The sequence below is a fragment of the Caretta caretta genome, chromosome 23 (genome assembly GCF_965140235.1).
Source record: "Caretta caretta isolate rCarCar2 chromosome 23, rCarCar1.hap1, whole genome shotgun sequence".
Lineage (NCBI taxonomy): Eukaryota > Metazoa > Chordata > Testudines > Cheloniidae > Caretta > Caretta caretta.
In genome coordinates, this window is record NC_134228.1 from 14,367,070 (window position 1) to 14,488,965 (window position 121,896).

Consider the following 121,896-nt stretch of genomic DNA (forward strand, 5'->3'; position numbering starts at 1 on the left):
GTCAGCAGTGTGCCCTTGTTGCCAAGAAGGCCAATGGCATTTTGGGATGTATAAGTAGGGGCATAGCGAGCAGATCGAGGGACGTGATCGTTCCCCTCTATTCGACATTGGTGAGGCCTCATCTGGAGAACTGTGTCCAGTTTTGGGCCCCACACTTCAAGAAGGATGTGGATAAATTGGAGAGAGTCCAGCGAAGGGCAACAAAAATGATTAGGGGTCTGGAACACATGAGTTATGAGGAGAGGCTGAGGGAGCTGGGATTGTTTAGCCTGCGGAAGAGAAGAATGAGGGGGGATTTGATAGCTGCTTTCAACTACCTGAAAGGGGGTTCCAAAGAGGATGGCTCTAGACTGTTCTCAATGGTAGCAGATGACAGAACGAGGAGTAATGGTCTCAAGTTGCAGTGGGGGAGGTTTAGGTTGGATATTAGGAAAAACTTTTTCACTAGGAGGGTGGTGAAACACTGGAATGCGTTACCTAGGGAGGTGGTAGAATCTCCTTCCTTAGAGGTTTTTAAGGTCAGGCTTGACAAAGCCCTGGCTGGGATGATTTAACTGGGAATTGGTCCTGCTTCGAGCAGGGGGTTGGACTAGATGACCTTCTGGGGTCCCTTCCAACCTTGATATTCTATGATTCTATGAATCCCCGCAGACAGGAGCTGGGGGTGACGCGCTTGCCCAGCCCCTCTGTCTGCGGGGCCTGGCTGGCACGGTGGGGATTGGCTCAGGCAGGAGCCCTGGGAGTCGGTGCCAGGGGAGGACTCGTGGATGCCAGGGAAGGGGCCATAAAAGCCCCGGCACTGCCTGGGTGGAAAGCAGTGGGTACCGGCACCGAGAGAGACGCAGACCCTGCCCTTCACCAGGTAGGGCAGGTGCCCTGGGGCAGGAACCGGACACGGGGCCTTTCCCGGGTAGGGACACTGTTTTGGGCCAAGGTGTTCGAAGCACCGCAGGCCGGCAGAGGTACTCTGGAAAACGGGACCCACACGCAGCTAAGCAGCGAGTTACTGGCTTTGTCGAAGGTTAGGGGACGCCGAGCGAGCGTCACGGAGGCGGAGAACCCAGCGCACCAGAGCTTTGCCTGGGACGGAGTCCGACCAAGGGGTACACAGCGAGCCCCAATAAGCAGTGCACAAAAGCAGCTCATGAATATATAAGGTACTTCCCAACAGGGGCTTTTCGCAAACTGGGAAAGGGCCATGCAGGGCAGACAGAACCGGCCTAACGCTGGTTCTTCGTGTCCTACAGTGACCGGGCGGCCTCGAGAAAGCGGAAGTTCCCTAGCGAGGCCGTAACAAAGTCTTCCGCAGTCCCTTACAGACGCCCTCTCCGCACTGACCCCCATCACCTCCTCGCTTGCTGAGCCCATCTCTGCTTGGGGGGCTGGCCAGCCAGTCACTGGGAGCCAGGACTCCTGGGTTCTCTCCCTGGCTCCAGGAGGGGAGTGGGATCTAGTGGGTTGGAGCAGCGGGGGCTGGGAGCCAGGACTCCTGGGTTCTCAGGGGCGAATCCCTCCATGCTTTGCCCATAAAGGGCTCCCAGCCCATCCCAGTCCTTCTCTCTCTCTCTCAGCCGGAGGCAATTTTCCTTCCTTCTCTTCAGCTGTCCCCCATCCTGTTACCCTGTCCCCCTTGGTACCTCTCAGCCCCGGCCCCTTCTGCTAGTTCTTCCCTCCTCTCCCAGGCCTGGGGCTCCTCCCCGAGCCCCCCTCCCCAGGCCGTGTGTGTCCAGCTCAGTCTGGGATGGAGGGATCAGTGTTCAGGATCAGGGGGCCCCCCCAAGCTGTCTGGACCATCCCCCTCTCTTATCTGCTCCGACTGTGCACCCCCAATCATTGCACCTGGCCCTTGGGGCTCTCAGCCACCAACCCCCACCAGGTGTCCCCATCCCTTCGAGGGGCCAGGCTGGGGACTGTGTCCCTCCACACTTTATGGGGATGTGTATTATGGTACCGCTTGGAGGCTGCACATGAAATCAGGGTGGGGGGGTGACACTGAGCGCTGCCCAGATCAGAGCCCCCCTTGTACCGGGTGCTGCCCAGACCCCAACCAAGATCAGGGCCCCCCATTGTGCCAGGCACTACCCAGACCCTGACAGAGATCAGTCCCCCCGTCGGGCCGGGCACTGTCCAGACCCCAACCAAGAGCAGGGCACCCTGTTGTGCCGGGTGCTGCCCAGACCCCGACAGAGATCAGGGCCCCATCGTGCCGGGTGCTGCCCAGACCCACACTGAGAGACTGGCTCTGCCCTGGAGAGCTCCCAGTCTAAATGCACCAGGGGAAGCAGAGCCCTAGAGTTGTGAAGTAACTTGCCCAGCGTAACCCAGCCAGGCAGTAGCGGAGCTGGGAATAGAACCCAGGAGTCCCGAGTGCCCGTCCTGCTGTCTGCCCACGCCACATTCCCACGCTGCCTCCAGGTCCCTCTATCTCATCTCCCTGCCCCAGGCATCTTTGCAGCTCCCTGCAGCTCAGTAGCGCCTGCAGGTTTAAATCACCGCCCCCTCTTTCCAAAGGGAACGCCGTGAACCCCGCTTTCCTCACCAACGCCCTTCGCCTGCCAACGTCCCTAAAGAGTGTTTGGATGTTGGCTTATTCTTTGCTTCGTAGCCTAAACTGTTGTGTGGCGTTATGTGTGGCTGTTCCCCAACTGCTCCGCCCCAGAGGTGGCTGCATCTCCGTGCCAGGCCAGCCCTCCCCGAACACCAGACCCTTGACGCTAGGAGCAGTGCCATCCCCACCCTGGGCTGAGGGCACTGGCAGAGGGGCAGGCTCTCACCCACGCTCCCTGCCCACAGATCTGTGCCCCCCCATGGCCGGGCCAAACCGGACAGTGGTGACTGACTTCCTCCTTGTGGGCTTCCCCTCCCGCCGAGACCTAAGTCTGCTGCTCTTCTCGCTGGCATTGCCCGTCGTCCTGCTGGGCCTGGCAGGGAACCTGGGCCTGGCGGTTCTGATCCGGGCCGAGCGCTCCCTCCACACCCCCATGTACTACTTTCTCAGCCACTTGGCGCTGCTGGACCTCTGCTCCTGTTGCGCCGTGGGCCCCGTCATGCTGTGGGGCCGGCTGGCCGGCTGGGCCGCCCTCCCTGGCCCGGCCTGCGCCCTCCAGATGTTTCTCTTCGCCACCGCGGGGGACGCGGAGTGCTGCCTGCTGGCCGCCATGGCCTACGACCGCTATGCCGCCGTCTGCCGCCCGCTGCACTACCAGGCCGCCGTGCCACCCCGCCTCTGCCGCGGGCTGGTGCTGGGCTCCTACGCGGCCGGGGCGGCCAGTGCGGCCGTGCACTCCGGCCTGGCCTTCCGCCTTCCCTTCTGCCACAGCCGCGCCCTCGACCGCTTCTTCTGCGACATCCCACCCATGCTGGAGCTGGCCTGTGCCGACACCAGCCTCAACCAGGCCCTGCTGCTGGCCATCTGCGGCGCCATCCGGAGCGTCACCCTGCTGGCCATCCGGGCCTCCTACGGGCTCATCCTCGGGGCCGTGGGGCAGGCGGGCTTGCGCCGGGCTGCCCCCACCTGTGGCTCCCACCTGGCAGCTGTGGCCGTGCTCTACGGGACCCTCATCTTCATGTACCTGCGGCCCGAAGGCAGCTACGCCGCACAGGCTGACAAGATGGCTGCTGCCTTCTACACCGTGGTCATCCCCACCCTCAACCCCGCCATCTACAGCCTGCGCAACGCTGACGTCAAGGGGGCCCTGGCGAGGCGGCTCCTGGGCGGGCGCCGCGTCTGGGGGGGCTGAGGAAGGGGCTGGAGGAGGGGGTGGCCGAGGGAAGGGGAGATGGGGCAAGATGGCTGCTTAGAGTCGGCACCGGCATTGGTGTAGTCCCTCAGTGTAGACGTAACCGACTCCGAAGGGTGGGCGTAGGTAATGCACCTCCCAAGAAAGTGGTAGCCAGTTCTTACAGAGTAATTCTTCTATCGATCCAGTGCTGTGTACACTGGGGGTTAGCTGGGTTTAGCTACATCTCTCTGGGGAGTGGAGTTTTCACACCCTGGAGAGACATGGGTGGATCGACCAACTTCTTAGCATATAAGTACATAAGAACGGCCAGACTGGGTCAGATCAAAGCACCATCCAGCCCAGTCTCCTGTCTACCGACACGGGTGTCCCAGAGCGAATGAACAGACCAGGGAATCATCAAGTGATCCATCCCCTGTCGCCCATTCCCAGCTTCTGGCAAACAGAGGCTCAGGACACCGTCCCTGCCCCTCCTGGCTAGGATGGACCTATCCTCCATGAACGTATCTAGTTCCTTTTTGAACCCTGGTATAGTCTTGGCCCCGGCAACATCCTCAGGCAAAGATTGCTGCAGCCAGTGGCCCCGTCCTGTCGCGGCACTTCATGGCCCAGTCATAAATATAAAGGGAAGGGGAACCACCTTTCTGTGCACAGGGCTAGAAAATCCCTCCTGGCCAGAGGCAAAACCCTTTTACCTGTAAAGGCTTAAAAAGCTCAGGTAACCCGGCTGGCACCTGACCCAAAATGACTAATGAGGGGACAAGATACTTTCAAATCTGGAGGGTGGGGGGAAGGCTTTTGTCTGTCTGTGTGATACCTTTGCCAGGAACAGATCAAGGATGCAAGCCCTCCAACTCCTGTAAAGTCAGTAAGTAATCTAGCTCAACAATGCGTTAGGTTTTCTTTGTTTTGGCTTGTGAAATTCGCTGTGCTGGAGGGAATGTGTAGTCCTGCTTTTCTGTCTTTTTGTAACTTAAGGTTTTACCTAGAGGAAATCTCTGTGTTTTGAATCTGACTGCCTGTGAGATTATCTTCCATTCTGATCTTACGGAGTTGTTCTCAGAGGAACAGCCGTGTTAGTCTGTATTCGCAAAAAGAAAAGGAGTACTTGTGGCACCTTAGAGACTAACCAATTTATTTGAGCCTAAGCTTTCGTGAGCTACAGCTCACTTCTCTTATCTTTTTTTGTTCTTTCTAATAAAGTTCTGTTTTTTAAGAATCTGACTGGGTTTTTTGGGTCTTAAAAATCCAAGGCTGGTTTGTGCTCATCTTGTTTATTCTCAAGCCTCCCCGGGAAAGGAGGTGTAAGGGCTTGGGGCAGGGGTGGTGCAAGGATGTTTCGCACCCTAGGCGAAACTTCCATCTTGCACCCCCCCGCCGGGAGCCCTGCGGCGGCTACCCGCCCCCTCCACCCTGAGGTGCCCCGCGGCAGCTCCCCACCACCCCCCTCTGCTCTGAGGCACCCCCCCTGCGGCAGCTCCCCGCCGCCCCCTCTCTCCCTCCCTCCCCTCAGCCCAGGGAGCCGTGCAGCAGCTCCCTGCCCCAGCTCACCTCTGCTCCGCCTCCTCCCTGAGCACGCGGCCGCTTCTCCCACCTCCCAGGCTGGGAGCCAATCAGCTGCATCCATCATCAGGCCCTACTCCAAGATGCCAGGGTCCCCAGCGCCCTCAGAACCACAGCCAAGATCACACAGGTGTCCGCCAGGGAAAGGTGGGCAAGGAAGAAGTCCATGGGGGCACAGTGCAGGCAGGAGTCAGAGTGGATCAGCAGGGCAATATGCAGGTTCCCTGCAGCATAAGTGGGCACATGGAGAGGAAGAGGAGGTGCCAAAGCTCCGGGAGGTCTAAGAGACCCAGCAGCATGAACCCGGAGATGCTGGTCTTATCCCCCCGCTTCATGGCTCCAGGGTCCCCACAGAGAGGATATTTGAGCCATGAAGTGGCCCAGCAATGCCAAGGTGGAACACTCCGCTGGGAATGGGCTCCAAGGGTGATGGAGACTCACGATGAACCAAGCCGAAGGTCATAGAATCATAGAATATCAGGGTTGGAAGGGACCTCATCTCGTCCAACCCCCTGCTCGAAGCAGGACCAATTCCCAGTTAAATCATCCCAGCCAGGGCTTTGTCAAGCCTGACCTTAAAAACCTCTAAGGAAGGAGATTCTACCACCTCCCTAGGTAACGCATTCCAGTGTTTCACCACCCTCATAGTGAAAAAGTTTTTCCTAATATCCAATCTAAACCTCCCCCACTGCAACTTGAGACCATTACTCCTCGTTCTGTCATCTGATACCATTGAGAACAGTCTAGAGCCATCCTCTTGGAACCCCCTTTCAGGTAGTTGAAAGCAGCTATCAAATCCCCCCTCATTCTTCTCTTCTGCAGGCTAAACAATCCCAGCTCCCTCAGCCTCTCCTCATAAGTCATGTGTTCTAGACCCCTAATCATTTTTGTTGCCCTTCGCTGGACTCTCTCCAATTTATCCACATCCTTCTTGTAGTGTGGGGCCCAAAACTGGACACAGTACTCCAGATGAGGCCTCACCAATGTCGAATAGAGGGGAACGATCACGTCACACATTCTACACCCAGAAGGGGACAATTCTGACCCATTTTGCCTCACTTCCTGCACACTTTAGGCCAGACGCCCGGAGCCCTTCCTACATCCAGCCAAGAGCTGAGGAGTGAGCTAAAGTTTCTCTCTGAGAAAGAGACTTCCAGTCTCAATGTGATGGACTCCAAGTGATGGAGAAGTCATCACGCCCCTCAGCAAGCTGTTCCTATGGTTAACCCCCCTCCCTCTTAAATATTGGCAAATTATTACCCAAGAGACAGTCAGAAAGGGGGAGTTCCTTTCTAAGAAACACTCTCCAGCTAAAGAGACAGGGAACAATGAAATTAAATTAAAATGAAAACCTTACTTAAGTAACTCTAAGAACCTCTTGATGCCAACTGCCAAGAGTTCACTGTTAACTCCCAAGAGGCCTGTCAAACTCATTACACCTAGCACTGCTTTCATAGCATTTATTCATCAATAATGTGATGTGAAGGCTTCAGTAAAAGCTGGGCTCATGGAGGTCATACCAGCATATCTACGTACAGAGGCCATGTAAAAAGTGAAATGCATTTAATGAAAGACAATCTGAAGCGTGAAAGGGTTGACAAACATGTCTGGTTTGCCTCAGTCTCTAGCCGATATGGAGCCTCTGTGTCTTGCTAGATTTGAGCTCCAGGGTGGGATTTATCTCCTGGGTGGACTCACTGATAGGAGAAAAGCTTCAAGCATGGAATGAACCCTTTCCCACACTCAGCACATTGATAGGGTCTCTCTCGTGCATGGACTCTCTGATGGATGATAAGGGGCAACCTTATCTGTAGTCATGGGTTACTTTAACTCAGTGGTTCTCAAACTTATTTGACCAGGTCCCCCCTTCTTTGTGTCTGTAGTCATTTATGCACTTCCCCCAAGTATATATACCACTACCGAACTCTGAAGACAGAGCAGAGAGCAGCGGCTGCTGGCCGGCTGCCCAGCTCTGAAGGCAGCAGCAGCGCAGAAGAAAGGGAAACCGTGTGAAAAGTTATATTTGTCAGCATCACTTTTTACAGCAGACTTAGTGCCCGATGGCCACCCTTACTTCTATGCAGTTGCTGCCACCCTGAGGCTGACAGCCAGAGCCCCGCTGCCTGCAGGTGATGGGGGAGGGCAGGTGGGAAGGAGAGCCCAAGCCCGGGATGCGTCCCAGTGGGGAGGGGGGAAGGAAACCCTAAGCCCAAGCCACCTCCCAGTGAAGGATTGGCTGGAACGTGGGGAGGAAAGCCCAAGCCCTGGTGGTGGGGCTCCAGCTGTCACCTTTATCCTGCCTTTTGGGTGTGCACGGCCCTTCTGCATGAGCCCCAACCACCCGGGGCTGACAGCCAGAGCTCATCAAATAAAAAAAGGGCACACAGCTCACACCTCCCTTGACACATTCCCACACCTCCCTTGGTAGGCCTGTCCCAGAGTTTGAGAACTGCTGCTTTAACTAATTACCCACCAGGGGGAGGGTTTGCACCTGCTTTAATCTTGGAGTATTCAGCCCCAAGATTCACGACAGTAGAGAGGATGTCGATAGTCCACAGTGGTCTTTCTGTAATCAGGAGTTTTATCAGTCAGTCAGTCAGAAGACACTGTAGGGGGCGTATTGTGATTTGGATGGCTGTAGTGGAAACCCCCCCCCTTTGCATTCTTCATGTTATTCCTTGCAGAAAAGCCCAAAGTGTGTATTCCTCATCTTCATCCTCACCGCCACCATCAGCACCAGCCGTCGTCATCCTGGTGTCTCCCAAGGCACGAAGGCCGGAACACCGCTTCTATACTGTGCTCGCTGGAGTTCGCACACATTTATGAAGGTTTTTGACCCCTTTTTCTTTTTTGAGCTTCCCCACCCCACGACTTTCGGGCTGCTCCATTTTTCATAGGCTACTAATTTGTTGGTTCCTCTTATACCCACTGGTTTCAGAGTATCAGCCGTGTTAGTCTGTATTCGCAAAAAGAAAAGGAGTACTTGTGGCACCTTAGAGACTAACCAATTTATTTGAGCATGAGCTTTCGTGAGCTACAGCTCACTTCATCAGATGCATACTGTGGAAACTGTAGCAGACTTTATATATACACAGAGAATATGAAACAATACCTCCTCCCACCCCACTGTCCTGCTGGTAATAGCAATAGTAATAGCTTACCACTGACATTTATGTCATTTATGTCACTCAATTATGTCACTCAATCACCATAACAACTTCTGGCCCCCTGAGTCTGCAAAAATCCCCCAAATACTCTAACCATCTTTAGTGGGTACATTGCAATATAAGTTTCCTAAATATCAGCCGTTGAACACTTACTGAATGCAGTATTCTACCTTATGACATCCTGTGATCTCGGGTCATTGCTATTTTGCGACAACTTATGATCTAGGGTCACTAATTGGCAGTGCTTAACTTGTAACGAAAGAGGTGCCAGGGCTCAAGCAATTTTTTTACATTAATAACTGTTGCAGCAAGTGCCAAGGCACTGTGGTTCAGTTCTGGCAAGCCCTGGCAAAAATTAAGCCCTGCTTACTGGGTAGTAGCTTGTCACATCTTTAGGATTTAAGCCTTGTTTCTCTAAGCCCTGGTCTACACTAGGACTTTAGGTCGAATTTAGCAGCGTTAAATCGATTTAAACCTGCACCCATCCACACAATGAAGCCCTTTATTTCGACTTAAAGGGCTCTTAAAATCGATTTCCTTACTCCACCCCTGACAAGTGGATTAGCACTTAAATCGACGTTGCCGGCTCGAATTTGGGGTACTGTGGACACAATTCGATGGTATTGGCCTCCGGGAGCTATCCCAGAGTGCTCCATTGTGACCGCTCTGGACAGCACTCTCAACTCAGATGCACTGGCCAGGTAGACAGGAAAAGAACCGCGAACTTTTGAATCTCATTTCCTGTTTGGCCAGCGTGGCAAGCTGCAGGTGACCATGCAGAGCTCATCAGCACAGGTGACCATGATGGAGTCCCAGAATCGCAAAAAAGCTCCAGCATGGACCGAACGGGAGGTACGGGATCTGATCGCTGTTTGGGGAGAGGAATCCGTGCTATCAGAACTCCGTTCCAGTTTTCGAAATGCCAAAACCTTTCTGAAAATCTCCCAGGGCATGAAGGACAGAGGCCATAACAGGGACCCAAAGCAGTGCCGCGTGAAACTGAAGGAGCTGAGGCAAGCCTACCAGAAAACCAGAGAGGCGAACAGCCGCTCTGGGTCAGAGCCCCAAACATGCCGCTTCTATGATGAGCTGCATGCCATTTTAGGGGGTTCAGCCACCACTACCCCAGCTGTGTTGTTTGACTCCTTCAATGGAGATGGAGGCAATACGAAAGTAGGTTTTGGGGACGAAGAAGATGATGATGATGAGGAGGTTGTAGATAGCTCACAGCAAGCAAGCGGAGAAACCGGTTTTCCCGACAGCCAGGAACTGTTTCTCACCCTAGACCTGGAGCCAGCACCCCCCGAACCCACCCAAGGCTGCCTCCTGGACCCAGCAGGCGGAGAAGGGACCTCTGGTGAGTGTACCTTTTAAAATACTGTACATGGTTTAAAAGCAAGCATGTGAAAGGATTACTTTGCCCTGGCATTCGCGGTTCTCCTAGATGTAGTCCTAAAGCCTTTGCAAAAGGTTTCTGGGGAGGGCAGCCTTATTGCGTCCTTCATGGTAGGGCACTTTACCACTCCAGGCCAGTAACACGTACTCGGGAATCATTGTAGAACAAAGCATTGCAGTGTATGTTTGCTGGCATTCAAACAACATCCGTTCTTTATCTCTCTGTGTTATCCTCAGGAGAGTGAGATATAATTCATGGTCACCTGGTTGAAATAGAGTGCTTTTCTTCAGGGGACACTCAGAGGAGCCCATTCCTGCTGGGCTGTTTGCCTGTGGCTAAACAGAAATGTTCCCCGCTGTTAGCCACAGGGAGGGGGGAAGGTTGAGGGGGTAGCCACGCGGTGGGGGGAGGCAAAATGCGACCTTGTAACGAAAGCACATGTGCTATGTATGTAATGTTAACAGCAAGGTTTACCCTGAAGGAGTGTAGCCACTGTTTTATAAAATGTGTCTTTTTAAATACCGCTGTCCCTTTTTTTTTCTCCACCAGCTGCATGTGTTTCAATGATCACAGGATCTTCTCCTTCCCAGAGGCTAGTGAAGCTTAGAAAGAAAAAAAAACGCACTCGCGATGAAATGTTCTCCGAACTCATGCTGTCCTCCCACACTGACAGAGCACAGACGAATGCGTGGAGGCAAATAATGTCAGAGTGCAGGAAAGCACAAAATGACTGGGAGGAGAGGTGGAGGGCTGAAGAGAGTAAGTGGCGGGCTGAAGGGAGTAAGTGGCGGGCTGAAGACAGGGCTGAAGCTCAAATGTGGCGGCAGCGTGATGAGAGGAGGCAGGATTCAATGCTGAGGCTGCTGCAGGACCAAACCAGTATGCTCCAGTGTATGGTTGAGCTGCAGCAAAGGCAGCTGGAGCACAGACTGCCACTGCTGCCCCTCTGTAACCAACCGCCCTCCTCCCCAAGTTCCATAGTCTCCACACCCAGACGCCCAAGAACGCGGTGGGGGGGCCTCCGGCCAACCAGCCACTCCACCACAGAGGATTGCCCAAAAAAAAGAAGGCTGTCATTCAATAAATTTTAAAGTTGTAAACTTTTAAAGTGCTGTGTTTAATGTGCTGTGTGGCATTTTCCTTCCCTCCTCCACCACCCCTCCTGGGATACCTTGGTAGTCATCTCCCTGTTTGTGTGATGAATGAATAACGAATGCATGACTGTGAAGCAGCAATGACTTTATTGCCTCTGCAAGCAATGATTAAAGGGAGGAGGGGAGGGTGGTTAGCTTACAGGGAAGTAGAGTGAACCAAGTGCGGGGGGTTTCATCAAGGAGAAACAAACAGAACTTTCACACCGTAGCCTGGCCAGTCATGAAACTGGTTTTCAAAGCTTCTCTGATGCGTAGCGCGCCCTCCTGTGCTCTTCTAACCGCCCTGGTGTCTGGCTGCACGTAACCAGCAGCCAGGCGATTTGCCTCAACCTCCCACCCCGCCATAAACGTCTCCCCCTTACTCTCACAGATATTGTGGAGCACACAGCAAGCAGTAATAACAGTGGGAATATTGGTTTCGCTTAGGTCTAAGCGAGTCAGTAAACTGCGCCAGCGCGCCTTTAAACGTCCAAATGCACATTCTACCACCATTCTGCACTTGCTCAGCCTGTAGTTGAACAGCTCCTGACTACTGTCCAGGCTGCCTGTGTACGGCTTCATGAGCCATGGCATTAAGGGGTAGGCTGGGTCCCCAAGGATACATATAGGCATTTCAACATCCCCAACAGTTATTTTCTGGTCTGGGAATAAAGTCCGTTCCTGCAGCTTTTGAAACAGACCAGAGTTCCTGAAGATGCGACCGTCATGTACCTTTCCCGGCCATCCCACGTTGATGTTGGTGAAACGTCCCTTGTGATCCACCAGAGCTTGCAGCACTATCGAAAAGTACCCCTTGCGGTTTATGTACTCGCCGGCTTGGTGCTCCGGTGCCAAGATAGGGATATGGGTTCCGTCTATAGCCCCACCACAGTTAGGGAATCCCATTGCAGCAAAGCCATCCACTATGACCTGCACATTTCCCAGGGTCACTACCCTTGATATCAGCAGATCTTTGATTGTGTGGGCTACTTGCATCACAGCAGCCCCCACAGTAGATTTGCCCACTCCAAATTGATTCCCAACTGACCGGTAGCTGTCTGGCGTTGCAAGCTTCCACAGGGCTATCGCCACTCGCTTCTCAACTGTGAGGGCTGCTCTCATCTTGGTATTCATGCGCCTCAGGACAGGGGAAAGCAAGTCACAAAGTTCCATGAAAGTGCCCTTACGCATGCGAACGTTTCGCAGCCACTGGGAATCGTCCCAGACCTGCAACACTATGCGGTCCCACCAGTCTGTGCTTGTTTCCCGAGCCCAGAATCGGCGTTCCACAGCATGAACCTGCCCCATTAGCACCATGATGCATGCATTGGCAGGGCCCATGCTTTCAGAGAAATCTGTGTCCATGTCCTGATCACACACGGGACCGTGCTGACGTCGCCTCCTCGCCCGGTATCACGTTGCCATGTTCTGGTGCTGCATATACTGCTGGATAATGCGTGTGGTGGTTAATGTGCTCCTAATTGCCAAAGTGAGCTGAGCAGCCTCCATGCTTGCCTTGTTATGGCGTCCGCACAGAAAAAAGGCGCGGAACGATTGTCTGCCGTTGCTCTGACGGAGGAAGGGGCGACTGACGACACGGCTTACAGGGTTGGCTTCAGGGAGCTAAAATCAACAAAGGGTGTGCCTGTACATCAAGGAGTATTTCAGGCAGGACTGCACGGAGGGTTCCAATAAGAAATGGTGCACCTAAGTTATCGTTGTTATTGGAACAAGGAGGTTAGCCTGGCCTCTGATTGATACATGGCTAGATTTACCTCGCTGCACCTTCTCTGTGAGTGACTGCAGTGTGATCTAGACAGGGGAGGAGGCAAATGAGTACAAAACAAATCTGGTCTATTTCTTGTTCTGACCCACTCCATCTATCTTTTACATCTTTGGCTGGCAGCAGATGGTGCAGAAGGACTGCATGCCATCCACATCTCATGGCTGCTCGGCAGAAGATGGTACAGTACGACTGCTAGCCATCTTCATCTCTTGCCTGCCTGGCATAAGATGGTACAATACGACTGCTAGCAATCCTCATCTCTTGCCTGCCTGGCAGAAGATGGTACAGTACGACTGCTAGCAGTCCGTATCGCCTGCCCGCTCACCATAAGACGGTTCAATAGGACTGACTGCAGGACTAAAGAGAATGACCTGGTCAAGTCACTCCAAATTTAGTCCCTGCGCCCATGTCTGCCCAGGCGCTCCCAGCCGACGTGGCCAGGAGCACCTCGGACACGACGAGGACGACTACCAATCGTATTGCACCGTCTGCTGCCAGAAGGCAATGGGTTGCTGCTACTGTGTAGCAATGCCGTACCGCGTCTGCCAGCACCCAGGAGACATAGGGTGACGGTTACCTGAGCTGGCTCCATGCTTTCCGTGGTATGGCGTCTGCACAGGTAACTCAGGAAAAAAGGCGCAAAATGATTGTCTGCCTTTGCTTTCACGGAGGGAGGGAGGGAACGGGGGCCTGACGACACGTACCCAGAACCACCCGCGACAATGTTTTAGCCCCATCAGAGTGCTCCATTGTGACTGCTCTGGACAGCACTCTCAGATGCCCGATTGTTTGCCATTGCTCTGACGCTGGGAGGGGCGCTTACAGGGTTGGCTTCAGGGAGCTAAAATCAACAAAGGGGGTGGCTTTACATCAAGGAGTATTTCAGGCAGGACTTCACGGAGGGTTCCAATAAGAAATGGTGCACCTAAGTTATTGTCCTTATTGGAACAAGAAGGTTAGCCTGGCCTCTGATTGATACATGGCTAGATTTACCTCGCTGCACCTTCTCTGTAAGTGACTGCAGTGTGATCTAGAAGAATGAGTCCCCTAGACAGGGGAGGGGGGGAAGCAAATGAGTACAAAACAAATCTGGTCTATTTCTTGTTTTGATCCACTCCATCTATCTTTTACATCTTTGGCTGGCAGCAGATGGTGCAGAAGGACTGCATGCCATCCACATCTCATGGCTGCTCGGCAGAAGATGGTACAGTACGACTGCTAGCAGTCCGTATCGCCTGCCCGCTCACCATAAGACGGTTCAATAGGACTGACTGCAGGACTAAAGAGAATGACCTGGTCAAGTCACTCCAAATTTAGTCCCTGCGCCCATGTCTGCCCAGGCGCTCCTGATCGACCTCACAGAGGCGACCAGGAGCACCTCAGACATGACGATGACGGCTACCAGTCGTACTGTACCATCTGCTGCCACAAGGCAAGGGGTTGCTGCTACTGTGTAGCAATGCCGTACCGCGTCTGCCAGCACCCAGGAGACATAGGGTGACGGTTACCTGAGCGGGCTCCATGCTTTCCGTGGTATGGCGTCTGCACAGGTAACTCAGGAAAAAAGGCGCGAAATGATTGTCTGCCCTTGCTTTCACGGGGGGAGGGAGGGAACGGGGGGCTGATGATATGTACCCAGAACCACCCACGACAATGTTTTAGCCCCATCAGGCATTGGGATCTCAACCCAGAATTCCAATGGGCAGCGGAGACTGCGGGAACTGTGGGATAGCTACCCACAGTGCAACACTCCGGAAGTCGACGCTTGCCTCGGTACTGTGGAAGCGCTCCGCCGAGTTAATGCACTTAATGCACTTAGAGCATTTTCTGTGGGGACACACACACTCGAATATATAAAACCGATTTCTAAAAAACCGACTACTATAAATTCGACCTAATTTCGTAGTGTAGACAGACCCTAAATATCTTACAAACCTAAGGCCTGTAGGCCCTGTGTTACAGCATGAATTAATACTTGGATTTCACCTCTATGCCCTAAATACACCTGATGTCTTTTATCCTTGGTTACCATGTTCTGACCTCTCCCATATTCAGGGGATTGTTGGGGTCTCTCTTCATGGAGGATAGGTCCGTCATTGACTATTAGCCAAGATGGTTAGGGATGCAAGGCCATGTTCCAGGTGTCCCTAAACCTCTGACTACCAGAAGCTGGGACTGGATGACAAAGAATGGATTACTTGATCATTTCCCTGTTCTATTCATTCCCTCTGAAGCATCTGGCACTGGCTATTGTCAGAAGACAGGAAACTGGGCTAGATGGACCATTGATTTGATCAGGCTCAGTGGAAACTCCCAAAAAGTGTGGGGACCACTGGTGACCGAATTGTTGCTCTGCCCCTGCACTGCCCCTTCTCCCTGAGGCCCCCTCTTCTCTCCCAGGCCCCACCCTCACGCTACCCATTGCCCCTGAGGACCCGCCCTCGCACTGCCCTTTTCCCCAAGGCCCCACCCTCACATTGCCCCTTCCCCTGAGAACCCACTTCCGTGCCACCTCTTCTCCCCAACCCCCCCAGCTCACTCTTCTCTGCCCCCTCACCCCGCATTGCTCACCCTTACCTCTGGTAAAAAGTGATGGGGCTATGCCTCCTGGGCCTCCCTTGTTCCAGTGCCCCAAGGTCTGAACCACTATGGTCTTCCTTATATTTATGTTCCTCTGTGGACTCTCTGGGTATGTCTACACTACGGAATAAGGTCGAATTTATAGAAGTTGGTTTTTTAGAAATCGGTTTTATATATTTGAGTGTGTGTGTCCCCACAGAAAATGCTCTAAGTGCATTAACTCGGCGGAGTGCTTCCACAGTACCGAGGCTAGAGTCGACTTCCAGAGCGTTGCACTGTGGGTAGCTATCCCACAGTTCCCGCAGTCTCCGCTGCCCATTGGAATTCTGGGTTGAGATCCCAATGCCTGATGGGGCTAAAACATTGTCGTGGGTGGTTCTGGGTACATATTGTCAGGCCCCCGTTCCCTCCCTCCCTCCGTGAAAGCAAGGGCAGACAATCGTTTCGCGCCTTTTTTCCTGAGTTACCTGTGCAGACGCCATACCACGGCAAGCATGGAGCCAGCTCAGGTAACCGTCATCCTATGTCTCCTGGGTGCTGGCAGACGCGGTACGGCTTTGCTACACAGTAGCAGCAACCCATTGCCTTTTGGCAGCAGATGGTGCAGTACGATTGGTAGTCGTCCTCGTCGTGTCCGAGGTGCTCCTGGCCATGTCGGCTGGGAGCGCCTGGGCAGACATGGGCGCAGGGACTAAATTTGGAGTGACTTGACCAGGTCATTCTCTTTAGTCCTGCAGTCAGTCCTATTGAACCATCTTATGGTGAGCGGGCAGGCGATACGGACTGCTAGCAGTCGTACTGTACCATCTTCTGCCGGGCAGGCAAGAGATGAGGATTGCTAGCAGTCGTATTGTACCATCTTCTGCCAGGCAGGCAAGAGATGAGGATGGCTAGCAGTCGTACTGTACCATCTTCTGCCGAGCAGCCATGAGATGTGGATGGCATGCAGTCCTTCTGCACCGTCTGCTGCCAGCCAAAGATGTAAAAGATAGATGGAGTGGATCAAAACAAGAAATAGACCAGATTTGTTTTGTATTCATTTGCCTCCTCCCCTGTCTAGGGGACTCATTCCTCTAGGTCACACTGCAGTCACTCACAGAGAAGGTGCAGCGAGGTAAATCTAGCCATGTATCAATCAGAGGCCAGGCTAACCTCCTTGTTCCAATAAGGACAATAACTTAGGTGCACCATTTCTTATTGGAACCCTCCGTGAAGTCCTGCCTGAAATACTCCTTGATGTAAAGCCACCCCCTTTGTTGATTTTAGCTCCCTGAAGCCAACCCTGTAAGCCGTGTCGTCAGTTGCCCCTCCCTCCGTCAGAGCAACGGCAGACAATCGTTCCGCGCCTTTTTTCTGTGCGGACGCCATACCAAGGCAAGCATGGAGGCCGCTCAGCTCACTTTGGCAATTAGGAGCACATTAAACACCACACTCATTATCCAGCAGTATATGCAGCACCAGAACCTGGCAAAGCCATACCGGGCGAGGAGGCGACATCAGCGTGGTCCCGTGAGTGATCAGGACATGGACACAGATTTCTCTGAAAGCATGGGCCCTGACAATGCATGCATCATGGTGCTAATGGGGCAGGTTCATGCTGTGGAACGCCGATTCTGGGCTCAGGAAACAAGCACAGACTGATGGGACCGCATAGTGTTGCAGGTCTGGGACGATTCCCAGTGGCTGCGAAACTTTCGCATGCGTAAGGGCACTTTCATGGAACTTTGTGACTTGCTTTCCCCTGCCCTGAGGCGCATGAATACTAAGATGAGAGCAGCCCTCACAGTTGAGAAGCGAGTGGCGATAGCCCTGTGGAAGCTTGCAACGCCAGACAGCTACCGGTCAGTTGGGAATCAATTTGGAGTGGGCAAATCTACTGTGGGGGCTGCTGTGATGCAAGTAGCCCACGCAATCAAAGATCTGCTGATATCAAGGGTAGTGACCCTGGGAAATGTGCAGGTCATAGTGGATGGCTTTGCTGCAATGGGATTCCCTAACTGTGATGGGGCCACAGACGGAACCCATATCCCTATCTTGGCACCGGAGCACCAAGCCGCCGAGTACATAAACCGCAAGGGGTACTTTTCGATAGTGCTGCAAGCTCTGGTGGATCACAAGGGACGTTTCACCAACATCAACGTGGGATGGCCGGGAAAGGTGCATGACGCTTGCATCTTCAGGAACTCTGGTCTGTTTCAAAAGCTGCAGGAATGGACTTTATTCCCAGACCAGAAAATAACTGTTGGGGATGTTGAAATGCCTATATGTATCCTTGGGGACCCAGCCTACCCCTTAATGCCATGGCTCATGAAGCCGTACACAGGCAGCCTGGACAGTAGTCAGGAGCTGTTCAACTACAGGCTGAGCAAGTGCAGAATGGTGGTAGAATGTGCATTTGGACGTTTAAAGGCGCGCTGGCGCAGTTTACTGACTCGCTTAGACCTCAGTGAAACCAATATTCCCACTGTTATTACTGCTTGCTGTGTGCTCCACAGTATCTGTGAGAGTAAGGGGGAGACGTTTATGGCGGGGTGGGAGGTTAGGCAAATCGCCTGGCTGCTGGTTACGCGCAGCCAGACACCAGGGCGGTTAGAAGAGCACAGGAGGGCGCGGTACGCATCAGAGAAGCTTTGAAAACCAGTTTCATGACTGGCCAGGCTACGGTGTGAAAGTTCTGTTTGTTTCTCCTTGATGAAACCCCCTGCCCCTTGGTTCACTCTACTTCCCTGTAAGCTAACCACCCGCCCCTCCTCCCTTCAATCACCGCTTGCAGAGGCAATAAAGTCATTGTTGCTTCACATTCATGCATTCTTTATTCATTCATCACACAAATAGGGGGATGATTACCAAGGTAGCCCAGGAGGGGTGGTGGAGGAGGGAAGGAAAATGCCACACAGCACTTTAAGCACAGCACTTTAAAAGTTTACAACTTTAAAATTTATTGAATGACAGCCTTCTTTTTTTTGGGCAATCCTCTGTGGTGGAGTGGCTGGTTGGCCGGAGGCCCCCCCACCGCGTTCTTGGGCGTCTGGGTGTGGAGACTATGGAACTTGGGGAGGAGGGCGGTTGGTTACAGAGGGGCAGCAGTGGCAGTCTGTGCTCCAGCTGCCTTTGCTGCAGCTCAACCATACACTGGAGCATACTGGTTTGGTCCTCCAGCAGCCTCAGCATTGAATCCTGCCTCCTCTCATCACGCTGCCACCACATTTGAGCTTCAGCCCTGTCTTCAGCCCGCCACTTACTCTCTTCAGCCCGCCACTTACTCTCTTCAGCCCGCCACCTCTCCTCCCAGTCATTTTGTGCTTTCCTGCACTCTGACATTATTTGCCTCCACGCATTCGTTTGTGCTCTGTCAGTGTGGGAGGACAGCATGAGCTCGGAGAACATTTCATCGTGAGTGCGTTTTTTTTTCTTTCTAAGCTTCACTAGCCTCTGGGAAGGAGAAGATCCTGTGATCATTGAAACACATGCAGCTGGTGGAGAAAAAAAAAGGGACAGCGGTATTTAAAAAGACACATTTTATAAAACAGTGGCTACACTCTTTCAGGGTAAACCTTGCTGTTAACATTACATACATAGCACATGTGCTTTCGTTACAAGGTCGCATTTTGCCTCCCCCCACCGCGTGGCTACCCCCTCAACCTTCCCCCCTCCCTGTGGCTAACAGCGGGGAACATTTCTGTTTAGCCACAGGCAAACAGCCCAGCAGGAATGGGCTCCTCTGAGTGTCCCCTGAAGAAAAGCACTCTATTTCAACCAGGTGACCATGAATTATATCTCACTCTCCTGAGGATAACACAGAGAGATAAAGAACGGATGTTGTTTGAATGCCAGCAAACATACACTGCAATGCTTTGTTCTACAATGATTCCCGAGTACGTGTTACTGGCCTGGAGTGGTAAAGTGCCCTACCATGAAGGACGCAATAAGGCTGCCCTCCCCAGAAACCTTTTGCAAAGGCTTTAGGACTACATCTAGGAGAACCGCGAATGCCAGGGCAAAGTAATCCTTTCACATGCTTGCTTTTAAACCATGTACAGTATTTTAAAAGGTACACTCACCAGAGGTCCCTTCTCCACCTGCCGGGTCCAGGAAGCAGCCTTGGGTGGGTTTGGGGGGTACTGGCTCCAGGTCCAGGGTGAGAAACAGTTCCTGGCTGTCGGGAAAACTGGTTTCTCCGCTTGCTTGCTGTGAGCTATCTACAACCTCATCATCATCATCATCTTCTTCGTCCCCAAAACCTGCTTCCGTATTGCCTCCATCTCCATTGAAGGAGTCAAACAACACGGCTGGGGTAGTGGTGGCTGAACCCCCTAAAATGGCATGCAGCTCATCATAGAAGCGGCATGTTTGGGGCTCTGACCCGGAGCGGCCGTTCGCCTCTCTGGTTTTCTGGTAGGCTTGCCTCAGCTCCTTCAGTTTCACGTGGCACTGCTTCGGGTCCCTGTTATGGCCTCTGTCCTTCATGCCCTGGGAGATTTTCAGAAAGGTTTTGGCATTTCGAAAACTGGAACAGAGTTCTGATAGCACGGATTCCTCTCCCCAAACAGCGATCAGATCCCGTACCTCCCGTTCGGTCCATGCTGGAGCTCTTTTGCGATTCTGGGACTCCATCATGGTCACCTGTGCTGATGAGCCCTGCATGGTCACCTGCAGCTTGCCACGCTGGCCAAACAGGAAATGAGATTTAGAAGTTCGCGGTTCTTTTCCTGTCTACCTGGCCAGTGCATCTGAGTTGAGAGTGCTGTCCAGAGCGGTCACAATGGAGCACTCTGGGATAGCTCCCGGAGGCCAATACCATCGAATTGTGTCCACAGTACCCCAAATTCGAGCCGGCAAGGTCGATTTAAGTGCTAATCCACTTGTCAGGGGTGGAGTAAGGAAATCGATTTTAAGAGCCCTTTAAGTCGAAATAAAGGGCTTCATTGTGTGGACGGGTGCAGGTTTAAATCGATTTAACGCTGCTAAATTCGACCTAAAGTCCTAGTGTAGACCAGGGCTCTGATGGATGATGAGGTCTGAAGTCTCCCAGGATCCTCTCCCACACTCACCACACTGATGGGGTCTCCTGTGTGGATTCTTAGGTGCTTAGTGGGCGTTGAATTCCCACCAAATCTTTTCCCACATTCACAGCCCTCAGGGGCACTCCCCTGAGTTGATTCTCTGATGGACACTAAGCTTTGAGTTCCCATTGAATCCTCTCCCACATTCAGGATATCTATAGGGTTTCTCTCCTGGTATGTAATCAAGTCTGAGCTCCAGCCAAACATTTCCCCGCATTTAGGACACTGACAGGGTCTTTCTCCTTCTCCTGGCTGCTCCCTCTGCTGTTTCTAGGCTCTGATTTAAGCTTTTCTGACCCTCTGTGCTGGGGCCAGGTTTAAGACACAGAAGGATTTTGAGGATTTCTCACTCTCTTGTTTTGGGGAGTAGATTTACTTCCTCTCCTTTTTTTGGGTGGGGCACTCTGCTGCCTTTCTGAGCTGGGCTGTCTCTTGCTGTCTCTCCTGCCATCTGAACTATGGGAAACCAGAGTAGGCCTTGGCAGTACGATAACACACCAGATATTGGCTTGGCTAACCAAGTAAGCCCGTTTATGACCAGAGAGGATGGTACAATAACACCCAGAGTTCTCAAGTATCTATGTAAACAAATTCCCAAGAGATTGTACAGGAATACACCAAGCCCTCGTAAGATAAGGATGGGATGGCAGGATAATGGATGAGGATGGTTTATTTGAACTAGCAGGTATAAGGGTGGTAACAAACAACATCTGGAGTGTAATACGGAACTCGTTTGTATTGATATATAGAAGAAGAAGTCATAGGAGGGGCATCTTTGTAGCAGCCAAGGGGACAGCATCCTGTTATGGTGAGCGAGCCTTTACTTTGTCACAGACATACATATGTTAGTGGCCCTGGGCCAGGGCATTGGACAGGGTGCTAGGACTGTGCTTTGCTGACAATAAACATAGCCGAGTGCCTTTGCCACCGACCTGAGCCTGTGGTTTCTTTATGAATAACATTGAGGTCTGCTGAACCGGCACACGGCACTCTCTGCTAATCCAGGTAACACTGGAGCTCCGAGAATAGCAGCACTGGCAGCCTTAACAATTCTGCCGCGTCTTCAATGCTCTGTAGCATGAACCACACTTGTCTTTATGGAATTTCATCTTGTTGATTTCAGACCAATTCTCTAATTTGGCGAGTCTTTTTGAATCCTAATTCTGTCCTTGGAAGTGCTTTCAACCCCTCCCAGCTTGGTGTCACCTGCACATTTTATAAGCATCCACTCCAGTCTGTGATCCAAGTCATTAATGAACATATTGGATAGCTCTGAACCCAGGACTGACCCCACTAGAGACTATGAGCTGCCAATGTGATGTGGCTGTGAAGAAGGCTAATGCAGTCCTACTGTGTCAGGCAAGATATTTCTGGTAGAGACAAGAGAGCATTAGTGAGACACACCCCTGGAATACTGTGTGCAGTGCTGGGCTCCCATGTTTATGAAAGATGAACTCAAACTGGAATAGGTGCAGAGAAGGGTTACTAGGATGATCTGAGGAATGGAAGACCTACCCTACGTGAGGAGACTCAAAGAGCCTGGCTTGTTTAGCCTAACCAAACGAAGACCAGGGGGAGATGTGATTGCTCTCTGTAAATACATCAGCGGGATAAATACCAGGGAGGGAAAGTTGTTAATTAAGTTAAGGGCCAATGTGGGCACAAGAACAAATGGATATAAATTGGCCAGCAACAAGTTTAGGCTTGAAATTAGATGAAGGTTTCTAACCATCAGAGGAGTGAAGTTCTGGAACAGTGGGGGCAAAAAACCCAAACTGGTTTCAAGACTGAGCTTGATAAGTTGATGGTTAGGATGGTATGATGAGACTGCCTATGATGGCCTGTAGCCCGTCTGCGACTGCTTGCAGCAAATATGTCCAATGGCTGGTGATGGGACACTAGATGGGGAGGGCTCTGAGTTACCACAGTAAATTCTTTCCCAGGTGCCTGGCTTGTGGGTCTTTCTCACATGCTCAGGGTCTAACTGATCACGGTATTTGGGGTCAGGAAGGAATATTCCCCTAGGTCAGATTGGCAGAGACCCTGGGGGTTTTTGCCTTCCTCTGCAGCATGGGTCATGGGTCACTTGCAGGTTTAAACTAATGTAAATGGTGGATTCTCTGTAACTTGAAGTCTTTAAATCATGATTTGAGGATGTCAGTGACTCAGATGGAGGGTAGGGATCTATTACAGGAGTGGGTGAGGTTCTGTGGCCTGTGAAGTGCAGGTCAGACTAGATGATCATGATGGTCCCTTCTGACCTTAAAGTCTATGAGTCTTGATACGCCCTCCCAGTTGGATAGCGAACCATTGATGGCTACTCTTTGAGTACGGTCTTTCAACCAGTTGTGCACCAGCCTTATAGTAATTTCCTCTGGCCCGCATGTCCTGGGGGACTGTGTCAAAAGCCTTACTAAGGCTTACGTGTCCCAGGTGGTTTGGTTTCTTGGGGAAGCGATGAGAATGGTGCCATGAAAAAGGAGCCATCTTGCATGACTGAATCAGTGAATGAATGAATCAATTGTGCCCCATTGCCCTGTTGAAAGGGATTTCCAGTGATTGTGTCTGAATCCTCTCTCCAGTGATCATGGACCTTCCAAAGTGGCAGTTATGGCAGTTGACCAGACCCCTCCCCACCAATGACAATGGGACCTTCCAAAGTGGCAGTTATGACTCTTTGACATTTCGTCTCCCGTCTCCTGTCCCCCCCCCCCCCCAGTGAAATGGTTCGTTCCATCAGTTGCGAGCTTTGGAGCTTCTCGCTCCCTTGGAAGGGACCATTTCACAAGCAGGAGGGTGCAGGGGTTGAGATATCTTGGTGAATGCATTGTGTTACGAATTACACCTGAGAGGACACGCACACAACTGCTGCGAATTACACCTGGTAGGACACGCACACAAATGCTACGAATTACTTTTTAGCAAAGCATGTTGCCTTCGTGCATCGGAAACTTTAGCCAATAAACAAACCCTTGTCTTATCTACCACCTATCCCTGCTTGGTGCATTCCTCGTGCTATACCAGTACGTTAATTACACAGCATGGTCCTAAAGCCATGCATCAGTAACCTTTATTATCAGGATGGGAGGCCTCACATCAAGGCCAAGAGACGGGGAGTTAGAGACTGACAAAAACCAGATACTGGGAGTCAAGGCAGGCTGGAGACAAGGAGGATTTTCACAGGGATTCAGTATCTAAGGATCACTCCTCCTGGTGTATGATGTGCTGGCATTTAAACAATGCTGGGCCCCAAACCAAAAGGGAGTCACATGTGCTAACTTTTCCTTAACAGTCCTCCCTTTCTTTTTGTACGTCAGTAAGCTATATTGGGGCTGAGTAACCGCGCTGCAGGGTTAGCAACTGCCAACAGCACCTACTGCAGCATTGTAGGCATACAAAAAATAACGCAAAAACAATAACAGTCAAAAAAAGTAAATACAAAATACGCCGTCCCCAAGTCCCCACATCCGGTAGCCGTGAGGTGAGCCAGTCCCAGACCTCCTGGAATCCGGCGCTGGTAGTGTCGAGGCTGATGTGGTGGAATAGGGCTGCCTGTTGCTTGAGGACGTGGATGTCAGTTTCCACCCTATGGTGCTGATTTACAAATACACAACAGCTTGAGTTGACCAGAGCACAAACCCTGCCCTGATTTGCAAGGAGATAATCCAGGGCTAGGTGGTTTTGCAATGTAATTTGGGATAGCTGGGTGACTTCAATTTGAAGAGCATCTGCAGTAGCATTTGCCATTAGTTCCAAAGCAGCTGAAATGTTAACTATAGCTTTTTCCAGCTCGCTTACTCCCAACCATGGCAGAAACCAACGCACAAAGGAGTGAAAGCCTTTGGGCCGTTGAGAAAGGGGGTTTAAAGGAATACTTTGTCGGTCCCGCCATACTAGATTGCGGATCTCTCCCCGGGTCAGGTTCTGGTGAATGACTTTATGCAAGGTAGCCTGTTTCCTCTTGTTTTTTCCTACCCCCCCCCCCCCCGATGTTCTGGTTTAACTTGGATTTAAACTTGGAGAGTGGTCAGTTTAGATGAGCTATTACCAGCAGGAGAGTGAGTTTGTGTGTGTATGGGGGTGGGGGGGATGTGAGAAAACCTGGATCTATGCAGGAAATAGCCCGACTTGATTATGTAAAGAGTTGTCACTTTGGATGGGCTAGCACCAGCAGGAGAGTGAATTTGTGTGGGGGGGTGGAGGGTGAGAAAACCTGGATTTGTGCTGGAAATGGCCCACCTGTTGATCACTTTAGATAAGCTATTACCAGCAGGACAGTGGGGTGGGAGGAGGTATTGTTTCATATTCTCTGTGTGTATATAAAGTCTGCTGCAGTTTCCACAGTGTGCATCCGATGAAGTGAGCTGTAGCTCACGAAAGCTCATGCTCAAATAAATTGGTTAGTCTCTAAGGTGCCACAAGTATTCCTTTTCTTTTTACATAAAGCATAATTACCCTGGGCCACCATATCAATAGACCATATTTGGATTGTAACATTCCAGTTAAATGTAGTGTTTGCCCATAGCTTAGTTTGGAGTGTTCGATTAAGGGGGATAGGTACCCCTACCAACGGGACCCCCTGACCTAAATATGTGGGGGTATGAATACAAATCCAACACTGCGTTTGATTTACACCCTGTTTGATAGCGCGGGTTAAATTCAAGAAGCTATTGCCCTCCCATCCTTGTACTGGACTTGGGAATAGGGAGAGGAACCCCCCAGGCAAACCATACCAATGTCGGCATCCTCCTTTATACCATACAAAAAACACTACCCCCAATGTAAGTCCAATAAACAGGAACACAAAAAGTCCTGGTGGGCTGTGAAGGTTCCAGTAGCTGGAAAGCTTAGTCCATGGGTTGGTCGTGGTGTTCATTCGTGAAGTGGCTCGTCCAATGGCTTGTCAGGGTCAGGTGGGGGTCCCAGCGCCAACTTAACGTAGCTATGATGGAGCCAGGAACCTTTACCTGCAAAGGAGTGGTGGCAGATGGTGGGAGTAATGTTCGTGGCAGTAAGGCGTTTTTGGTATTTATACTTGCCTACCAGCACAGGTTCCAGCCTCTGGAATAAACCCACCCCACCACTTTACTTCACATTCCCAAGAATACATCCCGCAACTTCCTCCCTGCCAATGTACAATGCTCCGTCTTTGCCATCAAGGCCAATTCTCAGTGTCTTTTGCAGTCAGGAATCCTTGGATTTTGGTGGTTTTAGCAGAGCAGGCGTTTCTTCTTTTTTCTTGGAACAGTCATGCTTTTGCATTATACAGGGGAGAGGTTACTAGCACGTCACCCTGCCGTGCTTTGGTTTCTTTAGCAAATACTGAATGCAGGTTAGCTCTGTCAGTGGACAAGGGGGAGGTGACTAGCACTTCACCTTGTTTTTTTTCCTGCTGTCCAAAAGGAGGAAAGAAAAAAAACCCAGGAGGGACAGGCTGATCAGTAGTCGAAGTGAAGTCATCTCGAGGTGGAGGGGTCTTTTTGCAGTAAGAAGCATGGGTCCAGGCAGTCAGTCCTTGGCACTTCACAGTGGTGTTGGTAGTTAGCAGGACTTAATAAGGGCCTTTCCAGCATGGGGCCAGAGTAGTCTTTTGTTGATGGACCTTTTTGTAGACCCAGTTACCTGGTTTTAACAAATGGCAGGTTTGCTCAGGATTCTTGAAGCAGGACTTCTTTCACCTGTAAATACAGAGACCTAACACGTTTCATTAATCTCTGGCAGTGTGGTGCAGATCTCACAGCTGCTTGGGCACATTCATGCCCCCCTCTTTCTTGGCTGTTAGCCAAATCCTAGCTGTGAGTAGTGTCCTTGGGCAGGCCAGTGTCTTCTCTTTGGACCGAGCCTGCCAGCTACAGCGTTGAATTAGCTCGTCCTCCGTTTTATTTCTTTTCCCCTTCTTGGCTTTTATTAACCTGCAAAGGAAACTTTCACTTTTTACTTATACACCTTTGTTTAAAAAGGAACACATGTACATTGCCCATTATACAGCACTTTAGTCTTATTGTTTAATGTATGCCACAAACACCCTTCTAGGAAAATGAGTTTATTACAGAGCTTTGGAGCAACAAGCCAGGACAAGCACACCCACTTTTGAGGAGTCCACTTGGTACAACCTCTGGTGTCCAATAGCTTTCCTCCCTCCCCAGCCCTCTGGCTAGAAATGTGAGGTAGCCAGAAGGATTTCATGTATAATATGGGGAGTGGTTAACCTTTCATGTCCTTGCTTCCAAAGACTGTTGGTGTGCAAATTTTAACAACAATTTTTTCAATTAAAAGATCTGGCCAATGAATTTTTTTTTTTTTTACTTAAGCAAATGTATTAAACTTTAATATATCACATTTTTTTGATATTATCCAAACACTTTGTATTCCAAGTTGAATAAAACAAGTATCTGCATTTTGATTTAACCCTTCTATTTAGTTTTAAACTAAACTGTCCTATGAAAAATTAAACACAGCAATTCTGGCCACATGACAAACAGCACAAGACAGGACATAGAACACAGAACAGAATTCCTATTGTGCCAGTAAATTCATGAGATGTTGAATTGCTTTTCAGCTGGCATCAATTTTCTCTGATTTTCTGAAAGACAAAAAAAAAAAAAACACAGATCTACCCCTTTTGGGCAGTCAGTCATTGCTTAAAATATTTCCTTTTTATACAAATACCTTTGTTAATTGCAGGCAAAACAGAGGAATTACCCATATTTTCTTGTATTTGTTTTATAGGCAGCCCAGGTTTCAGTGGCCTCTACCTTATCAGTTAGGTAATTTACATTAAAACAAATGCTTTCCGGCTTGCTTTTGGATCCACAGGTTAAAGATTCTTACTTTAAAAAGGGCACAATAAACTTTACCAGACTTTTGATTGCCTTTTACTTTTAACTCCTGCAGTCAAACACACAGCGACCTGAAAAGGAAGACACCACCTATTGTAGCCCCTTGGAGCCTAATAAGATATTAATTAAGTAGCACTGTATAATTGCCTTTCTTTGGAAAAGGGCCCATTTTTTTCCAAAATGGCTGCAAAGAAACCAAGAATTCTTTTTCTTTCCAGTATTTCACAAAGTTCAACTGCTTAATTCTTTCCAGCAACTAAAGAGTTAACTTCTTACTTTCCTTTCTTAAATCACTTGCTTATTTCCCAAAACGACACCCAATTAACTTAGATTTTACCATTCCAAGTATTATTCCGGGATTTACGTTTTCCATTCCTGTAATTATTTACTCCTCTTTTTTCACTATGACCTCCAAGTTTCCAACCTGTTTTCCAATCTCTCTATCTGTTGCCTGCCCGCTTGGGCCCGATCCTGTTTTTTTTCTCTGAACTGTCCCTTCCATGAGCACCAGCTTTGTTTCACTACCAAATTAACAAGGAGGGTGGGCTTCTTAACTAGCCCCCAGCCCTCTTGGTCTCTTTTCTTAAATATTTTCACTTACAAGGGCTACCCGAGTCCTCCCCGCATGAGGCTTGTCACCTGGACAGAAAGCACGGCTAATTGGCAAGCAAGGAGGTGACGGGCATAAGTCAGAAAGCCGGGTAAGCCGGAGGAGGGGCAGAAGTAGGCATAGCACAGAGCGGGGTTGGAGACCCCTGAGATGAATAAGAAAAGGAGTTGGAAAGAGGACGTCCTTTCGCATGCGCATAAGCCCAGTTGTCCCATACATATCAATAATCCATCTGGGCTGGAGCTTTGTTTTCCAGCCTTTTCCTAAGCACTCTTAATTTTTCCCCAGCAAAGGAACCATCCGGTGGCCAGTCAAAAGGTGTTTGAGTTGTTAGTGCTGGCCACTCAACCTTGCACAAGATTACAGCTTTTTTTTTACCTAACCCAGGGGTGCCAGAAATATTCCCCCAATTCTCGAGAATTTCAGCCAAAGGGGTCCCCTTACTTACACTCTGCCCAGAACCCACAGTGGGCTACCAAAAGGACACCAAATGTGCCACCTTATCGCCTAAGCGACGGCTCACAGCCCCCCTCCTCGGAGTTCTCAAAGGTGAACTCACCCTGTGCCGGCTGGAGCTGTCCGAGAGGAGGAATGTAGTCTCGCTTGTTGGGGTGAGCCTAGAGTCCCTTCGTGGTCGCCAAAACTGTTACGAATTACACCTGGGAGGACACGCACACCAATGCTGCGAATTACACCTGGGAGGACACCCACACCAATGCTGCGAATTACACCTGGGAGGACACACACACCAATGCTGCAAATTACACCTGGGAGGACACCCACACCAATGCTGCGAATTACACCTGGGAGGACACACACACCAATGCTGCGAATTACACCTGGGAGGACACGCACACCAATGCTGCGAATTACACCTGGGAGGACACGCACACCAATGCTGCGAATTACACCTGGGAGGACACGCACACCAATGCTGCGAATTACACCTGGGAGGACACGCACACCAATGCTGCGAATTACACCTGGGAGGACACGCACACCAATGCTGCGAATTACACCTGGGAGGACACGCACACCAATGCTGCGAATTACACCTGGGAGGACACGCACACCAATGCTGCGAATTACACCTGGGAGGTCACGCACAGTTCGAATCTAGGCTGAGGCACATAAACAAAGTCCACAACTGCAGAGTTCCCAAAAGACACTAAGTTTATTACGCTCGAGCGTGGTGCCCCCCTGCTAGCCAGGAGGGGACCCTGAATACAGATTATACAAAGGTTATATACTTTTTAGCAAAGCATGTTGCCCTCGTGCATCGGAAACCTTAGCCAATAAACAAACCCTTGTCTTATCTACCACCTATCCCTGCTTGGTGCATTCCTCGTGCTTACCAGTATGTTAATTACACAGCATGGTCCTAAAGCCATGCATCAGTAAATCAGGATGGGAGGCCTCACATCAAGGCCAAGAGACAGGGAGTTAGAGACTGACAAAAACCAGATACTGGGAGTCAAGGCAGGCTGGAGACAAGGAGGAGGATTTTCACAGGGATTCAGTATCTAAGGATCACTCCTCCTGGGGTATGATGTGCTGGCATTTAAACAATGCTGGGCCCCAAACCAAAATGGAGTCACATGTGCTAACTTTTCCTTAACAATTGGATGTACTTTTCCCTGTCAGGAAATGTATAAATAATAACCGCCCCCGCCACACACACCCACACACTTGTCGTGTGAATGACTCCTTTTCAGTCTGGGGGGTTACAATACCTGAGTCCGGGATAATTCTCTATCTCCTCTGCAGGGGAAAAATGGTCTGTCCCAAGCCCAGAGTGGCAGTTGGTTGCTCTTCCACCCCCATAGGGAGGGAGGGGGGGCAGTAAACACAGCCCTATATGGTGGGGGAGGGGGAGTAAACACAGCCCTATATGGTGGGGGAGGGGGAGTAAACACAGCCCTATATGGCGGGGGAGGGGCGCACTTGCAGCCCTAGATTGCAGGCGAACAAGGGGAAATGGCTCCCACAAGATGAGTCTACATGTGGCCGTGAAGCAAGGTAGCTTGTAGGAAAGGTGCCCCCTACTGTTAAGATGGGTTCATAAATGCCAAGGCCAGAAAGGCCCATTGGGATCATCCTGTCTAGCCCCCCTGCCCCCTGTGCGCCATATGGCCCAGGCCCTAGGTCAGTCCTGGGTTCATTCCTGTTTGAACCAGAGCAGATCTTTTAGACAAACACATTTGGTCCAGAAGATTGAGAGATCCGAGCCGTCGGCCGGCACCATGTCTTGCCCTCGCCTGTCTGTCGCACTCGGAGCTGGGAGAGTTTTGAGATTATCGATTGATTCCAAACTGGGATCATCTCCTGGGACCCCCCTGTCACACAGCCCAGAGAACGGCCCCAAGACAATTCGTAGAGCAGATCTCCTAGGGAAACACCCCAGCTTGATTGAAAAATTGTCAGGGATGGAAAATCCGCCATGACCCTTGGTCGTTTGTCCCGACGATTAATTCCCCTCATCATTAAAAATGTACACCTTACTTCCAGTCTGAATTTGTCTAGCTTCAACGTCAGCCACTAGATCGGGTTAGATCTTCCTCTGCTAGACTAAAGAGCCTGTTATTAAATATTTATCCCTCATGTTGGTACTTATAGACTGGGCTCGAGTCACCCTTTCACCTTCTCTTTGTTCGGCAAAACAGATTGAGCTCCTGGCGTCTCTCACTACACGGCAGGGTTTCTAAATCTGGAGACTTGTGTTTTGCGGGAGTATAGTTGCATATATAAGACAAAGCCCCTGATATCGGTTCGATCCTGGTGTTATCGGGACGTCAACTCACCCTAACCAGGACTGCGGTTGCACCAGGGCCAAATACAGGGGAACGAGAACCAATCTCCAATCTAGTCAAGAGTCCCCTGTTTATCTATTTAACATAGGAATACACGGCACAGGCACACCCATCCCCACCCGGGTCTCCCTGTGCGCCCATGTCCAACTCCTCCCCGGTGTGCTCATTACTGATAATGAATCCACACCGCTCTGGCCATCGTTAAGGCCCTGGTGCCCTCGGGAATGGGAGCCGGGGGTGGAGGCGGAGCGCCTGATGAGCTGTGGTGGAGTTTGTGGTAATTAACAGGACGTTTGTTTCCAAACTGGCATTGTCCAGGTGACAGAGTTCAGAGCTTCGTCCCCTGGTGCAAGAGCAGATCTCTGTGAGATGCTTGGAGTCAGTAAGACCCCCTGACTATGGTGCACAGAGGTTGGGCTGCAACCCCAGATTGCTGTGTCCAATTCTAGAGGGATTCCACCCCCCGGCAATGGCTGCAGGAGACTATCTGATTCCAAAGGGTGAGGAGAAGGTGTGGACGGGCGCTGTCCTGTCCAAAGCCTGCTCCTAGGGGCTGAGCGTGTAAGGGGCCGTGAAATGCAGAGACAGGATGGGGCCATTGGCCATTAGGGTTTCATGTTGTCAATGACGGCCTGAGAATAACCCTGGTGGCCCATGGGGACTGGGGGCGGTGGTTGGATTCAGGCAAACGGCCCCGTTGGTTTCCAGCGGGCATTTGTCCGAGTGAGGACGGGATACGGTCTACAGAAGAAGTGCTCACAGCTACAGTAGGGAGCCAGAAGGGCTGTCGGCCAGATTTTGATCGTTTTTCTCAGGCCAGGGCTATGCTAAGAAGTTGGTCGACCCAACAACGTCACTCCAGGATGTGAAAAATCCGCACCCAGGAGAGATGTAGCTAAACCCAGCTAACCCCCAGTGTACACAGCACTGAGTCGATGGAAGAATTACTCCGTAAGACTTAGCTACCGCCTCCTTGGGAGGTGCATTACCTACGCCCACCCTTCGGAGTCGGTTACGTCTACACTGAGGGACTACACCAATGCCGGTGCCGACTCTAAGCAGCCATCTTGCCCCATCTCCCCTTCCCTCGGTCACCCCTCCTCCAGCCCCTTCCTCAGCCCCCCCCAGAGGTGGCGCCCGCCCAGGAGCCGCCTCGCCAGGGCCCCCTTGACGTCAGCGTTGTGCAGGCTGTAGATGGCGGGGTTGAGGGTGGGGATGACCACGGTGTAGAAGGCAGCAGCCATCTTGTCAGCCTGTGCGGCGTAGCTGCCTTCGGGCCGCAGGTAGATGAAGATGAGGGTCCCGTAGAGCACGGCCACAGCTGCCAGGTGGGAGCCGCAGGTGGGGGCAGCCCGGCGCAAGCCCGCCCACCCCACGGCCCCGAGGATGAGCTCGTAGGAGGCCCGGATGGCCAGCAGGGTGACGCTCTGGATGGCGCCGCAGATGGCCAGCAGCAGGGCCTGGTTGAGGCTGGTGTCGGCACAGGCCAGCTCCAGCACGGGTGGGATGTCGCAGAAGAAGCGGTCGAGGGCGCGGCTGCGGCAGAAGGGAAGGCGGAAGGCCAGGCCGGAGTGCACGGCCGCACTGGCCGCCCCGGCCGCATAGGAGCCCAGCACCAGCCCGCGGCAGAGGCGGGGTGGCACGGTGGCCTGGTAGTGCAGCGGGCGGCAGACGGCGGCATAGCGGTCGTAGGCCATGGCGGCCAGCAGGCAGCACTCCGCGTCCCCCGCGGTGGCGAAGAGAAACATCTGGAGGGCGCAGGCCGGGCCAGGGAGGGCGGCCCAGCTGGCCAGCAGGCCCCACAGCATGACGGGGCCCACGGCGCAACAGGAGCAGAGGTCCAGCAGCGCCAAGTGACTGAGAAAGTAGTACATGGGGGTGTGGAGGGAGCGCTCGGCCCGGATCAGAACCGCCAGGCCCAGGTTCCCTGCCAGGCCCAGCAGGACGACGGGCAATGCCAGCGAGAAGAGCAGCAGACTTAGGTCTCGGTGGGAGGGGAAGCCCACAAGGAGGAAGTCAGTCACCACTGTCCGGTTTGGCCCGGCCATGGGGGGGCACAGATCTGTGGGCAGGGAGCGTGGGTGAGAGCCTGCCCCTCTGCCAGTGCCCTCAGCCCAGGGTGGGGATGGCACTGCTCCTAGCGTCAAGGGTCTGGTGTTCGGGGAGGGCTGGCCTGGCACGGAGATGCAGCCACCTCTGGGGCGGAGCAGTTGGGGAACAGCCACACATAACGCCACACAACAGTTTAGGCTACGAAGCAAAGAATAAGCCAACATCCAAACACTCTTTAGGGACGTTGGCAGGCGAAGGGCGTTGGTGAGGAAAGCGGGGTTCACGGCGTTCCCTTTGGAAAGAGGGGGCGGTGATTTAAACCTGCAGGCGCTACTGAGCTGCAGGGAGCTGCAAAGATGCCTGGGGCAGGGAGATGAGATAGAGGGACCTGGAGGCAGCGTGGGAATGTGGCGTGGGCAGACAGCAGGACGGGCACTCGGGACTCCTGGGTTCTATTCCCAGCTCCGCTACTGCCTGGCTGGGTTACGCTGGGCAAGTTACTTCACAACTCTAGGGCTCTGCTTCCCCTGGTGCATTTAGACTGGGAGCTCTCCAGGGCAGAGCCGGTCTCTCAGTGTGGGTCTGGGCAGCACCCGGCACGATGGGGCCCCGATCTTGGGCAGGGTCTGGGCAGCACCTGGCATGACGGGGCCCTGATCTGTGCCCTGCTTAGTGCAACCCGCCCCCACCCCTGCCCCCAGTCATCTGCAGCCTCTTCGCGGTACCATAATACACATCCCCGTAAAGCGTGGAGGGACACAGTTCCCAGCCTGGCTCTTTGACGGGAGAGGAACACCTGGTCGGGGTTGGTAGCTGAGAGCCCCAAGGCCCTGGTGTGATTAAGGGTGCACAGTCAGAACAGAGGAGAGAGGTGGACGGTGCAGACAGCTTTGGGGAGACCCCCCCCCCAGCCCTGAACACTGATTCCTCCATCCCAGACTGAACTGGACACACAGGGCTGGGGCGGGGGGTTCTGAGAGGAGCCCCAGGCCTGACAGAGGAGAGAAGGACTCACACGAGGGGGCTGAGGCTGAGAGGTACCGAGGGGGGTGGAGTAATCGCTAAGGGGGTTCCCCCAAGCAGGGCAGGGATTAGACAGGAGGACAGTTAAAGAGAAAGAAGGAAAATTGCCTCCTGATGAGAGATAGAGGGACTGGGAGCCCTTTATGGGCAAAGCGTAGAGGGATTCACCACTGAGAACCCAGGAGTCCTGGGTCCCAGCCCCCTCTGCTCTAACCCACCAGACCCCGCTCCCCTCCTGGAGCCAGGGATGGGACCCAGGCGTCCTGGCTCCCAGTGACTGTGGATGGACAGCTCCCTGAGCAGAGATGCACTCAGCCTGCGAGGAGGTGATGGGGGTCAGTGCGGAGAGGCCCCTGGTCCCTTCCCTGCCTCAGGGCATCTGCCCTACCTGGTCAGTGGCAGGGTCCGCATCTTTCTCGGTGCTGGTGTCCGCTGCTTTCCACCCGGGTAGTGCCCGGGCTTTTATGGCCCCCTTCCCTGGCATCCATGAGTCCTCCCCTGGCACCGACTCCCAGGCCTCCTGCCTGAGCCAATCCCCACCGTGCCAGCCAGGCCCCGCAGACAGAAGGTCTGGGCAAGCGCGTCACCCCCAGCTCCTGTCTGCGGGGATTCAGACGCAGGCGGCTAATTGCATGGGAAATTGGCGCCGAGGGCAGGGGGGCATGCTGGGCCACAGCTTCCCGCCCCCACCCCCACCCCCAAGTGCTCCCAGTAACCCACGTTCTAGCAGGGACAGCCTTCTGCCCTGTTGCCAGTCCCTCCGTGGCACCAAAGGCGTCGGCCCTTTGCACCCAGCATGGTGGGAGGGAGATGCCATCCCATGGGCTTCCGAGGCTGGGCATCTGTGTTTTTTGAGACCCCACTCCCCTCCCAGACCCGGGGAGAGAACCCAAGAGTCCTGGCTCCCAGGCCCCCCCTGCTCTAATCACTAGCCTCGACTCCCCTCCCGGAGCTGGGCTTTCACCTAGGGTGTGAATTTTCTAGTCTCAGAAAGGGCCCCATTGCCTTGTGCATGTGAGGGGGGTAGTATCCAGTGGTTAGATCAGGAGGGGATGGGGGAATGAGGAGGCAGAGGGGCAACACGGCGGTTTACGTCCCTGGACTCCCTGAAGGGAATGTCCTGACACTGAAAGCGGTAGGAACAGAAGTGGGGGGCTCCCGTTGCCCCCACAGAAGCCCATTCTCCTACCCAGCAATTTGTTCTGCTTCTCAGCCCCAAACCAAACTTGCCCCCCCAATTCTGCCCCCTCCAGCATCGCATCAATTGTGCCCCCAAGAATGCGGCTGTTCCAAACCCCCACTGCAATCTAGGCCCCTCCAAACCCCCCATGAATTTTGCCCCCTGCAGCCCCCACCAGCTGGGGGTGAAGGAGGAGCGGCTGATGGGTTGCGGTGGGAGTTTGTGGTAATTAACAGGACCTTTGTCCCACAATCTCTCCAAGCTGGGCATTTTCCAAGGGACGGAGTTCAGAGATTCTCCCCCGGGTGCTAGATGCTTGAAGTCGTTAAGCACCCCGCAATTATGGCGCCCCAGATCCCTGTGTCCAAAAGACGTGCGGAGGAGACCAGCTGATTTCAAAAGGTTAGGAGAAGGTGCGGACGGGCTGCGTCCCATCCAGAGCCCCCTTACGAGGGGCTGAGCATTTAAGGGGCTGTGAAGTGCAGAGACTGGATGGGGCCACTGGCCATTCGGGTCTCACATTGTCAGCGACGGACTGAGGACACCCCTCGTGTCACACGGGGTCAAGGATCGGCTGTTGGATTTTGGACTGGATGGGAGCCGGCGCCCCCTATGGGAGAGAGGCCTGTGTCTCCTTCCCTGCCCACCGGAGCTGGCCAGTGCACTACCCTGATGCCAAATTAGAGCCGGTGCCCCCGCGAGGGAAAAGACCCGTTTAGCCCATTCCCTGTCCCCAGAACTAGCCACTCCCTCCTGTGACAGTACTGCATATAAAACCCGTCGGCGTTTATTCGCAAAGCGTCTGAGCCCGCTTACATTTTCACCCCGCTGCAAGAGGATGCGACTGAAGCATTTTTAATTTTATTTATTTATTCATTTCACAGTTGCAAGAAATGTCGGGAGAGGTCGGCGAATCATTGCTTCATGACAGCCGACGTTGCGCTTCAGAAAGATAACGCTTGCTACCCATGTCAACACAGGGGGTAGCTGGGTTAGTCTGTTTCCACACAAACAACAAGGAGTCTGGTGGCGCCGGATGCATCTAAAGAAGTGGGTTTTTTACCCATGAAAACTTATGCCCAAAGAAATCTGTTAGTCTTTAAGGTGCTGCCAGACTCCTTGTTGTTTTTGTGTCAACACAAATTGTCAGCATCACAAGGTCCAGCAAAATTGACATGGTAAATATCTTTGGATCCCATGCTAAGATGTTCTCAAGCAGCAGATTTCCCACTTTGCCCTGCTGCCGGTTTCGATGATTGTCAGCAGAAATATTTCGTCGCCGGGTTGCGTGCATTGGGGGAAGTCGATGCTTACGCATAAAAAAATGAATCCTTCCAAGGCTACAGACAGAACACTATGTGCGCGTGTGCATGAAGCAAGATAGTGAATATAAAAAGCACCACCTCATTATATATATATTTAGGGCTGTCAAGAGATTAAAAACATTAATTGTCATTAATTGCACGATTAATCGCACTGTTAAACAATAATAGAATACCGTTTCTGTTTAAAAATTCTCCATTTTCAAATGTGTTGATTTCATTTACAACACAGAGTACAAAAAGTGTACCGTGCTCCCTTTATATTTATTTTTGATTACAAATATTTGCACTGTAAAAAAGAAACAGGAGTAGTGGTATTTTTCAATTCATTTAATACAAAGGCAACCCACCACAAGTGGACTTTCAGTAGAGTTACTTTATTCCTTAAATATTACCTGGACACACATCTCACAGTCGTGATAAGTCACCAGCTTTCTGGAGATACCTCACAGGTTCCTTTTTATGGCTAAAGATCCCATAAGACAGGTGTTTGGTGGAGTGAGTTTGTCAGGACTGGGTTGCAAAGACCCGGGGACCCTTCACCAAGGCACCAAGGCACTTCTCTCACTGCTTCTTACCCAGTGGCCAAGCCACCAATGGGGCTGTATGAGGTTGTACCAGATCCTGCAGTTCTAGCCAAAGGTCCTAGGTATGATTCCTCTCAGGGGCTGTGGCTTTTTCATGGATTCTCAGAGTGTTAGGAATCATTAGGAAAGGGACAGATAATAAGACAGAAAATATCATAGTGCCCCTATATAAATCCACGGTCTGCCCACATATTGAATACTGTGTGCAGATCTGGTTGCCCCATCTCAAAAAAGATAGATTGCCCTGGAAAAGAGTCAGAAAAGGGCAACAAAAATGGTTAGGGGCATGGAACAGCTTCCACTTGAGGACAGATGAAGAAGACTGGGACTTTTAAGCTTGGAAAAGAGACAGCTAAGGGGGGATATGAGAGAGGTCTATAAAATCATGACGGGTGTGGAGAAAGTAAATAAGGAAGTGTTATTTACTCCGCATAACACAAGAACTAGGGGTCACTGTAGTGATGCGATGACTCACCGGCACGCCAAGCTTTTCCCTAGCTGCAGCCCTCCCCAGGGCTGCTTTAACCACTTCAGGGCCAGAGCGGGGTAACCACCCCGCTACAGTCACCCAATGAAATCAATAGGCAGCAGGTTTAAAATAAACAAAAGGAAGTATTTTTTTTCACACAACACACAGTCAGCCTGTGGAACTCCTTGCCAGAGGATGTTGTGAAGGCCAAGACTATAACAGGGTTGAAAGAAGAACTAGATAAGTTCATGGAGGATAGGTCCATCAATGGCTTTTAGCCAGGATGGGCAGGGATCATGTCCCTAGCCTCTGTTTGTCAAAAGCTGGAAACGGGCAACAGGAGATGGACACTTAATGATTCTTGTTCTGTTTATTCTCTCTGGGGAACCTGGCATTGGTCACTGTTAGCAGACAGGACACTGGGCTAGATGGACCATTGGTCTGACCCAGTATGGCCGTTCTTATGTTCACAACTTTGACTCTTTGGGCCCATTTATACTATCTAAATTAATACAACAGATCTTGTGGTTGATCCAGTCTGGGCATGCCCTTGAGAACATGCCTTAATTTACCCCCTTTTCTATGGAAAGACTTAGGTTGCATGTAAGTGTGTGTGTGTGTAGGTGGGTGTGACCCTGCATATGTGTTAGTTCCACCAGCCTTATGACTGAGGAGAAAAGAACCCAGGTATCCTGGTGGACCTAAGGGGAAAAGGTTCCCTGGACACATCTTGGGTGGAAAGTCCATACCCAGTGCACTGATGGAGCCGCAGGCTGGACTCACGTGCCCCGAGCCAGTATTTTCCTCCTTGCCCTCCTCAAGGCTGCAGCCACATCCTTGTTCCTCAGGCTGTAGATGAGGGGGTTCAGGGCGGGTGCCACCGCTGTGTAGACGATGGCCACCTGCTGGTCACGCTCCTGGACATAGCTGGATGCTGGCCGGAAGTATATCCAGGCCACGGAGCCATAAAAGAGCGTCACCACGGTGAGGTGGGAGCTGCAGGTGGAGAGGGCCTTGCGCAGGCCGTGGGCAGAGCGCAGGCGGCCCACAGTGACCCCTATGCAGGCGTAGGAGGCCAGAATGAAGATGAAAGGGGCCAGCACCACCAGGACACCTTCAGTGAAGGCTGCCAACTCATTGGAGAAGGGCCGGGTGCAGGAAAGGTGCAGCAGGGGTGGCAGGTCGCAGAAGAAGTGCTGCAGGTAGTGGCTGCAGTAGCGCAGCTGGGTGGCCATGATGGTGTGCAGCAGGGAGTGGGGGATCACCACGGCCCAGGAGGCGGCAGCCATCTTGAGGCACAGGGGCCGCGTCACCACGGCAGCATAGCGCAGTGGATTGCAGATGGCCACATAGCGGTCATAGGCCATGGCGGCCAGCAGGTAGCCCTCCATGTTGCCCACAGCCATGAAGAGGAAGAGCTGGGCCATGCAGCTGGCAAAGGGGATGGCCCGATGCTGGGTCAGGGCATGCACCAGGGCCTGGGGCAGGGTGATGGAGGCGAAGCTCATGTCCAGCACAGCCAGCTGGCTGAGGAGGAAGTACATGGGGCTGCGGAGCTGGGGGTCAGCCCACACTGCCCCAAGCAGCAGAGAGTTGCCAGCTAGGTTCACCAGGTATGTGGTCAGGAGCCCTGCGAAGATCAGCGGCTTCAGGTCCCGGCGTTCGGACAGACCCAGGAGCACGAACTCAGAGACAGATGTCCAGTTGGCATAGTCCATGGCGAGGGACCGTGGTGGCACCTGAGCGGAGAGGAGAAGGGAGTCACTAGTGATGTAACGTGCTGACAAATTATGCCAGCCCTCTTTGGATAACGGTTTAACTGCTCAATTTTGTTTTAAAACTGTTCCATGTTGGAGACACCAACCCAACCCTCGCTGAGTTCTGCTCATGGTTATTGACCCTTGCTGTTAAAAATTTACACCTTACGTCTTGTCTGAATTTGTCTAGCTTCAACTTCCAGACACCGGCACTCAGTATTCCTTTGTCTACCAGATTGATGCTCTATGACACTGGCAAACCAAGCGCCTGCTCTTGCCAAGACAGCAGGCAAAAGCTAAGGACTAACAAACTCATAGCTGGAGGCCAGAGCGGTTCACCTGTATGGTAGTTTTGCTCAAAACAGGGATTAGTCTCATAAGAATGTATTTAGCGTTTTGATTCTATGTAATGCTTGTAAATTGCTGCCAGCATTAATCTCACTGACAATGTCGGTATTCCAAGCTGTAAGAAAATAGGTATATTTTGCTTTATAACTTAGAAATTGTTTGCTCTGAACTTGGGAACCCTCCCTGCCACCCATCCAGAAGGACTATCCAGATCAGATGGGCCACCAAGGATCATCGCAATGCAACGGATTGGTTAATGACCCTGTCACACCTGCGAAATGCTATGTGCAAGAAGGTTCATCCTGGGGTCTCGGAAGCTGAATGAAGGAAATAAAACAGAGTCACAGGAAAATCATCCATCTCTTTGTCGTTTGAACTCCGACAGGGCCAGACACCAAACTGAAGCCAGAGATCCCCAGGGGTTACCTCTTGGGTCTGCCCTGAAAGACACTTTGATGGGACAGAACTCTATAGGTCGGTCACTCACAGGATTTCAATGACAACTCATTGATGTGTATGTATTTGCTCACTTTAACCTGTGAACAACTCTCTTCTCTCTTTTTCCCAGTTAATAAACCTTTATTCCAGGGTGGTTACAGGTGTTGTCTTTGGGGACTGGAAGCAACCTGAATGTGGCAGGATTTTTGGTGGAAGTGACCGTTGATCACTACAGACCTCAAGGTGTCATCAAGTCCAGCCTCCAATGCTGGGGCCTAGTAAACCTAGACCAGGTGTTTGTCTGGCCTCTTCTTAGAAACCTCCAATGACTACAGATCCCACTATTGGAAGCCGGCTCCAAAGTTTGACTACCCTCAGAGTTAGAAAGTTTTTCCTAACCTCTGACCTAAACCTCCCTTGCTGCAGATTATGTGGACATAGAGAACAATGGAGTCCCGTCCTCATTATAACAGCCCGTAACAAATGTAAAGACTGTTCTTCTTTTCTCAGGACTAAACATGCTCTGTGTTTTTAACCCTCTCTTCTAGGTCAGTTTTCTAAACCTTTCCTCATTCCTGTTGCTCTCCTCTGGACTCTCTCCAGTTTGACCACATCTTTCTTGAAGTGTGGTGCCCATAACTGGACACAATATTCCAGCTGAGACCTCATCAGTGCCAAGTAGGGCGGGACAGTTACATCTTGTGTCTGATATACAACATTCCTAGTAACACACCCCAGAATATTAGCCTTTTTTCACAACTGTTTCAATTTGTTGACTCACCAGTTATTTCCCATTTTCTAGCTGCGCCTTCGCCTGTCCCTGCCCTAAGTGAAGTACTTTGCTCTTCTCATTTTTTCAGTGCCACCTTGTTGTATTCAGACTGATTCTCTGATTTGTTGAGGTGGCTTTGAATTCACACCCTGGCCTCCAAAGTGCTTGCAACCCCTCCCAGCTTGGGATCAGCTGTACATTTCATAAGTGAGCCCTCCACTCCATTATCCAAGTCATTAATGAAAATACTGGCTAGTCCCGGACCCTGGACCGTCCCCTGCAGGACCCTGCTAGATATGCCTTCCCAGTTTGACCAAGAACCGTGAAAACTACTCTTTGAGGGCAGTCTTTTGGCCAGTTGTACACCCACCTTTTAGTAATTTCACCTAGACTACACTGGGGGGGAAATAACTTCCTGACCGCTTCAGATGATCAAATGAAGCCCTGAAGCATGAGGTTGGATTCTAGTCATTGTTATAATACCAAGCTCCAAGTGTTACAGACATGCTGAGGGAAATGCAGGTAATTCTTTTCTCTGCAAGGCCCATGAAGTGTGGGCCCCTTACTGAATGAGGGAGGCAAACTAGTGACAGAGGATGTGGAAAAAGCTAATGTACTCAATGCTTTTTTTGCCTCTGTCTTCACTAACAAGGTCAGCTCCCAGACTGCTGTGCTGGGCATCACAAAATGGGGAAGAGATGGCCAGCCCTCTGTGGAGATAGAGGTGGTTAGGGACTATTTAGAAAAGCTGGACGTGCACAAGTCCATGGGGCCGGACGAGTTGCATCCGAGAGTGCTGAAGGAATTGGCGGCTGTGATTGCAGAGCCATTGGCCATTATCTTTGAAAACTCGTGGCGAACCGGGGAAGTCCCGGATGACTGGAAAAAGGCTAATGTAGTGCCGATCTTTAAAAAAGGGAAGAAGGAGGATCCTGGGAACTACAGGCCAGTCAGCCTCACCTCAGTCCCTGGAAAAATCATGGAGCAGGTCCTCAAAGAATCAATCCTGAAGTACTTGCATGAGAGGAAGGTGATCAGGAACAGCCAGCATGGATTCACCAAGGGAAGGTCATGCCTGACTAATCTAATCGCCTTTTACGATGAGATTACTGGTTCTGTGGATGAAGGGAAAGCAGTGGATGTATTGTTTCTTGACTTTAGCAAAGCTTTTGACACGGTCTCCCACAGTATTCTTGTCAGCAAGTTAAGGAAGTATGGGCTGGATGAATGCACTATAAGGTGGGTAGAAAGCTGGCTAGATTGTCGGGCTCAACGGGTAGTGATCAATGGCTCCATGTCTAGTTGGCAGCCGGTATCAAGTGGAGTGCCCCAAGGGTCGGTCCTGGGGCCGGTTTTGTTCAATATCTTCATAAATGATCTGGAGGATGGTGTGGATTGCACTCTCAGCAAATTTGCGGATGATACTAAACTGGGAGGAGTGGTAGATACGCTGGAGGGGAGGGATAGGATACAGAAGGACCTAGACAAATTGGAGGATTGGGCCAAAAGAAATCTGATGAGGTTCAATAAGGATAAGTGCAGGGTCCTGCACTTAGGACGGAAGAACCCAATGCACCGCTACAGACTAGGGACCGAATGGCTAGGCAGCAGTTCTGCGGAAAAGGACCTAGAGGTGACAGTGGACGAGAAGCTGGATATGAGTCAGCAGTGTGCCCTTGTTGCCAAGAAGGCCAATGGCATTTTGGGATGTATAAGTAGGGGCATAGCGAGCAGATCGAGGGACGTGATCGTTCCCCTCTATTCGACATTGGTGAGGCCTCATCTGGAGTACTGTGTCCAGTTTTGGGCCCCACACTACAAGAAGGATGTGGATAAATTGGAGAGAGTCCAGCGAAGGGCAACAAAAATGATTAGGGGTCTAGAACACATGAGTTATGAGGAGAGGCTGAGGGAGCTGGGATTGTTTAGCCTGCAGAAGAGAAGAATGAGGGGGGATTTGATAGCTGCTTTCAACTACCTGAAAGGGGGTTCCAAAGAGGATGGTTCTAGACTGTTCTCAATGGTAGCAAATGACAGAACGAGGAGTAATGGTCTCAAGTTGCAGTGGGGGAGGTTTAGATTGGATATTAGGAAAAACTTTTTCACTAGGAGGGTGGTGAAACACTGGAATGCGTTACCTAGGGAGGTGGTAGAATCTCCTTCCTTAGAGGTTTTTAAGGTCAGGCTTGACAAAGCCCTGGCTGGGATGATTTAACTGGGAATTGGTCCTGCTTCGAGCAGGGAGTTGGACTAGATGACCTTCAGGGGTCCCTTCCAACCCTGATATTCTATGATTCTATGATTCTATGAAGGAGTGAAAAGGGGATTCATAGAGTCCAAGGCGAGAAAGGAGGGAGGCTCTGAAATAACCTTCCACTTGGAAAACAGCCTAACTGATGTTATTGGGGCCCTCAATTCATAAAGGAGGTTGATCACCTGGAGAGGGTTCAGAGAAGAGCCCCAGAAATGACTGAAGGATTGGAAAACCTGCCTGATAGTGAGAGATGCAAGGAGCACAAGCTATTTAGTTTAACAAAGAGAAGGTTAAAGGGCAACTTGATGCCAATCTAGAAGTGTCGAGATGGGGAACAATAATTTGAATAATGGGCTCTTTGATCTAGCAGAGAATGGTCTAACCCAATCCAGTGGCTGGAAGTTAAAGTTAGCCATGGTGGCTGTGAGAGCCGGAACTTGAGTCCATGACTCAGGAGGGGGCCTGTAGGAAAGCCCTAGATACCACAAGATTTGAGTTAAAGTTTATGAGAGTCACACCGTGGCGCGTACGCCGCTGAATATTTCCAAGCATGCACAGGTGCTACACAGGATGTCTGGAAAACCTACCTGAGAGGGGCTCAGTCTGCTTAGTTCATCGAAGAGCCAGTGAAGACAGGACTTGGTACCAGTTTGGAAACATGCTCGCAACCCTTCACCCGCATCTGGATCCTGCCTGCAGCCCTGGGCCCCCCCAGCACCACACGGGAAATGCAGAATGACCAGAGGCCTGGGGACAGGTCAGGCTCTGGGAAAACTCTCCTGTGAAGAGAGATGAGAAAGATCAGGGTTGTGTAAAGTGTAAGAGGGAGCATGACACGATGAAAATGGGACAGAGAAAAGAGCTTGGGGGATTCTGTCCTCCCTGTCACATAGCACAGGAACAAGGAGACAGCCCATGAACTTACAGTGAGAAATTCAAAAGACATACTCATGCACACAGGGACTGTGGAACTCATTGCCACAGGATGGCATTGAGGCTAAAACCTAGCATGATTCAAAGAGGGACTGGACATTTCCAAAGGGAAGAGGAACATCCAAAGTTAGATTCTCTCAAACTAACTAAACATTGTGGAAGTGATCTTAAACCTCATGCTTCAGGGAGGTTTGAAACCTCTAGCTACAAGTGGTCAGGAGGGAATTTCATGCAGGGTGGATAGCTGCAAATCCCCCACCTTCTTCTGCAGGATCTCAGCTTGTGATATTGGCCCGGGCTGGGGATGGATTCTGTATGAGAGGGGAATTATTCTGACCCAGTCTGGCCATTTCTACACCAGATCTGCCCCTTTCAACTCACAAACAAGGACCATCGTTCATGATAAATCTTTGATGGCCAGCAAAGGGCTCTGATTTTGCCTCCTCCTACCCAAACTTTCCTTCAAAAAATGTCCACCTGCACAAGTCAGAAATTTCCCACCAGATCGCTTTCTCCCTCCCCTCTGTAGGTGGAAAACTTTTTTTTTTTTCAGCAAAATGGGAAATGTCCCACCTTTATGGAAAATCCCCAGCTTTCCCTCAAAAAAGCCCAATGTTTTTCTCAGTTCGGGGCCAGCAAAACACTAAAATTTTAGGCTAAAATCATGAAAAAATATCTTTGGATTTTCAGGTTTCAGAGTAGCAGCCGTGTTAGTCTGTATTCGCAAAAAGAAGAGAAGGACTTGTGGCACCTTAGAGACTAACCAATTTATTTGAGCATGAGCTTTCGTGAGCTACAGCTCACTTCATCTGGAATTTGTGCTTTCTTTCCAGGGGCTATTAACGGCAGAGTTGCCCACATGTATAAATGAGCATATGCAGCTTTAATGAAGCAAGCCCCTTTATTAAATTGCAGCAATGGAGGTTTAAATTAGATGTTCAGAGACACTTTCTAACAGGCTAGCGAAACCCTGGGAGAAATGACCCAGGGCAGTTGGTGGAATCTCTGTATGGGAAGTTTTTAAGAACGGGTTAGTCAACCCCAGTCAGGGATGGTCTAGATAATATTTAGTCCTGCCTCAGGAGACTGGATAGATCAAGGGCCCTTCCAGGCCTACATTTCTGTGATTTGAGTTGTAAGGTGAAAGCAGGACAGAGAAAACACCTTAAGACAACAACTCGGATGCTAAGAAGCTTCCCAGAGATCGCCCCAGGGCCCTGGTTGGGGTCTGTCCTTGAAACTTCGCAAGTTCATAGCAGACCATGACCACAAACCTATCAGCAGGGCGTAGCTTCAGGGCATAGCTTCAGAAGGCTGGAGTGGGTTTTATGCGTAAATGGAATTGACATCTTCTTAGACATCCCCCACACAAGCCTCCTGATGCTGCTTGGCCACGTTTCTGTTCTTATCTGACTCATCATTCCATCTGGTCTTTTGAAGTGTTTTCTCATAGATGTGTAGGTGGGTGGGTTCATGGAGACCCTCTAGCGCAGTGGTTCTCAACCAGGGGGACACGCACCCCTGGGGGTACACAGAGATCTTCCAGAGGGGTGCAGCAGCTCATCTAGATATTTGCCTAGTTTTACAACAGGCCACAGAAAAGTCATGAGGGAACTCTGTCGAAACTAAAATTTCATACGGACAGTGATTTTTTTATGCTGCTCTACGTCCTATTCACTGAAATGCAATTACAATATTTATATTCCAGTGAATTTATTTTATAATTACATGGTAAAAATGAGAACGTCAGCCATTTGTCAGTAATAGCGGGAGGTGACACGTCTGTATTTTACGTCTGATTTCAGAAGCAAGTCGTTTTGAAGTGAGGTGAAACTTGGCGGGAGGCAAGACAAATCAGACTCCTGAAAGGGATTCAGTCGTCTGGAAAGAGACACATCTAGAGAGACACATCTAGAGCTCTCCCCTCATTGAATTTCTAGCTCGGATCTTTTTGAAAAACATCTCGTCTCGGCTGAAAAGTTGTCCATGGTGGTGAATCCACCACGCCTGTCAGAAGATTGTGCTCGTCGTTAACTATGCTCGCCGTTATACATTTACACTTTTGTTTACAGGCCAATTTTGTCTAGCTTCAGCTTCCGGCCATAACACGTCCCATCCCACCTGTCCCCTAAGAAAGGTTTCATGTCATCCCGGGCCCCAGTAATGCAGAACCTTTGCAATTAATGCAAAGGACCCCAAAGAGAATTCAACTGAATTCAATATGGTCACCCAAGGGTATTGCGAGAAATGGCCCCTTCTGTCCATGAAAAGCTTGGGAAAGGTCTGATGAAAATGCTCCTTTTTTCACAGATCTTTTTCAGGGGGCTGGGTATGAAACAAGGCCCCCCTTTGAGCTCTCGGTTTGAGCCTGTCACTACGTGGAGAAACGGTCTCTGCAGGAAATCGAAGCTCATGCTGAAGGTGACACGGCAGAGACAGCTCCGGGTGTCCTGAGAGCCCCCATCCCGGGGAGATGGACAAAGACTGGAGACAGCGCTCCATACGGCAAGCAAGGGTCTGCTGAGCAGGGACCCACCAGCACATAGGGTCCTTCCCCTGGCACCATCAAAGCACCTGACTAGACAGGGGGACACATGAGGGTGGAGATGGAGGGGCTGGGGCTGGGACTGCCGGAGGCAATTCTGAGTGGGGAACGTCTTTCTGTTCAGAGTCTAGATACCAGGGGGAGGGAAGGACAGATGGAAGCACAGGACATGGGTTTTTCCCTGCTGTCCTGCTCCCGCATCCGTCCTGGTCCCTGACCCCCCCCAGCTCCCCTGCCCAACCCCCCATCCAGCCTGCATTGCTTTCCCAGACTCTCCCCTGCCTTCCCCCCATCCCCGATACACAGCCTCACCTTGGACAAGGATGCCTGGCGCCTGCCTTCCCCCAACATCTGCATAGGAACGGCCACCCATCCATAAAGATAAACCCCAGAAACCAGGCCCTGGGGGCAGCAGAGCCGGCCTTAATTAGCCCCCGGGAGACAGTGACTGAGAAAACAGTCATTAATGCTCAACCCAGCTGCCCCCAAAGCTGGCAGGCGTGGGGGGCCTCCATGAACTCCTGTCATCTTGGGAGGTCTCCCCATGGAACATCATAGGGCAGCCAGTTGCCAAGTCTGCTGACTCGCTCCCCTGCACTCTCCAGTCCCTGGAAACTGGCAACCCACAGAAATTCCACTTCCTCTCCCCCCAGAAGGTGCAGCGTGCCTCAGTTTACCAGTTTTCCCTTATCCCTCCAGCTTCTGGACACCACCCATGAGCACTTCTAATAAAACCAAAGATGGCTCATTTAAGAAAGAACAAGAATTTCCATGAGCCTCAAGAGAGAACCGTTACAAGACAAAATAAGAATCACACAACACAAGGCTAGTCTTCATATAGTTACTTCCCTAGCTAATAAAGTCGGTTTCCCCTTCTCTCGAAAAGCAAACAGTTGGATCCTGGTTCTTCTGGGCCTGGCCAGCTCAGCATCAGTTGGCTGGGTCCACAAGGACCAGGATCCAAACGTTCACAAAAGCTCCCTCGCTAAGGGGTTTTCCTCAGGGAATGGAGCCTTTCCCAACACTCTATGATGCTGACCGCAAATTTTTGTCATTATTCATAGCCAGGACTAGCTGCTGCCCGTGGTAATGTCCCTTTTCCCAACGGTTTCAACTCTGTGGACACGCAGTTAACCTGTGGAACTCGCTGCCAGGGGATGTTGTGGAAACCAAGAGAAGAATCAGGCTCGAAACAGAATGAGATGTTTGTGGAGGATAAATCCAGGGATGGGTATTAGGCAAGATGATCAGGGATGCGACTGTCAATATTAATCCATTACGCTGTAGGTATAACCTGTAATACGTCTTACTGTGCTTATGCCTCTTAACAAGGTCTGAGCTTCCTGCCAGGATCGGGACCAGCTTTGGGACAGTCTCTCAGGGGAAGCCCTTCCATGTTCCAGACTGCAAAGGAGGGGGGTCTCACTCTTCCTTTAGGGCAGGCCCTGCAGTTTCACCACCTCACACCCTCCATCCCCATGTCCTCAGACTGGGGGGGCTTTGGCAGTCTAGCCCAGAGGTTCTTTAACCTTTTTTTCATTTGTGGACCCCTACAAAATTTCAGATGAAGGTGCATACCCCTTTGGAAATCTTAGACATAATCATGGTCTAGTCATCTTGTTGGTCCAGGTCGATTTCAACCAATTCCTTAGGGAATGTCTGCACTGCAGGGAAAGCCCAGGGCTCAAAGTCAAGGGCAAACCTAACCTCTTTCAGTTGACACACAAATCGCCCTCAGTATGTTCATCCTTTTTTCAAGACTATGATATATTTTGTACCAAGTATGCCTTGTGCGATATCATTTGAAAACTCATAATCTGCTGAACATTAGTGGCCTCATAAAATGTGTGTAACAACACTACATGTAAAGTTATACGATTCTGCTGTATGACATTTCTGAGCTGTAATCCAAGTTTAGAAAAGCAGGCTCAAACCAGTTCCTCAGAGACAAAATGTAAACTGATGCCTTGGCAAGGTGTCAGCGTAATCAAATGGGCCATCGCCTGGTGAAGTGGCCATTCTTTGGCAGAAAGAAATGTGTGAGCAGGAAAGTTACATCCTGGCAAAAGAACATCTGGAAGTTCCTGACTGCTGAACTCCAGCTGGGGATGAGTCTCAAAGAGGAAAAGGATAAAATTGAGGAACAGAGGCCACAAATTCTCTCTCCCTTCAACTCTACTCATGGCATCGACTTAAAAGACGTTGGATTGGGGCGTGATCCTGTCTGAAAGATCCAGCTGGTAAGCCAGCAAAAGAACATGTGGTGAGAGAGAGAGAGAGACCCTTTCACTTTAAGGTCATGTCACTTGTTAATTTAGGGACTAGTTTGTGTTTTTACCTTTTATGGCTTTGTAACCAACTCTGACTTTTATGCCTCCTTACTTCTACTCAGTTTAAATTCTATCGGTCTGGAGTTAAGAAACTTTTCTTGTTTTCGTTAGACCTTTGTGGGTTTGGATGGAAGTGTGCAGTGGGCTCCTTGTGCCTCATTTTCTGTTAATGAAATGACGGGCTATTGATGAGCTCGTGTTGTCTAAGGGGATTCTGGGCAGTAAACGACGTAAAGTGCTGGGGGGGCTGGGAATTTGCTGGTGTCACTCTACAGTGTTATTCCTGGGTGGCTGGCAGTATAGCTAGGGCATGATTTACACTTTGGAGGCTGCATGTGAGCAGACCAGGAGCCGTGTCTCGCACAGCAAAGCGGTGTGAAAAGTATCACAGGCTGGAGAACTGAGGGGACCCCGCTGTCCATTGGCCCAGGGTCCCAGGACCCCACGGGGCGGGGGTGTGTGTGTGTGAATCAAGCCGGGAGCCAGGGTTCAAGCCTTATTGCATTGCCATGTAGACACGGCCCTGCTGGGGAGTCCACCAAAAGCATCTCATGATCCCAACTTCCTTTGTCCTCTGGCCCATCGATTCTGGGAGACGGTCAGGTTTTGGGAGTGGGCTGGGAAACCTGGATTAAGGGTGGTTGGACGCAGGACGGCATAATGCAACGTGGACGCTGTAGCTGTAGATTGGGGCCCCCAGGTTCCACAATTTCTGGGCTTACCCATGAGTGTAGACGCTGAAGCCCTGGGTTAACAAATCCAGAATCAGCTCACTCCAGTTCTACTCACCCTGGGCTAACCCTGCTGGGTAAACAGACCCTTCATGGTGATGCGAACATACCCCGCTGGCTCTTCGCCTGTCCTGAGAGAAAACTCAGTCCCGGTCCCTCCCACAGACACACTGGGTAGTAATGCACAAAAAGGGGGAAACTGAGGCACACGTGGGCCTCCTACAAAAACCATTACCAAAATTCACACTTGGACACAATCTCATATGTTCCCCCCTACCTCCTTCTTGGTGACTCAACATCCTGCCAGCCTTGGTGCGGTGAGTTTGTCAGTTTGGTTTGTCCCAAGGACTTTCGGCCAAGGCCTGTTGAACTAAGAGCGCAGGGGGAAGCTAAAGCATTAGGCGCAGGTCTCTGGGAGCAGACAGAGACGGGGAAGGCAGCATGGCCCTCCCCTGGGCTACACCTCTGCTCCCCGCTTTGATCCATCCCCAGCGTCTTAATTACCGGTCATGGTTCCCTGCCGCTCTGGGCATCGTTAGCAGCCGTGGCCCTTGGGAACGGGAGCCAGAGGTGGAGGAGGAGCGGCTGATGGCTTGCAGTGGGAGTTTGGGGTAATTAACAGGATGTTTGTCCCAAGCTAGGGGAAGCTGTTGATAGATTCACCTCCCTGACCCGACGTGAGTGCAGAGCTCTGTGAAATGCTCAGCGTTGCTAACACCCTCCGGATTACCATGCACAGAGATTGGGAGCGAGAGAGTCATTGACCCGGACCCTGAGACAGCACTGGGCCAGTCTCACCTCCATTTCTGGGCTGCTGCATGGAGTCGACTGCCCTCTCCCACCCCTCTAGGTGGCAGTGCAGCCCATGGGAGGGAAACTGAGGCACACGCGAGCTTGGTACAAAATATTACAGCCGATTCCCACGCCAGCCCAGTGTTGCTCCTACTTGTGGCTGGGGGCTGGGAGGGACACTCGCTCAGTCTCCTTGGGCGGACTGGACAGGAAGTTGCAACGGGACACATTCAACCCGGGACTTAGAGTGGAAATTTTTAACACCCCCCCTCCCCCCCGGCAAGGAAATTAACCACCAAACAATTGTCCACAGGGGGGAGTGGCTTCTCCAACCTGGGCTATTTTCCTGCCATCCTGGGAAGTTTCCCTAAAAGATCTGCCCAGGGAATTATTTGGGAGCCAGGCTCTGGGCTGCGGAGGTCAGATTGGCTGACCACCATGGTCCCCACCGGCCATGGCGGCGGTGAAATGAGCAGTCTCTCTAAAAGGCATGCTTTGAGGCTGATGCTGGGAGATTTGCTACAATCTGGCCTGAGCGGGGTAGGCATGGGGTCCCCTCTGGCCTAGGGAACCTTTGAATCTAGGAAGCCCCCACCCTCCCCCGTTCATTCCTGTCCTTTTCCAATCCAGCCTCATGCTTCAGGGCTTGGCTTGCAGGGTCAGGAAGGTCCTGCACTCTGACTCTCAGATGCACAATGAGCCAGATGCATGCTGGGTTCCCCCCACACACTCTGCTCTGAATCATCAGAGATGGGCTGGGAGCTTTGAGATGGTTCAGAAACAGGCCCAGCCGGTGGGTCTGCTCCCGTGCTCAGCTCTGGCTCGCCCCATGTCAGCGAGTCAGAGACCGTGGTGGGTTTTTTGCTGTCCTCTGGCATCTGCTGAGACAAGCGGGGCATCTGGGTGCCGCCCTTTACCGGATCAGCGCCTTTCCTCTTGGCATGAGCAGCGGCTGTGCAACACGGGTGATGGAGGAAGGGGCAGAGGGGTGATGGAGGAAGAGGCGGATATCCCTGGCAGTGGACATTCCCACCTTCCAAGATCATGGTTTTCCCATCTGATTGGGCAGCCCTGGCTGGTTATCCAGCGCAGAAGAGGGCAGCACCCACAGACCAGCCTGCTCACTTCTGGCTGCCACAGAAGCCGTGCCAGTCTCTCCCCACCTTGGTGTGGGGATGGCACTGGGTGGGTCCCCATTGCCAACTCATGCACCGGGGATGCGGGTCGGGAGGGCATGGGTGGGGGCCAACAATCCAGGGAGCCTCAGCTCAGTTCTGATTTGGGTTTCGGGCTAAAAAAGCTTTAAAAGGAAATGAAATTTCATCATTCCCCATTTCGCAGGGGAGACAGGAGGAGAAACAGGGCAGGGGGAAGACTTACCCAAGGTCATACAGAGCCAGCTCCCATCCCCCTCCCCTGACCCCGCTCATGTCTACACTAACGCAGAGGTGAGGTTGCTCGGAGGTATGTCATCCCCTTGCAGAACAGGGAATTGAACAAAACCCAAACAGCTGACAACCAGGCAATGCAAGCAGGTTGTAAAAGGAGGTGAGGAGCATGTTCTTTTCAGCCTCTGTGGGGCTGGCAGACTTAAGGTATGCGTGTTAACAGGGTGTACTGAAAGAGGGTAGAGTTAAGGTGACAGAGGCAGCCTTAACTGTGCATTTCCCAGCTTTCAGAGATTTGCATTATGCTCCACTCAGCTGTTCTGCAGGGGCATGACCCACCCCCAATCAACCCTGACTCTGTGCTAACATCGGGGCTTTGCCATTGATTTTCCTGCCTTGTCGAATGCTGCTGATAGGAATTGGTGGTGTAGCCTGATCCGTTATGGCATTTGAGCAAATAATTCCTTACCCTTATGCTATTTCTTACTACTACAGCTTCTTTCAGGCAGCTGATTCTCGTTGGTTGGTCGCACACGACAGAGGGAGAGGGAGAGAGAGAGAGAGAGAGAGAGAGAGAGAGAGAGAGAGCAGCTTTTCTTAGGTTTCTCATTAAAATAACTAAACATACGGATACAAACAGCAAGAGAGCTCTTAGGCTCTGGCTATCGGCACAGTCACCGGCACCTATGATTTGTGGAAAACAAAGATCCCAAGCCAGTTAACCTCGTTACAGGAAACCGGCCATACCCAAATTCCAGGGCATGTTTCCAGATCTTTTCTGCCCTTCCTTCACACACCCTGCCCTTGAATTCAGGACCATATTTTGAATATTTATATTTTCCCATTTGCCCTCCAGCAGATTCCAAGCTAATTAGAGTGTCAAACTTATCAGCATTATACGCCATAGCGTCCCTACAAAGCTATGACAAAATGCACAGGTCAACAGGATATCGTTGCACATGTCCCATCCAGCAATTCGCATCCCGAGCCAGCCCTGATGCAGCTGCGTTCTCCCTCCAACCTGGCCCCCTCTCCACAACTGTTCCCCATGGGCGGGGATCCCTCGGTGTTCGAGGATGATTGCTTTCCATAAAACAAGAGTGGGTTATCGCTGGCGGATCTGCAGGTGGCTAGTAAGCCTGAGCCAGGATCCATGGATCTTGTCATGAAGGGGGCAGAAGTCTCCCAGTGGAAGGGGCGGATCTGGATCGTCAAGTCAGGAGGCATTGGGTTCTTTCCTCCTTTCCCCATTTATGATTGTCTCTGTTGGATCTTGAAATCCTGGGATCCTCCCCACAAGGTCCTTTTTCATTTTTATTGGTTGAGGGCTCGGGTCTCCCATGAGTTTGGGTCAATATTGCACTTCCTCAGGTTGGCTTTGAGGGTGTCTTTGAAGCGTTCTTTTTGTCCATCCTTCATCTGCCGGCCGCGGCTCAGTTGGGAGAACGTGACTGGCTTCAGGAGTCAGTCTTCTGGCCTTTGAAGAACACACCCAGCCCAACGGTGTTGGCGGGGGATGATCAGAGCGTCAAGGATGGAGGTTTTGGCTTGGTTGGTATGTCGATCACCCTGCTTGATTCGGCAGGTCCTGCGGCAACACCATTGACGGTAGCGTTCAAGAACCTTCAGGTGTCTGTGTAACACCAACAGACCCCGCTCGTCGGCAGGCGGGATCGAACCGGGGACCTCTGGGGCTTAGTACATAAGCCTCTACTGCATGAGCTAACAGTCAACTGGCTGTTAGCGAAGGTTGTAGAGCAGACTCATTTCCTCTCTCTTTAAATGGTCTCGGTGCCACTAGACGGGACAGAACACCACCCCCAGCAGGTGTGTGGGTTACATCTACTCTACGTGACCCAGACTCGGGCAATGGACCAGATTGCAGGGAGACCAGCGGCGTGGCAGGCAAGGAGCATGGGTTGAGCCTTGAGGTTACAAGCTTCAAAGGCGCATTTTCTCGAGTGTCCAAAAGCGGCACCTTGACAGACGGGCGGAGGGTGGAGTTTGCGGCGGGGCCAGCAGAGGGGTCACAGCTGGTTCCCATTGTGAAATGTCAAGAGATGTCTGAGAGAAGGGGTCTTTCCATGGGGCCGGACCTGTCTCTGCCACATGGCAGCCAGTCAGAACTTGTGATGTTTCTGTGTCATCCAGGATGCATTTGCTGGTCAGCCGCGAATGCTCCTGTCAGAAATATAAAGGGAAGGGGTTAAGAAGCTCTGATACAGTATAAAATCCTCTTTCCTGTAAAGGATTAAGAAGCTCGGGTGACCTGGCTGGTACCTGACCAAGAAATGACCAATGGGGAGACAAGATATTTTCAAATCTGGTGGGGGGGAGGGGGAAAGGCTTTGTCTGTCTGTGTGATACCTCTGCCCGGGGACCGATCAAGGAAACAAGCAATTCAACTCCTATAGAGTTAGTAAGTAATCTAGCTAGAACATGCATTAGGTTTTCTTTTGTTTTTGGCTTGTGAAATTCACTGTGCTGGAGGGAATGTGTAGTCCTGATTTTGTGTCTTTTTGTAACTGAAGGTTTTGCCTAGAGGGATTCTCTATGTTTTGAATCTGATTACCCTGTAAGGTATCTACCATCCTGATTTTACAGAGGTGATTCTTTTACCTTTTCTTTAAATAAAATTCTTCTTGTAAGAACCTGATTGATTTTTCATTGTTCTTAAGATCCAAGGGTTTGGGTCTGTGTTCACCTGTACCCATTGGTGAGGATATTATTATCAAGCCTTCCCCAGGAAAGGGGGTGTAGGGCTTGGGGGAATATTTAGGGGGACTAGGACTCCGAGTGGTCCTTTCCCTGTTCTTTGTCAAAATCACTTGTGATAGCAGCGTACTGTTCAAGGACAAGGCGGAATTTGCGCCTTGGGAAAGTTTTAACCTAAGCTGGTAAGAATAAACTTAGGGGATCTCTCATGTGGTACCCTAGAGTTCAGAGTGGGGAGGGAACCTCGACACCTCCAAATTCACCAATTGCAGCCATGCAGATGCTGGTGGAAGGTGAAATCACCTCCCCAAGTGGCGGCCGCTTAGTCAGTGGAAGCAGCCGGCCGTCAGCCTAGCCGCGGCTACACTACGTCGTTAGGGGGGCAGTGGATTTTTTCATACCGCTCCCCCAGGTAGTTGTATCCACCTACATTTTAAGTGTAGACAAGACCTCAGTCCAAAATGCCTTTATCTTGGGTGGAGCCTTGCACTTAATTTATCCTTAAGTTAACTGCAGGGCGAGCTCCCGGCTCTCCATCTCAGTGGGGGCTGCGATGCACCCAGGCATGACGCCCTCTCAGTTTAACAGCACCCGGCAGCAGATGGCAACCGGTTTCGGGGTGGAGAGGAGGCTGTAACTCAGGAACCCGTGGGTCTAATGACCCCAAATTTGGTTCGCCAGTGCTGTCCCGCGTCCCCTTGAGCCACACCAAATTTCAAGGAAGCCGAGTAACCATTCAGCTTTGAGCGTGCGTGGAAACCCGCTCGCCCTTTTCCAATAACACTGCGTACAACAATCGGCAAAGATAGACACGGTGGGACCGACGTGATTCCAACAACACCGCGTACAACAATCGGCAAAGATAGACACGGTGGGACCGACGTGATTCCAACAACACCGCGTACAACAATAGGCAAAGACAGGCAAGGTGGGACTGACATGGCTCCAACAATGCCATGTACAATCGGCAAAGATAGACACAGTGGGACCGACGTGATTCCAACAACACCGCGTACAACAATCGGCAAAGATAGACACGGTGGGACCGACGTGATTCCAACAACACCGCGTACAACAATCGGCAAAGATAGACACGGTGGGACCGACGTGATTCCAACAACACCGCGTACAACAATCGGCAAAGACAGGCAAGGTGGGACTGACATGGCTCCAACAATGCCATGTACAATCGGCAAAGATAGACACAGTGGGACCGACGTGATTCCAACAACACCGCGTACAACAATCGGCAAAGATAGACACGGTGGGACCGACGTGATTCCAACAACACCACGTACAACAATCGGCAAAGACAGGCAAGGTGGGACTGACACGGCTCCAACAATGCCATGTACAATTGGCAAAGATAGACACGGTGGGACCGACATGATTCCAACAACACTGCGTATAACAATCGGCAAAGATAGACAGGGTGGGATGGACACAGCTCCAACAACTCTGCCGTAAACACTCGGCAAAATAGCCCCGTGCGACAATGCCGTGTCCGTCACTAGAAAAGTGCAGTTTGATGCCTTTTCCTCTGGCTCAGCATCACTTAAATCTCGGCTCTTCGTTGCCACGCTCCGCGTTGGATTTGCGAGAACCCGGTGTCATGGAGTCCCCGGGCGATGCTCTGGAACTGCTCCCCACGAAGCCAGGCAGGACTCTGGGGAAATCTCCTTTCTGGGAGCAGCCTGTCTGCAGGGCACACAGCTCACACGGCTTCCACCTTCCTGGGTCTGACCTCGGAGCCTTCAGCATCCTCTGCCGCCCTGTGCGCTTCTCCCAGCGAGTCCGCCCAGGCGGGGTCTTGGGGAAGCCAGAGGGTCCTGCCCCCCAACTCCGCAGTCAGATGGGACTCTCAGCCTCACCTAGAGGGCTGGAGACGCTGGGAACTTGGTATAAGACAGGGAACTGCTTGGGCAAAGATAGAGAAAGACGGTGGGAAAGACATGGCTCCAACAACGCTGCCTACAGTCGGCAAAGAGAGACAAAGAGGGACCGACATGGCTCCCACACCACCACCTTTGACAATCCGTAAAGTTAGACAGGGTGGGACAGTGACCTGACCGAGGTGCGGGAGTCACAGTAGTGAACACGCGGCGGTTAAATAGTTTAATCACCCAGGGGCCTCTACTGGGTTTTCCTCCAGACGCACACATGCCCACTAATAGCCCGCGGCACCGCAGCCAGCCGTGGCCGTGGGCAGGGCTCAGAAGGGCAGGAGCCCCTGGCTGTGCAGGGTGAGGCGGCCGCCCAGGCCGGAGGCCAGCTGGTCGTAGCCGTGCTCGGAAAGCACCCGCGGCAGCGTGCGGTAGATGAACTCCTCGTCGAAGAAGTACGTATAGAGGATGGCCATGGCCACGAGGGAGCCGGCGAGGAGCTGCAGCCAGACGTAGAGGGAGGCCAGCGTCCTGCGGGGAAAGAGCGATCAGAGAGACTGTGGAACTCCCCACCACTGGATCCCACAGAAGTCCCCATTCAGCGGGATCCAAACCGGGACTGAATGTTGATGTGATGCTCCTGGGTTTTAAGGCCACAAGGGGCCATTTGGATCTCATTTGGATCTCACCACACAACCCTGGCCGGAGATCCCACCCCCACCCGCAGCTAGTTCTGCACCCAGCCTCGTGACGTGTGATCAAGCTGCAGCGTCACTTTCAGACTGACACACCCGGCGGGATGGAGACCTCGGGCCAGAACCCCAGCAGGTGCCAGTCTCTGGAGTCAGCGGCGTGACACCAAAGAGCCCATCTGGGGATCTGGCCCCAGAGCCGTGGAGGGTGTCAAAACCCTCCTGATCCAGGGCAGGAGCTGACCTCAAACCAATGGGGGTGAGATGGCATGGGCCCCGAGGGGCGGGTTATCCCAGCACCGGCTACTAGGAGGTGTCTTGCACCTCTGTCGGAGACAGGATACCAGGCTAGATGGGTTGATTCCTTTCAGCCAGATCCCTATGGACTAGCTGATTAATGGCTGCCACTGGGGGAATGCCCTGGCATAAATCCAGCAAGGCATAAATACATTAAATACTTAATCAGCAATTAGGGAAATGACTGCACCAGTAATAAACATAACTGAGCCATGGCTGGGACCTGCCCCGAATGGACAGAAAGAAAGAAAGAAAGAAAGAAAGAAAGAAAGAAAGAAAGAAAGAAAGAAAGAGTGATGCAGTCGGCCACTGTACAGGGCATTAACTGATGGCAAGAGCCCAGGTGTCCCGACCCCCAGAGAAGGAAACACTGCTCTCACCATAGCCAGTAGGCGATGCCACGTCTCTTTGCCACCAGTCGAGTCTCCTGCAGAATAACCCCCAGCGGGAAGATTTATTAGCGTTTGTATTGCAGCAGGGCCTACACCTCCGCGGAGACACGGGCCCCCCATTACACCCTGGGTGCTGCAGAGAAATTGACCCTGATCGATGCCCCATCATGCCAGGCGCTTCCCAGACCCCAACCAAGATCAGGGCCCTCCATTGTGCTGGGCGCTGCCCAGACCCAGAGTGAGAGCAGCCCCGAAAAGCTCACAGTCTAAACAGACAAGATCAACAATGGAAGGCTTTTCTCTCCCCATTTACACAGATGAGGCCCATGTTCCCAGCCTGGCCCAGGATGATCCGTGACATCACTGGGCACAGCTGGGAATTGGCCACTGGACCCAGTTCATAAACCACCAAGCTCTCGATTCCTCCCCCAGGCTGAGCCTGGGCTCTCCTCCCAGGGGAACATGGTGCCTCATTGCGGGGCAGAATCTCTGCCAGCATCACAGCCGGGCTCTTGCTGCCGAGCCCGGCTCTCCGGCATTTTGGGGGCCCTGTTCCTTACCAGCTTGGCTTCCACTATCTCGCACAGCAACGACCCAGAGAGGTCCTCTCCCTGTTCCAGCTTCTGGCTGTGAAAAGCAAGAGGGAGACGTCAGAGGGCCATGGCGTCAGGTTCGCACTCAGATCTGGTCTTCAGAAGAGGTGAAAGGATCGGGCTCCGTTGGAAATGTATTCCTCAAAGATCGGTGGGCAAAGACAAACATGGACAGCTAAGTGACATGGTCCCCAGTCCACCGGACAGCTACGCTGCTGGGCTCCCATGTAGACACTTACTCCAACGGGGGGATGGGTTCTCCCATCTCTATCTAAACCCACCTCCCACGAGACTTAGACTGGCTTAACTACATCTCTCAGAAAAAGATCATATCTTTTATTGGACCAACTTCTGTTTGGGTGAATTTTTCCCACCCCTGAGCAACCCAACTGGGGTGTCCTCACTTTTAGTAGGAGCCCATCCCAAAGGTCGGAGTCACTCCTAGAAAAGACCCTGTTTATATGTCATGCTTGGGCCAAAGATGATTCCTTCACCATAACTGATCTGCAGGTGGCTTTCCTTTTAGGATATCTCAGCTCCCCTGCTCAACCAGCCGAAGATCTCCAGGACTAAGTCCTTCTTCTAGAAAACCCCTCGGACAATGTGTCATTCCTAACAAGCTAAAAACCTCTCTCAACGGGTCACTATCTCTTCCATCGCCATAGACATTTGCGATAGCCAGGATCCCACGTCAAGCACACGGGGGCCTTTACTGGACATCTGGCCCGGGTCAATGGGGTCAGACGAAAATAGGACACATATTCCATCATTTGGCCACATGCTACATTTCAGCCACGTCATAGAATCATAGACTCATAGAATATCAGGGTTGGAAGGGACCTCAGGAGATCATCTAGTCCAACCCCCTGCTCAGAGCAGGACCCCCAAGTGCCAGAGCCCACAGCTAGAATTAGGGATGCAAAACACTTGGGTTCGTGCACAAAGCATCATGGGGAATTTGGGTTGTTGGAGACCCTAACGCATATTTGAGGCCCCCTTGCACTGGGAGCTGCTTGGACCCCAACCGAGATCAAGGTCCTGTCATGCCAGGCGCTGCCCAGATACATAATGAGAGTGGCTGTATTTCTGTCTATAGCAGAGTTGGGACCCAGACCCAGGTCCCCGGACTGGCTGCCCGGAGATTTAACCACACACCCAGCGGGACCACGGGCTGATCAAACTAGCCACAGCCTGACAATGGCCCTGGGACTGGCGAGAATTTTTTTTCCTAAGGGTTCAGACATCAGGAGTCACAATTAAAGGTGAAAAGGTCGTGGGAACCGGCTATGTCTCTGTCCTATCCCCCACACTGGAGTCCAATTCCCACCAGCTGGGGGCCTGCCCCACTGACTCCAACGGAGCTACGGCCCATTGACCCCAGCTTGGATCTGGCCCGTTGACTCCAACGGAGCTATGGGCCATTGACCCCAGCTGGGGTCTGTCCCCGTTGAGTCCAACGGAGCTACGGCCCATTGACCCCAGCTGGGGTCTGTCCCCGTTGAGTCCAACGGAGCTACGGCCCATTGACCCCAGCTGGGGTCTGTCCCCATTGACTCCAATGGAGCTACGGCCCATTGACCCCAGCTGGGGTCTGTCCCCGTTGAGTCCAATGGAGCTACGGCCCATTGACCCCAGCTGGGGTCTGTCCCCGTTGAGTCCAACGGAGCTATGGCCCATTGACCCCAGCTGGGGTCTGTCCCCGTTGAGTCCAACGGAGCTACGGCCCATTGACCCCAGCTGGGGATCTGGCCCCATTCACCCCAGCTTGGATCTGGCCCATTGACTCCAATGGAGCTATGGGCCATTGACCCCAGCTGGGGTCTGTCCCCGTTGAGTCCAACGGAGCTACGGCCCATTGACCCCAGCTGGGGTCTGTCCCCGTTGAGTCCAACGGAGCTACGGCCCGTTGACCCCAGCTGGGGTCTGTCCCCATTGAGTCCAACGGAGCTACGGCCCATTGACCCCAGCTGGGGGTCTGGCCCCATTAACTCCAATGGAGCTATGGGCCATTGACCCCAGCTGGTGATTGGCCCCATTGACTTCGTGGAGCTATGGCCGAGTGACCCCAGCTGGGGATTGGCCCCATTGACTCTGTGGAACTATGGCCCATTGACCCCTGCTGGGGTCCGGCCCCCACCCTTTGACTTACAGCGCGTTCTGCTGCTCCGAGTCCTCCAGCTCTTCTTTCAGTTGGCTTATTTTGCTCTGAAGGACCTTCAAATAAAAGTTCAGGAAGTAAGAACACAGAGTGCTGACTGTGTCTCCTGCCCCACACTACAGCAGCCCCATGGATGGTCCCAGCCAGCGTCATTGTCACAGGCCCCCTGCAGTCAGAGGTCCCACCGCCCTTGTACACCACCCGCGGTACCGTGCATCAAGCTGGGCTGCTCCGGAGCGTCACAGTCTGTACGGCCATAAAATCTGGTACCTCCTGGATCTCCCATTGCTCCCGAATCGTCTCCGTCAGCTCGGAGGCATGGAGCTTCTCCTGAAAAAGAAGCACAGGCGAATGTTTGGGGGTATCCTGTTGAACAATGCCAAACAAGCGGGCATCAGGGGAGAGGCAAAGGAATGATATGCCATGGAGACTACCTCATGGAGGAGCAATAACTCATGGAGAACAATATCCTGTGGAGGAACAATACCCCATGGAGAGCAATACCCTATGGAGGAACAGCACCCCATAGAGGACAATACCCCATGCAGGAACAATACCCCGTTGAGGAACGATACCCCATGGAGAACAATACGCTGTGGAGGAACAATACCCCATGGAGAACAATGACCCATGGAGGAACAATACCCAGATGCAGGAACAATATCCCATGGAGGAATGTTACCCCATGGAGAACAATACCCCATGGAGAACTCTACTTGCTCCAACACTCTTCAACGTCTATGTAAGCGATGTGCCTGAAATGATCTGACATGCGCAACGGAGGCCTGTAGCGTTCAGGACCTTGAAGGAACCCTTACATCTGACCTTCAGCTCATGGAGGGGCACTTCCAAAAGTGTGGCCAAAATCAAATCCAAGCACATCGGGAGTCTCTACTTTCCACCATGAGAACAGAACCACATGAAACTCTCCGATGCTCAAGTTTTGGGGTGAAACGGGGCATTATGACCCAACGCCGACCTGGCATGGGGTCATTTTTGATCGCGTGCTCTCACCTTCCATGGCCACCTCAAGAAAGTAGCCTCCAAAGCGAAGACTCGCATCAACATTATCCGAAAGGTAGAAGGAACAACGACTGGATCAACGGCCCCGGTGCTATGCACCTCAGCCTTGACCCCACTGTACGCAGCTGGAGTGATGTGGATCTTACCCAATTTATGGATGAACAGCTGAATCAGACCATGCCAATTATCACGGGAACTTTAAAATCAATGTTTCTACCGTGGCTTTCTGTATTAGCAACAAAATAACACACCAAAGACTACCCAGAACTTCCCATCTGGTAGGTTATGGACAACATAAACCAGCCACGCCTGAAATGGCAAAAGCTACATGCAAGCATCTCTCGACCCAGCTAGGGAATGGCAAAACATCTGGTCCTCATCCCCCCATTCCAAACAAACACGTTATCATTGACCCGACAAGCCATCCTCCCGGTTTCGACCCTCCACACAGATTTTGGGCCACTGCGTCCAAATAAACCATGGAAGACATGGCTACTTGATGCACAAGTGGAAAAACCAAAGACGCATCTTCCCGTGACTGTGGCCAGAAGATCCAAAGCATCAGACACCTCGTAACGCGGTGCCTCAAATACAGATTCAACGGTGGAACAGCTGACACACTGCAGGGTCACAGAGGAGGCCTTGAAACTGCTTATAGGCCTACAACTTCATCGGGAGAACATTGCGCTGCAGATACCATAAGCGAGAGAGATGGAGGATGATAAGAGATCCTGATGGAGATAACAGCCCCGTTGTGCCAGGCATTGCACAGACATGGAGTGAGGGGGCAATCCAAACAGACAGAGGCGGGAGGGAAAACTGAGGCAGAACGATGGCAGCCAGGAACAGAAGCCAGGTGTCCTACATTCCAGCTCAGCACCCTATCCACTGTGCTGCAATGCCCCTGCTGGTGACACTCCCTGTGACAATCTGTACTCTTATGTTCACCATGTTTACAAGACTATGATAAATTTTATACTATGTACACCTTGTGAGAGATCATTTGAAAATACATAGTCTGCTGAACATTATTGTCCTGGTAAAATATGTGTGGCAACACTGTAGGTAAAGTTATAAAATCCAGCTGTATAAGACATGTTCCAACTCTGGGGAAACAGCTTCAAACCCGTTCCTCAGAGACAAAAGGCAAACTGACGCCTCAGCCAGCAGGCAACAAAATTGAACGGATGATCACCTGGTTAAAGCAGCCATTCTTTGGCAGAAAGCAGTGTGTAAGCAAGAAATTTACATCTCGGCCCATTTACCTTGGCCAGCTCCTTCCCCTGGGCATCTCTTGCCTCCTTGACTCGCTGCAGATCCATCTAGTGACAGGGAGAGCGCTTTAAGAGAGGCAGGGCCGGGGGGGAGGGAGGCTGGGGGGTCACCAGAACCATTTGGGGGTCACACACGTTCTCGCCTCACCCTGCCCCAATTAATTACGCAGAACATGGGCGTCTCCTGCTGGCTCAGCCCCACCTCTTGGTGCAATGAAACCTCCCCGTCCAAACCCACACCTGGGGCCCCGCGCCTGGCAAACACCCATCCCTGTGGGGAACGTCTTTCCTGCCGTGGGAGCAATCTCAGGGCAGTGACTCTGGATGGCGGGGGGTCCGGCCTTCTGGTCAGTAACAGCCAGCGGCATGGGGTTTGTGCATGGAAGCGGGGAGCTCTGGGGAGCACTGAACACCAGCCTGGATAGAGGGCCAGGCAGGGTTGGCGTGGTGTGTAACAGGTGTGCCTAGAGGAGCCCGACCCAGATCACGGCCCCATCTTGCCAGGCGCTGCCCAGACCCTGACTGAAATCAGGGCCCCCTCGTGCCAGGCGCTGCCCAGACCCTGACTGAAATCAGGGCCCCCTCGTGCCAGGCGCTGCCCGGACTCTGACCGAGATCAGGGCCCTGTCACACTGCATGCTGCATGGACCCCGCCTGAGATCAGGGCCCCCTCGTGCCAGGTGCTGCCCAGACCCCGACTGAGATCAGGGCCCCCTCGTGCCAGGCGCTGCCCAGACCCCGACTGAGATCAGGGCCCCCTCGTGGCAGGTGCTGCCCGGACCCCGACTGAGATCAGGGCCCCCTCGTGCCGGGCGCTGCCCAGACCCCGACTGAGATCAGGGCCCCCTCGTGCCAGGCGCTGCCCAGACCCCGACTGAGATCAGGGCCCCCTCGTGGCAGGTGCTGCCCGGACCCCGACTGAGATCAGGGCCCTGTCACACTGGGTGCTGCATGGACCCCGCCTGAGATCAGGGCCCTGTCGTGCTGGGCGCTGCCCAGACACACCGTGAATGAAATTCCCTGTGCCAAAGAACGTGCCCAGGGTGGGAGGGGAAACCAAGGCAGCGAGAGGAGCAGTGAGTTGCCCCAAGTCGCACAGCAGGGCTGGGGAAGAGCTGAGAACAGAACCCAGGTCTCCGGCGTCCCTGTCTGGAGCTCCCATGCTGAGAGGTCGCTCTGCGCGGCCCCGGGGGAGTGGAGAGGCTGGGGGCCACCCACCTTTAACTGCTTCATGGCTTGCTGCACCTCCGAGAGCTGCTGGTGGCTTCGGAAGTTCCCCTTGGTCAGGGTGAGATTCTGCAGGTGAAAACAGGCGGGGCTGCGAGAGCGAACGGGCCCATGGCCCCCGCCTCAGCTGGGTGCCCCAGCTTTCTCCTCCACACCCGCCGTGGCCCTACCTCCGTCGTCAGCTCCTGGATGGCGCCCCGCATCTCCTGCTTCTCCTCCTCCTGTGGGGACAGACCGAGGTCGCCTCCTTTCTAATTGCTGGTAACCGGACCCCCGAGGTCCCGCCCCCTGCCCTGCCTCTTTCCCCAAAGCCCCGCCTCCACTCCACCTCTTCCCCTGTGGCTCCACCCCTTCTCCGCCTTCTCCCCCAGCCCATAGTAACCAGACTTTTATACTGGACTTTCCAGTTGAAAACCGGGCATCGAGCAACCCTAAATGGTACCCAGACACAGAAGCCAAAAACTGGATTGTCCAGGTAAAACCCAGATGGGTAGCAACCTTAGGATAGACAGAGTGGTCAGACACTTCTAGTTTTCTCAGAAACCCAGTTTGCCATCATAGAATGAGCTGGACCAGGCCTACCAGCAGTTGTGTCACAGAGGGGGAAACTGAGGCACAGAGCAACTTGCCTACAGTCACACAGCGTCTGGGATAGAGCAGGGGGACCACAAATGGCTCTGCCCAGCTCCAGTCTATCTCCCAACCGTCACGCCATTGGGAAAGCTTGGCTTGGCTGAAGCTGGTGGCAGAAATGGGATCCCAACAAGCAGTTCAGATGGGAGGCTGGCATGCTGCGCTAGATAGGGTGGAGACAGGCCCAGGGGGGAGCAGGGTAAAGGAAGCCAACCAGGATAGGAGCTTCGAATTGGCCTCCCCTTCTCCTTACCAAACTGTCCCGCTGGCGTTTCAGGAGCTGTAATTCCTGCTGGACGTGCAGCAGGCTGGATTTGGTGGCGTCCAGCTCCTCCCAAGCTCCGTCCTTCTCCTCCACAGCCACCGTGGCTCTCCGCAGCCTGAGGACCCCGAAAGAAGGAGAAAGGATTTCAGGCGTGAACTGGGCTTGATCCAGAGATCCCCAGGCCCGACGGGATATTCTAACTCCACCTCCTTTATCATACAGGCCAGAGAATTCCTAGTTGGGAGAAACAAATCCCATCCTGATTGAAACATTGCCCGCGATGGAGGATCCACCATGACCCTGGGTCAGTCGTCCCACTGGTTAATTACCCATCCCGATCATGCTGAACCAGCCACCCGTCCCCCGCGTTAATTACTGCGCCCCCCAACCTTCCTGCTGCCTGCAAAACTTCAGCGGCGGCGAGCCGATCTGTTCTCCCGGGTCATCGGCCAAGACGTGCCGAGCCAGCGCCTCACCCTGGCTCCCGCCCGGCGCTGCATGCCCCTCACCTGCCCACCTCCTCCCGCGCCTCCGCTCGCTCCTGCTGCAGCTGGGCGTAGTCGGCCTCCAGCTGCATCAAGGCTTCCACCAGCTCCTTGTTCTCCCCCCTCTGCCGCTCCAGCGCCACTTTCAGGTCGTCCGGGTCCATGGTGCCCTGGTGGTGACAAATAACAACGGGGGGGGGGGGGCTAAGGCGGGTGAGCGCGGGGCCGACGGACCGTGGGGCAGAGGGATCCCAGAAGAAGCCAGGAGAACAAAAGGAAACACCCGGTTACACGTAAAATAACATCATAACACACTTCCTAGAGCGAAGACTTCCCGGTCCCGTAGCATTTCGCGCGCCCGAAAGACCTTTCCCCCCATTGATTTACAACTTGCTGACCCCTCCATTCATGAGACCCCGCGCCCCAGTACACTCGTCTCCCGGGGGAAGGGGAGCGGGTCCAGGCCCGGGCCGCCACAGCTATTCGCCTGCACTCGGGAACGGGAGCCCCGCACCCTGCTGGGGTTTGAATGCCAGACAATAAATCCATGGTGCGCCCCCCCCCATGACACGCTGCCTGCAGCTCCAGGCTGGGAAAGAGTTCAGAGAAGGGCGACCAAGGGCTTGGAACGGCGGTCGTATGAGGAGAGAGTGAACAGACTGGAAAGACGACTACGCGGGGGATGGGCTACAGGGCTATAAAATCGTGACTGATGCGGCGAAAGGGAACAGGGAAGCATTATTTACCCCTTGGCATCACGCAAGCAGCGGGGGGGCGGGGGCCCACTGAAATGAATAGGTGGCAGGTTGAAACCAAACAGAAGGACGTCCTTTGTTCACGCAGCGTCCGGCTAATCAGCGGAACTCCCAGCGACAGGAATGTCGGAGGGCCGAAGGCGTAACTGGGTTTAGAGCAGAACTGGGTACATTCCTGGAGGACAGGTCCAGGAATGGCTATTAGATGGTCAAGGAAGCAACCCCCATGCTCGAGGGGTGGGGTGGGGGCTAAATCTCTGATGGCCAGGGGGTGGAAGATAGGGGGGGATCTCTCCAGAATTGCCCCGTTCTGTGCACTCCCCCTGAAGCTCTGATAAGAGCCACTGTCAGAGCCTGGACACTGGGCAAGATGGCCCATTGCTCTGCCCTACTACGGTCGCTCTTCTGACACTGGAAACATACTCACCTTCCCAGGCAGGTCACAGTCCTCCAGCAGCCTCTGGGCCTCCTGGTGGCTCCCCGTCTCAGGGCTCTATGAGGTCACTGCCGCGTCTCCCCAGGAGCTGGCCAGGGCTCTATGAGGTCACTGCCTGGGAATTTTCTGTCATGTCTGCCTCAGTTTCCCTCTGTAACTTTGCATGGCTACTGGGTGGGGGAAACGGGGTTCAAACGCTGTTCCCGGAGCAGAGCAGGGGCGGGCTGCGTCACCGAATGGTCTGGGGAGGATTGAACGGGTTGTTAAAGACCTGGCTGAAATGGGCCCGTATCAGCCAAGGGGACCGCAAAGACAACGGGAGGCCCAAGGAGCGGGCAACTGACCCCAATCCGTGGGGATCTCTGGCAGGTGGGCCGTATTAGCCCAGCAGGGGTCGGACAACGGTCTGGGACGTATCGGCTAGCTGGGGCAAGAGCCGGCCTTTGGCAGGACTCAGCAACTCACCTGGACCAGGCAACCAAGGGACAGAGAGAGAGAGAAGAAGCCAAGATATTTTCTTTCTGCAGCTCGGCTCAAGGGAGACCGGCCTGTGCTTTTAAACTTGCTTCCTCTCTGCTAAGAGAGAGAGATGGTGCGTGCCAGGGGCTCACCAAACCCCCGTCTGTTTGGACAAGGTGGCCGGGCATCCCTGCAAATCCTGGTGGAGTGTGTTGGACCCTGAGGAGGGGACAGTTCTCGGCCCATGAGTGTGCCCCCAAAATCAATAGTCAGCAGGCTTTAAAACGAACAAGCAATTTTCCCCAAAACACACGGTTAACCTGTGGAACTCACTGCCAGGGGAATGTCGTGAGGGCCGAAAGCGTAACTGGGGTCAGAACAGAACTGAGTGAGTTCCTGGAGGCTAGGTCCAGCAATGGTCATTAGCCAAGATGGTCAGGGAAGCAACCCCATGCTCAGGGTGACCCTAAACCTCTGACGGCCACAAGCCAGGAGTGGAAGATGGGGGGAATCTCTCCAAAATTGCCCTGTTCTGTGCATTGCCCCTGATGCCGCGTAGCCTGAATCCTTCACCGAGGAGGCAAACCAACAGCAGGCCTGGCTCATGGCGGAGGATTAATGAAGTCCAGGTTCGAGAAGGCGTGTTACGGTTTTAGGAACGTAAGAACGGCCATACTGAGTTCAGTTAGCCCAGTAGCTTGTCTCCGACACCGGCCGGGTCCAGGTGCTTCAGAGGAAATGAACAGAACAGGACAATTACCGAGTGATCCATCGCCCGTCCACTCCCAGCTTTCGGCACCTGGAGATTTAGGGACACCTAGCTCATGGGGTTGCGTCCCTCACCATCTTGGCTAATATTGAGGGACTCACCCTCCAGGGACTTCTTCAGTTCTGTTTTGAACCCAGTTCTACTTCTGGCCTTCACAACATCCTCTGGCAAGGAGTTGCACAGGTTAGCTGTATGCTGTGTAAAGAAATACTTCCCTTTGTTCATTTTAAACATGTTATTAATGCTATTTAAACATGCCTGTTAACTTCATCCCTGGTTCGTGTGTTATGTGAAGGGGTAAACAACACTTCCCTAGTCACTTTTGCCACACCGTTCGTGGTTTTATAGCCCTCGCTCACATCCCCATTTTGTCTTTTCTTTTCCAAGCTAAACAGTCCCGATCTTTTAAATCTCGCCTCACACAGAAGCTGGTCCAGCCCCCTCATCAGTTTGGTTGCCCTTCTCTGCACCTTGTCCAATTCTAATATAGCTTGTCTGAGCTGGCGGGCACAGCCCACAGTAGTCAAGGGGTGGGTGTCCGGTAGAATTTACATAGAGTCATGACGATATTTTCCGTCTTATGGTTTTATTTTTCTAAACCACCACCTGTCCCCGCTATTACCCTGCGCTGTCACTTGAATGCCCCCCCGGCTAAATAAACTCACATGTGATTTCACTATAAACCTATCTCAGTGCTGTGAGTTAAGCGGCACGGGGATCAGAGAGGGGAACCGGTAAACGGGACGGTACTATCTCTTCGGGAGCCACCGATCTGCGAATTTTGTGAGGGTTCAGCGGACCGGACACTCCAGAGTGGCTACTCGAAGGGCTGATCGCCAACCTGCGGCATGACAGCAGGGCCTGCGGGGGACTCGGAAGACAATTCTTGCATCCCCTGTGGCCAGGGAAATTGGGGAGCTGACCCCCAGCAAGCATAGACGAGGCTAAGGGCAGGTGAGATCAAAGAGGATGCATCACACCAGGATGCATCACAGTGGACGAGTTTACCGCCCCAGCTGTTTACAGGGAACTGGCTGGATTCCCCTTGAAACCCTCCGTGGTAATGTTGCTCCGTAACTAATAATTGTTCTGTCTCCATTGCAATCTCCCAGTTCCCCAGCGACGGCTCCTCCCCGCGCTACTCATTTAGTTGCCACTCCTTTTGTTTTTAGCCTCCACCACCGTGGAGACGTCCATGCCCGCCGGCTGCCTCTAGGCATTTCGCGCCCTGGGCTGAATTCCTCCCAGCGCACGTTGGTGCCAGGCTGGCGGAGCCCTCTGGATTTGCCCAATCCCCTCTGCGCCCCGCTTGGAAGTTGAAACTTTGCTTCGCGATCTGGGCAAAGACTTTTTAACGATGCCCAGCGGGAGCCATTAAAAGTACCCTCCGCTCGTTCGCTCGTCAGCAAAAATTTCCTGCTGAATGGATCCGTCGCTGCAAATTGCAGCTCCGTACCGTTAGCCTAATCAAAGTCCTTAAGGGAAAGCAGATCAAGAGGCCATCCAGGCGCGTAGATACCAAGGTGATGGAGGCCTGAGACACCCCTAAAACAAATAGATTGGAGGCAGGGGCATGCAAAGGTGTCCTCAGTGCTAAAGACGCTGTCTCTGCTGCTGCCCGGCTCTGGGCGATGCTCATCTCTGTAGCCGAGCAGGCCCTGTGGTGTGATGCTGGGACCTTCGCTGATGTGAGATGAATTGTCAGGCCTCAGACCTGTTCACGGGAAGGTGGGGGGCCCCAAAAGGGGTCCATGAGAGAAAAAGAAGACCGGACTTAATGGGAATCAAAGCATCCCGCTCTTGCGATGAAGTTAGGTGCCCAACTCCCTTCGGTTCCTGGCTACACGTAAGCCGCAGACCCAGGGCTTGAGGGTCATTTGTAACCCAGGGTTAGGAACAGTTGGGCCCTGGCACCCCAGTGTCCACATGGCAGTACAGGGGGCCAAGCCCAACCACCCAGGCTTGGCCCCCCTGTACTGCTGTGTGGACATCCAAGTGACATCCAGACATCCTAGTGTCCTCCCAAGAATGCAGCTGCTCATGGGGCAGCGTGGGAAAACTCAACAGCCCAGAGGGATCATGGTATACTTTTAGCGGCCGCCCAGAGTGTGTGTCCAGAGGGGCCGTGTCCACACGGCAAAGCAATAGGCCTTGAATCCTGGCTCCCGGCTTCACTCAGCTAGGACCCTCCATCCCCATGGAAGCCTGGGTTGGTGCGATTTGTGTGTAGACAGAAGGGGGGGTTAGGGCCACAAACATGGAGCTTACGTTGCAGTGTGGACGTAACCTTGGGGCTTTCCAGCCCAAAGCGAGGACACAATTAACGTGGAAGGAGTATACTGATAGAGTTTGCAGACGATACCAAGCTGGGAGGGGTTGCAAGTGCTTTGGAGGACAGGATTAAAATTCAAAATGATCTGGACAAACTGGAGAAATGGTCAGAAGTAAATAAGTATGAAATTCAATAAGGACAAATCCAAAGTACTCCACTTTGGAAGGAACAATCAGTCGCACACACACAATGGGAAATGACCGCCTAGGAAGGAGCACCGCGGAAAGGGATCTGGGGGTCAGAGTGGGTCACAAGCTAAATATGAGTCAACAGTGTGACGCTGTTGCAAAGAAAGCGAACCTCCTTCTGGGCTGGATTAGCAGGAGTGTTGTGAGCAAGACACGAGAAGTGATTCTTCTGCTCTACTCCGCGCTGATTAGGCCTCAACTGGAGGATTGTGCTCAGTTCAAGTGCCACATTTCAGGAAGGATGTGGACAAACTGGAGAAAGTCCAGAGACGAGCAACAAAAATGATGAAAAGTCTAGAAAACATGAGCTATGAGGGGAGATTATAAAAACTGGGTTTGTATGGTCTGGAAAAGAGAAGACAGAGGGGAAATGAGAACAGTTTTCAAGTATGTAAAAGGTTGTTACAAGGAGGAGGGAGAAGAATTGCTCTTCTGAACCTCTGAGGATCGGATAAGAAGCAATGGGCTTAAATTGCAGCAAGGGAGGTTTAGTCTGGACATTAGGAAAAACTTCCTACCTGTCAGGGTGGTGAAGCACTGGAATAAATTGCCCAGGGAGGTTGCGGAATCTCCATCATTGGGGATTTTTAAGAGCAGGTTAGACAAACCCCTGTCAGGGGTGGTCTAGATAATACTTAGTCCTGCCATGAGAGCAGAGGACAGGACTAGATGACCTCTCGAGGTCCTTTCCAGTCCTACGATTCTATGATTGACAACTGTTGGTGAGAGGCCAGGAGACAGCCACCTGCCCATGCCAAAACTCTGTCCCCTACACAGACACCGCCAATGATTCAAACCACACCACAACAAATCAAACGTGCAAGCCCACAATGGGGAATCAGCCGGCCGGCCAGCTGGCTAGAAAGGACCTGGGGGTTAGAACAATGCAGCTGTGAACAAGGCGAATCTCAGTCCGGGGTGTACGAACGGGAGGGTCGCATGAGAAGCTGAGGGAGGGCGTCATCCCGTCCCGGGGAGGATGGCTCCAGACCTGAGTGCCCCGTGCTTCAGGAAAGATGGAGGCGAATTGGATTGAGCCCAGCAGAGAGTACTAAGAAAAATCAAAGGTTCATCAAAATGGTACCAATGGCCACTAACATTTGAGATGCGTGCCTACCAAATAAGAAACGACGCGTTAGCCCATCTTGTGCCTTACGGCCGCTGTTCATTACTTACTTACGCTAATTTACTGAGCGGCAAGGCCTTGCATTGCTGCTAACAGCTTTCGTGTAGGGGGCGCCAATTTTTGGTGGGCCGTATTGTGGGAGGTTTCGTCACACAGCATGATCCTTAGTTCAAGATTCATCTTCAATTCCTGGCGACCCCAGGAGGGTTGGCGACGCGGCTTACCCTATTCTTCTCTGGCTGCTGGGTTTCTGATGATCTTTAGCTTCTGATCGCTGTCCGGCCTACACGTTAAAGGCTGAATCTGCCCCGTATCAACGGAGGAGGCCGAGAGACAAGTGCAGATCGACTGAGATCTAACCTTGGGCGACTCTGACCAGCGGGCGTGGGAGAACCCAGCAGGACTCTGCAGGAAGAAGAATGGGCTGAGTGGGGGCTTTTGGGGTGACTTAGCAGCTGTCAGGCCTGGGACTGACAAAGATTCGAGGACAGAGTGGCAAAAATGGCCCTCAGGACAGCGTGGAGGGCTGGCCTGGCCAGACTGGCCTGCGTCTTGACCTTGATTTCTCACTCTGTTCACCTAAGGACTCCCCGGGCCATGTGTCAGGGGACAAATAAACTCTGGTCTGGTTGGAAAAGGCAGCTGGGTGTCCCTGCAAATCTTGGCTGCGGTGACTGGGTCCCTGAAGAAGCTGCATGCCTCAGACCGGGCTTCTGGCTCAGTTGGACTCACTGGACAGAGCAGCTCCTATGGGCTAGCTTAGGTGGCTCCTTGCCTTGTGACCTGGCTTTTGGACACCCCACTCTCCCCCCATTCATTACTTAAGAGCCGGGGTCCCGCACTCAAGTTTTGTGGGTTGCAGTGTTGGGCCAGTGATTTTCTAGGCACCTGAAGGTCAGGCACCACCAAGCTCAGGCACCAGGCTCACAACGTCTGAGCACCTCTGTGGATCCCACCCAAGAGTCTGTTCATGCCAATACCCCTGATCTAGAATCAGCCAGGGGGACCCATCGAGGAAACGCCTCCCACCAGAGTTACCTCCAACCTCCTTGCTTTCCATTGTGCCCCACACCAACCTCTCGAGGGTCTGAAATGAAGGTTATGACCAACTGCTTCTTCATCCACAACATCTGCTGAAACAAAGGGACCACTGGGCACAAGAAGAACGTGCCACAAAACCCACCCTGAGATCTGCAATACCTAGAATAACCAGGAGGCGGCACCAAGCCACTTATTTTAGCTGATGGGGGAAAAAAAGCAGAAACCTGAAAGCTGCAGAGCTCAGGGGGTGAAGCAGGAGGGCTGGAGCCAGGGATCGTGCCTCTGAGGCACTGAGGAAGAGGGGGACGCCCTTCAGGGGCTGGCCCACTGACAGGGTCCCTCCATGGGGCAGTTTAAAAGCTGGGGCGTAGAACCTGTCCTGGGGATCGGTGACCCCACAAAATAAGCTAGGGGCAGGTAGCGAGGCTGGGAGTGGCCTGTGAAATAAAACAGGTCTCACCCAAGTCATAGTTTGTCAGGGCTTGAGAGAAAAGCCCCTTCCCTGTGTAAACCCTCACCCCACCCCACACACACACACCCCGTCCCACTTCCCCTCAGTCCCACAACAAGAGAGTGAAGGTGCTGAGCTGCCTAGAGGATAATAGCCTTCTACTGCTGCTGGCTGATGAAGTTACTCCATGAGCTGAGGGCACGGAGGTCTGTGTTGTGGTGCTGAGAGTCCCAGGTTCCAAAGCTGCTGGTGACTCAGTGGGGCAGAGAAGGGGGCATCTGACCCCCAAATCCCAAATGAAAAGGTCTCTCTGTCCAACAGCAGGGGACAAAAGACCCTGCATCCCAACAGTAGTGAAATGGCAGCTCTGGGAGGGGAGAGGGGGCTAGTGGGTTTGAGCGGGGGGGCTGGGAGCCAGAATGCCTGGGTTCTCTCCCTGGCTCTGGGAAGGGGGTGGGGTCTAGTGGATTAGAGCAGGGGGGAATGAGAGCCAGGACTCCTAGGTTCCCTCCCCAGCTCTGGATGGCTCTGAGAAACAGCCAGTTCCTAACATGCTTTGCGTCCAGTCCCTTGCACTAGCATTTAATCAACCAGAAAACGCCCTTCATTATTATTGCAGCTGAGTCTACAGGTCCTCATGACCCCATTGCACTGGGGCTGTATTACAAGGAGGGAGGGGAAACTGAGGCACATAATGATTTGCACAAGGTCACAAGAAGTACCCTGGCCCTCGCCACTGGGCCACACTGCCACGTTGCCCAAGATAGCTAGTCTCAGCCAAGGCTAGTTTGCTGGCATTTCCTTGCTGTGTTAAACCCTCCACAAGTCTCTGTCCATTGACCTCTTGGCTATTTCCTTTCCTTAATTATTTTTAACGAGCCAAAGGTTTGTCGGCATTTGGGAGGGTTGTGGACTCTCCTCCTAGAAGTTGCACTGGTTAAACTAAAATTGTTGTTTAAATCAATTTAGTGAAAGTAATGCCAACACCAGTGTCAGCTTTACCAGTGATATCTGGTGTTTTTCTTTAAGTCCCAGCTGCTGGAGTCACGGGATTAAAGGGGAAATTCAAATTTCAATTAAAAAAAGTTTCTAGCCTGTCTGGTTACAGGGAGAAGCTTGAAAATATGGATCTTAAGAAACAGAGAAACAAAAATCCCTGAGTGTATTTTAAAAAATCTTATGATTTTGTTGCCGATCTCCTGAATTCTGAAGGCCTTACTCACGATTTTTGAGCGCTTGGAGCTGGCTATGCTGCACGGTCCAGTCTACGTCCAACATTTGCCCCCACTGTAATGGAATCAGTTTTAAAAATGATTGCATGACCCTGATTTTGACCCCGGTGGGCAGCTGGCTTTCTATCGATGGAACTCAACTGGGGCATTTACCAAATGGCTCGATTTATAAACCATTCTTTGTTCAGATGGGGCCACTTTTGGGTGTAGACCGGGACTTGTTCATTCCTGACAACTCGTCATGGGTTCAGGTTCCCGGTACAGACTCAGGGGGAAAGAGGGAAGGTGACTGGATTCTGTATCAGGTGAGTGAGACTCAAATTGGGGAAGGGGCTAAGGGGGCTTTAAATATCTGAGCACTGCTCCTTCCCCAGTGAAGAGCATCCATTTCTGGTGGGTTTCGGGTTTGCGGCAGAACAATAAATGCTACAACAGCCGTGTGTCCATCAGCTTCCTCTGTGTCTGTCTGTCTAGCTCCATCTCTGCTGGCTTTGGAAATATACCATTGGGGACCAAGTCAGGGGTGCAATCCAGACCAGAGAGGGGCCGTGTCACCATCTGCCCTGCAACTTGGGGTCCCTGGGTCGCACCCTGAGCATCTTTATCTAGCCATGAGCCTTGGGCTGCCGGCTCTGAGCCCAGCGGCCTGTTAGAAACACCTGCCAGAGAGCTATATTCGGTCTGTTGCCACATATAACACTCTGCTGCTACCTTAAATGGAGTTACCCGCACAATGCACAACATTGAATTAGTTTTCATTAAAGAATAAAACAAGTTTATTGGTCTATCAAGAGACACACTTGTCCTCGCTGTGCCGGAGTAGGGCGTGGGGAGTATTGACCTGGGGATGTTGCATGGGAGTTTAACTGGGACTGTCTGCATGGGTGCTGGATGGTGGTGGGATATCAGGGGGTGACTTCACTTGGGGGATGATAACCTGAGCCCAGGAGGAGGCTGGGGCCAGGTGACACCTTCTGCCCGGGAAACTGGACAAAGGCTGGAGGAGGAGCCGGGAGTGTGGCTGGCTGAGACGGCTGGAGGGGGTTTCAGTTTGGAGCTGGCTGGGGAAACGGAGGGAGGCCCAGAACCAGTGTCTGGCTCCCTACCCCCCAAGATGGACTGTGTTCCTGTCATCTAATAAACCTTCTGTTTTACTGGCTGGCTGAGAGTCACGGTGAAAAGCAGGAAGAGGGGGGTGCAGGGCCCTGACTCCCCCACACTTCGTGACAACTGGTGTCAGCGGTGGGATGTACTGCACCCGGGGGATGGCGCTTTCTGCAGTAAGTGACCGGGGACAGTAAAACGAAGGGGGATTGATGAGGACCAGGCATGCTGAAGGCTCAGAGAGGAGCGGTTTTGGGGGGGCAGAGAAGCTACGCTTAACCCCTGGGAGGGTGTGACCAGTGAGAAGGACTGTTGCAATAACGGGGTTCCCCTGGGAACCGCGGTGAGCGATTCCAGGGGTAGAGGAGTCTGCGGCTTGACCCTGGGAGTCTGCGGCTTGACCTGGAGAAGGGCTGCACAGTCGGGGTTCTTCCTGGAAACCCTGGCGTGCTGAGAGCACCCAGGCCTGCGAGTCCACCGCAACTTGGGGCCAGCGGGGAGATGTATAACCATCACCTTAAGAGGGACCTGGTCGAGCTGTGCAAGCAGAGGGGCCTGCGCATTGGAAAACCCACCAAAGAACAGCTGATTGCCCAGCTGGAGGAGGAGGATCGCTCAGAAGAGCGGATCCCTGTCTCTGAGAGAAGCAGCCCGGCAGATGCAGGGCGGGCACCGGTGTCTGTCCCAGATGGGAGGGGTCAGACTGCTGCCGAGGGCATCTCGAAGCCCCTCCTACCTATGGCTAGGGGAGCCCGGCAAACACCGAGGGCACCGTGACCCCCGTGGCCAGCTGGGCATCCTCCCGGCGGAGCTCCCCATTGCTGGAGCTGAGGCGGCTGGAAGGGGAGAGGGAGCGAAAACGGAAAGAGCTGGAGGATCGAGCGAAGGAGCGGGAGAATTGGGAAAAACAGCAGCAGCATGAACTGGAGTTGGCAAGTGCCGCTGGATGCAGATGCCCGGCTGAAATCGGCCTTTATCACCCCTCTGGGGCTCTATGAGTTCCTGACCCTGCCTTTCGGCCTCAAGGGAGCGCCGGCCACCTTCCAGCGCCTGGTGGACCAGCTCCTGAGGGGGATGGAGAGTTTTGCCGTGGCGTATATTGATGACATCTGTGTCTTTAGCCAGACCTGGGAGGACCACGTGTCCCAGGTTAGACAAGTGCTGGACCGACTCCAGGGGGCTGGGCTGACTGTAAAAGCGGAGAAGTGCAAGGTGGGGATGGTGGAAGTATCTTACCTGGGCCACCAGGTGGGGAGCGGCTGCCTGAAGCCGGAACCAGCCAAGGTGGAGGGGATCAGAGACTGGCCCGCTCCCCACACCAAAAAGCAGGTCCAGGCCTTTATTGGGATGGCAGGGTGTTATTGAAGGTTTGTGCCCCACTTTAGCTCTGCAGCCACCCCCATCGCTGAGCTAGGCAAGAAGGGGAAGCCAGACAAGGTGGTCTGGACCGAGCAGTGCCAGGTGGCTTTCCGCGCCCTGAAGGAGGCTCTGGTCAGCGGCCCAGTTCTGGCAAACCCAGACTCTGACAAGCCCTTTGTGGTGTTCACCGACGCCTCCGACACGGGACTGGGGGCGGTGTTAATGCAGGAGGACGAAAAGGGGGAGAGACACCCCATCGTGTTCCTGAGCAAGAAGTTGCTACCCCGGGAGCAACACTACGCGGCCATCGAGAAGGAGTGCCTGGCCATGGTGTGGGCCCTCAAGAAACTAGAGCCCTCTCTCTTCGGGCGACACTTCACCGTCTACACCGACCACTCGCCCCTGACCTGGCTGCACCAGATGAAAGGAGCCAACGCCAAGCTCCTGAGATGGAGCCTGCTCCTGCAGGATTACGACATGGACGTGGTCCACATGAAGGGAAGTGCCAACCTGATAGCGGATGCGCTGTCCCGGAGAGGGGGCCCCGAACTTCCCCAGGTCACTGGTCACAGTGACCCCGCTCAGTTCAGTCTCGAAGGGGGGAGCGATGTGACGGAGCAGGGAGGGGGGCGGATGGACCTGGGAATGTTGGGTGGGAGTTTTACTGGGACTGGCTGCATTGGGGATGGGGTAGCAGGGGGTGACTTCACTTGAGGGATGATACTTGAGCATGTAACCTGAGCCAGGAGGGGGCTGGGGCCAGCTGAGGAGCCGGAGGGTGTGGCTGGGGGAGACGGCTGGAGGGGGTTTCAGTTTGGAGCTGGCTGGGGAAATGGAGGGAGGCCCAGCACCGGGGTCTGGGCTCCCTGTCCCGCAAGATGGATCTGACTGAGGGGTCCTGTTCTCTGCACCTGCTCTGGTTTAGACCATGTTTCTGTCGGCTAATAAACCTTCTGTTTTACTGGCTGGCTGTGAGTCACGGTGAATAGCAGGAAGTGGGGGGTGCAGGGCTCTGACTCCCCCACACTGTGACACCCCCTGTTGCACCCCTCCTGCACCCTTCTGCACCCCAAGCCCTTGCCCTGAGCCCCTTCCTGCACACTGCACCCCCTCCCACTCCCTGCACTCCCTCCCGCACCCCAACCCCCTGCCCCAGCCCTACATTCATTGCCCTGCATGCAATTTCCCCACCCAGATGTGGCCCTCAGGCCAAAAAGTTTGCCCACCCCTGACCTAGATCAATCAAGTGAGGATGTTGGGAACACTGGGGCATGGCCACTAGGTAACTCGAGGGGATGGAAGACCACGAGTGTCGATGAAGCCCCCTCGCACTAGGCCCCGGTGTCCTTGCCGCCCCCCCCCCCCCCCCCCCCCCGCCTGGAGGCACACACAGCAGTTATGCTGAGAATCTGCAACAGTATGTTGCAGAGTCAGACTGCCTGAAACTAAGCAAGGCCAAACAGGGGAGATATGGAAGAACAATGCTGAATAAAGCAGCTTTATGTAGAGTTTAACAAATGATACAGAGAATCAGGGAACTAGCTGGGAACTGGATTGGCTGGCTATATGGCTACTTGGGGCAGCTTGCTATTGGATAAGTATGCTGGGAAAAAGGATGTATAAAAGCCTGTGTAACTTCCTGCTCTGTTGTACAGGATTTGAGATTCAAATCTCCCTGTACCTTTTTGAAGCTTCAAATAAACTTTTCTGCTTCTCCACCCCGTTGTGATTATTGGGTGTAGCACACCGGGTAACGAACCAACTCAAGCTGTTGTTCAGCCTCTCGGCACTGGGTGCCGGCAACAGCTTTTGGCGTCCCTGGGTGGGCGACGAGGCTGCAATTTAGCCTTGCCCGGACCCCTCCTGGAGGTCGAGGATTGCGGCGAGAACCGACGCCCAGCGCGCACCGGTGAGTTCATCGGGGGCCTCGGAGGAGACGCGATTTGATCGACCCCAGAGGGCACAACGGTGCAACGCACTCATATAGTGGAGAAGCTGTTGTGGACGGCGGTGAAGAACCGGTCCCTTAGACATGGGGGAGGAGCAGCTGCAGGCCACGGTGAAGAACCGGTCCCTTGGATAAGGTAGGAACCTTTTAAAATCCGGATTCTGTGCTCTGTTGGAACCTGGGGATGCCCAGAGTTACCCTGTAGGTATGGGACAGGGACAGAGCTCAGAGGTTAGGGCACGGTGTACGCCCCTAGAGTGCATTCTAGCAAACTGGAAGGTATTTGGTGCGGATCCGATGACTAAGAGCCAATTAAAACGATTCTGTACAGTTGACTGGCCTCAATATCAACTAGAGGACCAGGAGTGGTGGCCACCAGGAGGGTCAATTAATTACAACACGATCATAGAATATAAGGGTTGGAAGGGACCCCAGAAGGTCATCTAGTCCAACCCCCTGCTCAAAGCAGGACCAATTCCCAGTTAAATCATCCCAGCCAGGGCTTTGTCAAGCCTGACCTTAAAAACCTCTAAGGAAGGAGATTCTACCACCTCCCTAGGTAACGCATTCCAGTGTTTCACCACCCTCTTAGTGAAAAAGTTTTTCCTAATATCCAATCTAAACCTCCCCCACTGCAGCTTGAGACCATTACTCCTCGTTCTGTCATCTGCTACCATTGAGAACAGTCTAGAGCCATCCTCTTTGGAACCCCCTTTCAGGTAGTTGAAAACAGCTATCAAATCCCCCCTCATTCTTCTCTTCTGCAGGCTAAACAATCCCAGCTCCCTCAGCCTCTCCTCATAACTCATGTGTTCCAGACCCCTAATCATTTTTGTTGCCCTTCGCTGGACTCTCTCCAATTTATCCACATCCTTCTTGAAGTGTGGGGCCCAAAACTGGACACAGTACTCCAGATGAGGCCTCACCAATGTCGAATAGAGGGGAACGATCACGTCCCTCGATCTGCTCGCTATGCCCCTACTTATACATCCCAAAATGCCATTGGCCTTCTTGGCAACAAGGGCACACTGCTGACTCATATCCAGCTTCTCGTCCACTGTCACCCCTAGGTCCTTTTCCGCAGAACTGCTGCCTAGCCATTCGGTCCCTAGTCTGTAGCTGTGCATTGGGTTCTTCCGTCCTAAGTGCAGGACCCTGCACTTATCCTTATTGAACCTCATCAGATTTCTTTTGGCCCAATCCTCCAATTTGTCTAGGTCCTTCTGTATCCTATCCCTCCCCTCCAGCGTATCTACCACTCCTCCCAGTTTAGTATCATCCGCAAATTTGCTGAGAGTGCAATCCACACCATCCTCCAGATCATTTATGAAGATATTGAACAAAACCGGCCCCAGGACCGACCCTTGGGGCACTCCACTTGATACCGGCTGCCAACTAGACATGGAGCCATTGATCACTACCCGTTGAGCCCGACAATCTAGCCAGCTTTCTACCCACCTTATAGTGCATTCTTCCAGCCCATACTTCCTTAACTTGCTGACAAGAATACTGTGGGAGACCGTGTCAAAAGCTTTGCTAAAGTCAAGAAACACAATTAGTGATCCTCCAATTAGTTTTGTTTTGTCAGTGAATGGGTAAATGGAATGAATATTTGTATGCACAAGCGTTTATGGCTTTAAGAAATAGAAAAGAGCTGTAATTCTGCAAAGTTGTAATTTGACTCCGACTGGTTCGGTAGTAGCTAATGTTAGTCTCCAGACCCCCACCCCCACTGTAATGGCAGAGCCGGTGTCCCCTTCGGCCCCCACATCCCCACCTTATAAGGGTAGGATGCCTCGGGTTACAGAGATTGTCCCCTCGGTGGTACTCTATCCTTTGCTTACCGAGACTGTTGTGGCTTGCCCGGGGCAGACGGATGTCAGGCTACCACTATGCAAGTTTACATCCATGTGCCATTCAATCCAATAGACCTAGCAGCTTTTAAAACACAGGCTGGGGAATTCTCAACGAACCCAAGCAGGTTTATTTCAGTCTTTGAGGGGTGCCTCAGTAGTCACAAGCCGATTGAGAGGACTGTAATATCCTCCTGAGAACCCTGTTGTCTGAGGTGGAGAGGGATCGGGTTACAGCTAAGGCAAGGGGAGCGTCAGCGTTCAAGCGAAAAAAAAAAAAGAAAGGAAGCTATCTGTCAAGTTCCTACCCCAAGTAACCGTAAGCGGCTCAGGGCATTTCTGGGTATGGCAGGCTTTTGCAGGATATGGATCCCAGAGTTTGGACTGTGGGCTAAACCCCTGTACGACTGTGTAAAAGGAGCAGATCATGACCCCTTCTATTGGACCCCAGAGGCTGACAGGGCATTTAAAATCCTGAAAAGAAAATTGATGGAAGCCCCGGCTCTGGGCCTGCCGGATCTCTCTAAGCCATTTCAGTTGTATGTACATGAACGAAGGGGGGTGGCCCTAGGAGTGCTCACACAGCTGTTAGGAGCATGGAAGCGTCCTGTGGCTTATTTTTCTAAGCAATTGGATCAGGTTGCAAAGGGTTGGCCGGCATGTTTACGGGCGGTCACAGCTACTGCCCTATTGCTTGAGGAAGCCGAGAAGCTAACATTGGGAGGGGTTATGCAAATCTATACTCCCCATATGGTCCGAGCCTTATTGGATGCAAAGGCAGGGCTTTGGCTCACCCAGGCTCCATTGCTCGGTACCAGGCTAAGCTGTTAGAGAACTCTGAAGTCACCCTACAGCCTTGCCCCTCCCTTAACCCAGCCACCCTCTTGCCAGAAACAGAGGAACAGAAACATGACTGTTTAGAGATCATAGACGCCCAGTACTCCAGCCGTCCGGATTTAAAGGATGTACCTCTCCCAAATGCAGATTATGAGTGGTACACTGATGGTAGCAGCACTGTAATAGATGGGCAAAGGAGGGCGGGTTATGCTGTTGTGACCCTCCATGACACTGTGGAAGCTGAAGGTTTGCCTGCTGGGACCTCTGCCCAGCTGGCCGAACTAATAGCCCTGACTCGTGCACTTGAACTGTCAAAAGGAAAGCGGGTCAACATTTTTACTGATTCAAAGTATGCTTTTGGGGTGCTGTATGCTCATGCTGGCCTATGGAAGCAAAGGGGAATGCTGACAGCCCAAGGCTCCCCAGTCAAGTACGGGCCCCAAATCCTCCGGCTCCTAGAAGCCGTACAACTCCCCTCGGAAGTGGCGGTGGTACACTGTAAAGCCCATCAAAGGGAGGATCAAGATGTGGCCAGAGGTAACGCCCGGGCAGATAGAGAGGCTAAGCATGCTGCCACCCTGCCATCCCCTCAGGCTGAGAACGCCCATATGCATGCCCTTGTCCCATCAGGAGGGGAGCTTCCAACCCCTCAGTACTCTGGGGAGGAGAGACAGCTAACTGACAAACTCGGTCTCCGGGAAAAGGAGGGATGGCTCCATTCCCCAGAAGGGAAGGTCCTCTTACCAAAGGGCCTGATCCGGCCGGTGCTGCAGAAACTACATCAAACCACTCATGCTGGCAGGGAAGCACTTATCCAGCTAATGGGAAAATACTTTATCACTTCCGGACTCCGACCCCTGGCTGCCCAGGTACAAGCGGACTGCTTAGTCTGCCAAAAGAATAACCCCCGACCGGGACATCCTGTGCCACCAGCTGCCCTGGAACCCACTCCGGGCCCCGGACAAGTGTGGCAAATAGACGTTACTGAGTTTCCCCGGACCCAAGGGTTCAAATATCTCCTTGTTATAGTGGATCGGTTCAGCGGATGGCCAGAAGCCTTCCCATGCCGTAACTGCACTGCCAGGACAGTGGCCCTCAAGTTTGTTAAGGAGATCATTCCTCGCTTTGGACTCCCCCTGTGGATGGAATCTGACAATGGGACACACTTCACATCAAAAATCATTCAAAGCATCTCACATGCCTTACAGATCCCCTGGAAACTCCATACGCCCTGGAGACCGCAAGCCAGTGGGGTAGTGGAGCGTATCAATCAGACCCTTAAACGGCATCTCTCAAAAGTGTGCCAAGAAGCCTCACTGCGATGGCCTGATGCTTTGCCCCTCGTCCTACTCCGTATCCGCGTTCTCCCAAAGGGTAGATTAGGGCTCAGTCCCTTTGAAATTATGTTTGGAAGGGCATGGCCCATGAATGGCACCCCGGTTCTGTCAGGGGAATGGGAGTTGGGTAATGTTTTTTTGTCACAGTATATGTGTTCCCTGTCTGCTGTTCTCTTGTCTCTTCACAGGTATACCAAGGATTCCCAGCCTCTCCCCTTGGACTCTCCCGTTCACTCCTTACAGCCCGGTGACTCTGTGCTTGTTCGTACCTGGAAAGACGAGCCTCTCCAGGAAAAGTGGAAAGGACCCTATACCGTCCTGCTGACCTCCCATACAGCGGCAAAGATCGAGGGACACAAGAACTGGATCCATCACTCTCGTCTGAAGGCAGTACCTGCCCCCTCGTCAGCAGAACAGTGGACCGTCCAACCTGCTGACTCCTCATCTAGTGACGATCTCGGGCTAAAGCTACTGTTTAAAAGACACAAATAGCGGGCACCTTAATGCTAAAATGGGCCCACCCAGGTATTGGAGACCTTGGGTTGGGAAGACTCTGGTAATAATTAATTGGGTAACATTGTTATTCTTTGTATTGGTATTTCCTAACTGTGCATATCGGGAGCATAACTCCTTTGTTTTGCTTGCGCACCATGTTGCTAATTTAACAAACCAGACTGATTGCTGGGTATGTGCTCCAACTCCACTGTCCCCCAAGACGGGAATGCCCCTTGACATGCTGCCCCTGACCCTAGCAGAATTAGCCACCCCCAAAGAGCAGGAAAGAACAAACTCGCCGTTCTGGAACAAGACCTCTTTACAGCAAGCCACCTATCAGGACCAGGAGTATTCAGTTGCAGTACTCACTGAGGGAGTGTTATGTTTTACCCGAAACCAATCTGATCACTATGGGCATCCTGTGGGAAAGAGCTCCTGTGTTATTACACAGTGGGCTGATGGGTATTGGATAAAGACCAACAGGGGAGGCCAGCAGTGTGGGTGTAATGGTTCCTCCCCTTTTAGGGAAACTCTTACAAATAATCTTACCACAAAAAAGGGGTTTGGAAATATAACTTGCCGTCCAGTTAATATCTCCAATGTAGCAAGCCAATGGTGGGTTTGTAGTGGTCCCTATGGCGAGTGTAATTTGAACGGGACAATTAGAAATGCCCCCACTTGTACCCAATCAGGAGGATGGGATGCCCCCCTAGGGGCATATGACCTGTTTGGAAAAGCAGCCTTAAATATCCCAGGAATCCCCTTAAGAAACAGTCCTTACTGGGCCCTACAGGGTCACTATTTTGTATGTGGCCGAAAGGCTTACAAGGTGCTGCCAGCCAACTGGACAGGTAGCTGTTATATAGCTCATGGAGTTCCTCATCTTTCCATAACTGCCACGCTGCCCAAAGGAAAGATTAGAAATGCCCAAGACACCTCTGTTGAGTCACGAGAAAAGACCCTGCGGCGACTGACTACGGCATTGGAGGGCAAGATGAAGAATCCCCTCACAACCGAGAAGCTGGTAGGGTGCTCTGTACTGGGAACAGCACCACTGTTTACCGGGCCAGCCATGGCAGGCATAGGCCGCTATACTGTAAGCCTGCAAATGGTACTTGAGAAGGTGGCCTTAGAGTTAGAGGACTCGGTTAGTGATTTAGGGTCAACAGTAAAAACATTAAATAAAGAGGTACAGCAGCTCAGGACGTTTTCCCTCCAAAACAGGCTGGCTTTGGACTATCTCTTGGCATCCCAAGGGGGGTTTGTGCCCTCGTCGGGCCCCGATGTTGTGTATATGTCAATGATAGCAGTTATGAGATCTATGAAAAGGTGGTACAGGCTGAGGCCCATGCCCGAGCCGGAGCACAGGTTGCCTACACTGCCCCAGAGAGCGATTGGTTGCAAACCTTGTTTTCAGGCTGGGGTTTGTCGTCTTGGCTTGGTGGTTTATTTAGCCTGCTATTGAAATTTCTCTTTCCTGTATTGCTTGTATTACTGGTATTATGCTGTGCGGTATCATGTGTCAGGGCCCTTTTGCAAAAGTTAATAAGTCACTCTCTTCAGGGCTATCACAGAGTGCTTATGCAAAGTCATATTGTAAAGAAATAAGTAGCCCAAGTGAGAAAACTCAGAGCCAAGGTTGTTGAGTGTTCTCAAAGGGGGGAGTTGTTGGGAACACTGGGGCATGGCCACTAGGTAACTCGAGGGGATGGAAGACCACGAGTGTCGATGAAGCCCCCTCGCACTAGGCCCCGGTGTCCTTGCCCCCCCCCCCCCCCCCCCGCCTGGAGGCACACACAGCAGTTATGCTGAGAATCTGCAACAGTATGTTGCAGAGTCAGACTGCCTGAAACTAAGCAAGGCCAAACAGGGGAGATATGGAAGAACAATGCTGAATAAAGCAGCTTTATGTAGAGTTTAACAAATGATACAGAGAATCAGGGAACTAGCTGGGAACTGGATTGGCTGGCTATATGGCTACTTGGAGCAGCTTGCTATTGGATAAGTATGCTGGGGAAAAGGATGTATAAAAGCCTGTGTAACTTCCTGCTCTGTTGTACAGGATTTGAGATTCAAATCTCCCTGTACCTTTTTGAAGCTTCAAATAAACTTTTCTGCTTCTCCACCCCGTTGTGATTATTGGGTGTAGCACACCGGGTAACGAACCACTCAAGCTGTTGTTCAGCCTCTCGGCACTGGGTGCCGGCAACAAGGACAGCCCCTAGCTGTGCGTCTGTCAGCTCCCTCTATGTCTGACTGTCTAGCTCCCTCCTGGCTGGCCCCAGGACTGTAACCGACAGTCCTGTTGCAGCAGGCAGGGGACCTGTGACCAAAGGCCAAAGTCCCCCCGCTTTGCTGCAGCCCCACATCCTGGAGGGGCCTTTTGCAGGAAATCAGCAGGTGCATCTGCCCTGCCCCACACCCCTCAGGAAGTCAGGGAGAGGCTGGGCCTTTGCAGCGGTTTCTGTTTCATTCTGCATCATCCCTTCAGCCGCCTGATGCATCCCAGAAGGGTCCACAAAGCCATTTAATTCCTAACACAAGACCTGACGGATTTCCCACTGTGAATCCCTTGACAGACGTCCCCCCGGGGCCTCCAGCACGTCGGAAAGGTCCCGCCACCGACTCGCTCCTCGACGGGACGGTAAAACGCTCGCAGGGCAATAGGCGGGGGGGAGCTGGAGCCGGTTCGCTGGAGCCGGTGGTTCAATTTCGAAGCCCTTTTAGAACCGGCTGTTCCGTGGGGAGAACCGGCTCGAAAAGGGCTTCGAAATGCAACATGGGGCTAAGCGTGGGGCCTTAGGCGCCGACTCCACGGGTGCTCCAGCCCTGGAGCCCCCACGGGGACAATTTGGTGGGTGCAGAGCCCCCACCGGCAGCTCCCCTGAACCCACCGCCCCGCCCTGCTTCTCCGCCCCCCCGCCTCCTCCCCTGAACCCACCGCCCTGAGGGGCCTCTGCCTTCTTATAGAATCATAGAATCATAGAATATAAGGGTTGGAAAGGACCCCAGAAGGTCATCTAGTCCAACCCCCTGCTTGAAGCAGGACCAATTCCCAGTTAAATCATCCCAGCCAGGGCTTTGTCAAGCCTGACCTTAAAAACCTCTAAGGAAGGAGATTCTACCACCTCCCTAGGTAACGCATTCCAGTGTTTCACCACCCTCCTAGTGAAAAAGTTTTTCCTAATATCCAATCTAAACCTCCCCCACTGCAGCTTGAGACCATTACTCCTCGTTCTGTCATCTGCTACCATTGAGAACAGTCTAGAGCCATCCTCTTTGGAACCCCCTTTCAGGTAGTTGAAAGCAGCTATCAAATCCCCCCTCATTCTTCTCTTCTGCAGGCTAAACAATCCAAGCTCCCTCAGCCTCTCCTCATAACTCATGTGTTCCAGACCCCTAATCATTTTTGTTGCCCTTCGCTGGACTCTCTCCAATTTATCCACATCCTTCTTGAAGTGTGGGGCCCAAAACTGGACACAGTACTCCAGATGAGGCCTCACCAATGTCAAATAGAGGGGAACGATCACGTCCCTCGATCTGCTCGCTATGCCCCTACTTATACATCCCAAAATGCCATTGGCCTTCTTGGCAACAAGGGCACACTGCTGACTCATATCCAGCTTCTCGTCCACTGTCACCCCTAGGTCCTTTTCCGCAGAACTGCTGCCTAGCCATTCGGTCCCTAGTCTGTAGCTGTGCATTGGGTTCTTCCGTCCTAAGTGCAGGACCCTGCACTTATCCTTATTGAACCTCATCAGATTTCTTTTGGCCCAATCCTCCAATTTGTCTAGGTCCTTCTGTATCCTATCCCTCCCCTCCAGCGTATCTACCACTCCTCCCAGTTTAGTATCATCCGCAAATTTGCTGAGAGTGCAATCCACACCATCCTCCAGATCATTTATGAAGATATTGAACAAAACCGGCCCCAGGACCGACCCTTGGGGCACTCCACTTGATACCGGCTGCCAACTAGATATGGAGCCATTGATCACTACCCGTTGAGCCCGACAATCTAGCCAGCTTTCTACCCACCTTGTAGTGCATTCATCCAGCCCATACTTCCTTAACTTGCTGACAAGAATACTGTGGGAGACAGTGTCAAAAGCTTTGCTAAAGTCAAGAAACAATACATCCACTGCTTTCCCTTCATCCACAGAACCAGTAATCTCATCATAGAAGGCGATTAGATTAGTCAGACATGACCTTCCCTTGGTGAATCCATGCTGACTGCTCCTGATCACTTTCCTCTCATGCAAGTGCTTCAGGATTGATTCTTTGAGGACCTGCTCCATGATTTTTCCAGGGACTGAAGTGAGGCTGACTGGCCTGTAGTTCCCAGGATCCTCCTTCTTCCCTTTTTTAAAGATTGGCACTACATTAGCCTTTTTCCAGTCATCCGGGACTTCCCCGGTTCGCCATGAGTTTTCAAAGATAATGGCCAATGGCTCTGCAATCACAGCCGCCAGTTCCTTCAGCACTCTCGGATGCAACTCGTCTGGTCCCATGGACTTGTGCACGTCCAGCTTTTCTAAAAAGTCCCTAACCACCTCTATCTCCACAGAGGGCTGGCCATCTCTTCCCCATTTTGTGATGCCCAGCGTAGCAGTCTGGGAGCTGACCTTGTTAGTGAAAACAGAGGCAAAAAAAGCATTGAGTACATTAGCTTTTTCCACATCCTTCCTGAACCCACCGCCCCGCCCCGGAGCACCCAGGTCGTTTTTTGATGTGATCAGTGCGGGGAGCGGCCGCTCCCCCTGCTCCCCCACAGCTACGCTCCCCCGCCCCTAGGAGCCAGAGGGACCTGCCAGATGCTTCCTGGGAGCTGCCCCAGGTAAGCACCCCCGGGACTCCCCACCTCGCCCCCCGGCAGGTGCCTCTGGCTCTTAGGGGTAGGATGGGCACCCACTACGGTGGCCCATCAGACCCTCCTGCTCGGTTCTGGGGGCAGCCAGGGGACAGGGGAGGGGGTGGATGGGGCAAGGGTCCGGGGGGGGCAACGACCCCCTCGTGGGGTGCAGAGGGGACCGGTTGTTAGGATTTTGTATGCTCATCACTGGCAATAGGACAGGGGGACGGTGGCGCACAGGGGCAGAACGCTGGCCTTGGGGAACGCCTGGATGGGGGTCGTCAGCCTAGGTGGCTGCCCCGGGACTGCCAGTGGTACGGCTGGGAGCGTCGTGTGGTCTTGAGACAGGAGCCAGCTGGACATGGTTTAGAGCAGGTCCGAGGTGGCGGGGTTGCCAGATTTTTGGGGTGCTCTGTGAAGCAGGAAGGGGGTCAGTGTGTATTTGGGGGGATAGAGGAGGTGGCTGGGGATAGATAGATAGATAGATAGATAGATAGATAGATAGATAGATAGATAGATAGATAGGGGGGTGGATGGGGTTAGATCGATAGCCCAGCATATCTTGGTCAACGCTAGTGTCATTTCCAAGCCGGTTGTTCTCATTCTGCCTTTGTCTGTGAGATTAAAGAGACCCCGTATCTCTAAAATCTCCTCCCTGTCTGGATACTTATAGACCAGGATCAAGCCATCATAGGTCTGAGCTGGGGTGGGGGTGTGATGGATTCTGGGCTAGATGGGCCCAGGGGTTTCATCTTATGTGATTGGGGACATTCCCACTTTATCCTCCACTTGATGTTCTTCCTCTCCGTTCCTCAGGAGTTAATTATCTCTGCACCATGTTGAACAACGACAAATGCATACTTATTGAAATCCTGGAAGAGCTGAGTGACAAAGACTTTGAAAATTTCAAATGGTATCTGAAGAATGAAGCTGATGAGAAGAAAATGAGGGTTTCCTCTTTGGATGGAGCCGACCGGAAAGAGACCATCGACAAGATGGTGAGCCACTTCGGAAGCAATCAGGCCCTGAAAAAAGCCAGGAAGGTCCTGGAAGCCATACCGAGGAAAGATCTCGCTGACAAGTTAATGAAGAAAGAGTTAGGTAAAGGGAATGGAGCAGGGGGAGGAGCAAAACAGGGCCAGGAACCTCATTAACGAGAGATTTTGAGAAGCCAGTGGACACACCTCTTTGGGGCCTCCACTAGCACTTCCTTCCCCGCCCCAGATCTGTCCTTGTGTCCCAGGCCAGACCCAAACCCAGAAGCCACCTAACAACTGGGGGCACAAGTTGGCCAGGTATGTATGGACATCGGGAACGCTTTGACTTCAGGCTGAGTGACGGGGGCTGGTCAAGGTGACTAAAACTTTCAGGTCCTGTGACCTCGTAGACTCCTGCTGGCTGTTCCCAACCCCTATTCCTCTCCGTAGCTGCCACCCCCAAAGACCTCGGGCCCAACACCTGCCGCCCCCCACCTTCATGGACTCGGCTGGATGAACGATCCCGACGTGACCAGCCCAGCAAGCCCTTGGGTTAATCTTTGGGACACTAATTACTAAAATCATTTAAGATTAATTATTTCATTTATTTATTTATTTATTTAAGATTGGAAAACAAGCTTGGCAGAGGATAAAGGAGGAGCTGAAGGGGACCACGGAGGAGGAGCTCAAGGGGACAACAGAGGAGGAGCCCAAGGGGACAGCGGAGGAAGAGCTCAAGGGGACAGCAGAGGAGGAGCTCAAGGGGACAGTGGAGGAAGAGTTCAAGGGGACAACGGAGGAGGAGCTCAAGGGGACAACAGAGGAGGAGCTCAAGGAGACAACGGAGGAGGAGCTCAAAAACTAAAAGAAAGACTGGTTGCGGCTATGCTAGGCTTGGGCTGTTTAGGAATGATAGCAGAGGCGATAGTTCCATTAGAAATGTGTCTTCTTATACCAGTCGGAGCAGCAGTACTAGGATATTTGTGTGACAAATATAGAGGTCTGTGAACTTCCCTTTGACTTGCAATGAGGCCTCGCTCTCTCTCTCTCTGTTTCTATTGTGTCTATTGTGGTTGTTATCAAGGTAGCCTCTCTGCTCAGGTCTGAGACCTTTGCTCAGGAACTCCTGTTGGATTAAAGTAATAATTAGAACATTTATGTTCCGGGAAGATGTGAGAAAGTATGGCCCAGAACAGACCCCGGAGCTGGCCCGACCATTAGAGAGAAATATGCCTCTCAGCTTGCTGAGTTTGTGCTAATTGAAATATGCCTGTCAGTTTACAAGGTCGGTGTTAATTATACCAGCACATCCCGAGAGACAAAACGTCTGTCCTAAAGTGCTAAGATTACAGCTGTTGTTACAAATGGTTTCTTAAACTCAGGAACAAGATTTGTTAACCCCCCGTGACATTATTGACTTGAACTGGGACTGTATAGAACATGGTTGCAACCAAAGTCCTGGAGTGGCACCAAATCTTGTATAAAGGGGGTCAAATGAGGTGTCTAACACAAGGTTATGGTTTGCTGGTTATGATTATGCTGTGTACATGTGTGTATCATTTTTATAATTAAAGTTATGAATATTGGCTCTCTACTGTCTGTAGTTCAAACGTATGCTCTGCTTCTGAGTGACACCCCAGACAAGTTGGTGTCAGCTCTGCCTAGCCAGCTTGATGGCCCATTAAGGACCATCAGCGATACGATTGACCCATTGAGAGAAGGCAGACACGCCTGGGGACTCAGCCAGGTAGGCAGGGAACTACCTATGGACAGAACGCTGAGGTGTTTCCAGGCCGTGTGCTGGGCAGCTTGTCTTTGGGACACAGAAAGCAGAGACCACCTGGCAGGAGACTATACAAAGCTGCTGCAGCTCTTCCATCTTGTCTTCAGTCCTGCTTCTGACCTCTGGAGGGACTTTGCTACAAACGGAAGCTTTGACCCAAGGACTGAAGGACCCATCCCAGCTGGGGATGTTCTCCAGAGACTGGATTTGAACCTGCCGTTTATTCCATCGCTGCTGCAAGCCTGAACCAAGAACTTGGCCATCGCTGTATGTCACTGATTCCATTGAACCGATTCTAGCTCTCATCTGTATTTCTTTCCTTTTATGAATAAACCTTTAGACTTTAGAGTCTAAAGGATTGGCAACAGCGTGATTTGTGGGTACGATCTGATTTGTCTATTGACCTGGGTCTGGGGCTTGGTCCTTTGGGATCGAGGGAATCTTTTTTCTTTTCCTGGGGTCTTGGTTTTCATAACCATCTGTCCCCATAACGAGTGGCGCTGGTGGGGATACTGGGAACCTGGAGTGTCTGAGGGAATTGCTTGTGTGACTTGTGGTCAGCCAGCGGGGTGAGACCAAAGTCTGCTCTGTTTGGCTGGTTTGGTGCCTTAGAGGTGGAAAAACCCCAGCCTTGGGCTGTAACTGCCCTGCTTGAAGCAATTTGTCCTGAATTGGCACTCTCAGTTGGGTCCCGCCAGAACCAGCATCATTATACCCCCATCCTGCAAGTTTATCCTGCTTGTTTTCTTTTCATGCATAACAAGTGGTATGAACAAGTTTATTGAAGCCTGTCATACTCCAATGATTATAGGAGGTGTCAAGGTTCCTTCTGTTGCGAATTATACCTCTTAGGTCACGCACAGTTCAAGTCTAGGCTGAGGCACACGAATAAAGTCCACAACTGCAGAGTTTCCAGAGACACTAAGTTTATTACGCTCGAGCGTGGTGCCCCCCTGCTAGTCAGGAGAGGACCCCGAATGCAGGTTATCCAGAGATTATATACCTCTTAGCAAAGCATGTTGCCCTCGTGCATCGGACACCTTAGCCAATAGACAAACCTTTTCCTTATCTACCACCCATCCCTGCTAGGTACATTCCCCGTGCTAAACCATGACTTCAACTACACAACATGGTCCCAAAGCAATGCAGCAGTAACCGTTCTTATCAGGACGGGAGGCCCACATCACAAGGCCAGGAGGCTGGGAGTTAGAAACAGACAAAGAACAGAAACCTGGAGTCGAGATAAGCTGGAGACAAGGGGGAGGGTTTTCACAGGAATGCAGTATCGAAGGAACACTCCTCCTGGTACATGATGTGCTGGCTTTTAGACAATGGTGGGCCCCAAACCAAAATGGGTCACATATGCTAACTTTTCCTGAACACTTCCCCACCCTGAACTCTAGGGTACAGATGTGGGGACCCGCATGAAAGACCCCCTAAGCTTATTCTTACCAGCTTAGGTTAAAAACTTCCCCAAGGTACAAACTTTGCCTTGTCCTTGAACCCTATGCTGCCACCACCAAGCATTTTAAACAAAGACCAGGGAAAGAGCCCACTTGGAGACGTCTTCCCCCAAAATATCCCCCCCCGCAAGCCCTACACCCCCTTTCCTGGGGAAGGCTTGATAAGAAGCCTCACCCATTTGTACAGGTAAACAAAGACCCAAACCCTTGGATCTTAAGAACAATGAAAAAGCAATCAGGTTCTTAAAAGAAGAATTTTAATTAAAGAAAAGGTAAAAGAATCACCTCTGTAAAATCAGGATGGTAAATACCTTACAGGCAGTCAGATTCAAAACGTAGAGAATCCCTCTAGGCAAAACCTTAAGTTACAAAAAGACACAAAAGCAGGACTACACATTCCCTCCAGCACAGCTTATTTTACCAGCCATTAAACAAAAGGAAATCTAAGGCATTTCTAGCTAGATTACTTACTAATTTAAGGAGTTATGAGACTGCATTCCTGATCTGTTCCTGGCAAAAGCATCACACAGACAGACCAACTCTTTGTTTCTCCCCCCTGCCCCCCGCCCCGCTCCAGATCTGAAAGTATCTTGTCCCCTCATTGGTCAGGTGCCAGCCAGGTTACCTGAGCTTCTTAACCTTTTACAGGTGAAAGGTTTTGCCTCTGGCCAGGAGGGATTTTATAGCCCTGTGCACAGAAAGGTGGTTCCCCTTCCCTTTATATTTATGACGTTAAGGAAAAGTTAGCACATGTGACTCCATTTTGGTTTGGGGCCCACCATTGCCTAAAAGCAAACACATCATGCACCAGGAGGCGTGTTCCTTAGACACTGCATTCCTGTGAAAATCCTCCCCCTTGTCTCCAGCCTGCCTTGACTCCCGGTATCTGTTTTTTTGCCTACATTCGAACTGTGCGTGACCTACCAAGTGTAATTCGCAGCATTGGTGTGCGGGTCCTCTCAGGTATAATTCGTAACAGTTTCGTTCGAATCTAGGCTGAGGCACATAAACAAAGTCCACAACTGCAGAGTTCTCAAAAGACACTAAGTTTATTACGCTCGAGCGTGGTGCCCCCCTGCTAGCCAGGAGGGGACCCTGAATACAGATTATACAAAGGTTATATACTTTTTAGCAAAGCATGTTGCCCTCGTGCATCGGAAACCTTAGCCAATAAACAAACCCTTGTCTTATCTACCACCTATCCCTGCTTGGTGCATTCCTCGTGCTATACCAGTATGTTAATTACACAGCATGGTCCTAAAGCCATGCATCAGTAACCTTTATTATCAGGATGGGAGGCCTCACATCAAAGGCCAGAAGATAGGGAGTTACGGACTGACAAAGAACAGATACTGGGAGTCAAGACAGGCTGGAGACAAGGGGGAGGATTTTCACAGGAATGCAGTGTCTAAGGAACACGCCTCCTGGTGCATGATGTGTTTGCTTTTAGACAATGGTGGGCCCCAAACCAAAATGGAGTCACATGTGCTAACTTTTCCTGAACAATGACAGAGGGTTATGTAAAGGATGGATAGATAACAAAAGGTAGATGTGATCGGAAGCGTGTTAAGTGAAATAGAGTGTGGTCGTGACTATATGTTTGGTCTGAATGCGTAATCAAAGGTTGGAAAGCTTTAGAGTTATAATTCCAGGATCGTTGGGCCGAAGAATGTGTTGGGTGAGATAACTGGATAACCCCGAGGGCAAACCCGAATCCACCCCAACTGCCCCAAGGACAGGGGGGCTGAAGAACCAGATAACAACAAATCGACACTGTTGTACCATCTGCGTGATTGATTATCACTTCAAACGTGAGAGTAGCATGACAAAGCAAACTTCGTAGGCTTGTACGAAGATGGATTCCTGTAAAGACAGACTCTAAAGATGAAGGACTTTGAGTCTGGTTCTGCAGCCAACCTCCAGGAGCATCGGATGTGCATCTGACAAGACTTGGCTCCATCCTCGTGTTCAGGCTACCTGGCCTGTGACTTGTCGTGAGCAACTTCTAGGCTGGTAACTGTAACAACCTTGCAGAACTTGTGTGTGTGAGTGAATGAATGTGTGAGTGAATGGAATGTTATAGCTATAACTGATTGCTTAAAAATGATCCTTTCTGTATTCACAATAAACACGGCGTATTGCCTTATCCCCTAAATAAGATCCTGCGGTTTTCATTTTCTAAGTATAACACTCCCTATGCCGCCACGCTTTGAAAACTGAAGTCGGGGCGTCTCCACTGAGCTGAGCTGTAGCTCAGGGCATTATAAGAAAGGCCAGACCAGACGTCTGTCTCATCTGGTCTCTGACCATACCAGTGGCCACTCCCAGAGGAAAGTAAAATCTCCCCCTTTCCCTTGACTTAAATTAAACCAAGGCAGCTGCCTTCAAGCCAAAATAAGTGTCCCCGTGATTTCTTTAAACCAGTGCAAGTTTTATCACTCCCTGTGCGGCTCCCTCCCGAGTGCTCCTTTGTCTCTTCAGTGTCACACTTACTCCCAGGCTGTCTTCTGAGTTTCCCACATTTTCTCTGCTCAGTTGCCTTGTTCTTCTTCCAGTCCCTTCTTAACGCTCACTTCTTTCCTGACACCCCTCTCCCATGCTGGCGGTATCCCTCACCAGCTTGTGTTTGGTCAGTAACGCTGCCTGGTTTTGTTTGTCTAAGTGAGATTGTCAGGGCCATGTGGCTAGATCCTTGTCTCATGTCTCTGTACATCACTGGGTACATTTGTGGGGTATTGTAAGCATTAAATCATTAACAGCAGCTGAATGTTTGTTTGGTTAAAGCTACAGCAGGACCAATGTCTTGGCAATCGGGATAAGACGTGGAGAAACGAAAGCAATACAGGTGGGTCGGGATCTCAAAGGCATCAGGGTCAGACTTAGGGCCCGTAAATCTCCTCGGGTGAAATATGCAGGGAAGGGCTCCACAATCTGTGTGTTACGTAGGAACCTTTCCAGGAAATTGACACACTTCTTACAGAGCCCTAGGTTTTGCCTTCCAGAAACCCAGCTTGGTTTATATTCAGTTCCTCACAAATCTGCGGGCTGGGCTTGGCTGTGCTTGGCCTTTCTCAGATACAGTTATGCACCGGAAACCTACTGACAAAGCAAACACTCAAAGGTTGACATAGATCATTCTCCCTGCGAGAGGCAGTCCTACTCCTGCACATATATAGCACTGAGCGCGGCCTCTTTCCTGTTTTTGAGCAGAGCACGACACACAATGCAAAGCTTTTTAAACAGCGCCTTTGCATGCTAGTTTCACTAAATATAAAAGAAGAAGCTGCTCTTTTGAACTCACTGAGCAGCGTGCCGTGCTGCACAGGTAAGGAGACTGCAGAGGCGGGAACAGGGGCCATGGCACAGGCTCCTGGAAGAGGGAAACTTTAGCTCCAGAAAGTCAGTCCATTGCCCCAAATCCATCAGTTTTCAAGGCTTTGAGCGGAGTGAGGTGTTGCTGAGGGAGGGCAGGTGGGAACCATGGTCCGGAGGGGGTTGATGGTTGAAGAAGGGGAATTAACCAGAGTGATGCAGTGGTTCACTAGGGTGAAAGAGAAGCAAGGAAAATGTGGGGGTCTAGCAGGGGTGCCGTTTAGTGGGGGGGGCACCTGTGCCCCAACATGGGTGGAGATTGAGGGGGGTGAGTTCTAATTTTTTGCCCTCCCCACCCATTATAGCTGCAAAAAACCACGATTGTTCAGGTGTCTGAGTAGCCCCTGGAATCACCGTTGGAGTTGCCCCCCCCAATCTGAAATGGCTCCCCTGGCTAGTGCTCACTCACTGGAGGTAGCTACTGGAGAATAGGGAGGGGAGGGCAGATGCAGACTGAGTGGTACAGAGGAATGTGGGTGCAGGGGAATGTGGGGGCAGGAGGCAGACTGAGGGGTACAGGGGAATGTGGGGGGCAGGGGAATGTGGGGGCAGGGGAATGTGGGGGGCAGAGGACAGGAAAGCTGATGTGGAAGGGTGGAGCCAGGGGAAAGCAAGGAGGCCGGGAATGATGGACCCAGCCCTGTGGTTCGGACCTGGGCCGAGCAGACGTCACTGCACAGCCCGCCGGGATCCCGGCATTTTTGCAGCTGCCTTGCCGGTTGGATTTGGCATCTGAGATGCTCCATCCACACGCCCGTGGGAAGTGGTGGCTTCGTCCGAATTGTTCAGCAAGCGAGTGGTGGGGAGAAGAACAACGTGACTCCTTCTTGTTGTTATTTGTCACTGTACAAGGGCAGCAGATGAGCCTGACCTGCTTTGGACAGCGCTTTGAGATCTCCTGGCGAAAAGCTCTAGTGAAGAACTCGGGGTTATTACTTTGTGTGTCGAGCAGACCTAGAAACAGCTGTGACCATGTAACACCTGGGTGGTTGCTGCTAAAAAAGGACAGTTGGAACGTCCCCTTTGGACATGCTCCTGTGCAGAAAGTTGTATTTTATGTCAGTAAAGTCAAGACGGACACCAAAGGTCTCAGGTTTCGGAGGGGTAGCCGTGTTAGTCTGTATCAGCAAAAACAATGAGGAGTCCTTGGGGCACCTTAGAGACTAACATGTATTTGGGTCTGATGAAGTGAGCTGTAGCTCACGAAAGCTCATGCTCAAATAAATTGGTTAGTCTCTAAGGTGCCACAAGTACTCCTTTTCTTTTTGCGAATACAGACTAACACGGCTGTTCCTCTGAAACATGTATTTGGGCATAAGCTTTCGTGGGCTAAAACCCACTTCATCAGATGCATGGAGTGGAAAATACAGTAAGAAGGTATAAATACACAGCCCATGAAAAGACGGGAGTTGCCTTACCAAGTGGGGGGGTCAGTGCTAACGAGCCAATCCAATTAAGATGGAAGTGGGCTAGTCTCAACAGTTGACAAGAAGGGGTGAATACCAAGGGAGGAAAAATCACTTTTGTAGTGCTAATGAGGCCAATGTAATCAAGGTGGCCCATTTCAAACAGTTGACAAGAAGGTGAGAGTATCAACGGGGGAAATTAGTTTTTGTAATGACCCAGGCACTCCCAGTCTTTAGTGAGGCCTAATTTGATGGTGTCCAGTTTGCAAATTAATTCCAGTTCTGCAGTTTCTCGTTAGAGTCTGTTTTTGAAGTTTTTTTGGTGAAGAATGGCCACTTTAAGTCTGTTATTGAGTGTTCAGGGAGACTGAAGTGTTCTCCGTCTGGTTTTTGAATGCTACAATTCTTGACGTCTGATTTGTGTCCATTTATTCTTTTGCAGTCTCAGTTCCTTATCCCTTCTGTCCTCTTTATCCCCAGGCTACTCAGTAAGATGGCTTCAGTCGCCAAGGGGACTGCTGTCCGACAGATCCTCACCACCAGGCTCAAGAAACTGAACACAGATCAATTTAAAAAGTTCAAACGTTTGCTGTGCAAGACACCCATGAATGAGCTTGTCTGTGAATTTGATTACTACGACAAACCCAATACATTCCAGAGGAACGCCAGCCTGGAAGAGGTTGTCGAGGCTTTGATACAGAATTTGGGCCGGACTTACGCCTTGAGGGCAGCTGCGACAGTGATGGAAAAGGTACCGCAAAGGGAACTTGCTCAAGAACTCGCCAGAGAAGCAGGAGGTAAATGCAGCCAAGAAGGAGAACAGGAGGGGAAGGGGGTGTTGGATTTGAAAGAGGTGGGTGGGTTGCATCTTGAGCCTGCTTTGGTGCAAGAGGCTGTCGGCTGCTCTGCAAATCAGCAGCGACGGCAAACAGATCCAGGGAACAAATTGCCAACCCCGGTTCCCCGATGCACCCAAATGTGGAGCTGGATCCACCCAGGGAGGCTGAAAGGCTCCTGAGAACGGGCTGGCTTGTGCCATTAGTGATCGAATCACACATACCACCAGAAGCGATTTCTCACAGTGGTTTGGCACTTCGGCTTCCAGGCTCAGAGGAAGCATGAAAATCAGGGGAAATAAGTCAGCTTTGTTTTTCTGAACCTCAGAAACATTTCTCCTTGGGATCAGAGGGATGGGAAAGGTAACTGGGTCCAGACAAGCACTAGATACGTTCATGGAGGATAGTCCATCAATGGCTATTAGCCGGGATGGTCAGGGACACAACCCCATGCCCTGGGTGTCCCTAAATCTTTGACTGAGAAGCTGGGACTGGACAAAGGGGGATGGATCACTCAATAATTGCCCTGTGCTGTTCATTCCCTCTGGGGCACCTGGCATTGGCCACTGTCAGGAGACAGGATACTGGGCTAGACAGACCACTGGACTGACCCAATCTGGCCGTTCTTATGACTCCTGGGTTCTACCCTGAGCTCTGGGAGGGCAGTGGGGTCTAGTGGTCAGAGCTTTTGTATGGTGTTGCTATGTGGCTGTTCTCCAGCTGCCACACCCCAGAGGTGGCTGCATCTCAGTGCCAGGAGACCCATCCCCTTCAGTATTATGCGCACCTGTTCCCCAGCTGCCCAACCCCAGAGTTGGTTGCATCTCAGTGCTGGGCGAACTCTCCCATTCCCTGTGCAGCATTGCAGTGTGGCTGTTTCCCACCTAAAGACACCTCAGGCCGGCTTCTCAAGGAAGCTACACCTGTTTAAGAGCGAGAGACGCCAGCAGCTCCGGCTATTGAGCTGAACAATGAGACCAAGAGAAGAGAACAAGGTCCCTTTCTGCTTCATGTCAGAGGCTTGACAATTGAGAAGCCCATCTGCGATGTGGCCTCATTCAAATCTTATTATTTATTGCAGACCTGCAACCGAGCCGCCATGGACTGGAAAAAAAACCAAAAGGAAAACTAAAAGGTTTAACACTTATAGGAGCTGGAACTGGAGGAATATATCTTGGATATCTTGCAGCATCAGCAGCTGGAGCATCTGTAATGGGACCAGTTATACTTGCAATAACATCAGGTGCAGCAATATTGAAGGGAATAAAATTACTCCGTAACTGACAGTGAAGCCGCTGTAGGTAAGTGGTCCTGCAATTCCCGCCCCCTGAGTTCACCCTGCGTTTCTCGGAGCCGCTCCCTTGGGGGAAACGTTAGAACTGGGGCTGCTGATATGCCCTGACGTTTTTTAAAATCACAAATCGCAGAGCGGCCCCGGTAAATGTAGTCAAAGCAAAAGGAGATTGAGCAATCGGGGAGGGGGTCAGAGAAGAGCCAGGAGGATGATTCAAGGGTTAGAAACCCTGCCTGAGAGCGAGAGATGCCGGAGATCCAGCTAGTGTGTTTAACGAAGAGAAGGTTTAAAGCAGGGAAGCTCCGGGGCCACGTGAGGCTTTTCAGCCGTTGACGTGCTGCTCCTTGTCTAGGCACCGACTCCGGGGCTGGAGCTACGGGCTGCGGGGGGCGGGGGGGGGCTCACTGCTCAACCCCTGGCTCTGCCCCAGGCCCTGCCCCCACTCCACCCCTTCCTGCCCCCTCGCCTGAGCCTGCCGTGCCCTCGCTCCTTCCCCCTCCTCCCCAGAGCCTCCTGCACGCCACGAAACAGCTGATCGGGAGGTGCGGGGAGGGAGGGGAAGGCGCTGATCGGCGGGGCTGGCGGTGGGCAGGCCGCGCTGGGAACGGGGTGGGGGAGCTGACGGGGGGCTGCTGACGTGTGACGGTGGCTCTTTGGCAATGTCCATCGGTAAGTTCTGGCTCCTTCTCAGGCTCAGGCGGGCCACCCCTGGTTTAAAGGCTGACTTGATCCCAGGCTAGAAGTACTAAGGGAGGGGAACAAATATTTAATAAGGGGCCCATCAGTCCAGCACTGGGCGTCGAACCAGATCCAATGGCTGAAAGTTGAAGCCAGACAAATTCAGCCTGGGAATAAGGGGTCCGTTTCTAACGGCAAGAGTCATTGGGACAGTTTACTGAGGGGGACAGTGGATTCTCCATCACTGGCCATTTTTCAATCAAGCTGGGATGTTTTTCTACCCGACCTGCTCTAGGAATTGTTTTGGGGCACTAGTCACTTCTAGGTCAGACTACATGGTCACAAGGGTCCCATCTGGCCTTGGCTTCTAGGAAGAAAAGTCACAGGTTTAGTGGGAAAGTCACCATCTGCTATTTGCCCCGAGCCCCGTGACTTGTATTAAATTCACCAGGATGGCTCCATGACCTGTGATAAAAAAAGTGCTGTGACGAATGAAATTCAATGATACCTCTTTAAAATAATTTGTGAGTGTCCGTCTCCTCCTTGTCCTCTGTGGCCTCCTGCTCGCAGCCCCCGCTGAGGGTGGTCAGCACCCCCTCACTCAACTTTGAAAGTCTCAGACAAACGGCAAAGTCCTGGCCTCTGTGACATATTCAGCACTGTGCCCTAATTAAACCCTCTTTCTGAAAAACGAAACAACCATATTACCACACTCCACCCCAGAACCAGCTACATCTCAGCACCAGGTGAGCCATCTCTGTGTGGCGTTATGTGCGGCTGCCCAGACCCCGACCGAGATCAGGGCCCCTCATCATGCCAGGAGCTGCCCAGACCCCGACCGAGATCAGTGCCCCTCATCATGCCAGGAGCTGCCCAGACCCCGACCGAGATCAGGGCCCCTCATCATGCCAGGAGCTGCCCAGACCCCGACCGAGATCAGGGCCCCGTCATGCCAGGAGCTGCCCAGACCCCGACCGAGATCAGGGCCCCTCATCAAGCCAGGAGCTGCCCAGACCCCGACCGAGATCAGGGCCCCGTCATGCCAGAAGATCCCAGACCCCGACCGAGATCAGGGCCCCTCATCATGCCAGGCGCTGCCCAGACACCCATTATTTTAACTGAAATAAAAGTTTTTTCAATGAAACAAACAATTTAAAAAACTGCATCGCAAATACGTTTTGCTCATCACAGGACAAGGGAACCATCTGGAAGGACCTGAAACCTGTTTGTTTCCATTCGAAAGTTTTCATGCAGCATCTTCTTTGCGGGCACCAATTTAGTCCCGAAGGTAACTGGAGACTTTGTGTTTCTCTCGACGCCGGTTTCTCTTGCACCCTTATCTAAGATTTTCCCTTCACTTCATCCTGCCCCCGGCTTCCTTCGAAGACATCCCGGAGTTGGAAAGCCACAGCCGCAAGTTTGCTGATCCTAGCCCTCTATAGAATTAGATAAACCGGCAATTGCTTCCCACGCCTGCCTGCGAGCAATTCATACTCTTGCGCCTTCTTGCATTGTGCCTGGCTGCTCGGGTGTTGGAAACCTGCAAAGATGGTTGGAATTTTTCCCAGAAAAAAAAAAGGGGAGATCAAATAAAACACCCTTTTTAATACAGAAATTTGTAGCACTTGTTGGCTTCCAAAGCTTATATCAAAAAAAAAATTGATCCTTTGTTTTTGAAGGAAGAAAGTTTTAAGTGACTTGGGTTTGGGGTTTTTTCCCAGTTTTGAATGACAGTTTCAACAGAAGACGAGTCTGTAATTACGCTGACCCAACCAGTTCATCAGTATAGGCTTTCTCCCTTCAAACACAGCAACATGGCTGATAAAAATTGGATTGACCTGTCTTTTATTAAAGAGACAAGATGGGGCAGGTAATGTCTTTTGTAGGACCAACCTCTGTTGGTGAGAGAGACAAGCTTTCGAGTTTACACAGAGCTAGGGCTAGATACATACATATGGGTGTATATGGATGGATGAATAGGCGTTTATGGGGATAGATAGATAGGTAGATAGATAGACGGGTGATGGATGGAGGCAGGTGTGTGGGGTGGGACAGACAGATGGAGGAATGGAGAGATGGGTGGAGGAGTGGAGGCACGGATGGGTGGGTATGGAGATGCTGGGGGGATGTTGGGAGCGATGGATGGGGGGTGGGAATGGACAGGTGGAGAGGTGTGTACTGGGATGGATGGGTGCATATGGACGGGGAATATGTGGCTGGATAATGTAATGACACTGGCAGATGATTTAAGGCTCAGGACAGTTATTTCCTGCCCAAGGAACAGCTCCCCACCTGCCAGCTCCCAGGCCTTTCCCCAGATGTGACATAGCCCCAGGGGGATGGACGGGGTTCACAGCACTCATAGGGTCAGGTGTTGTGTGTGCATGTTCTCCATCTGCCCCACCCCATTGGTGGCTTCATCTCAGCGCCGGGCGAGCCATCCCCAGGCAGCGTTATGTGTGGCTGTTCCCAGCTGCCTTTCCCCAGAGGTGGCTGCATTTCAATGTCAGGCCACTGATGCATGCTGTGTGTTATCAAAAGAATGACGAAAGGCATCGGTTGAGGCTGAGGAATCTACTTTAATAGGAAAAGAACCCGAAGTAACACAATCAAATCAACTGGAAAATCAACCCAGACTGCCGAGAAGAGGGCATCCTCTGCGTTCCCACGCTGCTCCCTCCTGAAAACCTCCCGCTAGTTTATACCCCAGGATTAGTTCTACCCCACCCCAAATCTATGTGAATGAGCTAGATTGTACTCCACTACACTGACTGAGCGGAGCCGGGGAGAGAACCCAGGAGTCCTGGCTCCCAGCCCCCCCTGCTCTAACCCACTAGACTCCAGTCCCCTCCCATTGCCAGGGAGAGAACCCAGGACTCCTGGCTCCCAGCTCCTCCGACTCTAACCACTAGACCCCACTCCCTTCCCCCCGCCCTATCCCACTACCCCATTTCCCCTGTTGTGATGGTCCAGGAATCTGAGCTACTGGATGCTGGGTCTTGGATTTGGGTGGTGACTGTGTTTGAAAAGATCTGGGGAAAGGCGTCGAGCCAGGGCTCAGAGAACTCAAGGCGGGACGGAACCCAAGCCCGGTGCAGCTCTCACACGCCGCATCCTTCTACGTACTGCCACAGATCCTGGCCTTGGCAATACGACGTCCAGGCCACCCTGACGGAAGAGAGCAAAAGAATCAGTGGCCACCCAGCCGAGGTGCCTCATAAAACACAGCCGAGGGGTTACAGGCGCCGGCCTTGGGCAGGAGAGACCTGGGTTCCTCTGCCACAGACTCTGGGCAGATCACGTTGCTGCTCTGTGCCTCAGTTTCCCCTCCTGTGAAATAGGGGTGCTTGCACCCCCCATCTCCCAAGGGGGCTGGTCTGCAGGGAAACGGTTAAGCAGCCAGATAAGGAGCTGAGAAATTAGCTGCTAGTCCTTTATGGATCAGGGCCCAGCCCTCGGAAATCTAGTCAGGCTGCAAAAACTCAGGAGATTAGCAAAAACCCACCCAAAAAGCAAGCAAAAAAACAAACAAACAAACAAGCTTGAGGTTTGCAGACAAACCACAAGCGTCCCCAAAACCCCATGCCAGACAAAAAACAAAAACCAACCCCAGAGTTACGCAGAAAAATCATGAAATGAGCAAAATAAACTCGTGAGGTTTGCAAAAAAAAAGAAAAAAAAATGTCATGAGCTTAGCAACAGAAACTAAAAAGGATCCCGGAAACCCTGAGCCCCACCAAAGAAGACATGAGAGTTTCAGGGAAATCACGAGATTAGCAACAAAAACAAACACTCGGGACAGTAGCAGAAAATCCTGAGATCAGCCAAAACAAACACTCATAAGATTTGCAGGAAAATCATGAAGGTTTTTTTTGGGGGGGCGTTTCTGACACTGCTTCATTTTCGGGTCCTTTTCTTTGTTTCCTAGCATGTGCGAGTGTCGGGGGGCGGCGGGGTTTGTACCAGCTGGTTTCTCCTGCACATCCGGGGCAGGGCAGGTGTCTCTGCCTGGACGTAGGTGGGAATTGTTTGGGTTCTTTGCTCCCAGGGGTCGGGGCGGCTCGGGGCTCTGAGCCTGTCGGGTGGCGCTCAGCTCGTGATGTCGAGATTTCCGGCACAATCGCGAGGGCTAAAAACAGGCTTTCAAAAAATACTGAAGCGGAGAGTCTCTTCTACACAAGACTCCAGGATCGCCCCATGCCCCCCCCTTGTGCCCCCCCGGCAGCCCCCACTTACCAGGCGCTCATGCTGTTGGAGTCCTGGGCAATGATCTTAGCGCATTCAACGTCCGCTGAGAGATTGCTGCTCAGCAAGTCTGAGGGGGGCATGAGGACGGGTGAGTGGGGAGGGAGGGTCAGAGCAGGGGGGTTCCCAGTTCCCCCCTCCATCCCTCCCATCCAAACCCACCCACCCCCATTTATCACACAATTGACACTTCCACCCGTACAGATCCCAGACTAGCCAAATGAAATACATGCAAGATGATGCAGCCACCTCTGGGGGGCATCTGGGGAACAGCCATGCATCATGCTGCACAGGGAAGACTGAGAGGCAGCCCCCTCTGGGACCGGACAGCCGGGGAAGAGCTGCGCATAACGCCACACGGGGATGGCTGAGATGCAGCCACCTCTGGGGCAGGACAGCTGAAGAACAGCCGTGCATAACACCGCATGGGGATGGCTGAGATGCAGCCACCTCTGGGGCAGGACAGCTGAAGAACAGCCGTGCATAACACCGCATGGGGATGGCTGAGATGCAGCCACCTCTGGGGCAGGACAGCTGAAGAACAGCCGTGCATAACACCGCATGGGGATGGCTGAGATGCAGCCACCTCTGGGGCAGCACAGCTGAAGAACAGCCATGCATAACACCACATGGGGATGGCTGAGATGCAGCCACCTCTGGGGCAGCACAGCTGAAGAACAGCCGTGCATAACACTGCATGGGGATGGCTGAGATGCAGCCACCTCTGGGGCAGCACAGCTGAAGAACAGCCGTGCATAACACCGCATGGGGATGGCTGAGATGCAGCCACCTCTGGGGTGAGGCAGCTGGGGAACAGCCCGACAAGGCTCCCTCCAAGAGAGAAAAGAAAAGGAGTACTTGTGGCACCTTAGAGACGAACCAATTTATTTGAGCATGAGCTTTCGTGAGCCACAGCTCACTTCATCAGATGCATCCCGTGGAAACTGCAGCAGACTTTATATACACACAGAGAATATGAAACAATACCTCCTCCCACCCCACTGTCCTGCTGGTAATAGCTTATCTAAAGTGATCAACAGGTGGGCCATTTCCAGCACAAATCCAGGTTTTCTCACCCTCCACCCCCCCACACAAATTCACTCTCCTGCTGGTGCTAGCCCATCCAAAGTGACAACTCTTTACATAATCAAGTCGGGATATTTCCTGCCTAGATCCAGGTTTTCTCACATCCCCCCCACCCCCATACACACACAAACTCACTCTCCTGCGGGTAATAGCTCATCTAAACTGACCACTCTCCAAGTTTAAATCCAAGTTAAACCAGAACATCTGGGGGGGGGGGGTAGGAAAAAACAAGGGGAAATAGGCTACCTTGCATAATGACTTAGCCACTCCCAGTCTCTATTTAAGCCTAAATTAATAGTATCCAATTTGCAAATGAATTCCAATTCAGCGGTTTCTTGCTGGAGTCTGGATTTGAAGTTTTTTTGTTTTAAGATAACGACCTTCATGTCTGTGATTGCGTGACCAGAGAGATTGAAGTGTTCTCCGACTGGTTTATGAATGTTATAATTCTTGACATCTGATTTGTGTCCATTTATTCTTTTACGTAGAGACTGGCTCTGCTCCAAGACTGGGGCACAGGATGGAAAGAACTCGGCTCGGAGGAATTCGGTTTCCATCGGGAAATGCCGGCAAAGGTCGGTTTCGTAGAATCATAGACTATCCGGGTTGGAAGGGACCTCAGGAGGTCAGCTAGCCATCTAGCAAAGCGAGGCCGAAATATTTCCAGCCGTGCTGAGCGAATCAAAGTCAGGACCATGTGGCCTGCAGACAGAGGAGCATTTTGACACGGGAGGGTGACCTGGTTGCAGTTTGGCGACTGTCAGCGTCTCCTGTCGTAAAATAATTCTTGTCTGGCCACCCCCCTCGTCGAACGGCCCTACGACTTCCCGCCACGCTGAAGATTTCAATCAATGCAAATCGAAATGCAACGGTGAGCCCCCAGAATTGTGACAATTTAAATGGCCAGAAATAGACGTTAAAAAATGCGTAAACCCCCAAGACTGTGGACAACAGTGAATTTTAATGGATAAAACCTGAGGGGGGGGGAATATTTGAACCCCATAATTTGGTGCAGCCGTGGAAACATCAATGGATACAAGTAGAAAAACCTGCTTGAAATTATTTTGTGCCGCTGTGAACGCCCACGCGGATAAAACCGGGGGGAAATGCTGGAAGCCGTTTTGCAGAACTGTCCCAAGTTAAATGCGCAGAAACAGACAAGAGGCTGGAAACCCAGAATTTCATGCACCTGCGAATAGGTCAGTGGACAAACGGACAAAAAAATGCTTGAAACAATTTCGTGCCACTGTGACCGTTTCAATGGACAGAAATAGAAAAATTTCGCGCAACGGTGAAGAGCTCAGGGGGTAAAAGTCGGGGGGGGGGGGATTTGTCACACACCGTTGGGCAGAATTATAAACGTTTCAATGGACAGAACGAGAGAAAAGCCTGAAAACCCAGAATTTCGGGGAACTGGGACCATTTAACTGGAGAAACGCAGGGGGGAGAGGCAGGGGGGAGCTGGAGCCGGTGGTTCAATTTCGAAGCCCTTTTAGAACCGGCTGGTCCGCGGGGAGAACCGGCTCGAAAAGGGCTTCGAAATGCAACAACCGGCCCAGCGTGGGGCCTTAGGCGCCGACTCCACGGGTGCTCCAGTCCTGGAGCCCCCACGGGGACAATTTGGTGGGTGCAGAGCCCCCACCGGCAGCTCCCCTGAACCCACCACCCCGCTCTGCTTCTCCGCCCCCCCCCTTCCGACGAATCAGCTGTTCAGCGGGAAGCCGGGGAGGGATGAGAAGAAGGTTCAGGGGAGGAGGCCGGGGGGGTGGAGAAGCAGGGCGGGGCGGTGGGTTCGGGGGAGGAGGCCGGGGGGGCGGAGAAGCAGGACGGGGCGGTGGGTTCAGGGGGGGAGGAGGAGGAGGAGGAGGGTGGGGGGGGAGAAGCAGGGCGGGGCGGTGGGTTCGGGGGAGGAGGGTGGGGGGGCGGAGAAGCAGGGCGGGGCGGTGGGTTCGGGGAGGAGGCGGGGGGGCGGAGAAGCAGGGCGGGGTGGTGGGTTCGGGGGAGGAGGCCGGGGGGGCGGAGAAGCAGGGCGGGGCGGTGGGTTCAGGGGGGGAGGAGGAGGAGGCCGGGGGGGCGGAGAAGCAGGGCGGGGCGGTGGGTTCAGGGGGGGAGGAGGAGGAGGAGGGTGGGGGGGGAGAAGCAGGGTGGGGCGGTGGGTTCGGGGAAGGAGGGTGGGGGGGCAGAGACACAGGACGGGGCGGTGGGTTCGGGGGAGGACGCGGAGGCCGGGGGGGGCGGAGAAGCAGGGCGGGGCAGTGGGTTCACGGGGGGAGGAGGAGGAGGGTGGGGGGGGAGAAGCAAGGCGGGGCGGTGGGTTCGGGGGAGGAGGCCGGGGGGGGACAGAGAAGCAGGGCGGGGAGGTGGGTTCGGGGGAGGAGGCGGAGGCCGGGGGGGGGCGGAGAAGCAGGGCGGGGCGGTGGGTTCGGGGAGGAGGCGGGGGGGCAGTGAAGCAGGGCGGGGCGGTGGGTTCGGGGGGGAGGCCGGGGGGCGGAGAAGCAGGGCGGGGCGGTGGGTTCGGGGGAGGAGGCCGGGGGGGGACAGAGAAGCAGGGCGGGGAGGTGGGTTCGGGGGAGGAGGCGGAGGCCGGGGGGGGGGAGGAGAAGCAGTGCGGGGCGGTGGGTTCGGGGGGGAGGCCGGGGGGCAGAGAAGCAGGGCGGGGCGGTGGGTTCGGGGAGGAGGCGGGGGGGGCAGAGAAGCAGGGCGGGGCGGTGGGTTCGGGGAGGAGGCCGGGGGGCGGAGAAGCAGGGTGGGGCGGTGGGTTCGGGGAGGAGGCGGAGGCTGGGGGGGGCGGAGAAGCACCCAGGGAGTCAGAGCCAAAGGTGCCACTTTTGATGTGATCAGTGGGGGGAGCGGCCGCTCCCCCTGCTCCCCCCCCCAGGTACGCTCCCCCTCCCCTAGGAGCCAGAGGGACCTGCCGGATGCTTCCTGGGAGCTGCCCCAGGTAAGCACCCCCGGGACTCCCCACCTCGCCCCCCCGGCAGGTGCCTCTGGCTCTTAGGGGCGGGGTGGGCACCCACTACGGTGGCCCACGAAACCCCCCTGCCCGGTTCTGGGGGCAGTCAGGGGACAGGGGATGGGGGTGGATGGGGCTGGAGGGGGTCAAGGAACGAGGTGGGGGGCGGATGGGGCAGGAGTCCCGGGGGGCGGGGGTGGGCAACGACCCCCTCGAGGGGTGAGGAGGGAACCCGTTGTTAAGATTTTGGCAGCTCATCACGGGAGGGGCATGGGGGGGATGCTTAAAACCCCTCATTTTGCACAACTGTGCAAATGTTAATGGATTTTTTAAAAACCAGGGGAAAGGGCTTGAGGAGAGCGACGCTCTGGCCCCTCGAAAGCGTGACCCTAAAACCTGGGGTCTGCCCAGCCTCGTTCTGCTCGTTATCAGACGTCGCCCCGTGACAGTCAGAGTCTCCTGTCCTGAAATAATTATCTGCCCCCCCCGGAAAAAACCCTGCAACTGCGGAAATGGCCCCCATTCACACGGGAAAGAAAAGCCCGAAGCCCCCCCTTGCCCCGCCCCGTGGGAAGTGGAAGGAGGAGAGGTCTGGGGCGGGGTGGCGAGGGGCCGTGGGGGGGGGTCACTCGCAGCTGGCCAGGCTGTAGCCCCCATAGCCGTCCAGCCCCCCCGGGCGAGCTGGCAGCGGGAGTTGTACACGGGGGCCAGCAAGGCGAACAGCTCAAGAGCCTTCAGCTCCGCAGGGCGAGGGGCTGCTGGGAGCCCGGACTCCTGGGTTCTCTCAGGAACAGGTCAGGAACAGGACCAGCCAGCATGGATTCACCAAGGGAAGGTCATGCCTGACTAGTCTAATCGCCTTCTATGATGAGATTACTGGTTCTGTGGATGAAGGGAAAGCAGTGGATGTATTGTTTCTTGACTTTAGCAAAGCTTTTGACACGGTCTCCCACAGTATTCTTGTCAGCAAGTTAAGGAAGTATGGGCTGGATGAATGCACTACAAGGTGGGTAGAAAGCTGGCTAGATTGTCGGGCTCAACGGGTAGTGATCAATGGCTCCATGTCTAGTTGGCAGCCGGTATCAAGTGGAGTGCCCCAGGGGTCGGTCCTGGGGCCGGTTTTGTTCAGTATCTTCATAAATGATCTGGAGGATGGTGTGGATTGCACCCTCAGCAAATTTGTGGATGATACTAAACTAGGAGGAGTGGTAGATACGCTGGAGGGCAGGGATAGGATACAGAAGGACCTAGACAAATTGGAGGATTGGGCCAAAAGAAATCTGATGAGGTTCAATAAGGATAAGTGCAGGGTCCTGCACTTAGGACGGAAGAACCCAATGCACAGCTACAGACTAGGGACCGAATGGCTAGGCAGCAGTTCTGCGGAAAAGGACCTAGGGGTGACAGTGGACGAGAAGCTGGATATGAGTCAGCAGTGTGCCCTTGTTGCCAAGAAGGCCAATGGCATTTTGGGATGTATAAGTAGGGGCATAGCGAGCAGATCGAGGGACGTGATCGTTCCCCTCTATTCGACATTGGTGAGGCCTCATCTGGAGAACTGTGTCCAGTTTTGGGCCCCACACTTCAAGAAGGATGTGGAAAAATTGGAGAGAGTCCAGCGAAGGGCAACAAAAATGATTAGGGGACTGGAACACATGAGTTATGAGGAGAGGCTGAGGGAGCTGGGATTGTTTAGCCTGCAGAAGAGAAGAATGAGGGGGGATTTGATAGCTACTTTCAACTACCTGAAAGGGGGTTCCAAAGAGGATGGCTCTAGACTGTTCTCAGTGGTAGCAGATGACAGAACGAGGAGTAATGGTCTCAAGTTGCAGTGGGGGAGGTTTAGGTTGGATATTAGGAAAAACTTTTTCACTATGAGGGTGGTGAAACACTGGAATGCGTTACCTAGGGAGGTGGTGGAATCTCCTTCCTTAGAGGTTTTTAAGGTCAGGCTTGACAAAGCCCTGGCTGGGATGATTTAACTGGGAACTGGTCCTGCTTCGAGCAGGGGGTTGGACTAGATGACCTTCTGGGGTCCCTTCCAACCCTGATATTCTATGATTCTATGATTCTCCCTGGGTCTGGGAGGGAAGTGGGGTCTGGTGGTTAGAGCAGGGGGGGGCTGGGAGCCAGGACTCCTGGGTTCTATCCAGAATACGCCACTTCCTTTCTGGGACTCACAGGCTAGGTCCCCAGGCCACCCTGGAGCTGGACGCATGCTCCAAGCCTCAGTTTCCCCAGAGCGGGGGGCTGCAGGGATGGATAAAAAAGGGGGTGAGGCGGCTCTGGTGCCTGCCCAGAAGCAGCCACTGCTGGGGAGGAGCAGGGGGGGTCCCGGCCCCACCACCGCAGCTCCCTGGCCCGGTGGGTGGGAGGCGTTCCTGGCCGCTTTCCACTCCACGCAAACAGGCTCTTATCTCCTCCGGCCACCGCCAGGCACCGCGAGCCCCGGCCCAGCTGATCGGAGTCCGGAGGCCGAGCGCCTGGCGCTGGGTTTAGGGGACACCCTCTGCCGCTCCCGAGACCGGCACGCTGGGGGGAAGACGGTAACAAGTGAGATCGGGGCCCTGTCACGCCAGGCGCTGCACAGGGCCCCCCCCCGACCGACGTCTGGGCCCTGTGCGGCCCCCCTTGTACCGAGATCTCCATCGCGCCAGGCGCTGCAGTGACCCCCCCCCCCCGACCGACGTCTGGGCCCTGTGCGGCCCCCCTTGTACCGAGATCTCCATCGCGCCAGGCGCTGCACAGGGCCCCCCCCCGACCAACGTCTGGGCCCTGTGCGGCCCCCCCTTGTACCGAGATCTCCATCGCGCCAGGCGCTGCAGTGACCCCCCCCGACCGACGTCTGGGCCCTGTGCGGCCCCCCTTGTACCGAGATCTCCATCGCGCCAGGCGCTGCAGTGACCCCCCCCCGACCGACGTCTGGGCCCTGTGCGGCCCCCCTTGTACCGAGATCTCCATCGCGCCAGGCGCTGCAGTGACCCCCCCCCCCCGACCGACATCTGGGCCCTGTGCGGCCCCCCCTTGTACCGAGATCTCCATCGCGCCAGGCGCTGCAGTGACCCCCACCCACCCACCCAAGGCCCCCAAGGCAGAGCCCCAGAGCACCAGGCAAAGGGGCGCAATGAGGGATCAAAGCAGGGCCAGGGATCGGGGCCGCAGGGAGCCGGGGAGAGAGAGCCAAGAGCAGCCGGGGGCCCCAGGATCCTGCCGCACCGCCGCTAATCCACTGCCGGGCCGCGACCCCCGATCCCGTGCCGGCCCCCCAAGGGCCAACGCCGTGCTGGGGGGGCTCACTGACTCCGGGACTGAGCCGCCGGGCCCCGGCGCCCCCCCGGGAGCTCCTGCGGCGAGACCAAGCCAGGTCCGAATTCACCTTCGGGGCCAGAATTTGGGAACGGGAGAGCGGTGCTGGCCCCGTGCCAGACGGGGGCCTGGCTGTTAGGGGGAACCTCGGGGGGGCCGCCCCAGTGGCGGGGCGGGGACACCCGCCCTGGGGCAAGACCGGGGCTGAACGCACCTGCGCCCTGTCCGGGTTAAAGCCGGGAGCTCTGCTGCGCCGAGGTCGGGCTGCTCTGGAAGGACGGGGCCAGGCCCAGCTCTGCGGGTTCGGTTCTGGGGGGCTCCCGTCAGTAAAACTCCAGGTGCCACATAGCCCCTGGGCCGGAGGGCACAGAGCCCGGGGAGCCTTTACCCTGGGGGTGGGGGCATGTCCCGGGCCAGCCAGGCCCTGCCCTGGGGCCGGGTCACCCCCTAGAGGGGCCGAGTCACCCCCTAGAGGGGCCAGGCCCCACGCCCCATTCCCTGACCCCCTCAGCCAGCCAGTGCCCCCCTAGTGGGAACAGGCCCCGTGTCTCTTTCCCTGACCCCTAGAGCCAGCCAGGCCCTGCCCTGGGGCTGGGTCACCCCCTAGAGGGGCCAGGCCCCACGCCCCATTCCCTGACCCCCTCAGCCAGCCAGTGCCCCCTAGTGGGAACAGGCCCCGTGTCTCTTTCCCTGACCCCTAGAGCCAGCCAGGCCCTGCCCTGGGGCTGGGTCACCCCCTAGAGGGGCCAGGCCCCACGCCCCATTCCCTGACCCCCTCAGCCAGCCAGTGCCCCCTAGTGGGAACAGGCCCCGTGTCTCTTTCCCTGACCCCCGGAGCCAGCCAGTCCCTGCCCTGGTCTGGGTGGGAGCCGGTGCCCCCTAAAAAGGAAAGGGCCCGAGCCCAATTTGCAGCCCCCCAAGCCAATCAGCCCCCGCCCCGGGGTCAGATGGGAGCTGGCGCCCCCTAGAGGAGAAAGGCCCCATTCCCCGTCCCTTGGTGGCTGCGTGCACATTCTCTGGACGCGCTGCACCGGCTCTGGGCAGACAGCCGCCCACGCAGCCCCCCAGCTCGGCTCAGCGGTGAAGGCGCCCGGCCAGGTGTATCGGCAGGGGAGAGCGCCCCATAAGAGGGACACTCAGACACGCAACCCCCACGACAACGGACCAGCTCAGTGAGCAACCGGACTTTCCCTCCCGCCCTCGGCCAGCCGGACGCCCCCTCGGGGCCCCCTCCCCCTGGGGACCCCTCTTTCATGCACCAACACGAACAAGTTACGTCTTGCCCCACTGCAGGGGTCAGTCACCACCCTCTGCCTTGTACTGGTCGGGTTGATCCAAATATCTCTATCCGCCCCCCGTAGTTCATCTTTCCGAGGCGTTCACACCATATCGCAGTATCGGGGGGGGAGGTTGGGGGGGGGGGGGTCCTGGCACGATCCCTCTGGAGCGTGTTTACACGAGCACCCGGTGCCTGGCCCCTCTTAGGAACGTTTGTGGTTTTGCAACCCCGTGTGGTCACGTCCCGGCCAGCGAAGGCGCGAGCAGGGCCTGACCGTTACGCCCGCCCTTTCCTGCCAGGCCTCATAGCGGAGGGTCCCGCAGCTAAACCCCCGGCCCGGCAGAAGGGAGCGGGCACCGCGAGCCCCGGCCCGGCTAAGCGGAGGCCGAAGGGCGGGGGCCACCCTGTGCCAAGGCAGAGCCTGGCCGGGCTCGTCGGTCAGGACGTGACGCAGAGCAGGGCCGAGACGCGAGCCCGCCGGAAAGCCGCCCGCTGGAGGCCGCCGGCCCGTCCGCAGCGGCAACTGGAGGCCGAGCACTTGGCCAGGTTGGAATAAACTCAACGGTCGCCGCCCTCGTTTTCAGTCACTCGGGTTTTTTAATCGCGCTCAGCCAGAGGGACCGGGGAGCCCTCGGGTCACAGCTGGTATCAAACGCACGGGGACGGAGCCCGAGGGGGCCGGGGCAGCGGGCGACCAGGCCGGCCCTGCGGGCAAACGAAAAGCCCCTTTGTAGCAAGTCACGGTCTCGTCTTCAGGACAGACGAGGTGCCGGGAGCAAGGCCAGCCTGACGGTCCGAGCGGCTCCGCGGGAAACCAGCGGCTGAGCGTGGCCGCGGCAGGGACGGTGCTGAGTCGAGATGCTGGGGGTCCATCGAGGCAACAACTTGGTCTTCAGAGCCCTGCTGGGGGGGAACGAGCCGCTACTGGGGGGCAAACTCCTGTCGCCCCAGAGCCGAGGGGCAGGAGGAAGCGGGCTGGGGGGTGATCAGATGGGGCACCCGACCTGGAACACCCCAAGGTTTAAATTAATCTCTGTTCTCCCCCGATCACACACCGCCCCGTTGAGTCCCGCTGCCCGCTTGGGTTCGGATTCACCCCAGTGCACCCCCACCCCCCTTGTCAACATGACCCCACCCCCCACTGGTATCCCCAGGCCAGGAAGCCGGAGCCCCGGCCAGCTCCCCCAAAACCCCAACTTGGCACAGGCTGGGGCGTCTGTGCCATGCTGGATGGGAACTCCCAGGCCCCCCCTGCTCTAACCACTAGCCCCCACTCCCCTCCCAGAGCCAGGCATAGGACCCAGGAGTCCTGGCTCCCAGCAACTCCCACTCAACCCCACTGGACTCCACTCCCCCACCAGAGCCGCGAGAGAACCCAGAAGCTCCCCTGCCCCATTCTCCACAGCACAGCACCCCCTAGTGCCCGGCCCTGACTGCCAGGGGAGAGCACCCCCGGCCCAGCCCCCTGCCCCACTCCCCGTAGCACGGCGCCCCCCGGCGCCTGGGGTTCTCACTACAGATCCGGCCCCCCCGGTGCCTCCTCCGAGGCAGCGTCCGTGGCGTTGAAGATTTTGGCCAGCAAGGAGCGGCTGGTCTGGGATTTCAGCTGGATCTCCCGGGCCTTGGCCAGCTGCCCACGGAGCCGGCACCCGCCCGCGCCCGCCTTGCGCCTCTGGATCTCCTCCTCCGTGGGGCGCTGGACGAAGCCCCAGCTCTTCTCCCCGCCGGCGGGGGCGGGGGCGGTGGCGGCCCGGCGGGCGAAGCGCTGGCTGGTCTCCACGCTGCGCAGGTAGAAGCTGGTCTCGCGCTTGGCCTGGGAGATCTCGGCCCGCAGACGCTGCTGCCGGACCTGCCGCTCGTAGGCCAGCCGCTCGCTCAGGTGCGGCCACTTGAACCGGTGCAGGTACTGCGGGGACGGACGGACAGACGGACGCCTCACTGCCTCTGACCGGCTGGACCCCGCTCCCCACCCAGAGCCGGGGAGAGAACCCAGGAGTCCTGGCTCCCAGCCCCCCCTGCTCCAACCACTAGACCCCGCTCCCCGCCCAGAGCCAGGGAGAGAACCCAGGAGTCCTGGCTCCCAGCCCCCCCTGCTCCAACCACTAGACCCCACTCTCCTCCCAGAGCCTAGGAGAGAACCCAGGAGTCCTGGCTCCCAGCCCCCCCTGCTCCAACCACTAGACCCCGCTCCCCACCCAGAGCCGGGGAGAGAACCCAGGAGTCCTGGCTTCCCGCCCCCCTGCTCTAACCACCAGCCCCCACTCCCCTCCCAGAGCCGGTACCTTGATGTTCCACAGGTCGTAGTGGAAGCGGCTGCGCCGGCGGGTGCCCATGGGCGTGTTGTGCAGACTGGCGGCCACGAGCTTCGCCACGCGCTTGTCCCTGAACTCCACCCAGCCCTCCGTGTAGTTCTTGGCCTTGGCGCCAGCTTTCTTCTTCCTCTGCCGGACGAACCGCTCTGGGGGGACGGAGAGATCAGCCCCCGCCAGACCCCCCTCAAGCCCCTTCCAGCCCCAGGCCCGCCCGGCGCTGCGATGCAGCCACCTCTGGGGCGGGGCGGCTGGGGAACAGCCACACATAACGCCGCGATATATTTTCAGCCAGCAAGTGAAGGGGAGTCCGACGGGCAACCGGAGCCAGCGATTCCCGCTGAAGAGGGGCTTTTGCCAGGACGCCTGGGTTCGCGCCCAATATTGGGTGAAAACCACCAAGGGAGGTTTAGTGACTACAAAGGGGTCGGGGCATTTCTGTGTAACCGACATCCCCCCCACCCTCCTCCGTCACAGCCTCCGCCAGCCCCCCTGCCCCGCTCAGCCCCCCACTTCTCCCCCACACACTCCGTGGACTCACCCTCGGGCTGCAGGAAGATGCGCCCGACCTCCCCATGGACGCTGAGCAGGTTTCGGACGTGCCGGGGCCGGAAGCGGGGCGGGATGTGCCCTAGGTACACGATGCCTGGCACAATCTTCTTCCCCTGGGGGGGGTCGGGGGCGCTAGGTGGGGGGCTCCCCTCCTCACCCGCCCCCTGCCGGGCCCCTGGGGGGCTTCCTTCCTCCTCTGCCCCCTGCCGGGCCCCTGGGGGGCTTCCTTCCTCCTCTGCCCCCTGCCGGGCCCCTGGGGGGCTTCCTTCCTCCTCTGCCCCCTGCCGGGCCCCTGGGGGGCTTCCTTCCTCCTCTGCCCCCTGCCGGGCCCCTGGGGGGCTTCCTTCCTCCTCTGCCCCCTGCCCGGCCCCTGGCATCTCCTGCAGCTCCTCCAGCATCCCGGACGCTGCCCCCTGCCAACAGGGAGTGGTTAGATCCAGCCTCAGGCCACCCCGACCTCCGTGCCGCCCCCCCCCAGTCACCCCCCGTTGCCCAGCTCCACAGCCCCCCCATATGTCCCACCCCCCACATTTCCCCACCAACCCCCATATCTCCCTACTCCTCCACCCCTACATTCCCCCCATATTTCCCCCCCACATGTCCCCGCCCCCATGGCCCAGCCTACAGACCCTCCCAGTCCCCATGGACTCTGCTGTCCTCCCCCCCGCCCCACACAGCCCAGCACCCCCAGCTCTGCCCCCGTCCACTCCCCCTTCCTCCTCACCCACCGTCTCCCGCATCCCCTGGCCCCCCCTCCAGATCCCACAGGTCCCCGCTCGCCTGATCTAAACCCCCCCCAGACGTCCCCCTCCGCCCTACACATCGCTCCCTCCCCCCAGCCTCTCCATCTCCCATGTGACCCCCACCCGCTACCGCCCTTCCCCCAACATCCCCCCAACCTACCTCTCCCTCCCCCCCGTGCCCCCCAGACCCACGTGCTCCTGTATTTCCCCTCCCCCCACCGCCGGCTTCTGTTCCCCCCCCAACCCCCACTACGTGACCCCAGCTCTGCCCCCCGAGCCGCCTCATCTCACTCACTCGCTCCCCGCTGGCCTCACTTTACGGCCCGGGGGCCGCGCGTGGGGCGACCGACCCGGAAACCAAAAGCAGAGGGGGCGTGGTCAGAACGGTCAGGAGGAAATGGGGGAGGAGACAGGGCGGGAAAGGGGCGGGGTCAGAACGGCCAGGGGGGAGCGGGGGCGGAGCCGGGGCGGGGTCAGAACGTCCAGGAGGAAGCAAAGACTGAGCTGGGGCGGGGTCAGAACGTCCAGGGGGAAGCGGGGGCGGAGCCGGGGCGGGGTCAGAACGGTCAGGAGGAAATGGGGGAGGAGACAGGGCGGGAAAGGGGCGGGGTCAGAACGGCCAGGGGGAAGCGGGGGCGGAGCCGGGGCGGGGTCAGAACGTCCAGGAGGAAGCAAAGACTGAGCTGGGGCGGGGTCAGAACGTCCAGGGGGAAGCGGGGGCGGAGCCGGGGCGGGGTCAGAACGTCCAGGAGGAAGCAAAGACGGAGCCGGGGCGGGGTCAGAACGTCCAGGAGGAAGTGGGGGCGGAGCCGGGGCGGGGTGAGAACGTCCAGGAGGAAGCGGGGGCGGAGCCAGGAATGCGAGGGGCGTGGTTGGAGGGAAGGAAGTGGGGGGCTGAAGGAATAACGGAGGGGGTCGGGGCCGGGGTACTGTGAACGCAGTGCGCCCTGACCACTGGCCACTCCCTGCCTCAGTTTCCCCATCTGCCCAAGGCGAGGGAGAGAGGGGAAGCGTCACAGCCTCGCCCTGCCTCCTAGGGTGGTGGGAGGACACAGAGTGTGAGGGACTCAGCCACAGGGGGGCACCAGATCTTCGAGGGTTCTTAGGTGCAGCCCCTGATCCAGCGGCTGGCCGGGGAAGCTGGACTAGTGGGGAATGGAAATGGGGGTGCGGCGAGTCGCAGGGAGGGGGATGAATCGGGGACGGGAGGGTTTGCCCTCGAATTAGACGAAGACAGGTCAGCCCTCGGGGGGCGCAGCGGCTGGAGAAGAGGCGAGACTGAATGTGTGTGGCAGGAACTGAGGAGGTGACAGCAGGCGCCCCCCAACTCCCTGCTGACCTGATCTGGGGGAGACAGTCCCTGCCCCGGCTGAGATCAGGGCCCCGTCGTGCCGGGCGCTGCCCAGACAGAGACAGAGCCAGTCGCTGCCCCAGCTGGGATCAGGGCTCCGTCGTGCCGGGCGCTGCCCAGACACAGCCGGAGACAGTCGCTGCCCCAGCTGGGATCAGGGCTCCGTCGTGCCGGGCACTGCCCAGACAGAGCCAGAGCCAGTCGCTGCCCCAGCTGGGATCAGGGCCCCGTCGTGCCGGGCGCTGCCCAGACAGAGCCAGAGCCAGTCGCTGCCCCACCTCGGATCAGGGCCCCGTCGTACCGGGCGCTGCCCAGACAGAGCCAGAGCCAGTCGCTGCCCCAGCTGAGATCAGGGCCCCGTCGTGCCGGGCGCTGCCCAGACAGAGCCAGAGCCAGTCGCTGCCCCAGCTGAGATCAGGGCCCCGTCGTGCCGGGCGCTGCCCAGACAGAGCCAGAGCCAGTCGCTGCCCCAGCTGAGATCAGGGCCCCGTCGTGCCGGGCGCTGCCCAGACAGAGACAGAGCCAGTCGCTGCCCCAGCTGAGATCAGGGCCCCGTCGTGCCGGGCGCTGCCCAGACAGAGACAGAGCCAGTCGCTGCCCCAGCTGAGATCAGGGCTCCGTCGTGCCGGGCGCTGCCCAGACAGAGACAGAGCCAGTCGCTGCCCCAGCTGAGATCAGGGCCCCGTCGTGCCGGGCGCTGCCCAGACAGAGCCAGAGCCAGTCGCTGCCCCAGCTGGGATCAGGGCCCCGTCGTGCCGGGTGCTGCCCAGACAGAGCCAGAGCCAGTCGCTGCCCCAGCTGGGATCAGGGCCCCGTCGTGCCGGGCGCTGCCCAGACAGAGCCAGAGCCAGTCGCTGCCCCAGCTGAGATCAGGGCCCTGTCGTACCGGGCGCTGCCCAGACAGAGCCAGAGCCAGTCGCTGCCCCAGCTGAGATCAGGGCCCCGTCGTGCCGGGCGCTGCCCAGACAGAGACAGAGCCATAGAATCATAGAATCATAGAATATCAGGGTTGGAAGGGACCCCAGAAGGTCATCTAGTCCAACCCCCTGCTTGAAGCAGGACCAATCCCCAACTAAATCATCCCAGCCAGGGCTTTGTCAAGCCTGACCTTAAAAACCTCTAAGGAAGGAGATTCTACCACCTCCCTAGGTAACGCATTCCAGTGTTTCACCACCCTCATAGTGAAAAAGTTTTTCCTAATATCCAATCTAAACCTCCCCCACTGTAACTTGAGACCATTACTCCTCGTTCTGTCATCTGATACCATAGAGAACAGTCTAGAGCCATCCTCTTTGGAACCCCCTTTCAGGTAGTTGAAAACAGCTATCAAATCCCCCCTCATTCTTCTCTTCTGCAGGCTAAACAATCCCAGCTCCCTCAGCCTCTCCTCATAACTCATATGTTCCAGACCCCTAATCATTTTTGTTGCCCTTCACTGGACTCTCTCCAATTTATCCACATCCTTCTTGAAGTGTGGGGCCCAAAACTGGACACAGTACTCCAGATGAGGCCTCACTAATGTCGAATAGAGGGGAACGATCACGTTCCTCGATCTGCTCGCTATGCCCCTACTTATACATCCCAAAATGCCATTGGCCTTCTTGGCAACAAGGGCACACTGCTGACTCATATCCAGCTTCTCGTCCACTGTCACCCCTAGGTCCTTTTCCGCAGAACTGCTGCCTAGCCATTCGGTCCCTAGTCTGTAGCTGTGCATTGGGTTCTTCCGTCCTAAGTGCAGGACCCTGCACTTATCCTTATTGAACCTCATCAGATTTCTTTTGGCCCAATCCTCCAATTTGTCTAGGTCCTTCTGTATCCTATCCCTCCCCTCCAGCGTATCTACCACTCCTCCCAGTTTAGTATCATCCGCAAATTTGCTGAGAGTGCAATCCACACCATCCTCCAGATCATTGATGAAGATATTGAACAAAACCGGCCCCAGGACCGACCCTTGGGGCACTCCACTTGATACCGGCTGCCAACTAGCCAGTCGCTGCCCCAGCTGAGATCAGGGCTCCGTCGTGCCGGGCGCTGCCCAGACAGAGCCAGAGCCAGTCGCTGCCCCAGCTGGGATCAGGGCCCCGTCGTGCTGGGCGCTGCCCAGACACAGCCGGAGACAGTCGCTGCCCCAGCTGGGATCAGGGCCCTGTCGTACCGGGCGCTGCCCAGACAGAGCCAGAGACAGTCGCTGCCCCAGCTGAGATCAGGGCTCCGTCGTGCCGGGCGCTGCCCAGACAGAGCCAGAGCCAGTCACTGCCCCAGCTGGGATCAGGGCTCCGTCGTGCCGGGCGCTGCCCAGACAGAGCCAGAGACAGTCGCTGCCCCAGCTGGGATCAGGGCCCCGTCGTGCCGGGCGCTGCCCAGACAGAGCCAGAGCCAGTCGCTGCCCCAGCTGAGATCAGGGCTCCGTCGTACCGGGCGCTGCCCAGACACAGCCGGACACAGTCGCTGCCCCAGCTGGGATCAGGGCCCCGTCGTGCCGGGCGCTGCCCAGACAGAGCCAGAGCCAGTCGCTGCCCCAGCTGAGATCAGGGCTCCGTCGTACCGGGCGCTGCCCAGACACAGCCGGACACAGTCGCTGCCCCAGCTCGGATCAGGGCCCCGTCGTGCCGGGCGCTGCCCAGACACAGCTGGAGACAGTCGCTGCCCCAGCTGAGATCAGGGCCCCGTCGTGCCGGGCGCTGCCCAGACACAGCCGGAGACAGTCGCTGCCCCAGCTGGGATCAGGGCCCCGTCGTGCCGGGCGCTGCCCAGACACAGCCGGAGACAGTCGCTGCCCCAGCTGAGATCAGGGCTCCGTCGTGCCGGGCGCTGCCCAGACAGAGCCAGAGCCAGTCGCTGCCCCAGCTGGGATCAGGGCCCCGTCGTGCCGGGCGCTGCCCAGACACAGCCGGAGACAGTCGCTGCCCCAGCTGAGATCAGGGCTCCGTCGTGCCGGGCGCTGCCCAGACAGAGCCAGAGCCAGTCGCTGCCCCAGCTGGGATCAGGGCCCCGTCGTGCCGGGCGCTGCCCAGACAGAGCCAGAGCCAGTCGCTGCCCCAGCTGAGATCAGGGCCCCGTCGTGCTGGGCGCTGCCCAGACACAGCCGGAGACAGTCCCTCTACCAGTCTTTCCATGATAATTGGCATTAATTACATCACCCTCCTTTCATTCTTTATTAACCAAGCCCCACGCCGGCCCTTCCATTATCTTGCCCAGTGTCCAGAGAACCGGCCTGTCATTACCTGGGTCGTCCCATTCACCCCTTTTAAACACTGGCCAAACATTAGCTGTCTTCTGGGCCTTCCCCAGATGTCTGGGCTCCAAGATGTGTTGAAAATCAACACCGGTGGTCCAAGACCCTCTTTCTCCCGTGGTCCAAGACCTTGTACAGCCATGTGGCGGATGGCTGGCCAGTCGACATCTGCCCCATCCACCCCATGGCCAGACGCCAGGAATCTCTCCCCCCCTTTTCCAAAGGACCTGGAGAGGATGCCGAGAAGAGTCACAGAAATGGCCCCAGGGCTGGAGAAGACGCCTGAGTGGGGGAGATTGAAGGAGCGCGGGCTGTTTCGTTTGGGAGATCGCAAGGTGGGTGGATAGCGGCATGTAAGCACCTTCGCGGGGAGGGGGGAAATCTGAGGTGCCAACTGGTCTTTAATCTAGAGGAGAAAGTCAGAGCAGGATCCAGTGCCTGGGAGACAAATCCAGACAATTTCCACTTGCAAACAAGGCCTTAAGAACCTAACAGCGGCCGTGGTGAGTCACATCATGATCCATCTAGCCCAGTTTCCTGTCCCCAACAGCGGCTTGTGCCAGAGCTTCAAGGGGAGCGTACAGAACAGGGCACTCCTGGAGCGATCCCCCCTCGTCTTCCACACCTGGCTTCTCGCTGTCAGATTTAAGGTCATCCAGGGCATGGGGTGGCTTCCTTGAGCATCTTGGCTGACAGGCATGGATGGATTTATCCTGCAGGAACTTCTCCAGTTCCTTTTTGAACCCTGTTATCCTTCTGGCAGTGAGTTCCACTGGTTAATTGTGCATTGTGTGAAGAATTCTCTATTTGCTTTTCACGGATTCATACAACGACATATTTTCTGTCGTATTTCCAATCCCTTTCCTGCTGGTTTCGGAGCCGGTTCTGGCAGCGCGTAGGGCTGACCTTCTCCAAGACTCGGTCCACAGGGAGGCCAGGATTGTGTTCGCAAGTGGCGGCAGCAACTAATTTTGACCCCCTCGAATTATTTTGACATTGCTCTTCTGAACCTTGAATTTCACCCACCGTCGTGTGGCTGGTTTGAGGCGATCCCCTTGTAGCTCTTTGCGGTCAGCTTTGGGCCTAACGCTAATAATCTTGGTCCTGGGGGTGGGAACAAACTTCCTGGGGAAGTGGCAGATTTCCCGTCTCCCGGCTGACCCAGGCTGGGAGAGCAGCACCGAGTTAGTCCAAGAGAGGCCAGAGGTT

At 53.8% G+C, this 121,896-nt stretch overlaps 8 protein-coding genes and 2 long non-coding RNA genes across 13 annotated transcripts; 4 read left to right on the forward strand and 6 right to left on the reverse strand.

Moving 5' to 3' along the window:
* Positions 1-2,807: 2,807 nt before the first annotated feature.
* On the forward strand, positions 2,808-3,740 carry LOC125628197 (olfactory receptor 5C1-like). The gene has a single exon (XM_048833078.2). The coding sequence runs from the start codon at positions 2,808-2,810 to the stop codon at positions 3,738-3,740; it is 933 nt and encodes a 310-aa protein (XP_048689035.2).
* Positions 3,741-8,960: 5,220 nt separating this feature from the next.
* On the forward strand, positions 8,961-11,044 carry LOC142069866 (uncharacterized). Its single transcript, XM_075122487.1, has 2 exons — positions 8,961-9,827; positions 10,416-11,044. Exons 1-2 carry the CDS (start codon positions 9,245-9,247, stop codon positions 10,955-10,957), a joined length of 1,125 nt encoding a protein of 374 aa, XP_074978588.1. The 5' UTR covers positions 8,961-9,244; the 3' UTR covers positions 10,958-11,044.
* Positions 11,045-18,152: 7,108 nt separating this feature from the next.
* Positions 18,153-20,415, reverse strand: LOC142069865 (uncharacterized). The gene is made up of 2 exons (XM_075122486.1): positions 19,427-20,415; positions 18,153-18,838 (listed from the first exon to the last, which is right to left on the reverse strand). The coding sequence occupies exons 1-2, from the start codon at positions 20,007-20,009 to the stop codon at positions 18,297-18,299; spliced, it is 1,125 nt and encodes a 374-aa protein (XP_074978587.1). The 5' UTR covers positions 20,010-20,415; the 3' UTR covers positions 18,153-18,296.
* A 5,063-nt stretch (positions 20,416-25,478) lies between these two features.
* LOC142069870 (uncharacterized) lies at positions 25,479-29,491 on the reverse strand. The gene is made up of 2 exons (XR_012665836.1): positions 28,437-29,491; positions 25,479-27,011 (listed from the first exon to the last, which is right to left on the reverse strand). It is a non-coding gene; the product is annotated as an uncharacterized LOC142069870 (long non-coding RNA).
* A 2,287-nt stretch (positions 29,492-31,778) lies between these two features.
* Positions 31,779-32,735, reverse strand: LOC125628436 (olfactory receptor 5C1-like). Its single transcript, XM_048833476.2, has one exon. The coding sequence runs from the start codon at positions 32,733-32,735 to the stop codon at positions 31,779-31,781; it is 957 nt and encodes a 318-aa protein (XP_048689433.2).
* Positions 32,736-38,099: 5,364 nt separating this feature from the next.
* LOC125628435 (olfactory receptor 1J1-like) lies at positions 38,100-39,038 on the reverse strand. Its single transcript, XM_048833475.2, has one exon. It carries the CDS (start codon positions 39,036-39,038, stop codon positions 38,100-38,102), a length of 939 nt encoding a protein of 312 aa, XP_048689432.1.
* A 17,412-nt stretch (positions 39,039-56,450) lies between these two features.
* LOC125628198 (uncharacterized) lies at positions 56,451-65,410 on the reverse strand. The gene is made up of 10 exons (XM_048833079.2): positions 65,270-65,410; positions 64,749-64,875; positions 64,033-64,083; positions 63,854-63,931; positions 62,627-62,683; positions 60,609-60,668; positions 60,330-60,394; positions 58,148-58,214; positions 57,576-57,622; positions 56,451-56,737 (listed from the first exon to the last, which is right to left on the reverse strand). Exons 1-10 carry the CDS (start codon positions 65,407-65,409, stop codon positions 56,536-56,538), a joined length of 894 nt encoding a protein of 297 aa, XP_048689036.2. The 5' UTR covers position 65,410; the 3' UTR covers positions 56,451-56,535.
* A 14,321-nt stretch (positions 65,411-79,731) lies between these two features.
* On the forward strand, positions 79,732-90,379 carry LOC125628199 (uncharacterized). Of its 4 annotated transcripts, none has more exons than XR_012665822.1 (3): positions 80,353-85,611; positions 88,633-88,917; positions 89,419-90,379. XR_012665822.1 is itself a non-coding variant. In XM_048833081.2 (3 exons), the coding sequence occupies exons 2-3, from the start codon at positions 88,653-88,655 to the stop codon at positions 89,656-89,658; spliced, it is 402 nt and encodes a 133-aa protein (XP_048689038.2). In that variant the 5' UTR covers positions 80,353-85,611; positions 88,633-88,652; the 3' UTR covers positions 89,659-90,379. The 4 variants fall into 4 exon arrangements, 1 of the variants encoding a protein (XP_048689038.2); XR_012665823.1 differs by having other exon boundaries at positions 88,633-88,912; XM_048833081.2 differs by having other exon boundaries at positions 88,633-88,814.
* A 4,809-nt stretch (positions 90,380-95,188) lies between these two features.
* On the forward strand, positions 95,189-101,240 carry LOC125628200 (uncharacterized). The gene is made up of 4 exons (XR_007354165.2): positions 95,189-95,364; positions 97,298-97,614; positions 98,735-98,954; positions 100,817-101,240. It is a non-coding gene; the product is annotated as an uncharacterized LOC125628200 (long non-coding RNA).
* Positions 101,241-113,071: 11,831 nt separating this feature from the next.
* LOC125628295 (activator of basal transcription 1) lies at positions 113,072-116,505 on the reverse strand. Its single transcript, XM_048833239.2, has 5 exons — positions 116,394-116,505; positions 115,345-115,768; positions 114,777-114,952; positions 114,009-114,400; positions 113,072-113,498 (listed from the first exon to the last, which is right to left on the reverse strand). Coding segments are annotated over exons 2-5 (978 nt in total). The 5' UTR covers positions 115,754-115,768; positions 116,394-116,505; the 3' UTR covers positions 113,072-113,497.
* Between the last annotated feature and the right edge of the window lie 5,391 nt (positions 116,506-121,896).

Bases quoted from the DNA above. Each gene is read 5' to 3' on its own strand.
- LOC125628197 (XM_048833078.2), top strand. From the start codon at position 2,808: ATGGCCGGGCCAAACCGGACAGTGGTGACTGACTTCCTCCTTGTGGGC.
- LOC125628199 (XM_048833081.2), top strand. From the start codon at position 88,653: ATGTTGAACAACGACAAATGCATACTTATTGAAATCCTGGAAGAGCTG. The intron at 88,815-89,418 runs GTGAGCCACTTC...TATTTATTTAAG, and splicing joins AAGAGACCATCGACAAGATG to ATTGGAAAACAAGCTTGGCA.
- LOC125628435 (XM_048833475.2), bottom strand. From the start codon at position 39,038: ATGGACTATGCCAACTGGACATCTGTCTCTGAGTTCGTGCTCCTGGGT.
- LOC125628436 (XM_048833476.2), bottom strand. From the start codon at position 32,735: ATGGCCGGGCCAAACCGGACAGTGGTGACTGACTTCCTCCTTGTGGGC.
- LOC125628295 (XM_048833239.2), bottom strand. From the start codon at position 115,753: ATGCTGGAGGAGCTGCAGGAGATGCCAGGGGCCGGGCAGGGGGCAGAG. The intron at 114,953-115,344 runs GTGAGTCCACGG...CCGTCCCCCCAG, and splicing joins CATCTTCCTGCAGCCCGAGG to AGCGGTTCGTCCGGCAGAGG. The intron at 114,401-114,776 runs GTACCGGCTCTG...CCGTCCCCGCAG, and splicing joins ACGACCTGTGGAACATCAAG to TACCTGCACCGGTTCAAGTG.
- LOC142069866 (XM_075122487.1), top strand. From the start codon at position 9,245: ATGCAGAGCTCATCAGCACAGGTGACCATGATGGAGTCCCAGAATCGC. The intron at 9,828-10,415 runs GTGAGTGTACCT...TTTCTCCACCAG, and splicing joins AGGCGGAGAAGGGACCTCTG to CTGCATGTGTTTCAATGATC.
- LOC125628198 (XM_048833079.2), bottom strand. From the start codon at position 65,409: ATGGACCCGGACGACCTGAAAGTGGCGCTGGAGCGGCAGAGGGGGGAG. The intron at 64,876-65,269 runs GTGAGGGGCATG...CGGGGTCCTCAG, and splicing joins GCGCGGGAGGAGGTGGGCAG to GCTGCGGAGAGCCACGGTGG. The intron at 64,084-64,748 runs GTAAGGAGAAGG...CTGTCCCCACAG, and splicing joins AACGCCAGCGGGACAGTTTG to GAGGAGGAGAAGCAGGAGAT.
- LOC142069865 (XM_075122486.1), bottom strand. From the start codon at position 20,009: ATGCAGGGCTCATCAGCACAGGTGACCATGATGGAGTCCCAGAATCGC. The intron at 18,839-19,426 runs GTGAGTGTACCT...TTTCTCCACCAG, and splicing joins AGGTGGAGAAGGGACCTCTG to CTGCATGTGTTTCAATGATC.